Source organism: Amblyomma americanum, chromosome 7 (assembly GCF_052857255.1).
Source record: "Amblyomma americanum isolate KBUSLIRL-KWMA chromosome 7, ASM5285725v1, whole genome shotgun sequence".
NCBI classification, from domain to species: Eukaryota; Metazoa; Arthropoda; class Arachnida; order Ixodida; family Ixodidae; genus Amblyomma; species Amblyomma americanum.
In genome coordinates this window covers 136,017,548-136,161,008 of record NC_135503.1, presented here as the reverse complement: position 1 = coordinate 136,161,008, position 143,461 = coordinate 136,017,548, and the positions used below count along the sequence as shown (strand labels likewise).

Genomic DNA, 143,461 nt, shown 5'->3' with positions numbered 1-143,461 from the left:
ACATCAAGATAACATTCTAAATACAAAGCAACACAAGGTTCACAACAGTTGTTCGCGGCAAAAAAGACAAATTCGGCGATTAGACTCATATACTGGATCGAATCCCATTGCATGCAACTTATTCAGTAGTTTTGGTACAGTGTAGCATAATGATTGAGTGTATGAATACGTGCGAGGCACTGAAACAAGATATTTTTCTTTGTGTCGTGTTTGTCGGTCTCGGATATTTTCTTTTAATTCTGCAAGGTTTACGACAATACTTACATTAGATTTCATGAAATAATTTTAAGCTACGATTATTTTGTAATCAAAAAAGAAGAACACAGAGAGGACATTATACTTCAAGAAAAACTCTTTGGTTGTATGACGGTAAGACACACCCGCAACATACCGTAATGCTCTTTTCTGCAACAAGTGTAATTTGCATAAGTTGGTTACCCCTGTGGTGCACCAGACTAAGCTGCAGTACTGTAAGAGCGGTAGCACAAGCGCGTTATATAACAAGAGTTTTAATTTAGAAGGCAGCAAGTATCTTGTTCGGGCGATGGCGCCAACTGCTGATGCAACTTTTGAATGCAAGTAATCTATGTGGTCGTTCTATGGAAGGTGCCGTGAAAAGACCACTACGAGTATTTTCAGAGAGTTCGCAATTTCAACTTTTTCTGTTCCTAATCGTACGCTCAAGTTGTGCGGTAGTTCCTTCCCTTTTGGAATGTATAGGACTGCTTTTGTTTTGCTTGTGTTTATTTTTTAGTGGTTAGCTTTGACCCAAGAGTCCGAGTCCAGAAGCGCCATATTTGCTCGCTCCTCTACATGTGCTTGCGTACTTCCGGTAACGAAAATGGTGGTGTCGTCCGCATAGTAATTAAGCTTTACGTTCTGAGTGCAGTGCACCATATCATTAATATAAACCAGGAAGTGTAGCGGTCCGAGTATGCTTCCCTGTGGCACGCCGGCATGAACGGATTGCAAAGAAGATTTAATGTTATTTATTTCGACATATTGTGTCCTGTTGCCAAGGTATGATGTAAAAAGCGCATGTGGTGTTCCATGAACGCCGTATCTGTGCAATTGTGAAAGGATAGTGTGATTGACAAGACCAAATGTCTTTGAAAAATCTACATAGATGCCCAGTACCATACGTTTTTTGGTGAATGCTTCAATGATAAATTCTTTTTGGGTTAAAAGTGCTGTTTCTGTTGATCGATGCTTCCTGAAACCATGTTGATAATCTAGCAGAAGATTATTATGCGATAAAAACGATACAATTTTGGTGTGTAGTATTTTTTCCATACCTTTAGAAAATACTGGTAGTATCGAGCTTGGGCGATAGTTGACGAAAAGACTACGATCTCCAGATTTAAATATAGGAACCACACGTGCAGTCTGCATTGCTTGGGGAAATACGCCCGTGGACAAAATCAAGTTATATATAAAAGTAATGACTGTTCAAATTACGTCAATAACGTGCTTCACAGGAAGTACCTGCATACCACATACATCCTCGGATTTAATATTTTTGATGGAATTGATACAAAGGCATACTTCTGTGCAGTCCGTCGGAGAAAAGAACAGTGAATGGCATGTAGCAGTCTGACAGAGGAAGCGTTCAGCATGGGAAGTATTGTTTGCACCGGAGTAATCACTGTGATCGGCCTGCTGTACGAAAAAACTATTTAAGAACACTTCGTCAACGTTAAGATTTGAACGTTATAGCAACGTAAAACCTTTAAACTTATTGTGGAATGAGTGAAAAACGTTTATTGAACATTTGCGTAGTTCGGCAGCAGCAGGATCCGTGTCGTCTTCATATCAGGCGATCCCGGATCCCGTCTTCGCAAGGTCGGGCCCTCATTGCAGGGCTCTGCTGAGCCGCGCTGCCTCGTAAGCGTGCTGCACCAGGGTGCTTTGGACCGTGAGCTCGCTGCTGACGAGCCGGCTCTCCCATTGCTCCGCACTTGTGTGTTTGTGTTGGTGGAATTTTATGTTTCGCTCACACTCCCATGTGATGTCGTACAGCGTTGGTACCGCCCCGCGCAACGGGCATGTGGCTCTGTATTGTGTCGGAAAAACACATTCGAACAATCACGCAACGTTGAAACAACATTAGGCGTACTTGGGTTGTGTGAAACATTCTTGAAGCCTTTAGAACAAGGCATATGTCGTCAATGCACATGCACACATGCATCTGCGGTCTTCATTTACCTGTGACTGCCTGCAATGAACATTATTTGCCCACCGGTTGAAGTCAATAAGTGGGCCTATGAGAATGTATTTATCAGAAATGTAGAATACTTCCTAGATTTCCTTTGGCTTCTTTGAATTTACTGCATTTTTAAATTTATTTGCACCTTCCACAGTGCTCAACTATAGGTTTCTATGGACACACATCTGTTCACATCTGTGGTATGGCCGTGAGAGGGCCATATTTGTGTATATTGCCAAAACCACGTTAACACGGTTTATTTTGATTTTTCAAAATGGGCTATGCGCTATTGCACTGTGGTTGGCCCTGCAATGCTGTAGTTGAGCCGTTTCTGAAAGTCCTACAGTACCGGTGCAGCCATCGACCTGTCGAGGTTGAGATCACATTTAATTTCAACCCATTTCCTTGATGCTTGGATTGTATTTGCAGATTCCCTGCTTTGAATCTGTGCCAAGTTCTCGTCATGCCCGACATGATTTGACTCGAGTGGTTTTTTCTTCTTGACGTCTGCTCTGTTTAAAAAAAACATTAAATTAGTTTTGCAAGTAAACATTTGTTAGGTTATAACAAAAACGTTATTCAATCAGCGAGTGGCCTAATTAATTAATTCCTGCAGTGAACAACGTGCGCCAGGAAATGAGTCGCGGAGCCTTTCAGCGCCAATGATTTTGACACCAGAAACAGAAGTGCTTGGTCAGTCAGAAAGTGCAAGCGGAGAGAGTCGGCGTGCCTGGCAGTTCAATGTTTAACAACTGCACGCTATGCTGCAAGTGAAATGATGGTAATTCCACTATGCAACAACTATATGATTCAGTCTGTATTTGTCGCCAAACACTTTTAAGAGTACTTGCGCTATGTCATAGTAGCTGGTTACCAGTCCAGACGTTCGCATTGCAGTCCATATTACACTACAAAAATATGCGGGTCCCAATTGGCTTTATGCCTTTAAACCCTGTCATTTGTCTAAACAGCAAGTTTTCAAGTTAAGGCATGCATGCTTTGATAAAGTTTCATCCCCAGAAAAACTGTCCATAATTCAAGGCATAATAATACAGGGTAGATATTAACGAGGCATGGATGCATACAGCAGAATGTGTTAAATTTTTTAGTTCTGATAATATCAGAAGCACCAAATCGTTGCACCATTTCTATGACTAGCATGGGTTCCTAATCGGGAAAAACACTAAGTACTCTCACACTGCTAAATTGTTGCGGCACATTAAATTGTTCCTTTCAAATCGGCACGCTTTTTGAAAAGCATACCTGTGATAGCCAACTTTTCATTCTTCGTGACATACACTTGGGCCTTTGTCTCTTTGAGAAAGCATGCGATAAAACACTTTATAAAATATTGCCTTGCATGATACTGTTCTGAGTGGCATTTGAGTGATCCTAGCCAGCTAAAAGCCGTTGGCCCATGCTAACTCTTGCTCATCCTGTCTTTCTTTTTTTGGAATCCCAGGTAACCCGAAAGGTATTGTACTTGGCCCTTCCCTCTGTCTTACATTCATTAATGCCCTTCTTTTCACCTGATGGGGGTAACGCGGTACACACGGACAAAAACCGGCAACTGAAACGACGGACACAAGATTAGCACCCCATTGAGCAAATCACAGCTGTTCACCTTACTTTGAATGGACTACAATTTTAGCTCTTGCAAGGGACAAGAAAGAAAATAAAAGAAGCCTTTGAGATATGGGAAGCAGGTGAAGACTAGTGCGCAAGCACACCCTTGGTGTTGTTATCAAGTGAGGAGATAAAACTAATCAAGAAGCAAAGGAGCTTGCGACACAGCCGGTGGCAATGAATTGATTGTTGTGAGCATGTGCATGAAATGTACTTGTATGCCCTCGTACCAGAATAAATTTTAGTTGTTAGTGCGCGCTTGTCCGGTCTCCGTCGTTTCAGCTGTCGGTTTTTGTCCGTGTGTAGCTCGTTATTCCAATCAAATGTACAACCAACTAGCCCACATTGCTGCCTTGCTTCCTTTCTCTGTTTCATTGATTGCTATATGGGCTGCCATCCCACTATCAATATCAACATTCCAGCACTCCAGAAAAACCATCTCTGTGCTTCAGAATGTCCTATTTGCCAATGTTAATAGGACTGCATTAATAGTTTTTACTGTCAGCCATACCCGTCTCCATTACGAGCTGATATCTGTCAGTGTTTCCTTTGTGCTTTCTTCCCAACCTATTTCAAGCGAAGCAACACAGAGACTTCCATTATGCAATGTGGTTAAAACGCTAGGTGCGTGTGTTTAGGTATGTGACTTATGTGCGTGTGTCATTTTATCCTTATCCTCATCTGAAATGGCCAGGCAGGTATGTTATGGGGCCAGCATTTACAGTGTTTATAAAAGAGTGCCTCCTTCTGTATAATAAAGCTAAATTTCACATACAGTTCTGTTGTAATGAATGTAGTCATGTTACACCTGCTGTGAATTTTGTGTGTGAATGTGATTTTGTTACATCGACGGCAGTGAAACGCATCGAACGGCACAAACCTGTACTCAATAATAATGTATTCATAGAGTTGCTGTTTTCGTTACATTATTAGCACGAGTTTTCATATAATGCCCTGAGGAGGTTTATCATTTTGGTGCATTATTTTGAAAAAGGAGGCACAAAACAAGAATTTTTTTTTGTCTAATACATAGTTCTTTCCAGGCCACTGAGTGGTGCGGACGTGTCCACGAACGCTCCGGCTTTGCAGCCGTTTTCGGCGCTACGAGCCATCGCGATTGACTCCTGTGCTACATCGCCAGATTCGACAAGGTGAGCCACATCGACCGACGCGAAATTTGCCCGGGTGGGCCACCGTCTGGCCGAATTTCCGGCAGTTCTGACTTCAATGCATGTGAGAACGGGTTAGGCGTAACCCTGAAATCGGACGCCGGAGGCCCGCCGTCGTGCTCGCTGGCCCCCACAACTGCTGCCATGGAGGTATACGCCGTGGAAGGCGAGACGATCACCCCCGCAGCCCTCTCCGAGGAAGGATGGAGTACCATCAGCGGAAAATATGAAGGAGCAGGCCAAACCAGGATCCGGGAAAGAGCGGAGCAGCTTGGCCTAACGCAGCAGCACGCCGGATCGACCAACGCGGACGCGCCTGAAATACAGGCCAGTCCTCAGTAGTGACCGATCATAAAAAGTCGTCACCGAGGCGTAGGATGCCACCACTTCCACGACTACCGGAATATGACCGCCAGGTCGTAGTCAGGCCGAGGAACTTAATACTTCGCCCAACTACCCCGGGGCAGTTGCTCAAAGCGATCTGCCAGGAGCTCAACCTCCCGCCTCAAGAAATCTTCACGAGAGACAAGTTGCGGATCAACCCATAAAACAACACCTTCACGATCAGCACCCACATGAAAGCACGAGCAGACGCCCACCGGAGCGTGCCAGGATTCACAATGAACAACGAAGGCTACCCAGTAATGGCGTACTTCCCCACGCCAAAGCGATCCGTAAGAGCAGTGATTTATGGAGCCCTCGGCAACGAGACGCCGGATGAAATTCTACATTACTGCATCAATGGAAACCCACCACTCCCCATCGTCAACGCACGCCGCATGGGACGGTCCAGAGCGGCCGTCATAACCTTCGACGGCACCAAACTGCCGAAGGGAATGATTTTCCAAGCAGGCCTTTTCACGTGCTATCCGTATAAAGAACGGGTAGAAACATGTCTCAACTGTCGCAGGGTCGGGCTTCTAGCCGATGTGTGCTACATACCGAAAAGCCAACGATGCCGTCGCTGCGGGGAGGAGCACCCGCCACCGGAGGAAGGCGAGTCCCCCAGCTGCGAGACCAAATGCATCATTTGCAAGGGTGTGCACGCTACGGGAAGCCGCAACTGCAAGCACCGTTTCGTCGAGAAACCGAATAAACTCCAGGCCAACAAGCCACCGACCGGAAATCAGTATCCCCTGCTCTCGTCGGAAGACAACGACAACCCCGGACGACGCTCAAGATCCAGACAACGGTCGTCGAGCCGACGCCGCAGCGAAAGTCAGTCGAGGGACAGGTCTACCTCATGCCCGCCCCCAGATCGCGGATCAAGCATGCCGAGAAGCAAGAGCAACGAGCGCTAGAAACCTCCCCTCTAAGGAAGCAGCAGCACCGCCCAGAACGCCGACAAACAGGTGAGCTGGGCGGGCATCGTCTCCTAAGCAGACACTTGGGCGCACGCGTCTCTGTAGAAAAATAGAAAGCTAAAAGAAGAGAATGCTACACTCCGTAGGCGTCTAGACGAGCTTGAAAAACTCGTCAAAACAGGTCCCAAATATATCACCCTCAACAAACCTGTAGCCGCGCGACCGGCTCAACCTACTCCGACCCAAATCGTAACCGAGGTTGCGATGGATACGGACGCGAACCGCGGAACGTTAAAGAGACAGGCGTCGACATACATAGATGCAAACGCGAAGAGAGTAGCTGAGGCATCTCCAGAGGGTGAGCCGCAGGTCAAACTAAAATCCACCGTCACCTCTAAAGGCACTGCGCGCATAAACGAGAGGTTAGACAAACTTGAAAAAGACAACCAGGAAACCAAAGACAATCTCTCACTAGTCGGACAGACCCACCAACAAATCCTACCACGCCTAACAGCACTAGGCCGCCTCGCGGCTCTAGAAGCTACCGTGCAAATGCTCGTGCAGCAACTGCCACGAAGCCCCCCTCAAACAACTCACTATGGTCCCTCGACCTCAGAAAATTAAGATCTGCAGTGGAAATGCAGGGGCTACAAAAACAAACGCGGCAACCTGCAGCTCCATATTCAGCAGCTATTCGAAAAACCGGATGTCGTAGCACTACAAAAATCCAGTTACCCGATCAAATTAACGGGTTTTACGTCTTACATTTCCCCAAACACAGATCCGAAAAAACGTATCTCGGTCACCGCGACTTTCGTTCAACGCAACATCGCAGCCATACAACACGAAATCGAAGACACAAAGGTCCAGAACACACTAGTGGAAATCGCGCCGCGCAGAAAAGAGGATGGAAACGTCTACATTCTTAACATCTATAGTTCACCCAAGGACAGAACTAAAGCAACCTTCGACATTATTAGTAAGGCCTTAAAACTAGCAGGGAAGTCCCAACTTGCAGTGGTAGGCGATTTCAACGCACAACATCCGGCCTGGGGATACCAGATAGCGCACGTAAAAGGAACGGCGCTATGGCAGTCGATACAAGACGAGGGTATGACGATCCATGACGACGTCAAAGCGCTTACTCGGATAGGCAACAGCGTCATCTTGGACACAACCCCCGATCTTGCCCTCAGTAAAAACATTAACTCAGCCATATGGACAAATACAGGCCTCACGTTAGGAAGCGACCACTACATAGCGGAAACAACCTTCGACACGGCCTCATACAAACCTCCCCCGTTAAAAACGAGACTCACAGATTGGAACCGCTTTCGCAAAATTAGGGACAAAACCGCTCCGAAAGAAATCGGCAACCTGAACGAGTGGACCCGCGCCTTGAAGGAAGATGTAAAAGCCACCACAGAGGACTCAAAGGCGATAACCTCGTAACACACGACCGACCCCAAATTGAAACACATGTGGGAAGCCCACTTGAGCTTACAACTGAGGTGGAAAAAACAAAAACACAATCGCGCCCTCAAAAAGAGGATAACACTGCTGGAAAGGAAGATAGAAGCGTACGCGTTCGAGCTGGAAAGACAGCAGTGGGGACAGGTATGCGACAGCATGAACGCGCACCTGGATAAGAAGAACATGTGGCTTCTGCTGCGACAATTACTCGACCCCACACAGACCAAATCGGCTCATTGCAATAGACTTGCTCAAGTAGCACACAAATATGCAGGTAACACTGAAGAATTCATCAAAGAACTCAAGGATAGATACCTAAACACCACGCAATCCACCAAGCCCCTTCCCTGGTATAAGGGCGAGCCGAACCCAGAATTAGACCAGGAATTCAGCACGGCGGAAGTATGGCAAGTCATGAGCCAACTAAAAACGACATCAGCCGCAGGACCCGACGGCGTCACCAAAAAAATGTTGAGAAATCTAGACCTTACGTCAGTGACTGCCCTAACTGACCTAATCAACAAACTCTGGCAGGAGGGTGAAATCCCTAAAGAATGGAAACACGCCAGAACCATCTTTATACCTAAACCAGGCAAGAAGCTAACAGCCGAAAACCTAAGACCCATCGCCCTTTCATCTCGTTTAGGGAAACTAATGGAACACGTGGTTCTAAATAGACTCCAGGAATACGCGGAGGATAACGACTTCCTACCCCCTCCATGCTAGGCTTTAGAGCCCAACTGTCCACGGAGGACGTCACGATTCAAATAAATGAAGATGTAATCTCCAAAAGCAAGAACACGAGAGCTATCCTCGCATTAGACTTAAACAAGGCCTTTGACAACGTGTCACACGAGGCCATCCTCACTAGCCTATCGAGGCTAAATCCAGGATTCAGAACCATCAATTACATTAGATCGCTTCTGGACCAAAGGACGGCAGAGATATCGCTCGGTTGGGTGATCTCGGATCTTATACGCATCGGCATTCGGAGGACTCCGCAGATCTTGGTACTCTCGCCGTTCTTATTTAACCTGGTCCTCGTAGAACTACCTAAACACCTCGAGGCCATCCCTAATCTCAGACACACTTTCTATGCCGACGATATTACCCTCTGGATTTCGAAGGGAAATGATGGGGAGATAGAAGAGACCCTACAAAGGGTCTTCGATATCATAGAAGCCTACGTTGAAACGGTATGACTAGAATGTTCTAATCCCAAATCGGAGCTCCTAATTAAGAGAAACATTCCGATAGGACAGAAATCCAGTCTCCCGCCAGCCAACATAAGCATACAATTGCAAGGAAAAGTAACTAGACAAGTGAGCTTGATCCGAATCCTTGGAATGATAATAAAAGAGAACCGCCAAAATACGTAAATAATCGAAAAAATAAACGCCTCAGTTCACCAAACCATTAGACTGATCCGACGCATGGCGAACAGGAGAACGGGAGTTGATGAAAAAAATCTATGTCGGTTGGTGCAAGCCTTTGTCATCAGCAGGATGAATTACGCCCTCCCCTAACTACAGTTATACAACGCTGAGAAACTCAAAATTGAAGGATTAATCAGGGAGGCCTACAAGGCAGCCCTAGGTCTACCAGTCGACACCTCCATTGAGAAGTTACTGCAACTCGACCTACACAACACTTTAGACGAATTGACTGAGGCCCATCGTAGAATGCAAGAGCTCAGGCTCACTAGAACCAATGCGGGGTGAGCAATCCTAGAAAGGCTCGGAATAAACGCGGAGCCGCTCAACGCGGATACTCGAAAAATCCCGTCCAACTTCCGAAGAAAATATGCACCCCGTCCATCACGAAATAAGATGCAAGGCCAGAGCAAAAGCCCTAGCTAAGAAACTTGAGGGCCGACAGGACGTAGTCTACGCAGACGCGGCAGCTTACCCAACACCCGAGAAAGCATTCACAATAGCCGCGGTGACCGAGGAAGGCCTACTCATAGCAAACGCGACAGTACGTACCAACTCTTCAGAAATACCCAAGAAGCGGCAATCGCCTTGGCGTTGACAAACCCGCGAGCAGAAGTGATTGTCAGCGATTCAAAAGCAGCCATTGTCAATTTCGCCAAGGGCAGAATATCTCCCATCTCCTAGGGAATGCTCAGGTATAAACCGAAAGACAGGACAGACGTGGTATTTGTTTGGGTACCGGCTCACTCGTGAAACCCGGGGAACGAGGCAGCCCACGATAAAGCTGGAGGATCTATCGGCCGAACTGTGGACGCTAACTCGGACGTCGAAAAGACGAGAGACGGCCTCAATACCTACCATGAGATTACTCAGCATTACAGGCTAGAAAGGCTAACCTTCCCTGCTCCGCATAAATGCCTAAACAAAGAACAGCAGGTATTGTGGAGACAACTTCAAACAAAAACTCTCCCTAATACAGCTGTCCTAAGCCATGTGTACCCGGATAGATTTAAGCCGGAGTGCAGCAAATGCGGCGGCAAAGCCACTGTAGACGACATCTTCTGGGACTGTCCGAGAGATCCCCCACCAATATCGCTCAAGATGCTCGCGCTCCCGGGCCAGTGGGAGGGAGACCTTGTTGTTCAGCTCCGACCTGGAAACCCAAGTACAGGTGGTGATGAGAGCCGAAGAGGTCGCCGCCAGTCTCCACTGATGGCCACCTAACAAGATCAACAAACCCATTTATAACTCAAGCCGACAATAAACATTCTCCAGTCCAAAATAAATTTCTAATACATGCAGCCCTTCTAGGGCTGTTTAAATTCTCATACACTGCCTGTATGAAGCGGAAAAGTAGGCATAGCCTAGGCAAAAATCTTCAAGCAGTGGGTTAACAACTAAATCATTTTAACATAAGGTATGCCCAAAGGAAACTTTGGCCGTTGGAAAACCAAACTGGAAATGATATAAGATTTACTTTGCAGAAGATGGTGCTAATAACAACAGCTAGCACGTTCTAAAATTTTATGCATGACATGTGGTGCAGACAACGCTCACTTTTATCTCCTGTTTTGGGAACCGGAATCACTGTTACGATCCCTTGTTTTTTCTGCTCAGAAAAGAGCCTTAAACATTGCAGTAAAGCTATATGAGAGGATATATACATGTATGCCCTACACACACTTGTATGCTTAATTTTTATTTCATTGTATTTTGCAACAACACAGCTGTGGCTTTGTAAATATTTTCTACAAATTCTGCTTGAGATAACCACTATACACGGTAAGTGCATCCTGTTTCCTAAATATTTCAAGTACTCTTTCCCAACCTCAAACAGGAGCCGTCCAGATGTAAGCCAGTTTACCAACTCCCAGATCATGTTATGTTTATACTGAAGGTAAAAGGCATGTATGGCCTTTTACAAAGTAAGAAGCAACCACTTTGTTTTCATTAACATGGGCACTTTCAGAATTTTTCGGAGTTGTACAGACAACATGCCAGCTTGTTTCTGCATGTGTCATCATTGACTGGCTCTGAGCACAACTCTCCAGGCTTGTTTGCACTGCTGTATTCTAGCTTGGCAATTCTCGTCCGTTATGAGCTAAGGAATGACCGCTAAAATAAAACTGGTCGCCCGCTGTCACTGTGCAAAAAACAAACCTTTGCATTTCAGCGCAGTGATAGATGGCTTGGCCCCTTTCATTGTCAAAACACTGTGCTATTTCAAATTTGGCTTTTCTAACGTATTGAATAATATTACACAGAGAAAGCAGTACTGTAGCACGGTCACTCTTCTGTAAAATGCAAAACTGCTGCAGTTGCAACTGATTTTACATATTCCAAATTACTGGGAATGTCATAACTTTCGCGTGTGTTTGGGTTCGTATTCGACAGCAGTGTGCTAAAATGTGGAATTTTTAATTCTTGCACAATTTAGACACACACTTCTGATATCGATGAATAGGTAAGTGTCTTTTGCAATAACAGTTAAATGGGGAGAGAGCAAGGAGGCCCGTTTACTTTTCAGTAATAACCAATGCTTATGGATGATAACTAAAGTGTGTATAGATTAATGAAAAAGCTACAAAATACAGGCTATTAAAATATATTGACACAGTGCATTCCGCATTTTCGCTTAGCGCTGACCTGAAGCACGCGCCGTCTTGAAGAAGAGGAAGCGCAGGTGTCAGCGATCTTGAGCAAGAACGTGAGCAAGAGATCGGCTTTGGAAGTGTTGGACGGTGCTGACGTGTTCTTGCTGGTGCTTGGCTTCGAGCACAACTGTGGTGTCCTGGTGGTGCCTACGTGGTCATCTCTGGTGAGGCCGTTCTGTGTGGGGGATTTGGCCAGGTCTCAGGTTAGGTCTGTAGGCCAGTTTAATGTGCATTTGAGGGTGCGTTTGGCTCAGGTATGTCGCTGACCTCCCCGGGTGGAGGGACGGCAACCTGGTTTGCCAGCTTGCCCACCCAAAGCTTGCCGCTAGAAAATTTTCGTAAAAATGGAATTGACATCATCGCTGTGGCTCTCGTGCCGATCGGTGAGGGAACGATCAAGATGAAAAGCCCCAAGGTCCTTCAGCAGGAGCTAAGATCTCTCACTACCCACTACCTCCAGATCTCTGAGGTGCGACCGTTCGGCCGGAGAGGCATTGTTTGCAGGTCCGCTGACATTGATTGTGTCACAGACCTGCTCCAGTGCAAAATATTTCAGTCCTTAGCGGTTAAAGCCTTCATCCCGGAACAGCTCGCATGTTCCAAAGGTATTGTTCGTGGCGTGGACCCAGCATCTTCCCCGCAGGATATACTGAAGGAGTTTCAGGATGCAGGTGTGGGGGTTCTTTCTGTCTACCGGTGCAGTAGAGAATTCAATGCTGTGCGTGTTGCGACAGAGTCAGTTATCACTACGTTTGCTGGTTCCTCCTGTCCTTCTGAACTCAAGGTTTGGCCGATAGTGTATCGTGTGGACCCTCTGCAGCCCCGTCCTCTTCAGTGCAACAACTGTTGGCGTTTCGGTCACAGTGGTAAAGCGTGTAAGTCGGCGACCCGCTGCCGGGTTTGTGGAGAAGGGCCTCCATCGAATCCCCTACGGAGGACGGAAACTACGACGACGACATCACCTTAAATGTGATCAGTGCAACGAGCCTTGCTGACAAACAATACGCCGACCCAGAACTTCGGGACCTCATTTAGTTTCTTAACGGGACCCGCCCGACTGTCCCGAAGGCTTTCAAGCGCTCGGTAGCGCCTCTCTGCGTTCGCCATGGTGTCCTCGTAAAGAAAAATTTCGCCGCAAACAATCAGCAATACCTTATTGTTATACCGACGAGCCTAAGGGACGAAATCCTTCAAGCTTCACACGATGAACCGACTTCTGGACATTTGGGTGTAGCCCGCACGTTTGCAAGAATCAAAGAGAAGTATTACTGGCCCCGCCTTCAGTCGGACGTTGCACGCTACGTCAGAACGTGCCGAGGCTGTCAGCGTCGCAAAGTGCCCTCAACAAAACCTGCTGGATTCTTGAAGCCTATAGCACCACCATCGCGGCCTTTCCAGCAGATCGGGATGGACATGCTGGGCCCATTCTCTCTTTCTCATTCGGGAAACAAGTGGGTCATCGTGGCAACTGACTATCTGACCCGATACGTAGAAACATCAGCTCTGCCAAGTGCCACAGCCCTTGACGTAGCAAAATTTTTCATCCATCAGATCGTTTTGCGTCACGGTGCCCCGGAGACCCTAATCACCGAGAGGGGTAAAGCTTTTATGGCCGACCTCCTACAGCAGATTTTACTCCACAGTTATACAGACCACCGAAGGACGACATCCTACCCCCCTCAGACGAAGGGTTTAACGGAACGCTTAAACAAAACGCTAGGTGACATGCTCTCCATGTATGTTGACGTTCAACACAAAACTTGGTACGAAGTGCTCCCATACGTCACCTTTGCATACAATACGACCGTTCAGGAAACGACAAACATGCCACCGTTCCGTCTCGTTTACGGCCGCGACGTGACCACGATGCTAGTCGCCATGTTACTACATGTGGACGACATCGACCCGAATGCGGATTTTCACACCTTCCTGCACCTCGCTGAAGAAGCTCGTCAGCTGGCCAGGGGGAGGATTCTCGACCAACAATGCCGAGATGCCCAACACTATAACCTCCGATGCCGTGATGCTCGGTACTCATCAGGAGAACGTGTGTGGGTCTGGTTTCATATTCGCCGATGCGGACTTAGCGAAAAACTCCTCTGCCGGTATTTTGGACCTTACAAAGTCATCAGGCCACTTGGAGACCTGAACTATGAGGTCGTTCCTGACGGCTTTCAGAAGACTCGGCACTCCCAGCACCCTGAGGTGGTACACGTTGTCCGCCTCAAGCCTTACTACGAGCGGTAGCGCTAGAGCTGGACTTACGGCCGCACAACACGTGAACTTTCATTGGTGAACTTTTTTTTTCAACACACCGGCTACGCGCCGGGACGATGCTCTTTTTTTTTTCCGGGGGCCAGTGACACAGTGCATTCCGCATTTTCGCTTAGCGCTGACCTGAAGCACGCGCCGTCTCGAAGAAGAGGAAGCGGAGGTGTCAGCGATCTTGAGTTGTGGTGGAGACGTCGTTGGATCCTGCGTTCAGTGATCACCGCATTCACGCGTGACAATATGTAAAAAGACTGCAGTGCGCTAGTTTGAATAACCGGTGATTTAACCTGTGCCTGATCTCAGCTATGTTAATTTTTCTGTTATAGTTACAAACGATCGAATGTGACTGTACTGCTAACCTGGGGGGGAAATCCGACTGTGCGGCCTGCCCGTGCCCCCCCCCCCCCCCCCCCCCCCCGCCGGATACGGGCCGGTGTAGTTTCGGCTACTAGGCTTTGTTCCGGTGCAACGCCAGCGGTGGGGATGGGTTGTCCGGGGCCCATCCTCTTTGGAGCTGCAGCGACTCCCACGGCTGTGAGGGCCAGCCGAATCGTGAGGTCCGTTGTCTGTGCGGAGGCAGGCCTGGAGGCAGACCAGGTTGGACCCACGAAATCCGGTAGGAAGGAATGTCAAAAGTAAAAAACCACCGCTCACGGGAACGTGCACGGCTACTAATGCTCGGTTTCTGGCTACGAAGAGGTCAGGTCCGCGCGGTAGCGTGCCGACGCACGGTTTCTGTCTACATAGAGGCCAGGTCCGCGCTGGGGGTTTCGGACAGCCCGAGCTCCTCGGAATCGATGTCCTCGGGGAAGCAGCCTCATTGCGGATCGCTTATGATGGGTGGCATATTGCGGACGCCGAGGCTGACCCGGTCTTGGGGACCACTGGGGACGCCGAGGTAGAGGGTGTGCAGTAGGACCAGTGCGAAAACCGTCGATGTGTGGAGTACCGGTGGAGTAGGCCCGGCTTATCTCACCCTATGCCCGATTCTTGGTTCGTGGCCCGGGCGCCCGGCCTTGAATACTCCCTCCTCAGTAGGCGTGGAGCAAGCAAGGGGAGGAAATAAGTGCATGGTGGTTGGAAGGTAGCACAGGTGGGTCCCCCAGGGTTACCGGGTTATGGTGCCGAGGGCCAAGCGCCGATAGGCTGACGACCTGGGCCTCTGTTGGCCGGACCACACCACACACACTTCCGGAGTCTGAAAAACCGCGAAAACAGTCGACGGCTAGTAACCGGCCGGTCCGACCCAACCCTTAAAATCGTGGAGGAGCAGGTGGCTGCGGACCCCAAGTTAGGAATTTTTTTTCTTTCTTTCCTGTCTCTGACGGTCGGAGCCAGTGGGTGGTCGTGCATCCCGTGGGGGAGCCGCACCATTGGAAAAGCTCGATGCCCTACCTGTCCTGGCCAGGCGGGCCAGAAATAGAGTCGATGTCAAACGAAGGATCAGAGCAAAATCTCGCTGTCCCCATTCCCATCCCAATTCCCATAACCCTTTCCCAATTCCAATTTCCCATACCCTACATCCCACCCCCTCCGCTACGTCCTAGGGGAGATCAGGGGAGTCTCCCCTGGCCCGTTCCCCCGGCGATGGGTCGCTTGTAGCATTTCCCCCCCTTTCTTTTATTTTTCCACCTACGGGTGGCAAAACGATGGATTGCCTTCGGGCCTTTTCATTTATTTTACGATTGGGTCAAGCCTGTTATACGTCAGTGGTGCAGGCAGGAGCTTATTGGTTGACATTCTTTTTATGGCAGCTCCACCATACTATATGTACTGCTAACCTATAGCTTGATCTAGTCCCGTATCCTTGGCTCCGAGAATTAGCGATACGAATCGCGTCGTCGTTCTGAAATCTTTATTGGATGTTAGTGCATAGCGTAACTTTCAATAGGGGCACTCTTCAAATATTAGGAGGCAAAAATCTTAGATCGTAGTTAGAACGGTGCATATATGGGTGGTCTTCAGCGGAGCCTAGCCGACTAGCGGTCGAACGAGTTGTGTCACAATCGCGGTGTGATGCCTTTTTTCACTTTCTGAAGTGGAAATAGCCCAAACTTTATTCGTTTCCCGCAACGCTGTTTTAGAAAACCTCGCCTGTGGTGTTTCAAAGTTTGTTGCGACTTCGTGCGCGGACGTCACAATTGGCCGACCCGAGATCGATGGCTATCGCAGCCGGTCGGGGTTTTACCTGCTACGAAAAATCTCACTACTAAACATGTCTCGGCTGAGCCACAATATCAATGTGTGTATATTCGTACGGGAAGATATCTTCGTGTTTTGCTACGGCGGATGGCTGTGCTGCAGCACGGGCGGCACTGACGAGCGCGCCAATCAGAACGCCGGAGTCGTCCGCTCGGTCGCATGCTGCAAACTTGATCGTACAGCACCTCATCCGCGACGCGCCCTCGCGCGCCCCTGCGCATGGTCGCAAGGATGCGTGCGCATGCCAAAAAAAAAAAATGATCGTACAGCGCCCTTTGGACACCGTTGTAAGAGTTTTGCGCGGGCGTGTTCGTGCTGTCTTCGCTCGTGTCTCACCCTGGTGTAAAAATAGCACGCGCGCTCCCGCTTTTATGCCGCGCTTGGATACGGCTGGGAAATAATCATATTTGGCGCGTGTTCTCACGCCTACAGAAGAAGTATCTTTCATGCGCGGTGTTAAGCAAACAACGCATATGCCCACTCTTTTCGCAAAACAAAGTATTATGTCGAGAGTGAATAACCACGTGGTATATGAAGTGAAAGCTGAAATTCAAGGCTCTATAGTAACAAAACTGCAGCACGACTGCGCTTCGCCTTGTTTCGTATCGACATACTCTGCTCGCTTTTAGTGTGCGTCGTGGTCACACCTTTCTGTTACATTTTTATTATTCCCTTGCCTGCTGCTTCAGTGCCTTTGGCGCCAGGCTGCTGATCGCAAGGTCACGGGGTAATCTCGGCGCATTTCGATTTGTACGAAATACAAAAATACAAAAATGCGCACGATGTTAGTGCGCATTAATAATTCTTAGGCGGTTGAAATTAGAGTTTTAGCTCGGGCGTACGACTGGCACGCCCATATGGTTACGAATATCTGTTACTACGGTTGTCGATATGTTACTACTGTTAGCAGCTTGGTTACACAATCGTAGTTACCGTCCTAGGCATAGCAGCAGCTCAAGAAAACACACACAAAAAAGATGAACTAGACACCGCGAGACACGAACAGACACTGCACTCACAACTCATTTCATTCCAGGCTATCAAAGTGGAATATATAGGCTGCGTCGCGCATGCGCGTTAAGAGAGAAAGAAAGAAGGCGTGCCATCACAATATCCTGATCATACAGTCGCGGGCAAAAAATATTAGCACAGATCACTGGCGATCAGAATTGTGGAATCTCACCACGCGGCGCTGCGGTTCGCAGACCTGCCTATCGGGCCGTTTCCATTTTTGCAGCACAGGGGGACGGGGGGGGGGGGCGGTAGGAAGTAAGCTTTATCAAGAGTTCTATCACCTTAGCGCCGAAGTGCCTACCCTACGTGACTCTGCAGGCAGCATTTATTTTGGCTCGGTTATCATCAGCAAAGATGTATTCTTTTCTATTACTGTCGTTTTTCTGTCCGTGATGGTTTGTCAAAAGAAACTCGGGGGGGGGGGGGGGGGATAGATGACAGCGCTGCTTTTAGCCAGTATTACACAAGCTCGACAAACAGATAGACTATTTTTTTCAATGCAACTAATCCTCATAATATTGACAGGAGCACTATCCCATCAATTCAAGAAAAGAAGTAAGGAGGATAGGGGACACGACCTGGGCCAGAGGGCGCTGCGGACGCCAGTGAACAGCGCCCTCTCCGAGCGATTCCTCCTAATTGATCGGGCAGGACGACGAGCTTCGCCACTGACTTGTGTGCGTTGCCTGGCCCGCACGTGAAGCAACGAGTTTCGCGTGCGCGCACTCGTTCTTTCTGGCTCGCGCTTCGGCGCCGTTGAGAGAGGAGCTTGCTTCACCCGCGTTATGCTCTCTCCGCTCGTGCATGGACGCCGTTGTGAGAGAAGAGCGCGCCCGCTCGAGGGTTTTCCGCACGCTTTGACACTGCTACGAAAATTTTGCGCGCGCTTTCGTGGTTTAGAGAGGGAGCAGCTCGTGTGCGCGGCGTCAAGCGAACAGTCCAAAAGGGTGCTGCTTTCGTCACGCCCTAGTTTTGTGCCCAGAGCGCATAACCACGTGGTGTACGAAGTGAAAATTGAAATTTAGCCTACCTTCCAACGAAGCTGCGGCACGAATACGTTTCGCGTTTTTTTTTTCCTTCGTGTCTTCAAATAGTGCTAGCTCGGCTCGATCTGCTTGCTTCCGCCGTGCGTGCTGGTGACATGCTTCTGCTACCTTTTTCTTTTCCCTTTGCGCGGTGTTTCAATGTATTTGGCGCTATGCTGCTCACCCCAGTGTCACAGATCAAATCGCGCCGCGTTTAGATTTGTGCGAAATACGAAAGCGTATTTCGTAATATAGGTGCGCATTAATGAATCCCATTCTGTTGAGCTTTGAGAGTGTTAGCATGGGCGTGCGGCTGATGCGACCAATATGGTAACGCATTGCCGTTCCTACCGGTGTCGCGCTTGCTTAGCCGCTTCTGCCATATGGTCGTATTTACAGCATATGGCGTATTTACCATACGGATATCTAAAAGTAATACCTGTTATTGCGGAGCCCTTCAGAAACGGCTTTGCGCACAACCTACGTACAGAATTAGGACGTTAAACTCACAAACCGCTGGCACAACTCAGTTTTGATGCGCATCGACGGGGCACGTAACACTATTGCGCGGCCGCCCGAGGTCAAGCTCAGTGTTGGCGTTGCCGAAAAAAAGTAACTAAATACTTTACTCGTTACGTTAAAAAAGTAGCGCGTTACCGCCCTACGTTACCTACAAAAAAGGTAGCGCGTAATCGTTACCGTTACGGAAAAAAAGTACCGTACGTTACTTTGCCGTTACTTCATGGCCATAAATATTAAGTTTTCGTCACCTTAGGAACTTACGATAACAATTTTATAAAGCTCACATTTCCCAAATAACAACTAGCGTAAACAACGGTTTTACGCGATATCCTGATTTAACGAGAATACTTTGCACAAATATGCAGGAGCTTAGCAATGTTATAGTAGCCTAAAGATGCCTGTAGAGTTACATGTGTTCGATTCTAACTGTGTATTACATGATGAAGCCATCTTATGAATGTGGCATTAAACAAAACGGCACTCCATCATCAATTCTAATTTCACAAAGAAAACATCGCTGAACTCTCAACAAATTTAGAGTAATTCTGAAACATGTGATGTTCCAAAATGATCAGCATGCTTCCACTCTGTAGAAAGTTGTGTGTGTGTGAGTGCTTTGGGAAGGGGAGGTAGGTGAAGGAAAGTGTGTGAATGCGTGTTCGTGCAGGTGTTTTGTGCTTTATGGCTATACCGTCTTTTTTTAGTAGGGTGCGTTGTCAAGGGCAGCTGTTTTCTGGCATGCATGCGAACCCCAACACGGGTTGTCGGGAGCACCCGTGCATTTTGTTTATTTACATCAATTTAGGTGCTCTGTGCTTTCCTAAAAAATGGGGCGGAGTGGGTCACAACTGGAGCAAAAAGTAACTAGTAACGTGGCACCTCCCGTTACCAAAAAATGTTAACGTAAGTACGTTACCCGTTACAGTTCCGAACTGGTAACGACTACGTTACTAATTTACCGAAAAAAGTAATGCGTTACCGGTAACGCCGTTACTTGTAACGCGTTACGGACAACAACGGTCTAGCTACAGTGTAACTTGCAGAGCCACACTGCTACTCGTGTGTACGACAGAGACACAAGGTTAGTTCACATGTGGAATCGTGTCTGCCATCTTCGCCTTCGCAGTTGTATGCGCTGCCACTTTACATGGTGTCGGCCGAGCAAGTGCACATATATTAAGTGCCCGCCAGGGCTCTCTCCTGTTGCCGCCGGTGATGGATAAGTAGTACAATTTTTAATCAATACTGCAGCGCGCGATAATGCACCGGTACTTCGCATTGAACGATTCCTGCCACCTGGGCAATTTCTGTTGACAGCACCCACGTCAGTAAGTAAATGCGTCATTCCATAGAAGCCCACAAGTCAAGCAAGACGCTTCCCCACCTTTATGCAACCACGGTGCCACTTCGATCACCGCGTAAAAACTGCCCAGCGATGGACATAAACGGCGCACTGTGCAGTCGTCAGGCTGTGCTCGCATCCGCCGCGCCCGCGAGGAGACGGGCACGAGGAGCACGCGGAGGGAGAAAGCGCGCGCAGCACGAGAACACGGCCAGTCAGAGCGCCCCGGCGCCGTCGTGCCCTATCGACGCTTCAGAATTCCGCCGCTATGGGAGCAGCACGGCGCTGTCGTCGCGCGGCAAACTTTAGGTTGGGGTCCCTATAGCCAGCTGGCTGTCGGTATGCGAAAGCAAACACGTCATTGCACTAGTGGCGTGCATAGGCCCCACCCACCCTCACAACGCTTTGAAGGCGCTCAGGCAAGGATTCAAACAGGCTCCTTGCAAGGCCAGGAAGAGCCTGGAGCCTGCTCCATTCCTCTTGAACCACCGCCCGAAAAATATCTGGCGATGACTCGTGCAGCTGCCTTTTCGCTAGTCGCTTTTTCATTAGCCCCCATATATTTTCAATAATATTAAAATCTGCTCCCTTGGGAGGCCATGGTAGCTCCTGGATGCAGAGCTCTTCAAGCAGTTACCGCACCCGCCTGAGAAAAAAAAAGAAAACAATTACACGCTGCAAGCAAGCATTCGTTTCGTGTTTGCATGAAAGTAAGAAGAGGCAAAGTAAGAAGGGCAAACAGGCACATGCCTGAACGATCGACTCAGGGAGCACCAACTAAATTTACCGAACAGGGAGGACGTGCGCTTGGTTCAGCACTGCAGTTCTTGCAATAGTTCGCCTCATTTTGAAAGTACTATGGTCCTAGGCAAAGGAAAGACCAGACCGCACGTGCGCTATTTAAAGCCTTCCATATAAAAAAAAGAGGCAGTGATTGAATTAGAGATACGTGAATTATGGTGTATTGTTCGAAACGTGCACTTTTTTCTGCTACAAGATAAGATGTATGATGAGGATGTTGTGATGGCACGCCTTAATTCTTGCTCTCTTAACGCGCATGCGCGACGCAGCCTATGTATTCAATTTTGATAGCCTGGAATAAAATCGGTTGTGAAAACTTCTTCTTTTGAGTATTTTTTACGCTGCTACTATGCCTAAGACAAGTAACCAACTCACCCAAGAGCTCGTTTTACTGTACTGGGGCTAGATTACGTAACTCTCTATTAGGAAAATTGTCAAAAACTTGTCTCAAAGGTGTCAATAAGCCTGACTCCTATTGGTCGGTTGTGCTTTTTTGCGTCATGGGTGGCTGCTGATGACGTCACGGATATTGCAGAAGTGATGACGTTGCACACCTAATTATGCAGCCGCTTATTGACAGTTTTTTGTCAGTTTTGAGGCTCTCAATTTGACCGTTGAGTTTGTGACAGAAAATGGCTGCGGTGTACGCAGCGATACGACTCAGGCGGATGCGCTGGCGTGATCAACGGCGAGGGAGGGCGCACGAAGACGCGTTTGACTTGCCGGACGAGCTGTTTCGACGCCTTTTTCGACTGGAGAAGCAGACTGTGGAGTGGTTTGTGCGACGAACTCGCCGATGAACAGGGAGGTTTGCGTGCGAGTGCGCTGTCGGTGTGGCGGCAAGTGCTGTGTGCACTGCGGTTCTTTGCCACGGGCGGCTTTCAGGCTGCCGTTGGTAGCGAGGCGCACGTCGGCATCGCACAACCGACGGTGAGCAAATGCGTGCGACGGTGGCGCAGGCAATTTGTAAAGTTAGTGCGCAGAAAGAGTAATTGCCGTCGTCACCTCTGTGACACGCAGCTACATATAAATAAGACACGCTTTACTGGCAAAGCACTTTATTTTTCCCAGCGCAAATCGCACTTCGTGTTCGTCTTCTGTTTCCCAAGAGGAAAGAAACAGACAACCACATACCACACACTGCAACGCCTCACACTTTGGCATTTTTGTCATCGATCGAAGGAGCCGAACAGCACAGACTTCAACAAGTTGTCTTCGTCGATTTCGTACCAAGCGCTTCTTGCAAGTTCGCTCGGTAGACACGTAGCCTTCATTGCATTCGTTGAAATTTTTCTGCGCACTTAGGTCAATCGCACAGTAGCTCGATTCCAGACGCCGCGCAAAAAACAATAACATGGCGTGAAAGAGCTGCTTTCTTGCAAAGCGTCCTTTTTACTGCCGTCAGCACACCCCGCGGCACCGAAAGTTACCCACCAGCCAGTTTAAAAGTACAACTTCGAGCGCTTTTTGTTTTGCCTAATATTTTCGAACTTTAAACACAATGTTTTGGCAAAATAAAATATCACTTATTTTAATCGTTGCTTATTTCTTATTTCTGTTTACAAAAATAAGAAGACGGCTTCTCGAATGGTCTCGGGCGCCGCCCTGCTGTAATTGGCTGATTCCTCGTTGCGTCATGTGGTGACGTCTCATCGTGTCGTCACTTTGACGTCACTGTCAATAACTTGTGACAGAATTTGTCACAGTTGCGTAATCTGGCCCCAGATGTCTAAAAACCTCAGTTTAACCGGAGCCCTAAGATACGGCGTTGCCCACGCTCTACGTAAATCCTTGGCACCTGAAACTTTAAAACCATTACCACGCCACAGTTTTGACGCGCTTCGATGGGGCACGTACCGCCATTGCGTGGCCACTCCAGGCTCTACAGTTCCTTATCTGTAATCTGCCGAGCAGCGTTGCTGCCGCGTGTGCATGACACAAAGGCTGGTTCATGTGTGGAATAGGGCCTGCCACCTTCGCCTTCGCAGTTGTGTGTGCTGCTAATTTGCAGGGCGCTGGCAGAGTTAGGGCTGCACATACACTGTGGGCCCGCCGGCACACTGTCTAATTTTGACGCAGGCGATGGTTCATTCGTAGTATTTGCTAATCGCTACTTCAGCGCCCTGCCCTGCTGCACAGACTCTTCAATTGCGTCAAGCGATCCCTGCCGCGAGGGTAGATGTCTGTTGAAAATACGCACGCCTGTAAGCAAATGCGTAATCTTAGGGGAGGCCATGATACAAGCGAGACGCAACCCTTGCTCTTGACAACCACGGCGCCACATCGGGCATCGCAAATTTGCCCGCCGATGATCATGATGAACGCACGGCACAGCCGCCAGGAATCAGCTAGCCCCTGCCGTGATCATGAGGAGACGGGCGCAAGAGGCGCGGGCAGTATATGGAGAGAACGGGCGTGAAGAACGCAGAGAAATTCTGGCTCCAATCCACGCTATGAAGGGGGTTGGACAACGAAACTGTAAAACGACAACCGGTTACCCATTGCGACGTCACTTGAAAATTCACGCAAGCGGTTCTAAAAGAGAGAAACCGGAGACAACTGGAAAGAACTTAAGCTGTGTGCTGTATGCCTGATTTTAAAGGAGATATGCTGCTTGCGTTAAATTTTTAGCCTGGCATTTTTTGCTTACGACAACGACCCCAAAACGCAACCGTAATATTTGCCGGCAAACACACGCCGGGAGAAGGAACGTGCTTCGCATTGTTTCCAGGCGCCGTTATCATACATTATGCCAATTAATATTATTAAGTGGTTTGCGCTTGACACGAGCGTTTCGAATGACGTCAACCCCTATCGAAGCAGCTACTAACGTAATGTTTACTGAAACTCGCAGTTGTAATTGTCGGCATCGCGCGCAGGAAATATTCCTTTCCTTACAGTGCGGTTTGGGTGTCCATCGATATATGTCATAGGGGCGTTACTTCCTTTCCTTAAAACCATTTTCAGTTCATTTTCCTGGCCTTACAGCGCGGTTCAGGAGTCCAACAAAATATATGCGACAGGCGTCACTTCCTTTCCTTAAATTTCCTTAAATACTTTCCTTAAACTCAGCAACACGCGGTCGCGTCCCGCTCTTAAAGACGAAGCATAAGCGTCCTCCAATTTTTCAATCTTATTTATTTGGTATTTTTTATATCTTTTTAATATTTTATATTACTACTGCTTTATGATCAGTATGTTATACGATTTCCATTCTGTTGGGTAGTTTTCCATTCGGAGCAGCGTTGAATTTTTAGCGTGGCATGTTTTGCTGACGACGCCGAAGACACAAAAATATCCTTGGACTGTAGAGGTATACAGCGTCGCTGTAACACGGTAAGTGAAAGTGCAGCGGCAGCTTCGTACCCGATCAACGCCTCAAAATTTCACCTCTAGGGGAGAGGCGCGGCTCTCTCGTCGCGCAAAAAACTTTAGGCTGGCCTCCCTATTTTGGACGTTTAGCGCCGTTCAGTAGTCCAGTAGCCCGTGCAGCAGTTCCAGCTTCGTAGACGCGCTTCCCCGTGACTCCCGGGTCAACACCTCTCTCCCAGGCACGGTAATGCGAGGCAGATCTCTCCAGTGTTCATGACAGCCTCATCATGATCCTCAAGCCATCAAATTGTCCCAGTGGCCAGCAAATATTTTGTGTTTTCTCATGCTTGCCTCTCCAGTGTATTAGCGCACTGTTTGCAAGATATTGTTTGCATACTGTAGTTTTAATATGTACTTACCAACGATATAGAAATTTCTTTTTATCGTCTCATTAATGCATAAAGCTTGTGTTTGAGAATCTTTAACTCCGACCCATTCTTTCTCTTTTGGCTGGTGACAGCTAGACGTCAAACGAGCACCCGTTTTCTCATTCTATGGCTGAGCTTTGGTAGCCATGCTTAGTAGTGAACATCTCAGAGAATGGAGCAGTTATATGTTTGCACATACTCTAAGAATGCCTGGGAGCGCACATCAGGCAAGTTGTTCGTATGTGACATTAAGCCGGCTGGGAAGGTCGGACCCTTGTTACAAAAAAAAATTCTAAGAATGAATACGACACACCATAATGCGAAATTTGAGCGCACCTCTGTACGTGTTCTGATACTGCAATATATTGAAGTAAATCGTCTATATATATCTATATATGTACAGTTACAAAAGAATATTTATTTTCTACCAGGAGGCATTGTGGCCGATGAAATGATTGGAGATAAGTTTAACCGGCTGTACAAATGACTGATTAATAGGACCAAGGTATGTACTAAAAAGATAACCCTCTGATTGGCGTTGCGAACGCGGACAATCCGTCTCGTGTAGCACATTTTATAGTACCACCCGCCTACAGAGTGGAGCAAGGCAAGACTACGAGGAGGCAGCGCGTGGGGGTGCGTACGCCATAGACAAACCTCCGCTTCCCTAGCTAGTCTACCTCTGCACATTAAGAGGAGATTGACAATGGCGCCCACGGATGGATGGATGGGTAGATAAGCCTGAACCCTTTACATTGGCCGGTATTTAAAGCCACCTAGCTATGACTTATAAAATTTTACTCTTGTCTTGATTTTAGCCACCAATCAGATAACCTTCGCTTGGTTACTTCTACCCGCATAAAATCTAGTTTCCCTTCACTGTACATAAACCCCAGTGCCTTAGATAAATCAGCCCCGCTGCTTTCCACTGTAGGGTGAAGCCCTTTACAGAAAAGTATCAAGTGTTCAGCCGTTTCCTCCTCCTCTCCGCACGCAACGCACAACATGTCTATCTCGTGGTACTTACTCTATATGTCTTAGTCCGCAAAACTCCAGTCCGGGCCTCAAACAACAAAGAGCTTCCCTTACAATTATCATAGATATTTTTGGAAATTTCCTGCTTAAAGATCCTGTATGTTCCCAGTGCCGATTTCGTCAGAATCCTTGTTTTCCGCAGGGCTCTCTCTATTTCTTTAACTTTTTTCTTAACCGATAATTGCTGGCTTGCCCCCTAGTGCTATCCAGATATTTGGTTGTCAATACGGCACGCACCACTCTGGCGCCATTTATCAACGAGCGGCGGTACTTTCGTTTGCTCGGAACAATGGTCTCTCCCCGCGCTCAATTACACTGACGGCGACAGCAACGCGACTTAATACACGAACGGGCTAATAAGAGCTGCACTGTAAGGCATTTATTTCATTGTGTTTATTATGAAGATTCGCGAAGTACATTAGAATAGTTGCTGTCGGTTGTTGTTTTCTTAGAAGTCTACAGGAGGAATGTTTACGGAGCGCCTCTAAAATTGCCTCGTGGAACGATTTTGTGTTGCATCATAGAGATTTGCTCCCGGGAATAAAAATCGATAGTCTTTTAGGCCCTTAGACATTGCTTAGAATTTTATCGGCAGGAACCAACACTAAAGGTAGGGAAACAGTTACTGCGGTTTCTCGGCTTCTGTCCACCAGTGTGCTACTCCTGCGCTCTGAGTGGAAATAACTGGCACGTCGGCACACACTGTACAGCTCCCAATGGCACTATGAATAGCTTAATGCTCCATGGCAGAGAGGATGCACTAGCGTTTTACTAAGATATATTTGTACGCTATTACTACAATCAGATTTTGTGTTGGTGTAAAATTGCCGCGTGTTTTGATGCCCAATATTCACCGAATTGGTGCGCCAGGGAATGTGTATTGAACTAAGAAATTCCGGAAATCAGATGATAAGGAAACCTTCTTTGCTGTGTAAAAGAACGCGCCTCGCAAATTTCAATAAATGTTATTGCCTGAGCTGCTGCATATGTAAAAGAAATTCTTCGGATTTAGAAATAGTGCCCAACCGGCAGGGGGCAATATATTGCTGGTAGGTACAGCGCACTACCAAGAACACCGGTGACATTATTGCGTACACACTCGGTAGATAGCGTCTTTCATGGTTTTAGCATAGAAGTATAGTTAAGTCAACTGAATGCGGCATACCACTCACTCAGAATGCAAATTGCCGCCCGACTTACCGAAAACCTGATCTCATTACTTTTTCCAATGGCCGGTAACGTGAAATTGGATGTCTAGTGAGGTAACGGTTCAGTCATCTTTGGAGCTGCATCTTATAGCTTCCTAGCTGAAGCCTTTCGAGTTTTTTCATCCTGTCTTTGCGTTTACCACGCACTCGAAAAATCTCCTGGGCCTTTTTGCTACTTACCTCGATCCAGTTAAATACAGTCTGTGAGGTCAGGCTACAAACCGGTTTTGAATGAGCGTTGTGGCAGTAAGCCAAAGCCTCTGCGCTACCGAGCGCACTAGCCCAACGTTCTAACCGCCAGGTTTGTAGGCAGAGGCTAAAAGCAAGCTCTGTTGTTTTTGAAAAATTGCTGCCTGACACGGTTGTCGCTCATTTATCGGCGATGTCTCATCTGAAGATTTCCTCTTCCCTGAGCAAGGGTGCCTTCGGTCGTCTAGTGGCAGTAAACATTTACAGCTAGCTTGTGCATTCCTAAGAACCACCAGTTTAGCCAACCGCAGCCGATGAAAAGAGCTGTCAGTCTTTTTAAAACCTTCTAGATTCATGTCACCCCAAGCTTACGAGATGATTTGGGCTATCACAGCCGGCTGATATTTTGTTAAAGTAGACAATCCAGATTGCAGACTGCATGAATGAATTTATTTTTCAAGCGAAGCCAAGAAACGTTTTTTAAAGACACAGGATAGGGGCCTAGGATTAGTAACGATTTTCCTTCCACGTCCCTTCTTCGTTCCATGACTTGTAGTTTGTGGTTATTGAGGTGGATACTGCGCTAGCACAAGAAAGTCGATGGGTTCGAGAATGTGTCAGCATATCTTCCAAAGGTAACGAAAAATTCGCTCAGCAGCTTTGACCGCAAGCGTGGGGTGTTGTCGTGTTCAAAATAGGAACCATCCAACAAAAGGTGCATTCATGAAATAGTAAGTGGAGGGTTAGTCAGGAAAAAAAACGAATTTATTTTTTAAGTATCAACTCGGGGCTCCTTAGGCCCCTGACCGATTAAAACCATGGCGTTTTCCTTCAATCCGAAATAACTTTTTGTAGACCGAGTTTCCCTTTAGGCATTTTACTTTGTCATCTACACGCTGTCTCTCTTCTCATGAACATTCTTTTTTCTAAACTGCAATTTATAGACGGGCTTCCAGTGCATTAGGCTAAAGTTTAATGCAGCCAACGGCTGCGAAAGTCCTTCCCTTTGAAGATCGAGTGAGAGTGTCTTCACACAATATATTGGTACTCCTAATAAAAAGTCATAATTCAGTCTTCCAGGAGCGCTACAAAATTTCTGTAAGTAAGCGCAAAGTAAACCTTTTGACCCTTCTTTGCTTAAGAATACCAATTTGCATCTTTACCCGAAATAGAGCCATTTCTTTGTATTGCCGACACACACGTGCAAAACTGTTCTTTAGAATGCTGCAATGCTCCTATTGGCTCTTCCATGTCAGAAAAGAAAAATTAGCCATAACGTTTTTTTTTATGCAAGCCGACGTGGCCTGGCGGCTTGATATAGCTTTTAGACGCAAGGAGTAAAGCACGATACATAGCAATGCGCATTGGCGATAATGTCTTGTTTCGAGCCCTAGGGCATTCGTAAATGACGCCAGTGTATTGCTCGGTGTGTTGTTTGATGCTCTATATAGTTCTGTGGACGACTGTAAAAAGCTGTCAGTGGTGCGGGGGAGCAATTTTTACCCCTCCCACGCAGAGATCAACGGCCTGCGGTAGATTTTATGTGTGGAATTTGTAAGGCTTTCAAGTCGAGCTGTGTTCACAGGCTGTAGAGCTGAATTTCATTCGTTGTTTCTAGAAAGCAAATGCCTGCTTGTCGGGAACAGATTGCGTGCCCGTCGTGCTCATTATTCAATCACTGTCACCAACCACAGCGCAATGCTCATATGCCGGCAATGTTAGCCCCGCTCTGTCAAAAGAAATAAGTGGGTCGGAAGGAATGAACGCACTTAAAATCAAATACAATTCTCTATCTGCCTCCTCATACTGCACGAAGCTCTAGTCTCGCCACTCGAACGTGTCTGTCAGTCGCAACTAGTGTGAACACATCGAGAAGTACGCACTTTTGCTATTCGCATGACCGCCATGCCCACGAATGAGAAGCTGCTTATTTTGCTGATTTCGGGAGGCGTCTTTGTGCTGGGTAAGCTTAAGACACCCGGCGGCCCGCTAAAGCTGCACCAGGATCCAACAGACAGTTTCTCGGTAAGTGTTTGCGCCTTGAGAGTATTAGACACACTCGTGCTCTATTGCTGCAGGTAAAGGGAATGGACGGGCATGTCACGGGTGGTGGTCAAAGAGCCGTCGCATGCCGGAGTGAATAGCAAGTAATGGTCGATATGTGGTTGCCGGAATTACATCTCCCTCATTTAAGATACCGTTTCTATGACCCACTAGTATGACGTAGCCAGAAAAGATTAGAAACCAGAAAAATTATTGCGCGTGAAAGCGCAAGTTGCGTCAGCTAGGATTGCGTGAGCATTTAAATGGAAACTGAGGAAAAACTGAAGTTGGTCTGCACCAATGGCGACCCCGCGTTCTAATCTCAAAAATACCCCATCACATAAACAGAAGTGTCATAAGCTAAACTCGCCCACAAAAAAATTTGCAGGATTGCCCATAAGTCTGCCTAATAGCGGCAATGCAAAAGCCTTTCCCTTTCATCTGTTTCTCCTTCCATTTTTGTTTATTTTGATTGTTATTTTGTTCTTTTTATTTATATTAATTTTATTTATTGCGTCCTTTTCAATATTTTCTCTCTTTATTTTTGTTAACACTTTTGTTAACGTTAACATATTTTTGTTTACATCGTTTTTCATCGAAGCAGTCACACAAAACCTGCTTCAAACACGACATTTACATTCCTTAATTCAATATAATTATTAACTAATTGCAGTTCATCAACCAAATTTTCCCATTGAAAGATCTACTCACGCACTACCTACCACAAACAAACTTTTGCACATTTATTTCCACAAAACGACATGATTGTGGGGAAAATTTGTGTACACGTTTTGCTGATGCGATATAAGCATACCTCTATAATGCTTTCTCAATAATAAATGCGTCACGGCCAGTGGCCGATTTCATATGTAAAATGCATGAGTCGACGTCTATTTTTCAAATGAGGATCTTAGAGGCTAAGTTATGAGGCCGTTCATTTCAGAACGATGGCAGCCCGCCTGTTTCTGTAAGGACGTCACCAATTTTAGTCGACTGGCAGGAAAGTCTTTGAATTTAATTTATTTGAAAAAATAATGCGTATTTTGCTGTCGGAGAAACGTCAACGTATTGCGCAGAAAAAGCCAAATAATAAATTGTAACCAATAAGAGTCACTGTATGCAGTTGGCCTCAGTGCATTTCCAGTTCATTGATTTTGTTTGGTTCAAAAATTGTGCCAGTTGAAGTGCAGAACTTGCCACCTTAAAACCTAAACCTTAGTTGCCTTTTCTAGCATGGTACACAAAGTAAACTTCTTACCACAGATTTTCTTAAAGGTTTTGGATTTTTCATTGGCTGGCGCATAGGACCAGATGCACAGCTTGAGGCCTTAGTCTTTCTCCGTAGTTCTTCTATTGCAAAGCTGAGCGTCCCACGACTTTTATCTTGTACACGTATCATAGATGTTAAAACACTAGGCCCAAATGAGTCGTGGTAGCAGATACAAAATCGTGGGTTGCCGTATTGATATGTCAGGAATATGTCGAGAGAAGGAATTGCTGCTCTGCTAGTTTTCACTGTGATGACATGACCCATATCTGACTTATTGAGGAGACATGGCAGCGTAACTTAAAACTGCATTGTGTAACTTGCAGTACACGAACTACTTATCATACTACTACATTTAAGGAACATATCAGTAATAAACAGAGCAAGCACACCAGGATGCGGAATGTTTTAAATCTTTCTTGTCATCCTGTGCGCTAATCACTGCAGCATAGATAGGAGCGGTAGGAACACGATCACTCAATAAGAATTTCAGGCTTTTTCACAATATCGGCTTAAGAGTATAGCTAGAACAGTTAACTACGTTTTCAGGGTAACAAGATCAGTAGCAGTAAAAACAATAATTTGAAGCGAGCTCTACTTATCGCATATTGTCTACGGCTTCCAACTATTTTCAAATGAACAGTGAGCACGACTCTGTATAAGCTATTAAGAATTATAATCCAACAGCTTGCATTTTGTCACCAATGTTTAATTGGTTGTCCAAAAAAAACCGTTTAACTGCTCATAAATACGCGGTTGAGCGGGGTTAACTTCTGTTTCAGCGCAAGCTTTTGATGTTAAGGGCGATGCCAGGGGTATAAAGATTCTCTATCCGCCAGTAAAAAGAGACGAATTATGTGGTCTATGCTCAGATTTCCGGAGTTAAAAATTTTGTGATTCCGATCTTTCTTTGTGGCATTGGTTATTGGTGAATATACCTTTCAATCAATTTTTGGCTCATTTCTTAAAAACACGCTTTTTATTTTCAATTAGAAAACTTCACCTGTCAAAGGGTGTGGCAATTGACCTCTCAATGCCAGCTAAAATTGACTTCAGTGTTCGTGTAAGTGAGCGCATCATCGCACATGATTTTGTGTCAATTTATAGATCACTAAATATCAAAACGCTGCACACGTTGAAGGCATTGCATTATTCGGGAAGAAACAGTCTTTCCGTATACAAATCAGAGCTTGTGATGCGACGGACTGCACTGTGACTACTGCTTTCTTCAAAGCCTCTAAGAGGCTTCAAGGACTATAGTGTTAGCTGCAACAAAGCAGGCTGGCTCCGTAATAACTGGAGCGCTTCAATCCACACGTTTGCATAAGACATTAGACCAAATATTCGTACTTTGAAAAAATGAACAATTTCTTGGAAGCCGTATATTAATATTAAACCGCACCGGATAATTCTTTGCACCAACTCTGAAACATCTTTCAAAGAGAGCACATCAACTCGCTCAATCACTGCATTGTGTTGTTATCGACTCGTCAGAAAAGTAATACATTTCTACACGAAGCAGAGAATCCACAATCACGCGCTTAAGTTGTGGAGCCCTTTTTGGCGCCTTTTTTATGCTCGAACCCTCCTCTGTCGCTCGCACCAGTCCAGAGATAGCTATTGGTTAGATTCTTCAGACTTCAGGCTGCTACCATTGTCGCGAGCAGTAAACCGCGTAGCTCCGTCGTTTCAGGAAGCTCCCAACTCGGAGGCGTATCGCCAAACCATATCCCGTAGGCGCACTCGAGCAGACGACGCCCAGGAATGATATCACTTGATATGACGTCACAATCGTCGACAGTAAAAATGGTTGCTTTAGGTGCGGTCGCGGTATTTTCTCGCCGTTGTAAATGGTCGTAAACAAGTGGTTTCAAGAGTCTATGTAAGCCGCCTCGTTGGATCCTGCATACTTGCGTTGATTCCAAGGACGTATGCAAGCAGCGCCATGGGATGATCGATATGCGTCGTTCAACACTCTTCAAACCGACGTAAGATCTAGACGCTAGTGAGTTCAAGAATTGTTTATTAGGAGCAGTTTAAAAGTTTATGGTTTCTCTCAAGCGTTTATCATCACGGACAGCGGCGAGTAACAGCTGCTCACGGTTAATTTCCTCTTTGTGCATAAGCTGAACAGCACAGCGAGAAGTGTCCGCGTAGTGAGTTTTTCCGATTAGAGCGAATACTTGTCTATCAAGGCAGCGAAATGTGCACCTGCAAAAGCTCACGACTGACACCGTGCTTTCCGAATGGTTGCGTTCCGATTGTGGCGTTGCACATCTAGTCGCATTCGTTGCGATGGTTGCAGTGATCGCGACCGCACGACGTTGTTTCTGCTACGTATACATTACCATTTTGATCGCGATTCATGTGGGTACTGTGCTTGAAAACTCGCAGAAAGTTACCCTACCCTCGAACGTGGAACAACGATTTTAAAACGACGACGCGATTCCTAATGCGAATTCTCGATTGGGCCAAGCAAATTCCCAAGAATAAGCCTGCCTGCTTTAGAGGTTGCTAACACCGTCCGCAACTACAAACAGGGTAAACACATTTTTCGAATAGCTAAGATTACATACTTTACATTATTAGTTATTCAAAATAGCACACGCTGGTTTTATATTCGTGAGAGAAAAAAATTTCTTGGAGCATTTCGCAAGCCAAGCGCAGTGGTTGTCACTGTAATATGTAAATGGGCCTCCTCCCTGGCTCCCTTCTGACAGTTCTTGCTGAAGACGTACGTATATCTATTCATTTACAAGGTGCGTGTTGGTCTTAATTGTACATACATTAAAAACTCACATTTTAGTGCACTGCTGTCAAATACGAATGCACGCGAAAAAATTATGACGCTATAAGCGTTTGGAACATGAACCAACTGTGGAAACTAAAGTTGTTTAGAATTTCACTTAACACTGACTATGCACTAATACTGATTCATTTTTCCTTGTTTCTTTCAGGCTTTTATGAAAGCCAAAATATAAATAGCACTGTGTGGTTGGAAAGCTGCCGTGACATGCATCACTCGGCTAATGTGCACGACGTTGTTCTGCGCAGAGACAGCGGGCGATCAGAAGAGCTTTAGAATTTTTTCCTGAGCTCACATTACAGTTACACAAGCCAGAATGCAGCTCTGAAAACAAGCGGGGGAAGTTCTGCTGAAGGACAGTCATTGTTGACATGCACAGAACAAGCTGGGAGATAATCTGTACAACTTCAAAGCATTTTCAAATGTCTCTGTGAATGCAAAACAAAGTGGGTGCCTTGTGTTGCATAGAAGTTTACACATGCTGGTCTCATTAATGCAAACGTGATGATATTCGGAAGGCAGTAAACTGGATTTCAGGTGGAGTAAATGCAAGAACATTTTTGGGGATTTAGGCCGTGTTGGCTCGTGGCTTAATCTGGGAAAGAATACCTTGTATTGTCAGGGAAACAAGATACCATGACCATATTTTATGGTTATCTCGAGTAAACACTGTCAACTGTAGCCGTATTTCTTAAATTGGATTTTCATTATAAGAGCTATGGTGCCACAGAACAAAATAAAATTCGTCAAAAATATCCCGAATCATATACCTTTGTTGCACACTGAAAGTGCCATCATACTATTGGCCACGCTATGTGCACAGTTTTGCGTTTACACGTGAAATGCCAGGCACACAGACGCCTCGGGCTTACACAATTTCTCGTTGCCGAAGCGCTTGCATTTCTGGTGTTAAAATCCTCGTCAGGGCTCAGCGACTTACATCCAGCGCAGATTTCACGTAACGCGACATGAATTAAGCTGCTTGAAAATACATGAACAGAGCCGCTTGTTTACAATTATAACCTCTATAACCTCACAGATGCCTTTTCGTAGCCCACAGTACTAGATTAGCCCTTTTAAAACAGAGTGAAAAGTAGAAGAAAAAATACAAAGCTCCAGTTTCAGGCATGAATGAAGGGATGAAGCAGAACTAGGCGCCAGTGCAAAGAGCGAAATCTGCGGATGCGAGCAGCAACAATAATTTCATGCAGTCCAAGCAGTATGGGAAGTGTCTCAAGTTAAATTTAGTTGCTGCCTCAACAGGTCAGCGGTTCCATTAATACTGCAGGACATTCAGAAACGGGCCGTCGGCATTGCAGCGCTAACCGCCATAGGACCGTATTTTGCACATTTCAAAGAATTAAAATAAGCCTAGTTAATGTAGCTGAGAATGTGTGCAGAAATGATGCTATTGTCAATGAGTGAAGACACTGAAACTTGAATTTTGTCTACAGTTAACCCAGCTTCCACAAAGCGCATTAAAGAATTTTTGCTGGACAATATTCGTGAAGCGGTGGCCTTTAACATCCCAGGAATACCGCAACCTCAATAAAGTCATTTTCAGAACCCTTTTGAAGTGCTCTGACACTCGGTCTCTTGCGTTTTGTCTCCATCGAAATGCGACCGCCAATATGCTACTATAACCGCTCAGATTTCGCTGAGTAGTTGCATTTTCTAGATCAGATTTCGCTGAATCGCATGTTCACGGCTATGATTCCTCTTAGGGCTGAGAATATATATTCCCCAGCCAAATGCGTGGTTGAATGGCTGAACCAAAGCTCTCAATCATTCGGCTGCTAAATGCGCTAGGCTGGTAACCTCAGCTCTAGATGTATTTTGATCTGAAGAGTGTGGTGTGGAATATTATGTTGCCATGTACGGCTGAAAGGCTCGGCCATCACAATTATCAGAAGCAAGGCACCACGCCCTTCGTAAACACGCCCTGCCAAAAACGCGCACCAAGGTATGGATTGCTTGAATGAAATAGTAATTGAAGTCACGAAAGAACTAAGGGGACCAGCGGGCGCTGTCGCATGCATCGTGGAAATTGTCACCGGAAAAGTAGGCCTTTCAGTACCTCTTCACTAAATTGAACAGCACGGTACGGAAATACCTGCACCGAAGCACAGACGTTGTTGTCTACTAGCCGCTCCCGGTACAACAGTTTCGGGGGACTTGCTGTTATCGATATTAAATTGGTAATAGAGCTATAAGAATGCAGTAACTTTGCCCTCTGTGCAACCAGCCAGGGAGATTCCTTCAGTTTGAAAACAATATTCTCGTTTGCCTGGCTTGCAGTGCATAACAGTAGAGACTGCCACCTTTAATTACGAGCAATCGTTTATCCTCGCTGATTTCTTGTGGCCTTACAGAGTGATTTGAAATCTGCGGACATGGAAAGGCTTCATAACATCACTCGCTCGTTGATCGCAGCCATTTGAGCTATTGGCTTCCGCCCAGTACTGGCAGCAATTTGTCAGTATCTTACATTTTTACGCTGCGCGCAAACTGACAGACTACAGAAGTGCCCATTTACTTCGGTCACTTGACCATATGAACAATTTTATGTGCTTATAACTAATGAAACGCTTCATCAGTACTGGTTTGACCACCCAAGCCAGTTTTGGCCAAGTAGCTATTCAATAGTTTTCCTATTTGCTTTATCTACAGAATGCGGCAAGTGTTAAAAAGCAAAAGTTATTGACAAAGCTTTAGTGGAAATTGCAACTAAGAGAAGAGTTAAAATTGAGGGAAAAACTAAATAATCTGAACCAATTTAAAGAAACAATAACCGGTTCAGATGAGCAAAATCTTTCCAAATAAATGCGTGCATAATATGGCAGGCATGAGCCGCCTTCATTTCACCTTCCAGCAGTCATATGTATTTGGTTGCGGTGAAAGAAAATAATTAAAAAAACATGCATTGCTGTCTCTGTAGCGCACAGGGCGAGGACTAGGGCGTAACATTTTTTCCTTTCTAACGTAGGTAATGGAGCAGTTCAAGAACGTTGTAGCCATTTCGGATGCAGACAACGAAACCATATTCGAGTGCCTTTCAGCCACTCGAACGAATATCGACCCCGAGACGCATACAGCGACGTACAATTTTCTCTTCTCCGCATCTAGGTAAGCTGGCGAGCGAAAATTCTAAGTTTATTCTATAAAATTTGAAATTTAATCAAAAATGTCTTATGTCAAAAGTGAACAAAACACCCGAATTTAACTTCTGGTCCCTGACGACAGTGTGGTTCTTTTTTGAGTCTGGTTGCATCGAATTTAATGAAAAAAGTAATGTCAAAAGTGAAGAAAACACCTAAACTTAACTTCTTCTTATCCCTGATGACAGTGTGGTAGTTTTGTGAGTCTGGTTGCATCGATGTAGCGAAGACCACAATACAGCCACCAGGCCTTTTCCCTGCTCTAATTATTTTACACCGCGCAAATTCAAGTGAAAAACTAAGTTAAGGAAGAGAAAAATGATAGGGATAACGTCATATGATCGCTAGAGAGATCAGAAATAAAATTCCGATAAGGAAAGGGGTAAGGCTTGGATACACGATCACGCCAATGCTATTCACCACTTGTTTACAGGAGGTATTCCGAGTCTTGGAGTGGGAACAGTTGACGATAAGTGTTAATGAAGGACACATTAGTAATCTGATTTTCTGATGACATTGCCTTGCTAAGTCACTCAGGACACGAAATGCAAACCATGATCAATGAGCTATACTGGTAGAACAGAGTGGTGGGCCAAAAAATTAAATGCAAGAAAAAAAAGTAATGTTCAACATTACAGAAAGAGAACAGGAGTTCACAATTGGTAGCGAGATGTTTTAAGTGGTAAAAGAATACATCTATTCAGGGCAGGTAGTAACCACAGACCCGGACCATGAGAGCGAAATAAATAGAAGAATAAGAAATATATTGGCGCATTTGGCGGATTCTAGCAGATAATGAATGGCTGTGTAGCAATATCCCCCAAGAGAAAAGTATACAACAGCTGTATTTACCGGTACTCATGTACGGGGCAGAAACGTGGAGGCTAACGACAAGGGTTCAGCTCAAATAAGGCCAACACGGCCAGCTATGGAAAGAAAAATAATAAGAATAACTTAAGAACTGGAAGCAGGCAGAGTGAGTGAGGGAATAATCGCGCTTTAATGCCACCCTAGCCGAAATCAAAAGGAAGAAATGGGCTAGGCCAGAGCAGTGCATGTATTGTAGAGGCAAGTTAATCGATGGTCCTTAAGGGTAACAGACTGAATTGCAAGAGAAGGCAAGCCTAGCAGAGGGCGGCAGAAAGTTACATGCGTGGGTGAGATTTAGAACTCTGCCGGGATAGTGGCCGCATCTGACACAGCACAGGGTGAATTGAGGAGATATGGCCTTTGCCCTGCAGTGGGCGTAGTCAGGATGCTGGTGCCGCTGCTGGTCCTGCTGCTGCTGCTGATTATGATTCGCGTCGTCGATACGTCGCAGTGCTCCTTCCCTAGCCTTAGCTTCATCACCTTCATCAGAGTTATGGGAGAGGCCTTTGTCCTGCAGTAGGCCTTAGCTTCATCAACATTCAAAGACATATTCTGTCTTCCCTGCCCATATGCTAACGCTTTCGCGGGAAACAGTGTTTCCGGCATAATGAAGAATCATATCCTTTGAACCGCCGTAAGAACTGGGATATTTTCCATACCAGATTTTTAAGATCTGTTTATAATCCACATTGTGTAGCATAAAAAATTTCTGGCGGTTTAGCATTGCAAAGCACGAAATATTGTGCGAAAGCACAAATTTTCGCAGGTGGACACCACCGCCACGTACCTCAAAGCGAGATTGAGGTGCCCACTAACTATCAAGATATCATGGGCGGCTGTGGTGTTGGTTGGCGCCGAAGTTACAATTAATCAGGCCAACCTGCCCACCACTGCACTCTCCGTAAGTTCGGAGGGGGAGGAGCGACAAACTTCTCCACCCCGCGTGCGAAAGATAGTGATTCGACTGCTGACCGGCGATAGGGGCCACGCCTGATTAGTCGTTGACCGGAAGCATGAGGCGTAGGCAAGTTCCGTAGCGAATTAATTTAATTAGGCAAACAACAACCAAGTATTACAATACGCCCGACAATGTAGCGCCGTACACTGATGTGACGCAAATAACACAAGCTCCAATTGAACACGTTAACATACCAATTAAAACAAAGAAAAAATATCAGGGCAATTGCTATACAAAAATGTTACGAGACGGAAATACAGTACAAAGGATTACAACGAGAAACACAGAAAGCAAACATAAAAAGATAAAAGAGTTGAAGTGAGCGGTGAGAAACGATGGCTTAGCTGCGGAGTGGCAAGGTCCGGTCGCAGGGAGCGTCGGGCTGCGGTTGCTCGTCGCGGAGCTGATGGGGGCTTGCGGATACGGGCGAACTTGGGCCTCGCGTCTTCGGGACCACCGTCGCCGCGCTCTACGCGTGCGATCTCCGCCTAGGCTCCTTGCCGACCACTTCCCTGGCTGACCTCACTCACGACCGCACGCACCGAAATCTCCAGACCAACTGCCAGCGCGCGGCGTTCCCGTCGCCCCCTTCGCATGGCAAAGAATGAAAAAAAACATTACACGGAAAAAAAGACTCTTCAGGAGCCCCGCACAGAGGAATGCAGCTCCCAAAAAGGAAAAAGAACACATGAAGGAATGCCGAAAGAATTTGGCACAATGCCTTAATCCCACGAGGAGTCATTGGGGGCTGCGAACAGTGCCGGGGCATTCAATCAGCTTCTGCTGTTCCCAATACGTGCAAGCGCTTGCCACCTGTATGGCAACAATGCTAAGGGGGGGGGGTAGTTTTGAGTGACCCCTCCAGCTCTATGGTGAGAATGCCATTCCCCCGTGGGGGAGGGGGAAAAAGTCGTCAACGCCGCTCCGCGACATGTTTCTGGGAAACAAAGGTCAAAGCTGGACAGGGCAGGCATGAACTTTATGACACAACCCCCACTAAAAGAATGATATTCTCAATAACATTGACACACAAAACACAAATTTCGTGCATGCACACACGCTCCTGGCGGACAAGCCACCTCAGATGAAAGACGCACACATCACTGTCACCAGCGCACACCACCTCGTGGTATCACCAGTTTTCCACGAAGGCTAGCAGGATAGCGCACCGACACACGCCTCACGCACTGCCACACCTCACGCAGTCACGTCCCAGTTAGTCAAAACAGTTCGACACTGCACATTCGGTCGTAACAGTGCAACACTGAAACATGACCAGACGCAAACATCTTGCGCTGCATAACATTTCAAAAAACTACCAACAAAGCACAAAATAACAATAAAAAGAAATTTATAGCTAAGGGTGAAACTGGGCCGTTGCAACGCGTTTAGTTCGCACCATGGCTATTCATACCCGGCTGAGGTAGTCTGCGCCGACATTATCTTTTCCCTTAATGCTCTCGACCCCGAAGTCGTACTCCTGTAGGAGCAGCGCCCAGCGAAGCAGCCGTGAATTCATAAACTGAGCCTCGTTCAGATATTTTAGTGGCTGATGATCAATCTGGACGGTGAATCGTTTTCCGTAGAGGTAGAAATTGAAGCGCTTGATAGCCCAAACAATGGCCAAGCACTCCTTCTCAACTGCTGCGTGCGCCTTCTCTCTGGGAAGTAGCTTGCGACTCGCGTACGCGACGGGATGCAGAAGTCCGTCCTTTTCCTGCAACAGTACTGCCCCAACCCCTTGATCTGAGGCGTCGGTATGGAGTACAAATGGCTTGCTGAAATCCGCAACCTGTAGGATGGGGGCCTCTGAGAGCAGTTGTTTCAGGCTGTTAAAGGCTTGTTCTTCGTTATCCCCCATCTAACGCTGTTTGGTGCGAGTTTTTTGGTCAGTTCTGTCAGAGGTGCGGCAACAGTTGCGTAACTAGGGATGAATTCGCGATAGTATCCCGCTAGGCCCAAAAAGGCTCGTACTTGGCGTTTGGTTATCGGTCGTGGGGCATGGCGGATACTGTCCAGTGTTGATTCCATCGGACAAAGGGTAACCTTTCCAATCGTGTGACCGAGAAAACACAGTTGATCGACGCCGAGTTCGCATTTCTTCGGGTGTATGGTCAGCCCGGCTTCCCGGATTCGCGTGAGAACTTGCTCCTGTGCCTTGACATGGTCCTCCCACGACTCGGTCGCTACGAGCAGGTCGCCGTAGTAATGATAGACGTTGTCTATCCCGTTTAGGAGCTTCCTCATCAGTTTAGCAAAGACGGCTGGGGTGGTCTTGATGGTGAAAGGCATGTTCCTGAATTAGTAAAGGCCACTGGGAGCCAAAAACGCCGTCTTTTCCCTTGAGTGATCGTCCAGGGGGACCTGCCAATAGCCCTTCGCGAGGTCCATCTTAGAGAAGAACTTTTTGCCTCCCACCTCAGCGATGAGGCAGTCGGCGTGGGGGATCGGTTCGGCGTCGGCGACCAGTTCCTCATTTAATCTCCTGAAATCTACGCAAAAGCGGTTCGAACGGTCGGGCTTCTTTATCAGGACTGTTTGGGCATTATACGGTGAGCGTGACTTCTCCGCAGCATCGCGGCAACCTCCCTCTCAACTTCCCGACGCACTGCGAAGGGAAGCGGCTACTGCTTGACCTGGATGGGCTTGTTGGTGGTAGTGGTCAAGTTGTACACGGCCCACGTGGTGTATCCGGGCCGATCGGAAAACAGCTCCTTATGTCGAGAAATGAAGGACCGCAGCTCCTGTGCCTGTGGTGGGGTCAGTTTCTCGGACGCTGCGACATCGCGGTGGTCGGCTTGTTCCCCGAGAGGCCACACCAGCGCCCCATCGTCTATATTGGAGGCTACCGCCGCAACCACCGGCACGTGAGAGTCGGTTTCAGGGACCCGGCTGAAGTATTTCTTCAGCATATTGACATGGGATGTTTTTGGGTTGTCCTCAACATCTACCACGTATCGACTTCTCCCTTTTTCCTTCAACCACATAGGGGCCCTTCCATTTCATCGTGAGCTTATTGTGCACTGTGGGGAGCAGTAAGAGCACCTGGTCTCCAACCTGTAATGCTCTCGATTTAGACCCGCGGTCGTAATACCGCTTGTATCGCTCACCTGCCTCTTCTAGAGCCTCCTGTGCCATCTGACAGGTCGTTTCGAGCCTCTCTCGCAGGTCAATCACATACTGGTAGGCCATCTTGGTCTCCTCTTCCAGTTTGTCACCCGTCCACAATTCCTTCAGTATAGTGAGGGGGCCTCGCTCGTTCCGCCCATACAAAAGCTCGAACGGGGAGAACCCAGTGCTTGCCTGGTGGACCTCCCTGTAGGCGAACAAAAGCGGCTCGATAAACCGATCCCACTCCTTGGGTTGTTCTGTGCGCATGCGGCGGAGCATCTTCTTGAGTGTCCCGTTCAGTCTTTCCACGAGACCGTTGGCCATCGGGTGGTAGGGCGAGGTGGTCTGCAGGCGAAGAGACAGCAGACGGCCCACTTCTGCCATGAGTTCCGAGGAGAAATTCGACCCTCGGTCGCTCAACATCTCCTCCGGAACACCCACTCGGGCGAAAATTTGTAAGAGAGTCTCGGCCACCCGCTCGGTCTCGATGCTCGGCAGGGCGACGGCCTCTGGGAACCGGTTCGCATAGTCGACTAGCGTCTTGATGTAGCGATTCCCCTTCCGAGTTGTAAGCTTGAGGGGCCCAATAATATTGATAGCCACCCGGCGAAATGGCGTGTCAACCAGAGGCATTTTCTCAAGGGGCACCTTTTTGACTGATCCCCGTGGGGTTGTCTTCTTGCAGCTGTCGCACTACGCCACAAACCGACTAGCGTCACCGTGTACGCCGGGCCAGAAGAAATCAGTCAGAATGCGGTCACAAGTTTTTTTGTGCCCCAAATGACCTGCCATCAGTCCGCAGTGCGCGAGGTGGAGAACCTAGTTTCGGTGCTGAAAGGGGACAACCAGCTGCAAAGTACCCGAGCCTGACTCTGGTAGGAACTGCCGATAGAGCATGTCATCTCTTAGCAGAAAGGTGTACGAGCCCCCTCTCTTGCACAGGACCTTTCCCTCTTCCGTCTGCATCTGAAAACAACGCCAGAGGGTCTCGTCCGCTTGTTGGTCTCGGCTAATCTGCGGCGGGGTGACTTCTGCCATCGCGGTTGGTACTCGTAACTTGCGGAACGTCTCCGACGATTGCTGCCTGGACTGTTGACGGGTGGTCACGGCCGCCGCGGGTGCGGGCTCGTCCGGGGTACTTGGCTGTCCCTGTACGGGATCCGATGCACCCGCTTCGATCCTTATATACTCAGGGCTATTCCCCTCCAAGTCGCGTCGGGCTCGGACGGATGCCTGGCGCCGTCGATATTCCAGAGAATTAGGTCGAACAGTGGCGATTCCATACATCTGGCCAGCGCCTCTCCCCTATAGTAAGGTGTGTCAACTTGAATTAGCGCCTCGGGTAGCTTTTTGACTCAGTGGTCCACCAGGTAAACGGCTCGGTGTCGGCCAGTAAGTTGGGACTTGGTTACAAGGTCTCGGTTGACAGTAACAATGTTACACCCCGTGTCTCTCAACACCTTTATCCTCTGCCCAGCAATGAAGCCTACAACAACGGGAAGGAACCCGGACTCTTGGGCCCTGCCGAGGTTCACCACTGGCAGGAACTGGCCATCTTTAAGCTCTAGATAGCCGTTTTGAATGCAGGCCGACACGTCCTTTGCTCCAAGGCGTGCCCGGTTGCCCTGCTCAGGATTTGTCCGGCTCTCTTTGCAATGCGCCGCGACGTGCCCCGGTAGCGCGCAAATGTAGCAGCTAGGTGTGGATGATACTGCCGCGGGTAGTGGTTTTCCCTGGTAGCCCTTACGGCCAGCGTCGGAGGACTTGTCTATGGGCCGGTCCTCACGTTTCAGTTCACGCCGGCCAAAGTATGTGGACCCCCTAGCAGTGACATAGTTGTCAGCCCTTTGTAGCTGCTCATTCTGATCGCCCACCGTTTTCTCCTTCAGGAAGGTAGACATCGACGGCGTGCAGTTCTCTAGAAACTGCTCCCTCAAAAGGAGGCTCTTGATGCCCTCGTAGCTCTGCTCGCACGAAGAGAGCTGTACCCATTGCTCCCAGTAATTCTCTAATCGGGAGAAGAACTGGGACGGGGTTTCGTGCTCGTGGGAGGCTTCTGTCCGGTACTTCTGTCGAATCCCTCCTCCGTCAAGCGGAAACGAAGCAGAAGAGCTCGCTTGACCTTGTCATAGTCTACCGCATCCGCTCTCGTCATGCGGCCAAAACCGCTCAACGCCTCTCCCGCAAAGCACGTGCTAAGGGCAATAGCCCACTGGTCTCGCGGTCACTTCTGCGCCTCTGCGACTCGTTCGAACCGTGTAAGGTAGGTGTCCAAGTCGTCCGTTTTATCGTTAAACGGCTCCATTAGCTTGTGGACTGACGACCGTGAAACGCGATGTAGGTTCGCTTTGAACCGAAGCGGAATCTGAACCAGCGCTCCCGCCACCCTCGCTTCTCGCGTGGAGAATTTGTAGTTCAGCGTTCAGTTCGAGCATTCGACGAGCGGAACGCGCCTTGTCCCTTTCTTCCTCCTCGAGCAGCCGCTGCTCTTCTTTCATGCGCTCGCGCTGTTTTGCGCGCTCATCTCTGAGGAATTCCTGGAGGGCGACCCCCTCGAAGCCTTGCTGCTTCCCGAGAGCAATTATTTTTTCTAACTCTGCCATTGCACCAACGGTTCTTTGTTCTGAGTTCTGACAGTACGTGAGATATTACTTGAACGCTATGCCTCGCGGTCACGGCCAATCGGGGTCAGCAAGTCCTGTCACGGACGCCAGTTTGTCAAGATATCGTGGGCGGCTGTGGTGTTGGTTGGCGCCAAAGTTACATTTAATCGGGCCAACCTGCCCACCACTGCACTCTCCGTAAGTTCGGAGGGGGAGGAGCGGCAAACTTCTCCACCACGCGTGCGAAACATTGTGATTCGACTGCTGATCAGCGATAGGGGTTACGCCTGATTAGTCGTTGACCGGAGGCATGAGGCGTAGGCAAGTTCCGTAGCGAATTAATTTATTTAGGCAAACAACAACCAAGTATTACAATATGCCCGAGAAGTTAGCGCCGTACACTGACGTGACCCAAATAACACAAGCACCAATTGAACACGTTAACACAACAATTAACACAAAGAAACAGCAGGGCGATTACTATACAAAAATGTTACGAGACTGAAATACAGTACAAAGGATTACAACGAGAAACACAGAAAGCAAAAATACAAAGATAAAAGAGTTGAAGTGAGCGGTGAGAAATGGTGGCTTAGCTGCGGCGTGGCAAGGTCCGGTCGCAGGGAGCGTCGGGCTGCGGTTGCTCGTCGCGGGGCTGATGGGGGCTTGCGGATACGGGCGAACTTGGGCCTCGCGTCTTCGGGAGCACCGTCGCCGCGCTCTACGCGTCAGATCTCCGCCTAGGCTCCTTCCCGACCACTTCCCTGGCTTGCCTCACTCACGACTGCTCGCACCGAAATCTCCAGACCAACTGCTAGCGCGCGGCGTTCCCGTCGCCCCCTTCGCATGGAAAAGAATGAAAAAAACAACACAGGGAAAAAAGACTCTTCAGGAGCCACGCACAGAGGAATGCAGCTCCCGAAAAGAAAAAAGAACACATGAAGGAATGTCGAAAGAATTCGGCACAATGCCTTAATCCCACGAGGAGTCATTGGGGGCCGCGAACAGTGCCGGGGCATGCAATCCGCTTCTGCTGTTCCCAACACGTGCAAGCGCTTTCCACCTGTATGGCAACAATGCTAAGAGGGGGGGAGTAGTCTTGAGTGACCCCTCCAGCGCTATGGTGAGAATGCCGTTCCCCCGGGGAGGGCGAAAATGTCGTCGACGCCGCTCCGCGACATGTTTCTGGGAAACAAAGGTCAAAGCTGGACAGGGCAGGCTTGAACTTTGTGACACTAACCCAGGGAGCAAGTTATGCTCGCCTTCAACTTTTATATTGTAAATGCTAATTCACCTAATGTACGCCGGCGGCCTTTGCTACAGTCACGCGTTTCTGTAGCAACGTTGCAACGTCAACGCATATTGGTCTAGTGCCTTGTTTCTGCCACGTTGTCCACGCCAACGCATGACGCTCTCATCCCTCTGTCAGTATCGCCACAGAGCTCAATGCGCGGAGACTAGTTTCGCAGCAGTATTAGTGCCACATAGCGCAAGGTACGGATGTTAGTTTCGTAGCAGTATTTGTAGACGAAGAAGAGGTTGTTTAATCCACAGCGCAAGAGTGTGTTGCAGTTTACCACGAGGCGCGTTCGGCTGTGGCGATAGCGTAGTACTCCCAGTTCTGGGCTCTTCATTGCACTTTTTCTTGTGCATCGTTGCCTAGGTGCATCGTATTAGGATGTAGTGACGTGCCCTGTGTTGCGTCTTTTACCGTGCTTGGTTTAGAATTTCTTCCTGGTTTTAGTTTCTTCCTGATTTGTACATGGTTCATGTACGTAGAACATTGCTTCACAGTAATAAATACCGAATTAACAAAACGCAGCGATAGCGCACTGGTCTCGCGCAGTGGCCTACGAAGCTGATCTGCAAGCGCCTCCGCGGGTTCGACTCCCCGTCGTGGGTGTTTAGTCGATTCTTTAATGTATTATTTGCATTTGGCATAAACCTACAAACACCGGAAGCAAACGAACGTCCCGAGAATTTGCTCGTGGTGAAACCATCGTGGTAGTCATTTCGCACAAAAAGTTCCGAACTCTTTGGGGCAGGCTTATCGCCAGTCATCTTGACCGCACTTTGTTGCCGGTGTTTTTTGCCTCGCCACAGAAAAGCAATATGGATTTGAGAATGGAACAACAGGGATGGCTGTATACCTGGTAAGAGGGAAAGAATGGTGTGGTATCTGCGTCGAAGCCTCATATGAGGCAGAGATGTCCAAAGAGAGCCCTGTGGGGGCCAGGTGCCGTATTCTTGCAAGCTTTAAAGCTGGGCAAAACCAATGTTTAGGACGCGTGATGGTTGTCACTTACAGAGGGTATTTCGCATAAGATTTTACACAATTCTTAAAATAGGACTGTTGAGTTTGAAGATCACTTTTGTGGCATCGCATTGTCAGTGGTGTACTGCATCAGAATACAGCTAAGGCGGGCTAACTAGTAGGTTGGTTCACTAACATTGAATAGTTACCTTTTTAACTATTACTGTTTGGCTCTATAGTAGTTGAGAACCGTGCAGCCCACCGTAAGTATTAACCATCTTAGTTTTTAGAATTTAATAAAGGCAGTTACGCTCGGCGCTGTGGCACAACAAAATTTTGCTACATCGCGCCAAAATACATGCGCTTTCGTAAAGCATCCAGAAAAAGCAACCTCTCCAGTGCACGTAATTTATCTAAACAGCCTACACACACACACACACACACACACACACACACACACACACACACACACACACACACACACACACACACACACACACACACACACACACACACACACACACACACACACACACACACACACACACACACACACACACACACACACACACACACACACACACACACACACACACACACACACACACACGCGCGCGTGTGTGTGTGTGTGTGTGTGTGTGTGTGTGTGTGTAGGCTGTTTAGATAAATTACGTGCACTGGAGAGGTTGCTTTTTCTGGATGCTTTACGAAAGCGCATGTATTTTGGCGCGATGTAGCAAAATTTTGTTGTGCCACACACACATGTGTGTGTGGGTGTGTGTTTAGGCGGTTTCGATAATTACGTGCACTGGAGAGGTTGCTTTTATGCTTTTTTATGTGTTGTGCTTATCAGTGGGATAATAATACTTAGATTCATCTATCGCTTATATAAAATTATAAAGCAGAAGAAAAAACAACCATGCCGCCATGCTTTATAATTAATTTAACAACCATGCTTTATCAGCAACTTTCTTAAAGCGATAGGTTAATCGTAGTATTATTATCCCACTGATAAGTACAACACATAAAAAATTAAACATTCCCTTATGCACCATGGTTTCGGTGACTGTTGGCTCCCTTCATAAGTTTGTCAAAACGAGCCCCTCATTTCCATTACATTTGTCTGCTAACAGCTTAATTAGGGTCTCGGTTGTGGCAGCCTTGATGCCATAGGTACCATAAGAGGGCTCTCGCACAGTCGCCGTCCTCGCCGTTAGATGACGTTTCACATTAAGCTCGCGGTATTACAGGACGTGCTACGTCCGCCGCTATGGACGAGGGTGGCGCTGGTGAACACTATCAAGGTTCGCTTACACCCAATAAACATAAATACCCACGACAGCAGCACATTGCACACCCGTCGCCGTAGCTCAGTTGGTAGAGCACCGGACGCGTAATTCGAAGGTCGTGGTTTGGGATCCCACCTGCGGAATTTTTGTTTTGTCTGCGTCGTTATAAGTAAATTTCTTAAAGCGATAGATTAATCTAAGTATTGTTATCCCACTTATAAGCAAAACATAAAAAATTAATCATTCCTCTGTGCAACTTGGTTTCGGTGACTGTAGGCTCCCTTCGTAAGTTTGTGAAAACGTGCCCCTCATTTCCTTCATCTTGTCTGATAATAGCTTAACTAGGGTCTCAGTTCTCGCAGTCTTGATGTCATAGGTAGCATAAGAGGGCTCTCGCCCAGTTTCCGCCCTCGCCGCTAGATGACGTTCCACGTCACGCACGCGGTAATACAGGACGTGCTACGTCCGCCGCTATGGTCGAGGGTGGCGCTGGTAAATCTCTAGAAACAATAGAACACCTCATTCTAAAATGTTATGGTATCCATCTCGATGTCGATGCAGGCACAGTCACTCTTCTTGAGGCCATAGGGTTTAGGGATAACAATAGTAAAGTAATAAGAATAACAATTGTAATGTAGGAAGAAGACGAAGTTGTTCTGTATCAGAATTCTGCCTTCACGTCTGTGCAATTTTTTGGTAATTTCTGCTATAAACAGGAAGGCGCCGCTCCCTTTTTGCCACGGCGATGGTAGTGGAGGCTGCCGTGCCTCTGTTGGAACACGGTGGATCGGCAGCAGCCGCCCAGAGGAAGCGCCTGCACCACCAGAGTGACTCGAGCAGCCAGGGCACTGTTGTGTATTCGGTGCCAAGTGAAGACTCCTCGTCCTCGGCCGACGACAGTTTCATACCGGTTGTTGGCAAGAAGGCCAAGCGCAGACTGCGTAGACAAGCCGAATCGTCCTCACCAAGCACGTCAACGGTGTCATCAAGAACGCCAACGATCATCACGGCGCGAAGTTCCTCAGCGCAACTTGAACCTACTGAACAGGCAAGCCATCTCTATTTATCTGGAGAGCCTTGTACCGGGAGGCATAAAAGATGTCAGAATCAACCCGTTCAAAAACGTCATTGCCATTGATGTGGTGGAGCGAAGTTCACTAGAGAATTTAACCGCAATCACAAAACTCGGCAACATCTGTGTACGCACCCTTATCCTCCAGGACAGCGGCACTACGGCTGGCGTAATCTACAACGTCGACATCGCCATCTGTGATGCAGATTTACCCATGTTGATCAAGCCGGCAACCAACGGCATTTCCGTCATTCAAAGTTCAGCGGTTAGGAAGATCTACGTGCATCAAGCTGACCTTCAAGGGTGACTGCATACCATCGTACGTGAAGGTTGGGCACTTTCGTCATTCAGTTCGACATTTTTTGCCTAAGCCACTTCAATGCAGGAAGTGCATGAGGATCGGCCACGTGTGCGGCGTCTGCATCAGCTCCATCGTGTGCCCGCGATGCTCCGAGTCACACAGCGGTGATGTTGGCTCCGCGACTACCTTGAATTGCGCCAACTGTCACGGCCCTCATGACTCTTCCTCGAAAAACTGCCCCCGTCTAAAGACCGAGCGGGTGGTACTGAAGCAAATGGTGCGAGACCATTCTACGCACAAACAAGCCGCCACAAAGGTGCGACGACGTCGTTCGCGCCGCCGAAGGTCGTCAAAGAAAGCAGTCACATTTGACAATAATGCCCCAAACCCAACTGCAGCTTGTCCGCCTCCACCAAAAACCGTACCAAAGCAAGGGAGCCCCGCCCTTCGTGAGGCTGGACCTGCTGCCTCAGATGCAACTTTGCCAACACTGCCAAAGCCTTCTACGCCTACTGCGTCAAGGATGTTAGCGCACTCAAAGCAGTGTGCAGCGCCTACGATTGATCCAGCCAACAGGCACGATCAAGGCCATGGCCCAGATATGCAAGTGATTGCAATGCTAACGTCACTAATGAATGCCATGCGTGCTCTGCTTTCCAGCCTAGGCACGCCAGCAGCAAATAGCGCACTTCAAGTGCTGGACGTGCTACATCCAGTTCTTGCGGCTCTACAGTAGACGGTATCATGGCTCCTTCGGACCTGTCTTTTCAAAAGAAAGTCAAGCAAGTTTTCATTTTCCAATGGAATGTTCGTGGGCTCCAGTCCCGGATTTCCGATTTACGGCACTACCTCTACGAGAATCACTTCCCCATTCTTGTGATTTGTGAACCGAAGACCCCGGCAATTTTGCGAATATCCGGTTACGAGGCATTTTCATCACCCACGTGCAACAGATCCAGCAAAGTCGTCGTCTACATTCCACGTGACCTTACATATGTGCAACATTCAGTTCCTCTGAACGAAGACAAATCAGTATGTTTGCCTGACAGTGAAGAGCCGAGACCTGACGTTTACGCTACTGGCGGTGTACTTGGCGCCATCAAGTCGTTTCGACGCCAGAAGGTTGAGTGGTTTGATGGCAGCTACACCTGCTACGTGGGTTATTATGGGCGACTTCAATGCTCATCACACCATGTGGGGAGGCCTTAGGATGGACGTTAGGGGAAGACAACTTGTGTCCTTCGCCTCTGACCATGACCTCCAGTGCCTGAATGACGGAGGCCCGACCTATATACGAGGGGTGACTTATATCAGCTGCTTCGACTTGACTTTCGTTTGAAAGTGCCTTGACAACAGCGTCCGGTGGTTTTCGGATGTAGAAGCCCATGGCAGCGACCATACCCCAACCTACGTGGTTATTACCGGCAATTCCACATTTTCCCCAGCCACGTGTAAGCAGCGCATTGACTTGACAGTTTTTAAATTACTTATGGAGGCTGCTTGCGCAGAGGGCTTCTCTACCGGTCTTGAACAAAAAATTAAGGAGGCCATGGAACACGCCACCTGCCCCTTTAACCCTGTCGCTAACTACACAGATTTTGACTTCGAATTGCAGCGACTGCGATCACAACGGCGCAGGGCAGAGCGCAGATACCGACGCAGAAAGTCGCGCCTAGACCTAAGAGATGCTAGGCGCATACAGAAGAAGATTCAGTGCAGAATTCAGGCACTGCAAACACAACGGTGGAGGACATTTTGCCAAACACTTGATCCACGGAAGCCTTTGTCACGCGTTTGGAGTGTAATTCGGGGTCTTGGCACGTACCCTCAACAGCGCTACCCGTTCAAATCCATAGCGCTCCACCAAAGGCGCAGTGTGGTTGAGGTAGCCGAAGATTTCTGCCCAAGAATAACAGGCCCTCCGAATCCAGGCGCAACGCTGCACTGCAACAATGTTCCACCCTCACGGGATTCTGGGATGGATGCACTATTCTCCATGGAAGAACTTGATGCTGCGCTGGCTTGTTGTAGAACGTCATCATCACCAGGGCCCGATGGTGCGACGTACTCCGCACTTGCCAACCTTGGCCAAGAAGCTCGACGGGCTCTTTTGAACACTTATAACAAGTCATGAACTTCTGGTATAGGTCCTCATGATTGGAAGACCAGTCGTCTGGTTCCACTTCTTAAGCCGGGGAAATCACCGCTCGACCTTTCATCATACCGTCCAATTGCACTCGCCAGCTGCGTCGACAAAGTCATGGAAAGAATGCTGCTCACACGTGTGGAATGGTACTTGGAGCGATATCAGATTTATCCAACCTTCATGTCTGGGTTCCAACGGTGCCGCTATTCTATCGACAACGTGGTTGACCTTGCAACGTCGGTGCACCACAGCAAAAGTTTGAAAAGATTGACCGTGGCATTGTTTTTGGATATCAAGGGCGTGTACGACAACGTAACGCATCAGGCCATTTTGGACGCAATGGAAGCTGCTGAGATCAGAGGCCGCACGTTCAGCTGGATACGCAGCTATTTATCAGAGAGGTCGTTTTTTGTCCTGACTGCGGACGGAACAACGTCCTTAGACCGAAATTTGTTTGGAGTCCCTCAGGATGGAGTGCTGAGCTCAGTTCTCTTCAACCTTGCTCTTATCGGCCTGGTCGACGTATGCCACAATCTGCTCAGATCTCGGTATATGCAGACGACATCTGTATTTGGGCATCAGGGGTGACCCGTCCTCAAGTTCGTGCAATACTTCAAAAAGCGGCATCGATATTGACATCTTATCTTCGCTTGCAGGGCCTGAACATTTAGACCGAAAAGTGTTCACTTGGGGCATTCACACGCAAAATAATGTCACGTTACACCATTTGCATCCATGGCGACGCCATTCCCTATGAGAGAAGCCACAGATTCCTTGGAGGTGTCATCGACAGGAACCTCTCGTGGAGTCCACATATCTACGACATGAGAAAGAGACTAATTTCGATTGTCCACGTCCTCTCCTTCCTCGGGGGAATGTCCTCGATGCTACAACTGTACCGTTCCCTATTTCTGGGCTACATGCGGTACAGTCTTCCGATATTCAGTTCTATTAGAAAAACAAATATCAAGACTCTTCAAAGTATGCAAGCGCAAGCTCTCCGTATCTGTCTTGGACTGCCTAAATGTGCATAAACAGCAGCAACTGTTCTTGTTGCCCGGGAACATCCTGTTACTACATACATTGCTGTTGACACCATGAGAACACATATTCTGCACCTCACACGGGTTACCTGTCATCACCTCGCAACACTCCCAATAATTAGGCCGCGTACTGCATTCGCCAAAGTCATTGAAGCCCATCGCGCATATCTTCCATCGCAGTTCACCCCTGCGTCAAGACCGTGCTCACCCTTATGGAGTCTTCATGAACATCGGGTTCACCTCTATATTCCTGGCGTTACAAAGAAAGCTGGTGTATCACTGCCCGCCCTCAAACAACTGACATTGAATCACCTGCATTCTTACCACAATCACCGCATACATATTTTCACAGATGGATCAATTCAGTCGTCCTGTTCTGCGGGGTCGGTGGTGACATCGCCCAGATCCATCTTCATGAAAGTGAAGACGACCTTTCCAACATCTTCAACTGGTGCGGAACTCGCAGCCTTACGGGCTGCGGTAGAGTTCATCAGTCAAGAACCTCCACATGACTGGACGGTTTTCACCGACTCTAAAGCAGCCCTTCAAGCCCTGCAAGCTGCGCTACGCCGCGGGTCGCTGGAGCAACAAGTAGCTGAGGTCCGTCTACTGTACCACGGCACCATTTCCAAAGGTCATGACATCATTTTTCAATGGCTGCCAGGACACTGCGGTATTAACGGTAATCACCAAGCCGATGCGACTGCGCGTTCTGCTCACAACGACGGACTTCCAGTGAGGATCCCAATATCGAGACCTGACGCTGCGTGTGGGCTGCGGCCTTTGGCGCTGGAGCTCACACTTTCAGCGTGGAACACGGGAGAGTTTTGCAACCTCCGCCTCAAGGCACTGGACCCTGAACTGCGCCTTCGTCTTCCACGTAACTTAGAACGTCGCGACGCAACACTGTTATGCTGTTTATGGATCGGTGTTGCATATACCGATTACTATGCGTTCCGGATGGGGATGGCCGACAACCCTGCCTGTGAGAGCTGTGGTTGTGAGGAGACCATCGCTCATCTTCTCTGTGAGTGCCCTGCATTTGCGAGTGCAAGACGTACACTGTGTTGTGCCCTGGACCGCCTCGATCCTCGCCCATTAACAGAGCAAAAGATCCTCGGTCCGTGGCCACAGCAGTCGACTGCCCTCAAGGCATACAAAGCACTCTTTGCCTACTTGAGAGCGACTGGATTGAGTGAGAAATTGTGACAGCGTTGTGCGTGTGTGTGTGTTTTGCATTTTTTTCCTTCTCTCTTCCTCCTTTTAGTCCCCTAATCCCTCTTGCCCATTGCAGGGTAGCCAACCGGAACCCCTTTCTGGTTAACATCCCCGCCTTTCCCTCCTCCTATCTATCTATCTATCTATCTATCTATCTATCTATCTATCTATCTATCTATCTATCTATCTATCTATCTATCTATCTATCTATCTATCTATCTATCTATCTATCTATCTATCTATCTATCTATCTATCTATCTATCTATCTATCTATCTATCTATCTATCTATCTATCTATCTATCTATCTATCTATCTATCTATCTATCTATCTATCTATCTATCTATCTATCTATCTATCTATCTATCTATCTATCTATCTATCTATCTATCTATCTATCTATCTATCTATCTATCTATCTATCTATCTATCTATCTATCTATCTATCTATCTATCTATCTATCTATCTATCTATCTATCTATCTATCTATCTATCTATCTATCTATCTATCTATCTATCTATCTATCTATCTATCTATCTATCTATCTATCTATCTATCTATCTATCTATCTATCTATCTATCTATCTATCTATCTATCTATCTATCTATCTATCTATCTATCTATCTATCTATCTATCTATCTATCTATCTATCTATCTATCTATCTATCTATCTATCTATCTATCTATCTATCTATCTATCTATCTATCTATCTATCTATCTATCTATCTATCTATCTATCTATCTATCTATCTATCTATCTATCTATCTATCTATCTATCTATCTATCTATCTATCTATCTATCTATCTATCTATCTATCTATCTATCTATCTATCTATCTATCTATCTATCTAAAAGTAATGTAAATAAATCTGATGTGATAATTAGCAAAAAACGATTGGTGGATTGGTGGGTGAAAAGCAGAGAGGTGACATAAGTTTTAATGTATAGGAAAACGTATTTTAAAGAAAATGGCGAATTTAAATTAACGACTTACAGCAGAGTTACACTAAAATTAAGGAAAAAAAGAGCATGGTGGCAACTACCACTGCCCCGTTTCAAAGGGGACGCTCCTACCTTCCATCCATGGTTGGCTTACACCCAATAAACATAAATACCCACGAGAGCAGCATACCGAACAGCCGTCACCGTAGCTCAGTTGGTAGAGCACGGGGCGCGATATTCGGAGGTCGTGGGTTCGAATCACACCGGCGGCATAGTTCTTTTTTTCTGCCGTTTTAAATAATTTTCTTTAAGCGATAGATTAAACTAATTATTATTATCCCACTGATAAGCACTACGCGTAAAAAAATTAAACATTCCCGTATGCACCTTGGTTTCGGTGACTGGTGGCTCCTTTCGTAAGTTTATCAAAGCGAGCCCTTCATTTCCTTTACCTTGTGTACTAATATATATATATATATATATATATATATATATATATATATATATATATATATATATATATATATATATATATTGCCACACTGCTCACATTCTGCGAGCGCCGCCATGCGGCCGAGCGGCATGACTGGGCTCGTGGGGGAGCGAAGAAGAGGACGTTCCCGTTCGAACGGGCGCTGTTATCTTGATTCAGTCTTCTGACGTTTCCTTCCCCGCGCAAATGCTTCATTGGCATTCTACCCTATACCTTGGCCAATCCCCCCACGTGGGTATGTGCCATATTACTTGAGGAGAAGAAGAAGAAGAAGAAGAAGAACGGGCGCTGCTGGGTTTCTGGCCTTCGGATTAACAAAAGCCCTTTTTTCGTGCCGCCCTACGTTTGTCGGCGACATTTTGGTGGATCCGCTGGGTATCGTTCCATGAACGCTCACCCCGAGGGCAACTCTGACGCTGATCAGCGATGCTTGAACACAACACCCGACCACAAAGCGAGCCGCCGCCTGCGAAGCCTACAACCCGAGTTCGGCCAACTGACAGCGCCGGTAAGGGCCATGACATCCACCGCGGCTAGCCAGACAAGTCAGCACTCCGGGAGTGCCCCGCCATTTGTCCTTCACGCACCTCGATCGCCGCCAGCGTTCCACGGGGACAGGTTCGAGGACGTCGAAGACTGGCTGGCCAGCTTTGACCGAGTGGCGAGTTTCAATGAGTGGGACGGCGAGCGCAAGCTGCGCAACGTCTACTTTGCGCTGCAGGACTCGGCCAAAACGTGGTTTGAGAACCACGAAGCTTCCTTTACCACCTGGGAGGCTTTTCGTCAAGTGCTGCTAGCGACATTTACCAGCAGCGATTGAAAAGAGAAAGCGGAAATCGCCCTGCGCTCGAGATCACAGCAGCCGAACGAGGGCGTCGCGATGTTCATCGAGGACATGACGCAACAGTTCAACCGGGCCGACCCTGCTATGCCCGAAGCCCAGAAGGTACGACACTTAATGCGTGGCGTAAAAGAGCAGCTGTTTGCCGGACTGGTCCGTGACCCGCCACGAACAGTGTCCGACTTCACCAAGGAGGCAATGGGTATCGAGCGCTCTTTACAGGAACGGAGTGGCCACTACGGACGTCAGGCTACTGTAGCAGCCTCTTCCCAGTCCCAGTACACGCCTACGTCGCTGCCCGCCGAGGACCTTTGGGAGCTTGTAAGAAGCCTGGTGCGCGAGGAACTGGCGAAACTTCGCTTTGAAGCTCCACAGGTCAGCGTCGCTGACATTACGGACGTGGTCCGCGAAGAAATCCGACGAGTTGTGCAGCCACCCCCAGCTCCACACCCGGCGCCCTCCGTTATGACGTACAGCGAGGCGCTACGAAGTCCCGGGCCAGCGATGCGAGCCTTTTCCCCCATCGCTCCTGTGCAATACCTGCAGGAGCCAATCGCAACAGCACCCTCCGCGCGGCAGGAGTTCAGACCCCCCGTGAGCAAAGCGCACGTTTGGTGTACGCCAAACAATCGGCCGCTCTGTTACCACTGCGGAGAGCCTGGCCATATCCTCCGCCACTGCCCCTACCGCAGGGTGGGTTTAAAGTGATTTTCACCTGACTCGCCTCGACCACGCTACGGTGAAAGACCACGGGATATCGAGCAGTACTTGGCTGAAAACGTGCAATCTTCGACCTCGCAGCGACGCCAGTCCCGATCGCCATCCCCAAGGCGGTTCCCTTCGCCCGGCCGCCCGTCATCCTCTGGCCAGTTCAGAGGTACGTCCCCACGTCGGGAAAACTGAGGACGGCGTCCTCTGGGGGTAGGACCGCCGCTGCCGCAGACAGTGAACAGCCTCCATCCGACGATTTTATGCGACGACCCCACCCGCCGACCTTAAAGGCGATCCCACCGCCGACCTCACCGACGACCTCAGCGACGACCCCATCGACGACGGCACCAAAAACCTCGCCGACAAATTGTCAAACAATTGTTTCCGCCGCCGAAATTCTTGTTGCCGCCGATGGCTATGACGTATCTGCAATCGTCGATACCGGAGCCGACTTTTCTGTCATGAGTAGTAACCTAGCCGCAACCCTCAGAAAGGTTCTAACACCTTGGCATGGGCCGCAGATACGCACAGCTGGTTGCCATGTGGTAACGCCGGTTGGCGTCTGCACCAGCCGTATAAAGATCCGCGGTGCAACTTTCATTGGCTCCTTCGCCGTGCTACGAGAGTGCTCTAAAGAACTGATTCTCGGCATGGACTTCCTTAAAGAGTACGGGGCGGTCATCAACCTGCATGAGCATTTGGTATCGTTTTCGACACAGCGAGTCGTTGATACCGACCCCGAGCCGCACAGAGCACCATTACGCATCTCTGATGACCACACAACGATATCGCCGAGAGCAAGCAAGTTTGTCACAGTCCAGTGTGATACCAGCTCCGGTACTCGGGGCATTGCCGAAGCGAATATGTCGCTGCTACTGTCTCGGCAAGTTAGCGTTGCTCGCGCCCTTGTCAACCTTGTTCACGCGCGTACCATGCTCTTAGTGACCAACTTTAGTTGTGAACCCGAACATTTGACGAAAAACACGGTGATTGCCCATTTTGAAGAACTTGGCGAACATGCCGGCCAATGTGCCTTATCAACAACGGCTCCCGAAATAGCCGAACAGGACACTGCAACAGCCATTAGGACCGACGTGAACCCTGACCTTCTGACCAATCAGGAACGCCGCGTGGAAAGCCTTATTGACTCTTTCCGCGACTGTTTTGCATCAACGTCCAAGGTTCGCCAGACGCCAATAACTAAGCACCGTATTATCGTCGACAGTGACCAGAGACCGCTATGTCAGCGTCCTTATCGTGTTTCGTCGAAGGAGCGCGATGCTATCCGCCGCCAAGTTGCCGAAATGCTCCACGACGACGTCATACAACCATCGACGAGCCCCTGGGCGTCACCTGTTGTCCTCGTCGCAAAGAAGGACGGCAGCCTACGGTTCTGTGTAGATTATAGACGCCTCAATAACGTTACCAAAAAAGATGTCTATCCACTGCCGCGCATTGATGACTCATTAGAGCGCCTCCGCCATGCTACCTACTTTTCGTCACTCGACCTCCGTAGCGGTTATTGGCAAATCGAGGTCGACGAACGTGACCGAGAAAAGACCGCCTTCGTTACTCCTGACGGACTGTACGAATTTAAGGTGCTTCCTTTCGGCTTGTGTTCAGCCCCTGCGACGTTCCAACGTATGATGGACACCGTACTAACTGACCTGAAGTGGCAGTCCTGCCTTGTCTATCTCGACGACATCGTGATTTTCTCCGACACGTTCGAGGAGCACCTGAAACGTTTGCGTGCCGTCTTCGAAGCAATTCGTTCTGCGGGTCTGTCTCTCAAGCCTGAAAAGTGCCACTTCGCATTTCGGGAGCTCAAGTTTCTTGGCCACATTGTGAGCGCTCAGGGCGTTAGCCCCGACCCAGAAAAGACCGCCGCCGTTGCTGTATTTCCACAGCCAACAGATAAACGAAGCTTGCGGCGTTTCCTGGGGCTTTGCGCCTATTATCGGAGGTTCGTTGAAAACTTCTCCAAGCTCGCAGAGCCGCTGACTCGCCTGACAAAAGACTCCGAACCCTTTGTCTGGGGCCAAGATCAGGAAAAAGCTTTCAGAGAGCTTAAGGCCCGCCTCCAATCTACGCCTATCCTTGCCCACTTCGACGAGCAGGCCGACACGGAACTGCACACAGATGCCAGCAATGTGGGCCTCGGTGCAGTAATTGTGCTGTGGCAAAACGGTGTGGAACGCGTGATCGCATACGCAAGTCGCACTTTGGCCCGTTCCGAAGTGAATTATTCCACAACGGAAAAGGAGTGTCTCGCTGTTGTGTGGGCAATCACAAAATTTCGTCCATACCTGTACGGCCGCCCGTTTTGAGTCGTCAGCGATCATCACTCCTTGTGCTGGCTTGCGAACCTCAAAGATCCATCGGGGCGACTTGCACGGTGGAGCCTTCGGTTGCAAGAGTTCGACGTCACCATCGTGTATAAGTCGGGTCGGCAACATAGCAATGCAGACTGTCTCTCCCGAGCTCCTCTTCCGTGCCCACCAGATGAGTCCGGCGACGATTCTGCTTTCCTCGGCGCTGTCACCACATCCGACCTTGCCCACCACCAGAGGGCCGACTGCGAACCGCTGCCTCTAATCGAGTACCTCGAAGGAATCGCTCCGTCTCCGCCCAGACTCTTCTCGCGCGGACTTTCGTCGTTTTGCTTATTAGATGGAGTCCTCTACAAGAAAAACTACGGTCCGACCGACACTGCGTATCTCCTCGTTGTCCCAACCGTGCTTCGTAAGGAAGTTCTCGCTGCATGCCACGACGACCTTTCTTCTGGCCACCTCGGTTTTTCCAGAACATTGGGACGCCTCCGCCACAAGTACTACTGGCCACGGCTTGCTGCGGTCGTCCAACGCTACGTTCGAACCTGCCGTGAGTGTCAACGACGGAAGGTACCACCGACAAAACCGGCCGGCCTTCTGAAGCCAATTGATCCACCGCAAATCCCATTCCAACAAGTCGGCATGGACTTACTGGGCCCATTCCCGGTGTCCTCCATGGGAAACCGGTATATTGTTGTTGCCACGGACTACCTAAGCCGCTATTGTGAAACCAAGGCTCTTCCCCGTGGCACCGCGGCTGAAATTGCACAGTTCTTTGTTCACCACATCGTGCTTCGCCACGGCGCCCCCGTGGTTGTATTAACTGACCGGGGAACCGCGTTTACGTCGACTCTTACACACGAGGTCCTCCGTCTTAGTGGCACCAGTCCTAGAAAGGCGACTGCTTACCATCCTCAAACGAACTGACTTACTGAGAGACTGAACAAGACCATCACAGATATGATGTCTATGTATGTCGACGCTGACCATCGCAACTGGGACGAAATACTTCCCTACATCACGTTTGCGTACAACACCGCCCTCCAATAAACGACGCTCTTCACCCCCTTCCGTTTGGTGTATGGCCGAGATGCCCTGACCATGCTCGACGCCATGCTGCTCCCGGATTGTACCCCCTCGTCTGTCCCAGGCGCTGACCAATTCGTTCGCGATGCAGAAGCCCCTTGCCACCTTGCTCGACAACGCATTCGCCACCAGCAGACAACTGACGCCCGGCGTTACAACCTCCGCCACAGGGAGGTGATTTACCAACCCGGCGAGCACGTCTGGGTATGGAGCCCTATACGTGTGCGCGGTCGCTCTGAAAAGCTTCTGCGGCGCTACTTCGGTCCCTACGAGGTGCTACGTCAACTCAGCGATGTGAACTATGAAGTGTACCCGCAAGGAGTTGTCCGGTCTTCTCGCCCGCCCAAGTCTGAAGTCGTCCACGTGTCCCGCATGAAACCGTATTACGCCCGTTAGCCCCTCCCGGAGTTCACATTCAGTGCTGCCACCACACGCCATCGCACTTTCGGTGTCTCCACACTCTTTATCCCCCTTGCCGGAGGCATCGAGGCGATGCCTCTTGAAAGGAGGGGGGCAATGCCACACTGCTCACATTCTGCGAGCGCCGCCATGCGGCCGAGCGGCATGACTGGGCTCGTGGGGGAGCGAAGAAGAGGACGTTCCCGTTCGAACGCGCGCTGCTGGGTTTCTGGCCTTCGGATTAACAAAAGCCCTTTTTTCGTGCCGCCCTACGTTTGTCGGCGACAATATATATATATATATATATATATATATATATATATATATATATATATATATATATATATATATATATATATATATATATATACAAACTTAAGAAGGGAGCCAACAGTCACCGAAAGCAAGGTGCACAGGGGAATGTCTGGTCAGCTCCACATTTCTGTAAACGAAATGGATGCGCTACCCACCGTATATATACACATGGACCCAGATAAATTTAGTAAGGATATATATATATATATATATATATATATATATATATATATATATATATATATATATATATATATATATATATATATATATATATATATATATATAGCGTGTCCCAGCAAACTCTACCCAGTGTTGGTTTAAAACAACCGAAGCACTCCGACACGGCGCGACCAAATGCATGTCGGCGGCTTTGTATGAAGAAAGCATTTGTTTTGTATTCTGCACAATTAGGAGAGATTAATTACCAAACTTCGAAACAACGTAACGAGGTAGCAATTTCCTGTCAGAAAGTTGTAAAACCGTTTCCAACACGTCCGTCTGAAGATTTCTGACTTTCCATCTATAACGTATTTTTTATCCGCTTAATGCAGATGGCAGTGCAATACAAAATACCACGTGACAGGCCCGCTTGCGCGCCGCAGTGCCAGTTGGAAGTTTTAGCTTAGCGTTTCTACGGCCAGCGGGCCGGAGCGGGCGAGCGGATACACCGGCGCAGAGGCGCACGAGAAAGGAGTTTTAACCGGGCGGATCGCCCGTCTTCTCGAGCAGAGTAGAGTCGCTTGCTCTGCTTCTCCACCTATCGGTCACAATTCGAAATAGAGTAAAACTAATATCAATTAAGCCTGCTAATAATGCGCTCAAACTGATTAGTAAAGGGAGATTCTGTGTTTTTAGTTAATTATTCGGCAACGCAGCAGCGCCGGTGCATGTGTTCACGGCAGCCATCTTGACTACCCGTACACGCCCGCGCGCTCTTACGCACGCTTGCGCGAGGGTGGCTAGAATGGGTCATTCCAGCCACCTTACTCGCGCCGTGCCTATCGCTCCGCTGCAGAGGGCTTCCCAGCGGTTGTAAGCTTAGCTTCGCAAAAATGCTGGCCAGCCCAGCGACGTGCGCATGCGCAACGGCGTCTGTGCTCGTCCGCTCCTGTCCGCTAGCCTTAAAAACGGTCAGGTAAAACTGCCTAGTGTCTCAAACGTTCCGTGTGCAAACGAAGAGATCATCTATCCGGGTGTGCTGCCGCTTAAAAGGCAACAGCGCAGCGGCGCAGACGCTGGCTGTGCGATCTAAGCCAGCGGCATGCTTTCCTCCTGGCGGTTAATGACACGCGCAGCCCTTATCGCTTGCGCTGGTGGAAATACCACAGCCAGCGCCTGCGGCTCTTCTCGGTAGATTCTTTTAGCTGCAGCGCACAAAAAAAATTACAGCTGGTAGCGAGCCTCTGAAAGTGGTTAGGGAACACGTCTACTTAGGGCAGGTAGTGACTGCTTATCCTAATTAGGACACGGAAAGAACAAGACGAATAAGAATGGGGTGGAGCGCATTTGGCCGGTTCTCTCAGACCATGAAAGGCAGTTTACCGATATCCCTCAAGTGAAATTTTTGCAACAGGTGCGTCTCACTGGTACTAATGTATAGGGAATAAACGTGGAAAATGAGAAAAAGATTTAAACTTAAGGAGAACACAGGCAGCTGTGGAAAAGAACATGATAGTTGTAACTTTAAAAGACAGGAAGATGGCAGACTGGGTCAAGGAACAAACTCGTGTCAACTACATCCTAATCACAATCAAGAAGAATAAATGGGCTTGGGCAGGGCAGGTAATACGAAGCCAAGATAACTGATTGTCGTTAAGGGAAACAAACTGAATATCAATGAAGACAAGTATAGCAGGGGGCGGCAGAAAGTTCGGGTGTTAGGGTGAGATCAAGAAATTTGCAGGGATAGGGTGGCCGCAGTTGGCACAAGTCAGGGTCAGTTGCAGAGGTATGGGAGAGGCCTTTGGCCTGCAGTGGACGTAGTCAGACTGGTCATGATGACATCCGGCTGAATGGTCTCTTCTTTCGTAGGCGGAACATTTCAGAGCATTGCGATCACGCATAACAAGCTGGCGTGTCATATGGCATTTTTTGGGTGCAGCTGCAGTGAGTGGTAGGAAACTAAGAAAAAACAAAATTTGAAATTGCTCAATGGGACTTTTTGACGAGCGTTCTACAACTTCCTGATTAGAATGTTTTGTCTAGCTTCGTTGCTTGCGAAGTTCCTTTATTAATCTCGACTAATTATGCAATTCAGCGCAATATAAATTTAGTTTGACGTGCTCCATACAATACTAAGAGTAGACAGCTGGGCTAGTTGGCTTGCATTATTATGAAACATGGTACCAGCGCAAGAAAAAAAAAAAGGCGTTCCTGTTGTCTTTCTTCTTCCTTCCTCCTTGTTTCTTGCGCTGGTACCATGTTCCATATAATAGCCAGCTGCATGCACTTTGTCGCATCGTCTTTGAATATCTCGGCATATATTTAAACCCTTGCTAAATTTATCTGGGTCTATGTGTATATATACGGTGGGTAGCGCATCCATTTCGTTTAAAGAAATGTGGAGCTGACCAGTCATTTTTTTTTGCTAGTATAAAACGCTTAAAGCACGGCGAGCAAACCAATGTGAGCTTTATGATCAGCCTAAGCTCTTAGCTTCATGGTATCCCGCTAGCCGTTATTAATTTCCTCTAAACTTCATAAGCACAAGTTATTAGCTGGGTAAATAAGCATTGAAGCTCTTTTTTCAAAGAATGATAGCTGTGAAACTTCTGATATATTGCTTATTTTTGTTAGATCTCCCGAGGAGTGAAATGTAATATAGAAAGACTGTAGTGTTGACAGTGCAGTATTATCGGATTGTGAAGGCCCAGTAATTCGCAGCACCTGTTTTGTGCAAGACGACATAATTCGGGAAAGAAAGGAGAGCGCTGCAATCTTTCCAGGCATTGGCGGGAAAAAAAATTGAAGGGACATTTAGCTGCTCCTTAAGGGTACGACGCGATAGCTGCAATGGGTTATGCTCGTATATGAAGAATAGGTCATCCCCTACTTAGCATTCATAGGTACTTGGAAGTCGTCCTACCATTCCTGGCGCAGTGGTAGAGGGGTCAAGTGATGCGCCACTGCCCTGCGATGGTAGGCGGTGCCATTGGGGGTGCTTATGCCACCTAGGTTGCTCTACCGACCAAGCACTCGCGATAAATCATTAACTACCACCTGGCTCACTGCGCAGCTCACTCACAATGCGTTGGAGAGATTGCGATGACGCCATAAGATTACGTGACCTATGTGGGCCACCTGCCTCCTAGACTGCTTTTTGGCAATTTGTTGTTAATTAGTCACTCACGCTGAACTACAGCGAATCCGTATTTCTTAAAAACTACCTCTTTAACTCAATGTCATTAAAACGCTTTCACTACTTTTATTGTTGCGAATGAAGTCTCACCTCCTAAATTCAGAGCAGCCTAGATCTCCCAAGCTCTGTATTCATAATGTGAATCGCTCTGCTTGAAAACCTCTGTTTTTATCGAACATCTGACCATAAAGATAAATGATTTTCATATATTAGTGCAGTACGCTACTGCCCGCCATCTTGCTAAAACCCGGTCTCTAAACCAGACCTTTGCGTGAGCCTACGGGGAAGAGGAGGATGAGGAGCACAACTGCGGCACGGATCAGCCAATCAGAGGCGTGCGTGATACGTGACGTCTCAGGCCGCGCACCCGATCGGTCAGACAGCGCTCTCTCCACAGGCGACGTCAGAGTCGCAGCTGCCGCGCGGGGGGGGGGGGGGGGGGGGGAGGGAGGGTAGAGGGCAAGCCTGGAATATTCCAATACAACCGAAGAAGAACCTCGCCTAGCTTTGCATTAGCAGCCAGGCGTGCAAGAACACGTTCTCCCATGGCGCTGCTTCTCGAGTGAGCATGAAAGCAAACACGAGCCGCCCGCGTTGTTCTTCGCTTAGTACCGTCGTATGCGACGGCGGGAACAATGGGCACGACGACAGTGGCAGCGGGAATCAATGCAGGACGATGTCGTGGCTAAGAGACAGAAACAACTGGAAGCACACAGGCAGTGAAAGCAGAGAAGACGTCAGGAAGAAACCATTGAAGAAGGGCTTTTGAGATTGGATGCGATGAGGGCTTACCGAAAGCGAAAATCGAAAGAATGTCCTGATCAAAATGCTGCAGCGATAAAAATCTTGAACCGCGGATTTGTGGAAAACTCGTTTGGGTTTTCACAACTTTTAAACGCTGACACCAGTATTGATTCATTGAAACAGAACAAGCATAACTGTGTAAAAACGAAGTGCTACTGACAGGTATTCCGTGATTAAGCGAGTTAAACTCTCTGTAACTTTTTTTTATGTACAAAGACTTTATTTCCACAGGGTGACCCTTCCGTTCCGCATTTCACGGGGAGAGGTTCCTGGGACTGTCACCTTCACAGTAGCTGAAGGTAAGCTCGCTTCTTTAAACGCATACTCACGCTGCACTTCAGTGCAAAAACTTGGGATTAGAAACATCTTCCAATGCTCGAATTTTACACTCTGGGCCACATTCACGTGAAGAGCCAGTGGGTGTCATTGCTTTTAGTGCATTCTCCAACTTAACTCCAAAGTTTTCTCCGGCAAAAAATGTCGCTACCTTTAGCCAGAAAACAATGACACCACATTTTGTATGCAGAGTCTGATTGATTCTTTGTTCTTGTATGGTGAATACGCTCTTTGATTCAGCAGGTTTTCTTTCACATTGCGAAGGTATTCGGCCACCCCCGAGAAGTGGCACCGGCTTGCATTGATGTACTATCCGCTTATGTCGAAACTTCGTTTTGCTCAAAGTTACTAGTTGACATACTGTCTGTGACCGACGCCGCAATAGAGCGCTCCGCAAATTAGGCTAGGTGAGACTCTTAACTTAGTCGTTCGCTCACCCGTCTAGAGCACTCTGACGGCACAGGGAGGAGTAAACTTGTGTCATTTACGAGTGCCCTATGACTCGAAACAAGGTCTTACAATGCATGCACGTTCCTATGAATTATGTTTAACTCCTGCTAGTTTTGAAAGTTCTATGGGGTCAAGCACTCAATCGCAATTGCCATGAATGCACAACAGAGTGCATCGCCAGAGCGCTATAGACAGGAATGTGGACGACCTTTCACTGCCACCGTTCAGCACACAGCGATTGTAATATTTCGCTACACCGAAACACGCTCGTCTTGGTCATAATTGTACCCGAGGCCCTGGGGTCAGTATCCGAACGTCAAAGCCACCGAGCCATTGCGGTGGACCATAATATTTGGAAGGCTTTAATTGACGTAATAATTGCGAGAATGTTCAATTATGGCTGGCGTCAGAACATCGAAATCCCGGATGCTTACCCAGCAGTCTGCACACATAAGCCAGGTATCCCGCGCGTATTGATTGCAGAGATATATATTTGCGGGAGATTTTGAAGGCTCGAATGAAAACGCTGGAAATGAATTTTGGAAACATTGGGACGATACTCAGAGCAACAATATTAAGGAAATTTATATCCAGGTACGCCCACAATTTAGCACTGAAAGCGTTTCATGAATTCTTGTTCGCACATTTGCCTGATTGAATCGTGTTTTGGCTCTCCAAAATCTGCCACTTACTGGCGTAAGGTATGATGGTGGATGCATTTATCTGCACTGAGTGCCTTGGTGAGGCAAAAAAAGGCGCATACGGAGCAACGCTGCAAGGCGGAAGAAGTTGGCACTGGAGGGCCGTCGTATGAGTCTGCACGGGTGGTGCTTCAAGGACTTAGTCTGGTTTCGCTTTCCAAAAGCCAGTTCAATGAAGTCGTGAGATCCATTAATATACTGTCGAATACAGAATGATAGGAATGTCACGGCCGGTGTTCTCGCATATGACGTCATTGATCATGTGCCTGTGTTCTGCTTGAGTATTTCTTTAAAAAAGAATTGTCTTTGTCCTGTTGAAAAAGTTTATATCGCGCAATTACTCACGAGGCCTTGATGGAGTTTAATGACCTAATAGAGCAAGAGAACTGGGATGATGTATTCAAGCAGCGCAGCGCCACACTACCTAAAAGGTGTTTTTGAAGAAATTTCAGATTTGCTATAATCTGGTCTTATCTATGAGAGAAACCCGCAAAATACGCAAACGAAATAGGAAGCCGTGGGTCACTAGAGAGTTGATTATCAGAATAAAAGGAAATTCGAAAGTTTCAAGAGTCCATTAATAAAAAGGAGGCCCATGTTTGCGGAGAGGATTTAGAGAATTACCAAACAAGCTGAATTCAGATCTTAAGAATTGTAAATCAAATTACTTCCGAAATAAATTCCAGGTTGTTCAAAATGACAGCAGAAAGAAATGAGACGTCCTGGATAAGATATTGCAATAGAGAACAGAACAGTCTTCTGTCAACTTGCTATATGTTTACGGTTGTCCTACTACATAGAGCAAACATTTGACACACAGAGTTTAAGAAAACTACCTAGACGGGTCTAGAACTCGTCCAGGTTTTGTGACATATCTGTTACACTATTGAATAACCCCACCTTAGGCACGGCGATATTCAGGTCTCATCGAATTTTGTTTTTTTAGATATATAATCACCATGCTTGGCAGTTAGTGGCTACGAATCATTTTTTAAATGACAATTATGAAGTGCTGTTGTTTCCAACCTAAAAGGCTACAAGGTGTTTTCACTAGGAAGGAAAATATTCAGACATATTTTTGTGGCAGCGCGGAAACAGCAGCTGTAGAAAAACTAGGCTTTAAAATTTAGACCACAATTATGGTTTCCAAATGCAGAACTAAACCGAGCAATATTTGTAATTCATGCCTACCTTACCAACTACAAGGTAAGCATGATGTAGTGACTCGACGTCAAGCTATTATGGAATTGAAACGTAATAAGAAATGAAACGAACCTTTCTCACGTTTCCTGTTTCTTTTTCTCAGCAGTTGTCCATCACATGTCTCATTCTACACTGGACTAATTGTTTGATTCCTCTTATGCAGGTCTTCTAGGCTACGGTCTGGTTTTCTTCTATTTTTCAATAAGGGAGCAATTGTTCATTGGCATCCACCCAAGCGCTGCCATACGGCTACAAAGGAGAGAGCTTTCTCAGAAACTTCGCAGTTCAAGAAAAATTAGTCCTGGTCGGGGGTTCGAACCCGGGACCACCGCTTTACCGGAGCAGGTTCACCAACAGAGCTAACCGGGACGGCTAGCTTACGGTAGGGCGAGAAATAAATGACCTAGAACTCGAAGTCGGAACAGTGTTAGCCAAATATTTAGGGCAATCTCTCTAAAACTTTGTTTATCTTTAGCTGCGAAGTGTGTGAGTAATCTCTCTAGCTTTCCTTTGTAGCCGTATGGCTGCTGTTGTATGGATGCCAATGAGTTATTAATCCCTTATTACAAATCTACTCCCACCTTGGGGGATTCCCCCCAAAAAGTGACCGTCTCCTATTTTGCATGGCAGGAGAAACAAAAAACCAGGAAAAATGGTTTTTTAATATTTATTCTTTCAGCCCTCACGCCACTAGTAAAAAACAAAAAAAAATGATTTGCGAGAAGGCCTCTCCACCAAGCCAATGTGTGTTATTAAAATGGCTCTCCTCCGATTACGAGACTCTGAGGTAACGTTGCTGCTAGGCGGGTGTTTTTTAACAGCTTCCAGATCGTTTTTATATCCTGCGAGAGATGCGTTGGTGCGGTCTGTGCAGATGGATTGTACAGCAAGCCGGACATTTTGTATGTGATAGAGCTCAGTAATTAAACGATTAATTAACCAAAAGTTATCTAATCAACTTTTCCACTTTTGATTTTGATTTCAAGGCCAATATATATTAAGAAATTGACGGCTGCCAGCATAGAAGCTGAGGCAAGTTTTTAAATTTTCCTTCTCGGCAATGTATTTCTGAATATTGAACGTCAAAAATATTGTTTTTAGCTCATAAAGTTGGCTTCCCGCAATGCTCACTTTAAAAAGGCTTCGCTAGGCGTAGTTCAGTCGCGGAAATACTGTGAACTGCTTTTACGGCAGAAAATAGACAAACGGATTCCGTATTTACGATATTAGAAATATGCATTACGGGAAGCCAACTTTATGACCGAAAAAATGCGTATTTTTGACGTTAAACATTTAGAACTGCATTGTCGATAAAGCAATTTAAAAAGTGTACTCAGCATTGACGTTGATCAGGTGAAATTTGTTAATATGATGTTAGCCCTTCAAATTAAAGCTACACAGTTGATCAGTTAATTTTGGTTTCAATAATCATTTAATCACTGAGCTCTATTAAGTTCATAATGTCCGCCTTGCTGTACGAGCCACGTGCGGAGACCGCACCGACGTATCTCTCGCATGGTTAAAAATAACAATCTGGAGAGAGTTAAAAAATAAAACATCCGGTAAATACAATCTGCGTATTCAGTACACTACGGCCATTATAAAATTGTTTCTAGTATTTTTTTGACCACGGGGCTTTTTCCCGTCAGCCGCTCGGTAGGAATCGGCGACGACAACACTGCCCTCTGAAGCCTTCTTGATTTCATATTTGCCCGCCTAGGTGCACGTTGCACATGCGTTGTTTTCACTGAGTTTAAGCTAAGTGCTCTCGATTTCTACAGAACGTTTTTGCTTCCGCAGACTTGATGCCGCTGGAAGGGCAGGTCTACTACACGGATTTTGAAAACTGCGTAGTAGTGGCAGCAGAGTTCTACGACCAAGACCGTAAGTCTCCTTAAAAAAAAATTTGAAGCTCATATTCGTCGGAAGTGCCTTAGTATCAGTTATAGTCTTGTAAAATGTGAAAAATCCACGCCTGCAAAAGTTTGGGAGTGCGTTATGACGTGCTGGCTACATGAGATGATTGCAGCCACGTGATGAATTTAACCAAACTGTAACCATTATTCCCATTTAGTTTCTTCATGAAGAGCAGAATAGTTACTTAATAAAATTGCCAAAAACTAAGAATACTAAAAAAATATTTTATCAGTTGGTTCAAAATTCTAGACGAATGTTTGAAAGGTCAGGTATAGCAAAAGCGCTCATGCTTCCGCTCTCGTGCTCTTTTCCCAGGATGCATACTGTGGACTCGCAGGGAAGTAAAAGACGCAGTGCCGCAGGATTGTATTGACCACTTCGTGGACACGTGCGGCGTCATTGTGCCGCAGCACAGCAGGGACCTGTGCCCGGACGGCGAAGGCGACTACTAAGTTCGCATAACGAATCGGGGTATTCGGGCTTGGTACTAATCATCAAAGCACTCGAACTATTCTGTGGTGAATATCGCAGATCAGCACTTGTGGTAAAATCCTTTTCTCAACACGTGGTTACATGGCAAATTACGAATAAAAAAGCGCTTGGGTCACTGCTTTTATGTAAAGGCGATGCATGTGCATATTTTATGCGCTTTGTACACTTTCATTTTTCTGCACTGTGGTTTTTTCCTATCTTTATGCCAGATTCGTATTTTTGCTCGGCGCTTTACGCCTAAGGCAGCAATTTGAGTTTTGTCCTGGTCAGCGTACATACCGGATGAAAGCACTTTGCAGCCCGAAATTTGCTGCCTTCGTTCCTTAAAAGCATCATCTTTGATTTTGTTTCACGAACACAAGAGCATTAAAAATCAAAATCTCTTCCGTATTTAGCGCAAGTACACAATTTTAATCTCCGTACTGGACACAAACATACAAGTGTGTTTCGAGATGCTATTGAGACACGGTAGAGTTAAGGAATTGCCACCTTTGTCTGCTCGAAAATATCAGAAAGCTGCCAACTTAAGGGAGCACGAGATAAATCATCAGCTACGAAGAATAACCTAAGGTCGCCACAGCAATATCTGAAAACTGTCACTCTTAGTAGATTCGTTGAGTGCTCTGCTTTATCCTTTGGCCCACAGAAGCTTCTGGCAGGCAATTGGCTCATTTCTCTATTCACTCTTGTTTGCAACATAGTTCTCCGTGCATATTTCATGTACTAAAGTGAACTGGTTTGAGTGATGTCTGCGTGCTGCTTGATATTGATTTCTCAGGGATTTTCACACCAGTTGCCGACTATAGGGACTGAATTGGAGCCCAAATGAACGCCAGTGTTATAGCAAAACCTGTATATCCACTTACTTTTACAGCGGCCTTACGAATGAGTGAAGACTGTTTGGATGTGCGCTCGTCACGACAAAGCTAGGGGGAAACAGGTGCCAAGTTTGGCAGCTGAACGTACCCCATATCATACCCTTGCTTTCAGCGCTTTCTTGAAGCAGCCTGTTCGAAAACAGATTTGTGTACTCTTGCGCATATTCATTAGGACGCATTCGATTATGGTGCCATTCGATTACGTTAGAAGTCCCTTCAAAAGTTAAATAGACGTTAAGTTTTATCGTACATGCAGATTCAAAAATATTAAACAAATCAAGAAAATCAAGAGTTATGCTGCACATCAAAGGTGCAATGTAAAACTAAATAAAGTAATCAAAAGCGTGAAACGGAACTCAGTCGTCAAGACATTGCGGAAACTTTGAAACGTAAAGAGCAGCTGCTCCATGAGCATGCAAACATGGATGTATGGAAGATAGCAGAGCCCCCTTTGAAACGGGGTGGTGGTATAGTGGCCCTTACGCTCGTTTATTTTTATTTTTGTTTATATGCTTCATAAACTGGTCTTAACACTCGCCGTTTTCTTTAATTACGTTTTCAGTCATGCGCATATAACCTTATATCACCTCTCTGCTTTTGAGCCATATATCTTCAAATCAATTTTGCTAAATTCCGCCGCTGATTTATTTACATGAGCTTTGTTGTCTCGAAACCCTAGGCCGTCAGAGAGACTGGCTGTGCCTGCATCGACATCAAGATGGATACCATCGCTCGAGTATCAGAAGTTAGATTCTTTCTACAAATTTCCCGCATACAACAGGTTTTTTTTCATCTTCTTGGTTAAATTTCTTTATGTAGCTGCGCGTTCTAAGGCACACTGATCTAGCTTCAAAGGGTTGGGCACTGCCTCTTTATTTATCATAGAACGATTCCTTCCTGATCTGCATTTTTAATATCAATAAACATATGCACAATGCTTCTTTCCCATTGAATTAATCTAGCTTTTACCTCCCGCGTATTTACCTGTCGTTTAATGCGCTTTTTTTCTCTGTCCATATGTCCTACATACTGGTCAGTTTCCTAGTTATTTTCTGCCATAGTGAGTCGATTTTCTTTCTATATAAGTGTTTAAATAATTTAGCCGCCCACCTATTACCGTCTAACTTCTTGAGGCGTCCTTCATATAACATATTACTCTGAGCTTCCGGTGCCTCAAAAAATGTCCCGCCCATATCCCCTTGCACAACTTCGTTTTTGGTTTCGCCGTGGGCACCTAGTGCAAAAGTTCCAACAGCTCTCTGAATTATTTCTAATCTGGACTGAACTTCTGCACAGTACCTCATTCCTATCAGAACTTCATTTTTGCTCTGCACCCAGTTACGTGTGCGTGCTTTTCCCAGAAGCATACAAGCACGGGGACAGTGACCGACGACAGCATTTTCTTTTTGCTGTAGCTGTCAGTGTATATAAGCACACGCACAGAGCGTCCTCGTTTGGGTAGTTTGCAAGGTCGCGCTGAAAACAGGAGGAAAGCGCTTATTTGTTTACCTGTTCATCGAGAGCCGAAGACACGCGGTTAGCAAGTCTGGGCGCCATTGTTAAATAGCTCACGCCAGAAAGCAAGAGCTGGGGTCCCCTTCGTTTCCTAATTTTGGGAAGAATTGCTAGGCCTGTCTTCCGTGAAATAAAGGCGACGATTGAGAGAGGATGTGAGTGTGAGAAAAATGCGGGTTGTGAAGGTAACCCCTATCGCTTTTTGTATGCCCTTGTGTTTTTTTCACTATTCATACAGTGCGCTGAAAATGCAGGTGACGCATGTCACCTAGCGATTCGTCTGCTTATTTTGAACAGCTGTCGGTTATTGATGACAGAGCGCATGCCGTTGATTCCTTAACCGACTCGGTTAAGGAATAAACCTCCCGGTACTCCGGCCTAATGTTTACCAGGTGGCAGACGGCCCGATTCTGCTGGCCTCTGACCTCGAATATCTAGTTGAAGGGAGGTAAGGCTGACGGAAGTCGCATGGGAGGAGGAGAAAGAAAGGCCGGCAGGTTGACCGGAAGAATAAACCAATTTATCACCCTTCACGGTAGCAAAGGGGCGAGCGGATATAAAGATAGAGAAAAGAGAGTGCCAGAAATAGTCAGTACGCAAAATCAGCAAACATTAAATAAAGTCACAGCCTATCGTGCAGGCCAGAGGTTCTCATGATGTGGAGCAGTACCTTAGAGGCCTTCACTACGGCCAGTGGCCGAAAATCTTAATTTCTGTCAGTGGCCAACAAAAAATGCGGGCTGAAGTCTCGTCACACCTGCAGGTGGCACACACAGGGCTATCAGCCGTACCAATTAAGAAAGAGTAATGATTGGTGATAGCTACATTAAGCCGCATCAGGGGACACAGCAAAGTTGCTTCACGTCGTGTTAGGCCGGACGAAAGCCGCGGCTTCAGATCAGAGTCCAAGGATTTTAAATGGGAATGCATAAATTGGCTTGAATTCCACGCGGCAAGCGTGACCTCCCGAGTAAGTACGCGAAACCTGCCCGCTGCGTCTTATCTCGTAATCGGGATCCGCACACAATCGCCTGTACCGCGTTCGCTGACGCTCGACGTGATATGCTCGCGGCCTACAGGGCGCTGGGCATCCTACCAGACTCGCTCAAGACGGTATTGTGGCCGCAGGGCAGTGCGCGCACCCGCGAGCGGACCATGGTGAGTTTGTGTGTATTTCTCGAACGGGCGGGCCTGACGTCCCGTCTGTTCTGCGCCAGGTAGTGTCATGCAGTGACTGAACGTTCCGCTTGTGCTACCTCGGACGCTTAAAACAGCTGGCCGCCCCACTTCAGGTGTTTTGTGCAAGTGCTGTGCGCGTGTGTCGCGGTTGTTTCAATGTTCGTTGGCGCACGCGCGCAGCCTGAACAATTGAATTATAATTTGTAAATAGTGTATATATGCCCTCACCCCTATCTCTTTCCTACTATCCCCTCACCTCTTTCGTTTCACTTCTTCAAACTGCCTGCTATCCTTTATTTCCGCTACACCAGCTCAGGTGCCGCCGATTAGTGATGGCAGATGCCGGGGTGAGCAAACATCTTTTACCTTCCTTTTGTTATTTTTTAAATAAATAATCACTTACTACTACTACAATCGCCGTCGGGGTGAGCAGTTCGCACGACCTTGTCCGCGCTGTGATTGCCTGCTCTGCCGCTATGTCCTGATAACCATTGTTAGATAATGTCGTGCCCTTTACTGACAACAGAGTAATGTGCACGGCGAAAAGCAGCTTGTAAGCCTTGGAGGCCTGCTTTGGAATCAGTGAAAATATATCCCCGTTGAGGGCGCTGCTGACTGATGTGTTTAACGGCGACACGAAGAGCGGTGAGTTCAGCACCCGTCGAAGATATGTTGTGAGCTATCCTAATTCCCATTTCTGTAGTCATTACGCGGATGTCCGCGGAGCCCGAAGCACTGATGGGGTTCACTGAGTCGTCGTTGTAGACGTGCACTCGGTTGGGATGGTGCTCCTGCAACTTCCTTCTCGTATGGGGTTCATGCTAAAAGGGCCGTGCAGCAACCAGGCCATACGAAGCATGAGTAAGAATCAGTCGTGAGAATAGCCTGTAGCTTATTTCTGTAATTTTGGGAATAAGTTACAGTCTGCTACTGGCAAAAGGAAGGCATCGTTGAGCACTCTTGATAAATTGCTGCTGCGTGTAATCTGTAGAGCAGGTACGTGAGAACCGTCCGGGGTTTCATATTCACGCCTTTTGAAAAAAAAGTACAAAAAAGAGGACGAATTCATCTCTCGTCGCGCTAGCCCCTTTAATCGGCAGAGCAGGGAGTGCAAACGACCCTGTGAATAAATGTCTGTAGAAAATCTACCGCGGTTAAGCCAATTTACAGAATTTGGAACTCGTCTAGTTCGCATAATAATGGCTCTCAACGGATGGTTTAACTGGGCTGTAGAAATGTTTATTTAGCTTGTTTTTAACATAATCCTACATCGAAGAAAAAAGAGCAAAATACACAACAGAAGTTGTCAAGCCACAGTACAATTTATTATAGAGATTAGCTTTAATGCTTAACAACATTTAAATATACCACATCATCTAAGCAAATCAGAGCCGAGAACATCTTTTGAGATATCAGCGATGAAAATTCGACCCAACCTGCAGCGCAGTTCAATGTCATCAATAAATCGCTAGCCGTACGTGCAGATAATGGAGCTGTTTATAGCTTAGAGCGGGAGGTCTATTTGTTGCGACGGTGATCTGGGCAGGACGGTGGCATGACGCTGACCTGTGCTCTGGTGTCGACGAGGGAACGAGAACCTGTGATTTTTAAGTAACGTCGGAAAGGAGGCATTTCCGTCGAGCAGTAACACTTCCCGCCGGTGGTGCGAGGGCTATGTGTCTTCGCAGGCGTCGGATGGACAATAGCGGGGAACGTGAATGTGAATGAGAGCGACTGCGGCACCGGAACCGTGAAAAAGGGCGCCAGACAAAAGCACGAGGGCATCTAGTAGCCTGGTAACAACGTCCGAACGACGCTTTATGCGCGAAAGTTTGAATGCTGCGGTAGTAGCTTGAGGCGAGACGCTAACTGCTCTACGGCTGACGGCCCGCGAGCATTCCTCACCTCGGTCAGCGAGTTGGGCAACTCGGTCCAGTGGCACATCTACTGCGGTTGCGAGGACGAGGACATTATTCGATGGGAAGTACTGGGAGAACAGCGGTTGCGAGGACGAGGACATTATTCGGTGGGAAGTACTGGGAGAACAACTCACGCAGCCGTTAACGGTGTGGTGCTGAGGTCGCTTCAAGCAGATGCTGCAACGGCTGACACAGCTGGCGGACACCGAGCTGTGTATCGGCGAAGAAAGAGCTCATGGAGCCACTTGCGCTGGACTAAGGAGAGCGGGCAAAGATAGCCACAGTGAAGATGTCGAAGGGATCTACCGTGTCCATTGTGGTGATGACATCCGCTTACTCCTTGGCGACGTCCGAAGGTAGGCAGGACACTATGTGGAGGAACTTGGTCACCTGGCTAGTGATGCTGCGGAGACAGAAGCGCACCTCTACTTGCAAGAGCCAGGTCTGGTGGGTCTGTTGGGTCAACATGGCGACAGTTGCTGTCTAGCATGCGGGAAGGGTACCAACGTATCGCTACTAGGCTGGGCTTCCTGTTAGGTGCTACCCCCGATAGGACGGTCCGGAAGAACCGGCGTGATCCTTATCCAAGAGGGTGCAGTTGTGTGTTCGATGTCGGGCCACCAAATCTGTCGATGCTAAACGAGAGGAAACCTGCCCTGACTGGTTTTTGTACAAACCGTTCTTATATTGCGGTACTGTATACGTGCATATCGCTGCCTATGCCGAGCCAGGCAGGTTCGCGATTGCTGCGGTCGACAACCAAAAGTGGCAAATCATTAGGGCTTCAACCTATGCCAAGACTCCTGCGGAAACAGTATCACTGTCCATAGCCATCAGCATCAAGACTCAAGACCAACAGGTGAAGTCAACGCACGCAGTCACCGGCCCCCGATAAGCCTGCAGGTACTCCCTTGCTGTAAAACCTGACGAAAGGGCGAGCACTTTATTACGTACTCTTATAGTCACACAGAATAACATGGATACCTTGCCAATAAGGCCTAGCCAGAAACGAAGTAGCGAATGATTTAACCGGCACTCTCACAAACCGGGCGGATCCACATCTCTTCCCCACCCCTAAAACACTTTAGGATAGAAAGAAGACATGTTTTACCGCCACACAAACAACTGTCCCCCTCGGATGCCATTGACTTGAGCAGAATACGAAAAACTTGCGTATCCTAGTCATCACATTTTACGCAAGATTACGCCCCCACAATATGGTGTCCTTGGTGCGGACGAAACCCGACGCTCTGCCATAGATCTTGGGAATGCTTCGACGAACCGGAAAAATATACGGCCACACCTTACCCACGAACAGTGGGAGCCGCTCCAGACCAGCGACAGCCTGCACTAGCAAGCCTGGATGATCCAGCTACACCGCGAGTCAGCTGCCGCCAGCAGAGCCCTATTCTAGACGCCCCGACAACCGGTCTCCATCAAATTACTCTATTATGAATAAAAGTTTTGTATCTCTCCTCATTGCGTTGAACGCGCTGCGATGCCTGGTGCCTACTTATTCGTTGGCTGGCGTCTGTAGGGCGAGCTGTGATCTGCTGTCAAGGTACGACGCAAGGGGCACTACATATTTAAGATATCTTTCACTGCGAAGATCAAGATTGTAGTTCAGGCGTGGTTCACAGCAGAACTACCACAAAATGTTGCGGATAGTTATATGAGAGATCGATGGGACAGCACAAAGTCGGCGAACACACAAACAGAGCTCAAACCACAGCAATTTGTGAGGTCAACGTTGCCATCGGCAGCACGGCGTCAGAAAAACGTCCTGGTCGTCTCCGGATTCTTATTTAGTCGTCGTCCTCGCCTGCGTCACATGCGCCGCCTCCGGATTCTTCTTTCGTCGTCGTCCTCGCCTGCTTCACATGCGCCGCCTCCGGATTCTTCTTTTGTCGTCGTCCTCGCCTGCGTCAAATGCGCCGCCTCCGGATTCTTCTTTCGTCGTCGTCCTTGTCTGCGTCACATGCTCCACCTCCGGATTCTTCTCTCGTCGTCGTCCTCGCCTGCGTCGCATGCGCCGCTTCCGGATTCTTCTTTCCTCGTCGTCCTCTCCTGCGTCACATGCGCTGCCTCCGGATTCTTCTTTCTTCGTCGTCCTCGCCTGCGTCACATGCGCCGCCTCCGGAATCTTCTCTCGTCGTCGTCCTCGAATGCGTCACATGCGCCGCCTCTGGATTCTTATTTCGTCGTCGTCCTCGAATGCGTCACATGCGCCGCCGCCGGATTCTTATTTCGTCGTCGTCCTCGCCTGCGTCAGATGCGCCACCTCCGGATTCTTATTTCGTCGTCGTCCTCGCCTGCGTCACATGCGCCGCCTCCGGATTCTTATTTCGTCGTAGTCCTCGCCTGCGTCACATGCGCCTCCTCCGGATTCTTATTTCGTCGTCGTCCTCGCCTGCGTCACATGCGCCGCCTCCGGATTCTTATTTCGTGGTCGTCCTCGCCTGCGTCACGTGCGCAGCCTCCGGATTCTTTTTTCGTCTAAGTCATCGCCTGCGTCACATGAGCCGCCTCCGGATTCTGATTTCGTCGTCGTCCTCCACTGCGTCACATGCGCCGCCTCCGGATTCTTATTTTGTCGCCGTCCTCGCCTCTGTCACATGCTCCGCCTCTGGATTCTTATTTCGTCGTCGTCCTCGCCTGCGTCACATGCGCCGCCTACGGATTCTTATTTCAACGACGTCCTCGCCTGGGTCACATGCGCCGCCTCCGGATTCTTCTTTCGTCGTCGTCCTCGCCTGCGTCACATGCGTCGAATCCGGATTCTTCTTTCGTCGTCGTCCTCGCCTGCGTGACATGCGCCGCCTCCGTATTCTTCTTTCCTCGTCGTCCTCGCCTGCGCCACATGCGCCGACACCGGATTCTTCCGTCATCGTGCTTGCCTGCGTCACAAGCGCCGCCTCCGGATTATTCTCTCGTCGTCGTCCTCGCCTGCGTCACAAGCGCCGCCTCCGGATTCTTATTTCGTCGACGTCCTCGCCTGCGTCACATGCGCCGCCACCGGAATCTTCTCTCGTCGTTGTCCTCGAATGCGTCACATGCGCCGCATCCGGATTCTTATTTCGTCGTCGTCCTCGCCTGCGTCAAATGCGCCGCCTCAGGATTCTTCTTTCGTCGACGTCGTCGCCTGCGTCACATGCGCCGCCTCTGGATTCTTATTTCGTCGACGTCTTCGCCTGCGTCACATGCGCCGCCTCCGGAATCTTCTCTCGTCGTTGTCCTCGAATGCGTCACATGCGCCGCCTCCGGATTCTTCTTTCGTCGTTGCCTCGCCTGCGCCACATGCGCCGCCTCCGGATTCATCTTTTGTCGTCGTCCTCGCCTATATCACATGCGCCGCCTCCGGATTCTTATATCGTCGTCGTCCTCACCTGCGTCACATGCGCCGCCTCCGGATTCTTCTTTCGTCGTCGTCTTCGCCTGCGTCACATGCGCCGCCTCCGGATTGTTATATCGTCGTCTTCCTCGCCTGCGTCGCATGCGCCGCCTCCGAATTCTTCTTTCGTCATCGTCCTCACCTGCGTCACATGCGCCGCCCCCGAGCTCTTCTCTCGTCGTCGTCCTCGCCTGCGTCACATGCGCCGCCTCCGGATTCCTTTTTCGTCGTTGTCCTCGCCTGCGTCACATGCGTCGCCTCAAGATTCTTCTTTCGTCGTAGTCCTCGGCTGCGTCACATGCGCCGCCTCCGGATTCTTCTTTCTTCGTAGTCCTCGCCTGCGTCACATGCGCCGCCTCCGGATTCCTATTTCGCCGTTGTCTTCGTCTGCTTCACATGCGCCGCCCCCGGATTCCTATTTCGTCGTCGTCCTCGCCAGCGTCACATGCGCCGCCTCCGGATTCTTCTTTCGTCGCAGTCCTCGCCTGCGTCACATGCGCCGCCTACGGATTCTTCTTTCGTCATCATCCTCGCCTGCGTCACATGCGCCGCCTCCGGATTCTTATTTCGCCGTCGTTCTCGCATGCATCACATGCGCCGCCTCCGGATTCTCTCGTCGTATTCCTCACCTGCGTCACATGCGCCGCCCCCGGTTTCTTCTCTCGTCGTCGTCCTCGCCTGCGTCAGATGCGCCGCCTCCGGATTTCTCTTTCGTCGTCGTCCTCGCATGCCTCGCATGCGCCGGCTCCAGATTCTTATTTCGTCGTCATCCTCGTCCGCGTCACATGCGCCGCCTCCGGATTCCTCTTTCGTCGTCGTCCTCGCCTGCGTCACATGCGCCGCCTCTGGATTCTTATTACGTCGTCGTCCTCTTCTGCCTCACATGCGACGCCTCCGGATTCTTATTTCGTCGTCGTCCTCGCCACCGTCACATTAGCCGCCTCCGGATTCTTATTTCGTCGTCGCTTTCGCCTGCGTGACATGCGCCACCTCCGGATTCTTCTATCGTCGTCATCCTCGCCTGCGTCACATGCGCCGCCTCCGGATTCTTATTTCGCCGTCGTCCTCGTCTGCTTCGCATGCGCCGCCTCCGGATTCGTATTTCGCCGTCGTCCTCGTCTGCTTCGCATGCGCCGCCTCCGGATTCTTCTTTCGTCGTAGTCCTCGCCTGCGTCACATACGCCGCCTACGGATTCTTCTTTCTTCGTCGTCCTCACCTGCGTCACATGCGCCGCCCCCGCGTTGTTCTCTCGTCGTCGTCCTCGCCTGCGGCACATGCGCCGCCCCTGGATTCTTATTTCGTCGTCGTTCTCGTCTGCCTGACATGCGGCGCCTCCGGATTCTCATTTCGTCGTCGTCCTCGTCTGCGTCACGTGCGCCGCCTCCGGATTCTTATTACGTCGTCGTCCTCGTCTGCCTCACATGCGACGCATCCGGATTCTTATTTCGTCGTCGTCCTCGCATGCGTCACATGCGCCGCCTCCGGATTCTTATTTCGTCGTCGTCCTCGCCACCGTCACATTAGCCGCCTCCGGATTCTTATTTCGTCGTCGCTTTCGCCTGCGTGACATGCGCCACCTCCGGATTCTTCAATCGTCGTCATCCTCGCCTGCGTCACATGCGCCGCCTCCGGGTTCTTATTTCGTCGTCATCCTCGCCACCGTCACATTAGCCGCCTCCGGGATTCTTATTTCGTCGTCGTCCTCGCCTGCGGGACATGCGCCGCCTCCGGATTCTATCGTCGTCATCCTCGCCTGCGTCACATGCATCGCCTCCGGATTCTTCTTTCCTCGTCGTAATCGCCTGCGTCACATGCGCCGCCTCCAGATTCTTCTTTCGTAGTCGTCCTCGCCTGCGCCACATGCGCCGCCTGCGGATTCTTATTTAGTCGTCGTCCGCTGCGTCACATGCGCCGCCTCCGGATTCTCTCGTCATATTCCTCACCTGCGTCACACGCGCCGCCCCCGGTTTCTTCTCTCGTCGTCCTCCTCGCCTGCGTCAGATGCGCCGCCTCCGGATTTCTCTTTCGTCGTCGTCCTCGCATGCCTCGCATGCGCCGGCTCCAGATTCTTATTTCGTCGTCATCCTCGTCTGCGTCACATGCGCCGCCTCCGGATTCCTCTTTCGTCGTCGTCCTCGCCTGCGTCACATGCGCCGCCTCTGGATTCTTATTACGTCGTCGTCCTCTTCTGCCTCACATGCGACGCCTCCGGATTCTTATTTCGTCGTCGTCCTCGCATGCGTCACACGCGCCGCCTCCGGATTCTTATTTCGTCGTCGTCCTCGCCACCGTCACATTAGCCGCCTCCGGATTCTTATTTCGTCGTCGCTTTCGCCTGCGTGACATGCGCAACCTCCGGATTCTTCTATCGTCGTCATCCTCGCCTGCGTCACATGCGCCACCTCCGGATTCTTATTTCGTCGTCATCCTCGAATGCGTCACATGCGCCGCCTACGGATTCCTATTTAGTCCTCGTCCTCGCCTGCGTCAGATGTGCCACCTGCGGATTCTTATTTCGTCGCCGTCCTCGCCTGCGTCACATTAGCCGCCTCCGGATTCTTATTTCGTCGTCGTCCTCGCCTGCGTCACATGCGCCGCCTCCGGATTCTTATTTCGTCGTCGTCCTTGCATGCGTCACATGCACCGCCTCCGGATTCTTCTTTCCTCGTCGCCATCGCCTGCGTCACATGCGCCGCCTCCAGATTCTTCCTTCGTCGTCGTCCTCGCCTGTGTCACGTGCGCCGCCTGCGGATTCTTGTTTTATCATCGTCCTCGAATGCGTCACAAGCGCCGCCTACGGATTCTTCTTTCGTCGTAGTCCTCACCTGCGTCACATGCGCCGCCCCCGGTTTCTTCTCTCGTCGTTGTCCTCGCATGCGTCACATGCGCCGCCTCCGGATTCTTATTTCGCCGTTGTCCTCGTCTGCTTCACATGCGCCGCCTCCGGATTCCTCTTTCGTCTCCTCCTCGCCTGCGTCACATGAGCCGCCTCCGGATTCTTCTTTCGTCGTAGTCCTCGCCTGCGTCACAAGCGTCGCTTACTGATTCTTGTTTCGTCGTCGTCCTCACCTGCTTCACATGCGCCGCCCCCGGGTTCTCTCGCCGTCGTCCTCTCCTGCGTCACATGCGCGCCTCCGGAATCCTCTGTCGTCGTCGTCCTCGCCTGCGTCACATGCGCCGCCTCCAGATTCCTATTTCGTCGTAAGTCTCGCCTGCGTCACATGTGCCGCCTCCGGATTCTTCTTTCGCCGTAGTCCTCGCCTGCGTCACATGAGCCGCCTCCGGATTCTTATTTCGCCGTCGTCCTCGTCTGCTTCGCATGCGCAGCCTCCGGATTCTTCTTTCGTCGCAGTCCTCGCCTGCGTCACATGCGCCGCCTACGGATTCTTCTTTCTTCGTCGTCCTCACCTGCGTCACATGCGCCGCCCCCGCGTTGTTCTCTCGTCGTCGTCCTCGCCTGCGTCACATGCGCCGCCTCTGGATTCTTATTTCGTCGTCGTTCTCGTCTGCCTGACATGCGCCGCCTCAGGATTCTTATTTCGTCGTCGTCCTCGTCTGCGTCACGTGCGCCGCCTTCGGATTCTTTTTACGTCGTCGTCCTCGTCTGCCTCACATGCGATGCCTCCGGATTCTTATTTCGTTGTCGTCCTCGCATGCGCCACATGCGCCTTCTCCGGATTCTTATTTCATCGTCGTCCTCGCCACCGTCACATTAGCCGCCTCCGGATTCTTATTTCGTCGTCGTTTTCGCCTGCGTGACATGCGCCACCTCCGGATTCTTATTTCGTCGTCATCCTCGCCACCGTCACATTAGCCGCCTCCGGATTCTTCTTTCCTCGTCGTCATCGCCTGCGTCACATGCGCCGCCTCCAGATTCTTCTTTCGTCGTCGTCCTCGCCTGCGTCACATGCGCCGCCTGCGGATTCTTATTTAGCCGTCGTCCGCTGCGTCACATGCGCCGCCTCCGGATTCTTCCCTCGTCGTCCTCTTAGCCTGCGTCACATGCGCCGCCTCTGGGTTCTTCTCTCGTCGTCGTTCTCGCCTGCGTCATATGCGCCGCCTCCGGATTCTTATTTCGTCGTCATCCTCGTCTGCGTCACATGCGCCGCCTCCGGATTCCTCTTTCGTCGTCGTCCTCGAATGCGTCACAAGCGCCGCCTACGGATTCTTCTTTCGTCGTAGTACTCACCTGCGTCACATGCAACGCCACCGGTTTCTTCTCTCGTCGTCGTCCTCGCATGCGTCACATGCGCCGCCTCCGGATTCTTATTTCGCCGTTGTCCTCGTCTGCTTAACATGCGCCGCCTCCGGATTCCTCTTTCGTCTCCTCCACGCCTGCGTCACATGTGCCGCCTCCGGATTCTAATTTCGTCGTCGTCCTCCACTGCGTCACATGCGCCGCCTCCGGATTCTTATTTTGTCGCCGTCCTCGCCTCTGTCACATGCTCCGCCTCTGGATTCTTATTTCGTCGTCGTCCTCGCCTGCGTCACATGCGCCGCCTCCGCATTCTCCTTTCCTCGTCGTCCTCGCCTGCGCCACATGCGCCGACACCGGATTCTTCCGTCATCGTCCTTGCCTGCGTGACATGCGCCGCCTCCGGATTATTCTCTCGTCGTCGTCTTCGCCTGCGTCACAAGCGCCGCCTCCGGATTCTTATTTCGTCGACGTCCTCGCCTGCGTCACATGCGCCGCCTCCGGAATCTTCTCTCGTCGTTGTCCTCGAATGCGTCACATGAGCCGCCTCCGGATTCTTATTTCGTCGTCGTCCTCGCCTGCGTCAAATGCGCCGCCTCAGGATTCTTCTTTCGTCGACGTCGTCGCCTGCGTCACATGCGCCGCCTCTGGATTCTTATTTCGTCGACGTCCTCGCCTGCGTCACATGCGCCGCCTCCGGAATCTTCTCTCGTCGTTGTCCTCGAATGCGTCACATGCGCCGCCTCCGGATTCTTCTTTCGTCATTGTCTCGCCTGCGCCACATGCGCCGCCTCCGGATTCATCTTTTGTCGTCGTCCTCGCCTATGTCACATGCGCCGCCTCCGGATTCTTCTTTCGTCGTCGTCTTCGCCTGCGTCACATGCGCCGCCTCCGGATTGTTATATCGTCTTCTTCCTCGCCTGCGTCGCATGCGCCGCCTCCGAATTCTTCTTTCGTCGTCGTCCTCACCTGCGTCACATGCGCCGCCCCCGAGTTCTTCTCTCGTCGTCGTCCTCGCCTGCGTCACATGCGCCGCCTCCGGATTCCTTTTTCGTCGTTGTCCTCGCCTGCGTCACATGCGTCGCCTCAAGATTCTTCTTTCGTCGTAGTCCTCGGCTGCGTCACATGCGCCGCCTCCGGATTCTTCTTTCTTCGTGGTCCTCGCCTGCGTCACATGCGCCGCCTCCGGATTCCTATTTCGCCGTTGTCTTCGTCTGCTTCACATGCGCCGCCTCCGGATTTCTATTTCGTCGTCGTCCTCGCCAGCGTCACATGCGCCGCCTCCGGATTCTTCTTTCGTCGCAGTCCTCGCCTGCGTCACATGCGCCGCCTACGGATTCTTCTTTCGTCATCATCCTCGCCTGCGTCACATGCGCCGCCTCCGGATTCTTATTTCGCCGTCGTTCTCGCATGCATCACATGTGCCGCCTCGGGATTCTATCGTCGTATTCCTCACCTGCGTCACATGCGCCGCCCCGGTTTCTTCTCTCCTCGTCGTCCTCGCCTGCTTCAGATGCGCCGCCTCCGGATTTCTCTTTCGTCGTCGTCCTCGCATGCCTCGCATGCGCCGGCTCCAGATTATTATTTCGTCGTCATCCTCGTCTGCGTCACATGCGCCACCTCCGGATTCCTCTTTCGTCGTCGTTCTCGCCTGCGTCACATGCGCCGCCTCTGGATTCTTATTACGTCGTCGTCCTCGCATGCGTCACACGCGCCGCCTCCGGATTCTTATTTCGTCGTCGTCCTCGCCACCGTCACATTAGCCGCCTCCGGATTCTTATTTCGTCGTCGCTTTCGCCTGCGTGACATGCGCCACCTCCGGATTCTTCTATCGTCGTCATCCTCGCCTGCGTCACATGCGCCGCCTCCGGATTCTTATTTCGTCGTCATCCTCGAATGCGTCACATGCGCCGCCTACGGATTCTTATTTCGTCCTCGTCCTCGCCTGCGTCAGATGTGCCACCTGCGGATTCTTTATTCGTCGCCGTCCTCGCCTGCGTCACATTAGCCGCCTCCGGATTCTAATTTCGTCGTCGTCCTCGCCTGCGTGACATGCGCCGCCTCCGGATTCTTCTATCGTCGTCGTCCTCGCCTGCGTCACATGCGCCGCCTCCGGATTTTTATTTCGTCGTCGTCCTTGCATGCGTCACATGCACCGCCTCCGGATTCTTCTTTCCTCGTCGCCATCGCCTGCGTCACATGCGCCGCCTCCAGATTCTTCCTTCGTCCTCGCCTGTGTCACGTGCGCCGCCTACGGATTCTTCTTTCGTCGTAGTCCTCACCTGCGTCACATGTGCCGCCCCCGGTTTCTTCTCTCGTCGTTGTCCTCGCCTGCGTCACATGCGCCGAATCCGGATTCTTATTTCGCCGTTGTCCTCGTCTGCTTCACATGCGCCGCCTCCGGATTCCTCTTTCGTCGTAAGTCTCGCCTGCGTCACATGTGCCGCCTCCGGATTCTTTTTTCGCCGTAGGCCTCGCCTGCGTCACAAGCGCCGCCTCCGGATTCTTATTTCGTCGACGTCCTCGCCTGCGTCACATGCGCCGCCTCCGGAATCTTCTCTCGTCGTTGTCCTCGAATGCGTCGCATGCGCCGCCTCCGGATTTTTATTTCGTCGTCGTCCTCGCCTGCGTCAAATGCGCCGCCTCAGGAGTCTTCTTTCGTCGACGTCGTCGCCTGCGTCACATGCGCCGCCTCCGGAATCTTCTCTTGTCGTTGTCGTCGAATGCGTCACATGCGCCGCCTCCGGATTCTTCTTTCGTCGTTGTCTGGCCTGCGCCACATGCGCCGCCTCCGGATTCATCTTTTGTCATCATCCTCGCCTGCGTCACATGCGCCGCCTCCGGATTCTTTTTTCGCCGTCGTTCTCGCATGCATCACATGCGCCGCCTCCGGATTCTCTCGTCGTATTCCTCACCTGCGTCACACGCGCCGCCCCCGGTTTCTTCTCTCGTCGTCGTCCTCGCCTGCGTCAGATGCGCCGCCTCCGGATTTCTCTTTCGTCGTCGTCATCGCATGCCTCGCATGCGCCGGCTCCAGATTCTTATTTCGTCGTCATCCTCATCTGCGTCACATGCGCCGTCTCCGGGTTCCTCTTTCGTCGTCGTCCTCGCCTGCGTCACATGCGCCGCCTCTGGATTCTTATTACGTCGTCGTCCTCTTCTGCCTCACATGCGACGCCTCCGGATTCTTATTTCGTCGTCGTCCTCGCATGCGTCACACGCGCCGCCTCCGGATTCTTATTTCGTCGTCGTCCTCGCCACCGTCACATTAGCCGCCTCCGGATTCTTATTTCGTGGTCGCTTTCGCCTGCGTGACATGCGCCACCTCCGGATTCTTCTATAGTCGTCATCCTCGCCTGCGTCACATGCGCCACCTCCGGATTCTTATTTCGTCGTCATCCTCGAATGCGTCACAAGCGCCGCCTACGGATTCTTGTTTAGTCCTCGTCCTCGCCTGCGTCAGATGTGCCACCTGCGGATTCTTATTTCGTCGCCGTCCTCGCCTGCGTCACATTAGCCGCCTCCGGATTCTTATTTCGTCGTCGTCCTCGCCTGCGTCACATGCGCCGCCTCCGGATTCTTATTTCGTCGTCGTCCTTGCATGCGTCACATGCACCGCCTCCGGATTCTTCTTTCCTCGTCGCCATCGCCTGCGTCACATGCGCCGCCTCCAGATTCTTCCTTCGTCGTCGTCCTCGCCTGTGTCACGTGCGCCGCCTGCGGATTCTTATTTCATCATCGTCCTCGAATGCGTCACAAGCGCCGCCTACGGATTCTTCTTTCGTCGTAGTCCTCACCTGCGTCACATGCGCCGCCCCCGGTTTCTTCTCTCGTCGTTGTCCTCGCCGGCGTCACATGCGCCGCCTCCGGATTCTTATTTCGCCGTTGTCCTCGTCTGGTTCACATGCGCCGCCTCCGGATTCCTCTTTCGTCTCCTCCTCGCCTGCGTCACATGAGCCGCCTCCGGATACTTCTTTCGTCGTAGTCCTCGCCTGCGTCACAAGCGCCGCTTACTGATTATTTTTTCGTCGTCGTCCTCACCTGCTTCACATGCGCCGCCCCCGGGTTCTCTCGCCGTCGTCCTCTCCTGCGTCACATGCGCGCCTCCGGAATCCTCTGTCGTCGTCGTCCTCGCCTGCGTCACATGCGCCGCCTCCAGATTCCTATTTCGTCGTAAGTCTCGCCAGCGTCACATGAGCCGCCTCCGGATCCTTATTTCGCCGTCGTCCTCGTCTGCTTCGCCTGCGCCGCCTTCGGATTCTTCTTTCGTCGTAGTCCTCGCCTGCGTCACAAGCGCCGCCTCCGGATTCCTCTTTCGTCGTCGTCCTCACCTGCGTCACATGCGCCGCCTCTGAATTTTTATTTCGTCGTCGTCCTCGCCGGCGTCACATGCGCCGCCTCCGGATTCTTTCCTCGTCGTCCTCTCCAGCGCCACATGCGCCGCCTCCGGATTCTTTTCTCGTCGTCATCGCCTGCGTCACATGCGCCGCCTCCGTAATCTTCTCTCGTCGTCGTCATCGAATGCGTCACATACGCCGCCTGCGGATTCTTATTTCGTCGTCGTTCTCGCCTGCGTCACATGCGCGGCCTCCAGATTCTTCTCTCCTCGTCGTCCTCACCTGCGTCACATGCGCCGCCTCCGGATTCTTCTTTCGTCGTTGTCTCGCCTGCGCCAAATGCGCCGCCTTCGGATTCATCTTTCGTCGTCGTCCTCGCCTGTGTCACATTCGCCGCCTCCGGATTCTTATATCGTCGTCGTCCTCGCCTGCGTCACATGCGCCTCCTCCGGATTCTTCTTTCGTCTTCGTCCTCGCCTGCGTCACATGCGCCGCCTCAGGATTCCTATATCGTCGTCTTCCTCGCCTCCGTCGCATGCGCCGCCTCCGAATTCTTCTTTCGTCGTCGTCCTCACCTGCGTCATATGCGCCGCCTCCGGATTCCTATATCGTCGTCTTCCTCGCCTGCGTCGCATGCGCCGCCTCCGAATTCTTCTCTCGTCGTCGTCCTCGCCTGCGTCACATGCGTGGCCACTGGATTCCTCTTTCGTCGTCGTCCTCGCCTGCGTCACATGCGCCGCCTATGGATTCTTCTTTCGTCGTCGTTCTCGCCTGCGTCACATGCGCCGCCCCCGGGTTCTTCGCTCGTCGTCGTCATCGCCTGCGTCACATGCGCCGCCTCCGGATTCCTCTTTCGACGTCGTTCTCGCCTGCGTCATATGCGCCGCCTCCGGATTCTTATTTCGCCGTCGTCCTCGTCCGCTTCACATTCGCCGCCTCCGAATTCTTCTTTCGTCGTCGACCTCTTAGCCTGCGTCACATGCGCCGCTTCCTGATTCTTATTTCATCGTCGTTTTCGTCTGCGGCACATGCGCCGCCTCCGGATTCTTCTCTCGTTATCGTCCTCGCCTGCGTCACATGCGCCGCCTCCGAATTCTTATTTCGTCGTCGTCCTCGAATGCGTCACATGCGCCGCCTCCGGATTTCTCTTTCGTCGTCGTCCTCGCCTGCGTCACATGCGCCGCCTCAGGATTCTTCTTTCGTCATCGTCCTCGCATGCATCACATGCGCCGCCTCCGGATTCTTCTCTCGTCGTATTCCTCACCTGCATCACATGCGCCGCCCCCGGTTTCTGCTCTCGTCGTCGTCCTCGCCTGCGTCACATGCGCCGCCTCTTGATTTCTCTTTCGTCGTCGTCATCGCCTGCGTCGCATGCGCCGTCTCCGGATTGTTATTTCGCCGTCGTCCTCGTCTGCATCACATGCGCCACCTCCGGATTCCTCTTTCATCGTGGTCCTCACCTGTGTCACATGAGCCGCCTCCGGATTCTTCTTTCGTCGTAGTCCTCGCCTGCGTCACAAGCGCCGCCTCCGGATTCTTCTTTCGTCGTCGTCCTCACCTGCTTCACATGCGCCGCCCCCGGGTTCTCTCGTCGTCGTCCTCGCCTGCGTCACACGCGCCGCCTCCGGATTCTTATATCGTCGTTGTCTCGCCTGCGCCAAAAATGCGCCGCCTCCGGATTCATCTTTCGTCGTCGTCCTCGCCTGTGTCACATGCGCCGCCTCCGGTATCTTATTACGTCGTCGTCCTCGTCTGCCTCACATGCGACGCCTCCGGATCCTTATTTCGTCGTCGTCCTCGCATGCGTCACATGCGCCGCCTCCGGATTCTTAATTCGTTGTCGTCCTCGCCACCGTCACATTAGCCGCCTCTGGATTCTTATTTCGTCGTCGTCCTCGCCTGCGTGACATGAGCCGCCTCCGGATTCTTCTATTGTCGTCATCTTCGCCTGCGTCACATGCACCGCCTCCGGATTCTTCTCTCCTCGTCGTCATCGCCTGCGTCACATGCGCCGCCTCCAGATTCTTCTTTCGTCGTCGTCCTCGCCTGCGTCACATGGGCCCCCTGCGGATTCTTCTTTCGTCGTCGTCCTCACCTGCGTCACATGCGCCGCCTCTGGATTCTTATATCGTCATCGTCCTCGCCTGCGTCACATGCGCCGGCTCCGGATTCTTCTTTCGTCGTCTTCCTCGCCTGTGTCACATGCGCGGCCTCTAGGTTCTTACATCGTTCTCGTCCTCGCCGGCGCCACATGCGCCGCCTCCGGATTCTTATTTCGTCGTCGTCCTTCCCTGCGTCACATGCACCGCTACGGATTCTTCTTTCCCCGTCGTCATCGCCTGCGTCGCATGCGCCGCCTCCAGATACTTCTTTCGTCGTAGTCCTCACCTGCGTCACATGCGCCGCCTACGGATTCTTCTTTCGTCGTCGTCCTCACCTGCGTCACATGCGCCGCCTCCGGATTCCTATATCTTCGTCGTCCTCGCCTGCGTCACATGCGCCGCCTCCGGATTCTTCTTTCGTCGTCGTCCTCGCCGGTGTCGCATGCGCCGCCTCCGGATTCTTATATCGTCGTCGTCCTCGCCTGCGTCACATGCGTCGAATCCGGATTCTTCTTTCGGCGTCGTCCTCGCCTGCGTGACATGCGCCGCCTCCGCATTCTCCTTTCCTCGTCGTCCTCGCCTGCGCCACATGCGCCGACACCGGATTCTTCCGTCATCGTCCTTGCCTGCGTCACATGCGCCGCCTCCGGATTATTCTCTCGTCGTCGTCTTCGCCTGCGTCACAAGCGCCGCCTCCGGATTCTTATTTCGTCGACGTCCTCGCCTGCGTCACATGCGCCGCCTCCGGAATCTTCTCTCGTCGTTGTCCTCGAATGCGTCACATGCGCCGCCTCCGGATTCTTATTTCGTCGTCGTCCTCGCCTGCGTCAAATGCGCCGCCTCAGGATTCTTCTTTCGTCGACGTCGTCGCCTGCGTCACATGCGCCGCCTCTGGATTCTTATTTCGTCGACGTCCTCGCCTGCGTCACATGCGCCGCCTCCGGAATCTTCTCTCGTCGTTGTCCTCGAATGCGTCACATGCGCCGCCTCCGGATTCTTCTTTCGTTGTTGTCTCGCCTGCGCCACATGCGCCGCCTCCGGATTCATCTTTTGTCGTCGTCCTCGCCTATGTCACATGCGCCGCCTCCGGATTCTTATATCGTCGTCGTCCTCACCTGCGTCACATGCGCCGCCTCCGGATTCTTCTATAGTCGTCATCCTCGCCTGCGTCACATGCGCCACCTCCGGATTCTTATTTCGTCGTCATCCTCGAATGCGTCACATGCGCCGCCTACGGATTCTTATTTAGTCCTCGTCCTCGCCTGCGTCAGATGTGCCACCTGCGGATTCTTATTTCGTCGCCGTCCTCGCCTGCGTCACATTAGCCGCCTCCGGATTCTTATTTCGTCGTCGTCCTCGCCTGCGTCACATGCGCCGCCTCCGGATTCTTATTTCGTCGTCGTCCTTGCATGCGTCACATGCACCGCCTCCGGATTCTTCTTTCCTCGTCGCCATCGCCTGCGTCACATGCGCCGCCTCCAGATTCTTCCTTCGTCGTCGTCCTCGCCTGTGTCACGTGCGCCGCCTGCGGATTCTTATTTCATCATCGTCCTCGAATGCGTCACAAGCGCCGCCTACGGATTCTTCTTTCGTCGTAGTCCTCACCTGCGTCACATGCGCCGCCCCCGGTTTCTTCTCTCGTCGTTGTCCTCGCCGGCGTCACATGCGCCGCCTCCGGATTCTTATTTCGCCGTTGTCCTCGTCTGGTTCACATGCGCCGCCTCCGGATTCCTCTTTCGTCTCCTCCTCGCCTGCGTCACATGAGCCGCCTCCGGATAATTCTTTCGTCGTAGTCCTCGCCTGCGTCACAAGCGCCGCTTACTGATTCTTTTTTCGTCGTCGTCCTCACCTGCTTCACATGCGCCGCCCCCGGGTTCTCTCGCCGTCGTCCTCTCCTGCGTCACATGCGCGCCTCCGGAATCCTCTGTCGTCGTCGTCCTCGCCTGCGTCACATGCGCCGCCTCCAGATTCCTATTTCGTCGTAAGTCTCGCCTGCGTCACATGCGCCGCCTCCGGATTCCTCTTTCGTCTCCTCCTCGCCTGCGTCACATGAGCCGCCTCCGGATTCTTCTTTCGTCGTAGTCCTCGCCTGCGTCACAAGCGTCGCTTACTGATTCTTGTTTCGTCGTCGTCCTCACCTGCTTCACATGCGCCGCCCCCGGGTTCTCTCGCCGTCGTCCTCTCCTGCGTCACATGCGCGCCTCCGGAATCCTCTGTCGTCGTCGTCCTCGCCTGCGTCACATGCGCCGCCTCCAGATTCCTATTTCGTCGTAAGTCTCGCCTGCGTCACATGTGCCGCCTCCGGATTCTTCTTTCGCCGTAGTCCTCGCCTGCGTCACATGAGCCGCCTCCGGATTCTTATTTCGCCGTCGTCCTCGTCTGCTTCGCATGCGCCGCCTCCGGATTCTTCTTTCGTCGCAGTCCTCGCCTGCGTCACATGCGCCGCCTACGGATTCTTCTTTCTTCGTCGTCCTCACCTGCGTCACATGCGCCGCCCCCGCGTTGTTCTCTCGTCGTCGTCCTCGTCTGCGTCACATGCGCCGCCTCTGGATTCTTATTTCGTCGTCGTTCTCGTCTGCCTGACATGCGGCGCCTCCGGATTCTTATTTCGTCGTCGTCCTCGTCTGCGTCACGTGCGCCGCCTTCGGATTCTTTTTACGTCGTCGTCCTCGTCTGCCTCACATGCGATGCCTCCGGATTCTTATTTCGTTGTCGTCCTCGCATGCGCCACATGCGCCGTCTCCGGATTCTTATTTCATCGTCGTCCTCGCCACCGTCACATTAGCCGCCTCCGGATTCTTATTTCGTCGTCGTTTTCGCCTGCGTGACATGCGCCACCTCCGGATTCTTATTTCGTCGTCATCCTCGCCACCGTCACATTAGCCGCCTCCTGATTCTTCTTTCCTCGTCGTCATCGCCTGCGTCACATGCGCCGCCTCCAGATTCTTCTTTCGTCGTCGTCCTCGCCTGCGTCACATGCGCCGCCTGCGGATTCTTATTTAGCCGTCGTCCGCTGCGTCACATGCGCCGCCTCCGGATTCTTCCCTCGTCGTCCTCTTAGCCTGCGTCACATGCGCCGCCTCTGGGTTCTTCTCTCGTCGTCGTTCTCGCCTGCGTCATATGCGCCGCCTCCGGATTCTTTTTTCGTCGTCGTCCTCGAATGCGTCACAATAGCCGCCTCCGGATTTCTCTTTCGTCGTTGTCCTCGCCTTCATCACATGCGCCGCCTCCGGATTCTTATTTCGTCGTCATCCTCGTCTGCGTCACATGCGCCGCCTCCGGATTCCTCTTTCGTCGTCGTCCTCGAATGCGTCACAAGCGCCGCCTACGGATTCTTCTTTCGTCGTAGTACTCACCTGCGTCACATGCAACGCCACCGGTTTCTTCTCTCGTCGTCGTCCTCGCATGCGTCACATGCGCCGCCTCCGGATTCTTATTTCGCCGTTGTCCTCGTCTGCTTAACATGCGCCGCCTCCGGATTCCTCTTTCGTCTCCTCCACGCCTGCGTCACATGAGCCGCCTCCGGATTCTAATTTCGTCGTCGTCCTCCACTGCGTCACATGCGCCGCCTCCGGATTCTTATTTTGTCGCCGTCCTCGCCTCTGTCACATGCTCCGCCTCTGGATTCTTATTTCGTCGTCGTCCTCGCCTGCGTCACATGCGCCGCCTCCGCATTCTCCTTTCCTCGTCGTCCTCGCCTGCGCCACATGCGCCGACACCGGATTCTTCCGTCATCGTCCTTGCCTGCGTGACATGCGCCGCCTCCGGATTATTCTCTCGTCGTCGTCTTCGCCTGCGTCACAAGCGCCGCCTCCGGATTCTTATTTTGTCGCCGTCCTCGCCTCTGTCACATGCTCCGCCTCTGGATTCTTATTTCGTCGTCGTCCTCGCCTGCGTCACATGCGCCGCCTCCGGATTCTTATTTCAACGACGTCCTCGCCTGGGCACATGCGCCGCCTCCGGATTCTTCTTTCGTCGTCCTCCTCGCCTGCGTCACATGCGTCGAATCCGGATTCTTCTTTCGTCGTCGTCCTCGCCTGCGTGACATGCGCCGCCTCCGCATTCTCCTTTCCTCGTCGTCCTCGCCTGCGCCACATGCGCCGACACCGGATTCTTCCGTCATCGTCCTTGCCTGCGTGACATGCGCCGCCTCCGGATTATTCTCTCGTCGTCGTCTTCGCCTGCGTCACAAGCGCCGCCTCCGGATTCTTATTTCGTCGACGTCCTCGCCTGCGTCACATGCGCCGCCACCGGAATCTTCTCTCGTCGTTGTCCTCGAATGCGTCACATGCGCCGCCTCCGGATTCTTATTTCGTCGTCGTCCTCGCCTGCGTCAAATGCGCCGCCTCAGGATTCTTCTTTCGTCGACGTCGTCGCCTGCGTCACATGCGCCGCCTCTGGATTCTTATTTCGTCGACGTCCTCGCCTGCGTCACATGCGCTGCCTCCGGAATCTTCTCTCGTCGTTGTCCTCGAATGCGTCACATGCGCCGCCTCCGGATTCTTCTTTCGTCGTTGTCTCGCCTGCGCCACATGCGCCGCCTCCGGATTCATCTTTTGTCGTCGTCCTCGCCTATGTCACATGCGCCGCCTCCGGATTCTTCTTTCGTCGTCGTCTTCGCCTGCGTCACATGCGCCGCCTCCGGATTGTTATATCGTCGTCTTCCTCGCCTGCGTCGCATGCGCCGCCTCCGAATTCTTCTTACGTCGTCGTCCTCACCTGCGTCACATGCGCCGCCCCCGAGTTCTTCTCTCGTCGTCGTCCTCGCCTGCGTCACATGCGCCGCCTCCGGATTCCTTTTTCGTCGTTGTCCTCGCCTGCGTCACATGCGTCGCCTCAAGATTCTTCTTTCGTCGTAGCCCTCGGCTGCGTCACATGCGCCGCCTCCGGATTCTTCTTTCTTCGTGGTCCTCGCCTGCGTCACATGCGCCGCCTCCGGATTCCTATTTCGCCGTTGTCTTCGTCTGCTTCACATGCGCCGCCTCCGGATTTCTATTTCGTCGTCGTCCTCGCCAGCGTCACATGCGCCGCCTCCGGATTCTTCTTTCGTCGCAGTCCTCGCCTGCGTCACATGCGCCGCCTCCGGATTCTTATTTCGCCGTCGTTCTCGCATGCATCACATGCGCCGCCTCGGGATTCTATCGTCGTATCCCTCACCTGCGTCACATGCGCCGCCCCGGTTTCTTCTCTCGTCGTCGTCCTCGCCTGCTTCAGATGCGCCGCCTCCGGATTTCTCTTTCGTCGTCGTCCTCGCATGCCTCGCATGCGCCGGCTCCAGATTATTATTTCGTCGTCATCCTCGTCTGCGTCACATGCGCCGCCTCCGGATTCCTCTTTCGTCGTCGTCCTCGCCTGCGTCACATGCGCCGCCTCTGGATTCTTATTACGTCGTCGTCCTCGCATGCGTCACACGCGCCGCCTCCGGATTCTTATTTCGTCGTCGTCCTCGCATGCGTCACACGCGCCGCCTCCGGATTCTTATTTCGTCGTCGTCCTTGCCACCGTCACATTAGCCGCCTCCGGATTCTTATTTCGTCGTCGCTTTCGCCTGCGTGACATGCGCCACCTCCGGATTCTTCTATCGTCGTCATCCTCGCCTGCGTCACATGCGCCGCCTCCGGATTCTTATTTCGTCGTCATCCTCGAATGCGTCACATGCGCCGCCTACGGATTCTTATTTCGTCCTCGTCCTCGCCTGCGTCAGATGTGCCACCTGCGGATTCTTTATTCGTCGCCGTCCTCGCCTGCGTCACATTAGCCGCCTCCGGATTCTAATTTCGTCGTCGTCCTCGCCTGCGTGACATGCGCCGCCTCCGGATTCTTCTATCGTCGTCGTCCTCGCCTGCGTCACATGCGCCGCCTCCGGATTCTTATTTCGTCGTCGTCCTTGCATGCGTCACATGCACCGCCTCCGGATTCTTCTTTCCTCGTCGCCATCGCCTGCGTCACATGCGCCGCCTCCAGATTCTTCCTTCGTCGTCGTCCTCGCCTGTGTCACGTGCGCCGCCTACGGATTCTTCTTTCGTCGTAGTCCTCACCTGCGTCACATGTGCCGCCCCCGGTTTCTTCTCTCGTCGTTGTCCTCGCCTGCGTCACATGCGCCGAATCCGGATTCTTATTTCGCCGTTGTCCTCGTCTGCTTCACATGCGCCGCCTCCGGATTCCTCTTTCGTCTCCTCCTCGCCTGCGTCACATGAGCCGCCTCCGGATTCTTCTTTCGTCGTAGTCCTCGCCTGCGTCACAAGCGCCGCTTACTGATTCTTTTTTCGTCGTCGTCCTCACCCGCTTCACATGCGCCGCCCCCGGGTTCTCTCGTCGTCGTCCTCTCCTGCGTCACATGCGCGCCTCCGGATTCCTCTGTCGTCGTCGTCCTCGCCTGCGTCACATGCGCCGCCTCCAGATTCCTATTTCGTCGTAAGTCTCGCCTGCGTCACATGTGCCGCCTCCGGATTCTTTTTTCGCCGTAGTCCTCGCCTGCGTCACGTGAGCCGCCTCCGGATTTTTATTTCGCCGTCATCCTCGTCTGCTTCGCATGCGCCGCCTCCGGATTCTTCTTTCGTCGTAGTCCTCGCCTGCTTCACATGCGCCGCCTACGGATTCTTCTTTCTTCGTCGTCCTCACCTGCGTCACATGCGCCGCCCCCGCGTTGTTCTCTCGTCGTCGTCCTCGCCTGCGTCACATGCGCCGCCTCTGGATTCTTATTTCGTCGTCGTTCTCGTCTGCCTGACATGCGGCGCCTCCGGATTCTCATTTCGTCGTCGTCCTCGTCTGCGTCACGTGCGCCGCCTCCGGATTCTTATTACGTCGTCGTCCTCGTCTGCCTCACATGCGACGCATCCGGATTCTTATTTCGTCGTCGTCCTCGTATGCGTCACATGCGCCGCCTCCGGATTCTTATTTCGTCGTCGTCCTCGCCACCGTCACATTAGCCGCCTCCGGATTCTTATTTCGTCGTGGTCCTCGCCTGCGGGACATGCGCCGCCTCCGGATTCTTCTTTCCTCGTCGTAATCGCCTGCGTCACATGCGCCGCCTCCAGATTCTTCTTTCGTAGTCGTCCTCGCCTGCGCCACATGCGCCGCCTGCGGATTCTTTCCTCGTCGTCCTCTTAGCCTGCGTCACATGCGCCACCTCCGGGTTCTTCTCTCGTCGTCGTCCTCGCCTGCGTCACATGCGCCGCCTCCGGATTCTTTTTTCGTCGTCGTCCTCGAATGCGTCACAATAGCCGCCTCCGGATTTCTCTTTCGTCGTCGTCCTCGCCTGCATCACATGCGCCGCCTCCGGATTCTTATTTCGTCGTCGTCCTCGTCTGCGTCACATGCGCCGCCTCCGAAATCTTATTTCGTCGTCGTTCGCGTCTGCGTCACATACGCCGCCTCCGGAATCTTCTTTCGTTGTCGACCTTGCCTGCATCACGTGCGCAGCCTCCGGATTCTTTTTTCGTCTAAGTCCTCGCCTGCGTCACATGAGCCGCCTCCGGATTCTGATTTCGTCGTCGTCCCCCACTGCGTCACATGCGCCGCCTCGGGATTCTTATTTCGTCGTCATCCTCGCCTCTGTCACATGCTCCGCCTCTGGATTCTTATTTCGTCGTCGTCCTCGCCTCCGTCACATGCGCCGCCTCCGGATTCTTATTTCAACGACGTCCTCACCTGGGTTACATGCGCCGTCTCCGGATTCTTCTTTCGTCGTCGTCCTCGCCTGCGTCACATGCGTCGAATCCGGATTCTTCTTTCGTCGTCGTCCTCGCCTGCATGACATGCGCCGCCTCGGGATTCTTCTTTCCTCGTCGTCCTCGCCTGCGCCACATGCGCCGACTCCGGATTCTTCCGTCATCGTCTTTGCCTGCGTCACATGCGCCGCCTCCCGATTATTCTCTCGTCGTCGCCCTCGCCTGCGTCACAAGCGCCGCCTCCGGATTCTTATTTCGTCGACGTCCTCGCCTGCGTCACATGCGCCGCCTCCGGAATCTTCTCTCGTCGTTGTCCTCGAATGCGTCGCATGCGCCGCCTCCGGATTTTTATTTCGTCGTCGTCCTCGCCTGCGTCAAATGCGCCGCCTCAGGAGTCTTCTTTCGTCGACGTCGTCGCCTGCGTCACATGCGCCGCCTCCGGATTCTTATTTCGTCGACGTCCTCGCCTGCGTCACATGCGCCGCCTCCGGAATCTTCTCTCGTCGTTGTCGTCAAATGCGTCACATGCGCCGCCTCCGGATTCTTTTTTCGTCGTCGTCCTCGAATGCGTCACAATAGCCGCCTCCGGATTTCTCTTTCGTCGTCGTCCTCGCCTGCATCACATGCGCCGCCTCCGGATTCTTATTTCGTCGTCGTCCTCGTCTGCGTCACATGCGCCGCCTCCGAAATCTTATTTCGTCGTCGTCCTCGCCTGCGCCACATGCGCCGACTCCGGATTCTTCCGTCATCGTCTTTGCCTGCGTCACATGCGCCGCCTCCCGATTATTCTCTCGTCGTCGCCCTCGCCTGCGTCACAAGCGCCGCCTCCGGATTCTTATTTCGTCGACGTCCTCGCCTGCGTCACATGCGCCGCCTCCGGAATCTTCTCTCGTCGTTGTCCTCGAATGCGTCGCATGCGCCGCCTCCGGATTTTTATTTCGTCGTCGTCCTCGCCTGCGTCAAATGCGCCGCCTCAGGAGTCTTCTTTCGTCGACGTCGTCGCCTGCGTCACAAGCGCCGCCTACGGATTCTTCTTTCGTCGTAGTCCTCACCTGCGTCACATGCGCCGCCCCCGGTTTCTTCTCTCGTCGTGTCCTCGCCGGCGTAACATGCGCCGCCTCCGGATTTTTATTTCGCCGTTGTCCTCGTCTGGTTCACATGCGCCGCCTCCGGATTCCTCTTTCGTCTCCTCCTCGCCTGCGTCACATGAGCCGCCTCCGGATACTTCTTTCGTCGTAGTCCTCGCCTGCGTCGCATGCGCCGCCTCCGAATTCTTCTCTCGTCGTCGTCGTCGCCTGCGTCACATGCGTGGCCACTGGATTCCTCTTTCGTCGTCGTCCTCGCCTGCGTCACATGCGCCGCCTATGGATTCTTCTTTCGTCGTCGTTCTCGCCTGCGTCACATGCGCCGCCCCCGGGTTCTTCGCTCGTCGTCGTCATCGCCTGCGTCACATGCGCCGCCTCCGGATTCCTCTTTCGACGTCGTTCTCGCCTGCGTCATATGCGCCGCCTCCGGATTCTTATTCGCCGTCGTCCTCGTCCGCTTCACATGCGCCGCCTCCGAATTCTTCTTTCGTCGTCGACCTCTTAGCCTGCGTCACATGCGCCGCTTCCTGATTCTTATTTCATCGTCGTTTTCGTCTGCGGCACATGCGCCGCCTCCGGATTCTTCTCTCGTTATCGTCCTCGCCTGCGTCACATGCGCCGCCTCCGAATTCTTATTTCGTCGTCGTCCTCGAATGCGTCACATGCGCCGCCTCCGGATTTCTCTTTCGTCGTCGTCCTCGCCTGCGTCACATGCGCCGCGTCAGGATTCTTCTTTCGTCATCGTCCTCGCATGCATCACATGCGCCGCCTCCGGATTCTTCTCTCGTCGTATTCCTCACCTGCGTCACATGCGCCGCCCCCGGTTTCTGCTCTCGTCGTCGTCCTCGCCTGCGTCACATGCGCCGCCTCTTGATTTCTCTTTCGTCGTCGTCATCGCCTGCGTCGCATGCGCCGTCTCCGGATTGTTATTTCGCCGTCGTCCTCGTCTGCTCCACATGCGCCACCTCCGGATTCCTCTTTCATCGTCGTCCTCACCTGTGTCACATGAGCCGCCTACGGATTCTTCTTTCGTCGTAGTCCTCGCCTGCGTCACAAGCGCCGCCTCCGGATTCTTCTTTCGTCGTCGTCCTCACCTGCTTCACATGCGCCGCCCCCGGGTTCTCTCGTCGTCGTCCTCGCCTGCGTCACACGCGCCGCCTCCGGATTCTTATATCGTCGTTGTCTCGCCTGCGCCAAAAATGCGCCGCCTCCGGATTCATCTTTCGTCGTCGTCCTCGCCTGTGTCACATGCGCCGCCTCCGGTATCTTATTACGTCGTCGTCCTCGTCTGCCTCACATGCGACGCCTCCGGATCCTTATTTCGTCGTCGTCCTCGCATGCGTCACATGCGCCGCCTCCGGATTCTTAATTCGTTGTCGTCCTCGCCACCGTCACATTAGCCGCCTCCGGATTCTTATTTCGTCGTCGTCCTCGCCTGCGTGACATGAGCCGCCTCCGGATTCTTCTATTGTCGTCATCTTCGCCTGCGTCACATGCACCGCCTCCGGATTCTTCTTTCCTCGTCGTCATCGCCGGCGTCACATGCGCCGCCTCCAGATTCTTCTTTCGTCGTCGTCCTCGCCTGCGTCACATGGGCCCCCTGCGGATTCTTCTTTCGTCGTCGTCCTCACCTGCGTCACATGCGCCGCCTCTGGATTCTTATATCGTCATCGTCCTCGCCTGCGTCACATGCGCCGGCTCCGGATTCTTCTTTCGTCGTCTTCCTCGCCTGTGTCACATGCGCGGCCTCTAGGTTCTTACATCGTTCTCGTCCTCGCCGGCGTCACATGCGCCGCCTCCGGATTCTTATTTCGTCGTCGTCCTTCCCTGCGTCACATGCACCGCTACGGATTCTTCTTTCCCCGTCGTCATCGCCTGCGTCGCATGCGCCGCCTCCAGATACTTCTTTCGTCGTAGTCCTCTCCTGCGTCACATGCGCCGCCTACGGATTCTTCTTTCGTCGTCGTCATCGCCTGCGTCACATGCGCCGCCTCCGGATTCCTATATCTTCGTCGTCCTCGCCTGCGTCACATGCGCCGCCTCCGGATTCTTCTTTCGTCGTCGTCCTCGCCGGTGTCGCATGCGCCGCCTCCGGATTCTTATATCGTCGTCGTCCTCGCCTGCGTCACATGCGTCGAATCCGGATTCTTCTTTCGGCGTCGTCCTCGCCTGCGTGACATGCACCGCCTCCGGATTCTTCTTTCGTCGTTGTCTCGCCTGCGCCACATGCGCCGCCTCCGGATTCATCTTTTGTCGTCGTCCTCGCCTATGTCACATGCGCCGCCTCCGGATTCTTATATCGTCGTCGTCCTCACCTGCGTCACATGCGCCGCCTCCGGATTCTTCTATAGTCGTCATCCTCGCCTGCGTCACATGCGCCACCTCCGGATTCTTATTTCGTCGTCATCCTCGAATGCGTCACATGCGCCGCCTACGGATTCTTATTTAGTCCTCGTCCTCGCCTGCGTCAGATGTGCCACCTGCGGATTCTTATTTCGTCGCCGTCCTCACCTGCGTCACATTAGCCGCCTCCGGATTCTTATTTCGTCGTCGTCCTCGCCTGCGTCACATGCGCCGCCTCCGGATTCTTATTTCGTCGTCGTCCTTGCATGCGTCACATGCACCGCCTCCGGATTCTTCTTTCCTCGTCGCCATCGCCTGCGTCACATGCGCCGCCTCCAGATTCTTCCTTCGTCGTCGTCCTCGCCTGTGTCACGTGCGCCGCCTGCGGATTCTTATTTCATCATCGTCCTCGAATGCGTCACAAGCGCCGCCTACGGATTCTTCTTTCGTCGTAGTCCTCACCTGCGTCACATGCGCCGCCCCCGGTTTCTTCTCTCGTCGTTGTCCTCGCCGGCGTCACATGCGCCGCCTCCGGATTCTTATTTCGCCGTTGTCCTCGTCTGGTTCACATGCGCCGCCTCCGGATTCCTCTTTCGTCTCCTCCTCGCCTGCGTCACATGAGCCGCCTCCGGATAATTCTTTCGTCGTAGTCCTCGCCTGCGTCACAAGCGCCGCCTCCGGATTCCTCTTTCGTCGTCGTCCTCACCTGCGTCACATGCGCCGCCTCTGAATTTTTATTTCGTTGTCGTCCTCGCCGGCGTCACATGCGCCGCCTCCGGATTCTTTCCTCGTCGTCCTCTCCAGCACCACATGCGCCGCCTCCGGATTCTTTTCTCGTCGTCATCGCCTGCGTCACATGCGCCGCCTCCGTAATCTTCTCTCGTCGTCGTCATCGAATGCGTCACATACGCCGCCTAAGGATTCTTATTTCGTCGTCGTCATCGAATGCGTCACATGCGCCGCCTCCGGATTCTTCTCTCGTCGACTTCCTTGCCTGCGTCACGTGCGCCGCCTGCGGATTCTTATTTCGTCGTCGTTCTCGCCTGCGTCACATGCGCGGCCTCCAGATTCTTCTCTCCTCGTCGTCCTCACCTGCGTCACATGCGCCGCCTCCGGATTCTCATATCGTCGTTGTCTCGCCTGCGCCAAATGCGCCGCCTTCGGATTCATCTTTCGTCGTCGTCCTCGCCTGTGTCACATTCGCCGCCTCCGGATTCTTATATCGTCGTCGTCCTCGCCTGCGTCACATGCGCCTCCTCCGGATTCTTCTTTCGTCTTCGTCCTCGCCTGCGTCACATGCGCCGCCTCAGGATTCCTATATCGTCGTCTTCCTCGCCTCCGTCGCATGCGCCGCCTCCGAATTCTTCTTTCGTCGTCGTCCTCACCTGCGTCATATGCGCCGCCTCCGGATTCCTATATCGTCGTCTTCCTCGCCTGCGTCGCATGCGCCGCCTCCGAATTCTTCTCTCGTCGTCGTCCTCGCCTGCGTCACATGCGTGGCCACTGGATTCCTCTTTCGTCGTAGTCCTCGCCTGCGTCACATGCGCCGCCTATGGATTCTTCTTTCGTCGTCGTTCTCACCTGCGTCACATGCGCCGCCCCCGGGTTCTTCGCTCGTCGTCGTCATCGCCTGCGTCACATGCGCCGCCTCCGGATTCCTCTTTCGACGTCGTTCTCGCCTGCGTCATATGCGCCGCCTCCGGATACTTATTTCGCCGTCGTCCTCGTCCGCTTCACATGCGCCGCCTACGAATTCTTCTTTCGTCGTCGACCTCTTAGCCTGCGTCACATGCGCCGCTTCCTGATTCTTATTTCATCGTCGTTTTCGTCTGCGGCACACGCGCCGCCTCCGGATTCTTCTCTCGTTATCGTCCTCGCCTGCGTCACATGCGCCGCCTCCGAATTCTTATTTCGTCGTCGTCCTCGAATGCGTCACATGCGCCGCCTCCGGATTTCTCTTTCGTCGTCGTCCTCGCCTGCGTCACATGGGCCGCCTCAGGATTCTTCTTTCGTCATCGTCCTCGCATGCATCACATGCCGCCGCCTCCGGATTCTTCTCTCGTCGTATTCCTCACCTGCGTCACATGCGCCGCCCCCGGTTTCTGCTCTCGTCGTCGTCCTCGCCTGCGTCACATGCGCCGCCTCTGGATTTCTCTTTCGTCGTCGTCATCGCCTGCGTCGCATGCGCCGTCTCCGGATTGTTATTTCGCCGTCGTCCTCGTCTGCTTCACATGCGCCACCTCCGGATTCCTCTTTCATCGTCGTCCTCGCCTGTGTCACATGAGCCGCCTCCGGATTCTTCTTTCGTCGTAGTCCTCGCCTGCGTCACAAGCGCCGCCTCCGGATTCTTCTTTCGTCGTCGCCCTCACCTGCTTCACATGCGCCGCCCGCGGGTTCTCTCGTCGTCGTCCTCGCCTGCGTCACACGCGCCGCCTCCGGATTCTTATATCGTCGTTGTCTCGCCTGCGCCAAAAATGCGCCGCCTCCGGATTCATCTTTCGTCGTCGTCCTCGCCTGTGTCACATGCGCCGCCTCCGGTATCTTATTACGTCGTCGTCCTCGTCTGCCTCACATGCGACGCCTCCGGATCCTTATTTCGTCGTCGTCCTCGCATGCGTCACATGCGCCGCCTCCGGATTCTTAATTCGTTGTCGTCCTCGCCACCGTCACATTAGCCGCCTCCGGATTCTTATTTCGTCGTCGTCCTCGCCTGCGTGACATGAGCCGCCTCCGGATTCTTCTATCGTCGTCATCTTCGCCTGCGTCACATGCACCGCCTCCGGATTCTTCTTTCGTCGTCGTCCTCACCTGCGTCACATGCGCCGCCTCCGGATTCTTATATTGTCGTCGTCCTCGCCAGCGTCACATGCGCCGGCTCCGGATTCTTCTTTCGTCGTCTTCCTCGCCTGTGTCACATGCGCGGCCTCTAGGTTCTTACATCGTTCTCGTCCTCGCCGGCGTCACATGCGCCGCCTCCGGATTCTTATTTCGTCGTCGTCCTTCCCTGCGTCACATGCACCGCTACGGATTCTTCTTTCCCCGTCGTCATCGCCTGCGTCGCATGCGCCGCCTCCAGATACTTCTTTCGTCGTAGTCCTCGCCTGCGTCACATGCGCCGCCTACGGATTCTTCTTTCGTCGTCGTCCTCACCTGCGTCACATGCGCCGCCTCCGGATTCCTATATCGTCGTCGTCCTCGCCTGCGTCACATGCGCCGCCTCCGGATTCTTCTTTCGTCGTCGTCCTCCCCGGTGTCGCATGCGCCGCCTCCGGATTCTTATATCGTCGTCGTCCTCGCCTGCGTCACATGCGTCGAATCCGGATTCTTCTTTCGGCGTCGTCCTCGCCTGCGTGACATGCGCCGCCTCCGCATTCTCCTTTCCTCGTCGTCCTCGCCTGCGCCACATGCGCCGACACCGGATTCTTCCGTCATCGTCCTTGCCTGCGTCACATGCGCCGCCTCCGGATTATTCTCTCGTCGTCGTCTTCGCCTGCGTCACAAGCGCCGCCTCCGGATTCTTATTTCGTCGACGTCCTCGCCTGCGTCACATGCGCCGCCTCCGGAATCTTCTCTCGTCGTTGTCCTCGAATGCGTCACATGCGCCGCCTCCGGATTCTTATTTCGTCGTCGTCCTCGCCTGCGTCAAATGCGCCGCCTCAGGATTCTTCTTTCGTCGACGTCGTCGCCTGCGTCACATGCGCCGCCTCTGGATTCTTATTTCGTCGACGTCCTCGCCTGCGTCACATGCGCCGCCTCCGGAATCTTCTCTCGTCGTTGTCCTCGAATGCGTCACACGCGCCGCCTCCGGATTCTTCTTTCGTCGTTGTCTCGCCTGCGCCACATGCGCCGCCTCCGGATTCATCTTTTGTCGTCGTCCTCGCCTATGTCACATGCGCCGCCTCCGGATTCTTACATCGTCGTCGTCCTCACCTGCGTCACATGCGCCGCCTCCGGATTCTTCTTTCGTCGTCGTCTTCGCCTGCGTCACATGCGCCGCCTCCGGATTGTTATATCGTCGTCTTCCTCGCCTGCGTCGCATGCGCCGCCTCCGAATTCTTCTTTCGTCGTCGTCCTCACCTGCGTCACATGCGCCGCCCCCGAGTTCTTCTCTCGTCGTCGTCCTCGCCTGCGTCACATGCGCCGCCTCCGGATTCCTTTTTCGTCGTTGTCCTCGCCTGCGTCACATGCGTCGCCTCAAGATTCTTCTTTCGTCGTAGTCCTCGGCTGCGTCACATGCGCCGCCTCCGGATTCTTCTTTCTTCGTGGTCCTCGCCTGCGTCACATGCGCCGCCTCCGGATTCCTATTTCGCCGTTGTCTTCGTCTGCTTCACATGCGCCGCCTCCGGATTTCTATTTCGTCGTCGTCCTCGCCAGCGTCACATGCGCCGCCTCCGGATTCTTCTTTCGTCGCAGTCCTCGCCTGCGTCACATGCGCCGCCTACGGATTCTTCTTTCGTCATCATCCTCGCCTGCGTCACATGCGCCGCCTCCGGATTCTTATTTCGCCGTCGTTCTCGCATGCATCACATGCGCCGCCTCGGGATTCTATCGTCGTATTCCTCACCTGCGTCACATGCGCCGCCCCGGTTTCTTCTCTCGTCGTCGTCCTCGCCTGCTTCAGATGTGCCGCCTCCGGATTTCTCTTTCGTCGTCGTCCTCGCATGCCTCGCATGCGCCGGCTCCAGATTCTTATTTCGTCGTCATCCTCGTCTGCGTCACATGCGCCGCCTCCGGATTCCTCTTTCGTCGTCGTCCTCGCCTGCGTCACATGCGACGCCTCCGGATTCTTATTTCGTCGTCGTCCTCGCATGCGTCACACGCGCCGCCTCCGGATTCTTATTTTTTCGTCGTCCTCGCCACCGTCACATTAGCCGCCTCCGGATTCTTATTTCGTCGTCGCTTTCGCCTGCGTGACATGCGCCACCTCCGGATTCTTCTATCGTCGTCATCCTCGCCTGCGTCACATGCGCCGCCTCCGGATTCTTATTTCGTCGTCATCCTCGAATGCGTCACATGCGCCGCCTACGGATTCTTATTTCGTCCTCGTCCTCGCCTGCGTCAGATGTGCCACCTGCGGATTCTTTATTCGTCGCCGTCCTCGCCTGCGTCACATTAGCCGCCTCCGGATTCTTATTTCGTCGTCGTCCTCGCCTGCGTGACATGCGCCGCCTCCGGATTCTTCTATCATCGTCGTCCTCGCCTGCGTCACATGCTCCGCCTCCGGATTCTTATTTCGTCGTCGTCCTTGCATGCTTCACATGCACCGCCTCCGGATTCTTCTTTCCTCGTCGCCATCGCCTGCGTCACATGTGCCGCCTCCAGATTCTTCCTTCGTCGTCGTCCTCGCCTGTGTCACGTGCGCCGCCAGCGGATTCTTATTTCGTCATCGTCCTCGAATGCGTCAGAAGCGCCGCCTACGGATTCTTCTTTCGTCGTAGTCCTCACCTGCGTCACATGTGCCGCCCCCGGTTTCTTCTCTCGTCGTTGTCCTCGCCTGCGTCACATGCGCCGAATCCGGATTCTTATTTCGCCGTTGTCCTCGTCTGCTTCACTTGCGCCGCCTCCGGATTCCTCTTTCGTCTCCTCCTCGCCTGCGTCACATGAGCCGCCTCCGGATTCTTCTTTCGTCGTAGTCCTCGCCTGCGTCACAAGCGCCGCTTACTGATTCTTTTTTCGTCGTCGTCCTCACCTGCTTCACATGCGCCGCCCCCGGGTTCTCTCGTCGTCGTCCTCTCCTGCGTCACATGCGCGCCTCCGGATTCCTCTGTCGTCGTCGTCCTCGCCTGCGTCACATGCGCCGCCTCCAGATTCCTATTTCGTCGTAAGTCTCGCCTGCGTCACATGTGCCGCCTCCGGATTCTTTTTTCGCCGTAGTCCTCGCCTGCGTCACGTGAGCCGCCTCCGGATTCTTATTTCGCCGTCATCCTCGTCTGCTTCGCATGCGCCGCCTCCGGATTCTTCTTTCGTCGTAGTCCTCGCCTGCTTCACATGCGCCGCCTACGGATTCTTCTTTCTTCGTCATCCTCACCTGCGTCACATGCGCCGCCCCCGCGTTGTTCTCTCGTCGTCGTCCTCGCCTGCGTCACATGCGCCGCCTCTGGATTCTTATTTCGTCGTCGTTCTCGTCTGCCTGACATGCGGCGCCTCCGGATTCTCATTTCGTCGTCGTCCTCGTCTGCGTCACGTGCGCCGCCTCCGGATTCTTATTACGTCGTCGTCCTCGTCTGCCTCACATGCGACGCATCCGGATTCTTATTTCGTCGTCGTCCTCGTATGCGTCACATGCGCCGCCTCCGGATTCTTATTTCGTCGTCGTCCTCGTCACCGTCACATTAGCCGCCTCCGGATTCTTATTTCGTCGTGGTCCTCGCCTGCGGGACATGCGCCGCCTCCGGATTCTATCGTCGTCATCCTCGCCTGCGTCACATGCATCGCCTCTGGATTCTTCTTTCGTAGTCGTCCTCGCCTGCGCCACATGCGCCGCCTGCGGATTCTTCCCTCGTCGTCCTCTTAGCCTGCGTCACATGCGCCGCCTCCGGGTTCTTCTCTCGTCGTCGTCCTCGCCTGCGTCACATGCGCCGCCTCCGGATTCTTTTTTCGTCGTCGTCCTCGAATGCGTCACAATAGCCGCCTCCGGATTTCTCTTTCGTCGTCGTCCTCGCCTGCATCACATGCGCCGCCTCCGGATTCTTATTTCGTCGTCGTCCTCGTCTGCGTCACATGCGCCGCCTCCGAAATCTTATTTCGTCGTCGTCCGCGCCTGCGTCACATACGCCGCCTCCGGAATCTACTTTCGTTGTCGACCTTGCCTGCATCACGTGCGCAGCCTCCGGATTCTTTTTTCGTCTAAGTCCTCGCCTGCGTCACATGAGCCGCCTCCGGATTCTGATTTCGTCGTCGTCCTCCACTGCGTCACATGCGCCGCCTCGGGATTCTTATTTCGTCGTCATCCTCGCCTCTGTCACATGCTCCGCCTCTGGATTCTTATTTCGTCGTCGTCCTCGCCTCCGTCACATGCGCCGCCTCCGGATTCTTATTTCAACGACGTCCTCGCCTGGGTTACATGCGCCGTCTCCGGATTCTTCTTTCGTCGTCGTCCTCGCCTGCGTCACATGCGTCGAATCCGGATTCTTCTTTCGTCGTCGTCCTCGCCTGCGTGACATGCGCCGCCTCGGGATTCTTCTTTCCTCGTCGTCCTCGCCTGCGCCACATGCGCCGACTCCGGATTCTTCCGTCATCGTCTTTGCCTGCGTCACATGCGCCGCCTCCCGATTATTCTCTCGTCGTCGCCCTCGCCTGCGTCACAAGCGCCGCCTCCGGATTCTTATTTCGTCGACGTCCTCGCCTGCGTCACATGCGCCGCCTCCGGATTCTTCTTTCGTCGTTGTCTCGCCTGCGCCACATGCGCCGCCTCCGGATTCATCTTTTGTCGTCGTCCTCGCCTATGTCACATGCGCCGCCTCCGGATTCTTACATCGTCGTCGTCCTCACCTGCGTCACATGCGCCGCCTCCGGATTCTTCTTTCGTCGTCGTCTTCGCCTGCGTCACATGCGCCGCCTCCGGATTGTTATATCGTCGTCTTCCTCGCCTGCGTCGCATGCGCCGCCTCCGAATTCTTCTTTCGTCGTCGTCCTCACCTGCGTCACATGCGCCGCCCCCGAGTTCTTCTCTCGTCGTCGTCCTCGCCTGCGTCACATGCGCCGCCTCCGGATTCCTTTTTCGTCGTTGTCCTCGCCTGCGTCACATGCGTCGCCTCAAGATTCTTCTTTCGTCGTAGTCCTCGGCTGCGTCACATGCGCCGCCTCCGGATTCTTCTTTCTTCGTGGTCCTCGCCTGCGTCACATGCGCCGCCTCCGGATTCCTATTTCGCCGTTGTCTTCGTCTGCTTCACATGCGCCGCCTCCGGATTTCTATTTCGTCGTCGTCCTCGCCAGCGTCACATGCGCCGCCTCCGGATTCTTCTTTCGTCGCAGTCCTCGCCTGCGTCACATGCGCCGCCTACGGATTCTTCTTTCGTCATCATCCTCGCCTGCGTCACATGCGCCGCCTCCGGATTCTTATTTCGCCGTCGTTCTCGCATGCATCACATGCGCCGCCTCGGGATTCTATCGTCGTATTCCTCACCTGCGTCACATGCGCCGCCCCGGTTTCTTCTCTCGTCGTCGTCCTCGCCTGCTTCAGATGTGCCGCCTCCGGATTTCTCTTTCGTCGTCGTCCTCGCATGCCTCGCATGCGCCGGCTCCAGATTCTTATTTCGTCGTCATCCTCGTCTGCGTCACATGCGCCGCCTCCGGATTCCTCTTTCGTCGTCGTCCTCGCCTGCGTCACATGCGCCGCCTCTGGATTCTTATTACGTCGTCGTCCTCTTCTGCCTCACATGCGACGCCTCCGGATTCTTATTTCGTCGTCGTCCTCGCATGCGTCACACGCGCCGCCTCCGGATTCTTATTTCTTCGTCGTCCTCGCCACCGTCACATTAGCCGCCTCCGGATTCTTATTTCGTCGTCGCTTTCGCCTGCGTGACATGCGCCACCTCCGGATTCTTCTATCGTCGTCATCCTCGCCTGCGTCACATGCGCCGCCTCCGGATTCCTATTTCGTCGTCATCCTCGAATGCGTCACATGCGCCGCCTACGGATTCTTATTTCGTCCTCGTCCTCGCCTGCGTCAGATGTGCCACCTGCGGATTCTTTATTCGTCGCCGTCCTCGCCTGCGTCACATTAGCCGCCTCCGGATTCTTATTTCGTCGTCGTCCTCGCCTGCGTGACATGCGCCGCCTCCGGATTCTTCTATCATCGTCGTCCTCGCCTGCGTCACATGCTCCGCCTCCGGATTCTTATTTCTTCGTCGTCCTTGCATGCTTCACATGCACCGCCTCCGGATTCTTCTTTCCTCGTCGCCATCGCCTGCGTCACATGCGCCGCCTCCAGATTCTTCCTTCGTCGTCGTCCTCGCCTGTGTCACGTGCGCCGCCTGCGGATTCTTATTTCGTCATCGTCCTCGAATGCGTCAGAAGCGCCGCCTACGGATTCTTCTTTCGTCGTAGTCCTCACCTGCGTCACATGTGCCGCCCCCGGTTTCTTCTCTCGTCGTTGTCCTCGCCTGCGTCGCATGCGCCGAATCCGGATTCTTCTTTCGTCGTAGTCCTCGCCTGCTTCACATGCGCCGCCTACGGATTCTTCTTTCTTCGTCATCCTCACCTGCGTCACATGCGCCGCCCCCGCGTTGTTCTCTCGTCGTCGTCCTCGCCTGCGTCACATGCGCCGCCTCTGGATTCTTATTTCGTCGTCGTTCTCGTCTGCCTGACATGCGGCGCCTCCGGATTCTCATTTCGTCGTCGTCCTCGTCTGCGTCACGTGCGCCGCCTCCGGATTCTTATTACGTCGTCGTCCTCGTCTGCCTCACATGCGACGCATCCGGATTCTTATTTCGTCGTCGTCCTCGTATGCGTCACATGCGCCGCCTCCGGATTCTTATTTCGTCGTCGTCCTCGTCACCGTCACATTAGCCGCCTCCGGATTCTTATTTCGTCGTGGTCCTCGCCTGCGGGACATGCGCCGCCTCCGGATTCTATCGTCGTCATCCTCGCCTGCGTCACATGCATCGCCTCTGGATTCTTCTTTCGTAGTCGTCCTCGCCTGCGCCACATGCGCCGCCTGCGGATTCTTCCCTCGTCGTCCTCTTAGCCTGCGTCACATGCGCCGCCTCCGGGTTCTTCTCTCGTCGTCGTCCTCGCCTGCGTCACATGCGCCGCCTCCGGATTCTTTTTTCGTCGTCGTCCTCGAATGCGTCACAATAGCCGCCTCCGGATTTCTCTTTCGTCGTCGTCCTCGCCTGCATCACATGCGCCGCCTCCGGATTCTTATTTCGTCGTCGTCCTCGTCTGCGTCACATGCGCCGCCTCCGAAATCTTATTTCGTCGTCGTCCGCGCCTGCGTCACATACGCCGCCTCCGGAATCTACTTTCGTTGTCGACCTTGCCTGCATCACGTGCGCAGCCTCCGGATTCTTTTTTCGTCTAAGTCCTCGCCTGCGTCACATGAGCCGCCTCCGGATTCTGATTTCGTCGTCGTCCTCCACTGCGTCACATGCGCCGCCTCGGGATTCTTATTTCGTCGTCATCCTCGCCTCTGTCACATGCTCCGCCTCTGGATTCTTATTTCGTCGTCGTCCTCGCCTCCGTCACATGCGCCGCCTCCGGATTCTTATTTCAACGACGTCCTCGCCTGGGTTACATGCGCCGTCTCCGGATTCTTCTTTCGTCGTCGTCCTCGCCTGCGTCACATGCGTCGAATCCGGATTCTTCTTTCGTCGTCGTCCTCGCCTGCGTGACATGCGCCGCCTCGGGATTCTTCTTTCCTCGTCGTCCTCGCCTGCGCCACATGCGCCGACTCCGGATTCTTCCGTCATCGTCTTTGCCTGCGTCACATGCGCCGCCTCCCGATTATTCTCTCGTCGTCGCCCTCGCCTGCGTCACAAGCGCCGCCTCCGGATTCTTATTTCGTCGACGTCCTCGCCTGCGTCACATGCGCCGCCTCCGGAATCTTCTCTCGTCGTCGTCCTCGCCTGCGCCACATGCGCCGACACCGGATTCTTCCGTCATCGTCCTTGCCTGCGTCACATGCGCCGCCTCCGGATTATTCTCTCGTCGTCGTCTTGGCCTGCGTCACAAGCGCCGCCTCCGGATTCTTATTTCGTCGACGTCCTCGCCTGCGTCACATGCGCCGCCTCCGGAATCTTCTCTCGTCGTTGTCCTCGAATGCGTCACATGCGCCGCCTCCGGATTCTTATTTCGTCGTCGTCCTCGCCTGCGTCACATGCGCCGCCTCCGGAATCTTCTCTCGTCGTTGTCCTCGAATGCGTCACACGCGCCGCCTCCGGATTCTTCTTTCGTCGTTGTCTCGCCTGCGCCACATGCGCCGCCTCCGGATTCATCTTTTGTCGTCGTCCTCGCCTATGTCACATGCGCCGCCTCCGGATTCTTATATCGTCGTCGTCCTCCCCTGCGTCACATGCGCCGCCTCCGGATTCTTTCGTCGTCGTCTTCGCCTGCGTCACATGCGCCGCCTCCGGATTGTTATATCGTCGTCTTCCTCGCCTGCGTCGCATGCGCCGCCTCCGAATTCTTCTTTCGTCGTCGTCCTCACCTGCGTCACATGCGCCGCCCCCGAGTTCTTCTCTCGTCGTCGTCCTCGCCTGCGTCACATGCGCCGCCTCCGGATTCCTTTTTCGTCGTTGTCCTCGCCTGCGTCACATGCGCCGCCTCCGGATTCTTCTTTCGTCGCAGTCCTCGCCTGCGTCACATGCGCCGCCTACGGATTCTTCTTTCGTCATCATCCTCGCCTGCGTCACATGCGCCGCCTCCGGATTCTTATTTCGCCGTCGTTCTCGCATGCATCACATGCGCCGCCTCGGGATTTTATCGTCGTATTCCTCACCTGCGTCACATGCGCCGCCCCGGTGTCTTCTCTCGTCGTCGTCCTCGCCTGCTTCAGATGCGCCGCCTCCGGATTTCTCTTTCGTCGTCGTCCTCGCATGCCTCGCATGCGCCGGCTCCAGATTCTTATTTCGTCGTCATCCTCGTCTGCGTCACATGCGCCGCCTCCGGATTCCTCTTTCGTCGTCGTCCTCGCCTGCGTCACATGCGCCGCCTCTGGATTCTTATTACGTCGTCGTCCTCTTCTGCCTCACATGCGACGCCTCCGGATTCTTATTTCGTCGTCGTCCTCGCATGCGTCACACGCGCCGCCTCCGGATTCTTATTTCGTCGTCGTCCTCGCCACCGTCACATTAGCCGCCTCCGGATTCTTATTTCGTCGTCGCTTTCGCCTGCGTGACATGCGCCACCTCCGGATTCTTCTATCGTCGTCATCCTCGCCTGCGTCACATGCGCCGCCTCCGGATTCTTATTTCGTCGTCATCCTCGAATGCGTCACATGCGCCGCCTACGGATTCTTATTTCGTCCTCGTCCTCGCCTGCGTCAGATGTGCCACCTGCGGATTCTTTATTCGTCGCCGTCCTCGCCTGCGTCACATTAGCCGCCTCCGGATTCTTATTTCGTCGTCGTCCTCGCCTGCGTGACATGCGCCGCCTCCGGATTCTTCTATCATCGTCGTCCTCGCCTGCGTCACATGCGCCGCCTCCGGATTCTTATTTCGTCGTCGTCCTTGCATGCGTCACATGCACCGCCTCCGGATTCTTCTTTCCTCGTCGCCATCGCCTGCGTCACATGCGCCGCCTCCAGATTCTTCCTTCGTCGTCGTCCTCGCCTGTGTCACGTGCGCCGCCTGCGGATTCTTATTTCGTCATCGTCCTCGAATGCGTCAGAAGCGCCGCCTACGGATTCTTCTTTCGTCGTAGTCCTCCCCTGCGTCACATGTGCCGCCCCCGGTTTCTTCTCTCGTCGTTGTCCTCGCCTGCGTCACATGCGCCGAATCCGGATTCTTATTTCGCCGTTGTCCTCGTCTGCTTCACTTGCGCCGCCTCCGGATTCCTCTTTCGTCTCCTCCTCGCCTGCGTCACATGAGCCGCCTCCGGATTCTTCTTTCGTCGTAGTCCTCGCCTGCGTCACAAGCGCCGCTTACTGATTCTTTTTTCGTCGTCGTCCTCACCTGCTTCACATGCGCCGCCCCCGGGTTCTCTCGTCGTCGTCCTCTCCTGCGTCACATGCGCGCCTCCGGATTCCTCTGTCGTCGTCGTCCTCGCCTGCGTCACATGCGCCGCCTCCAGATTCCTATTTCGTCGTAAGTCTCGCCTGCGTCACATGTGCCGCCTCCGGATTCTTTTTTCGCCGTAGTCCTCGCCTGCGTCACGTGAGCCGCCTCCGGATTCTTATTTCGCCGTCATCCTCGTCTGCTTCGCATGCGCCGCCTCCGGATTCTTCTTTCGTCGTAGTCCTCGCCTGCTTCACATGCGCCGCCTACGGATTCTTCTTTCTTCGTCATCATCACCTGCGTCACATGCGCCGCCCCCGCGTTGTTCTCTCGTCGTCGTCCTCGCCTGCGTCACATGCGCCGCCTCTGGATTCTTATTTCGTCATCGTTCTCGTCTGCCTGACATGCGGCGCCTCCGGATTCTCATTTCGTCGTCGTCCTCGTCTGCGTCACGTGCGCCGCCTCCGGATTCTTATTACGTCGTCGTCCTCGTCTGCCTCACATGCGACGCATCCGGATTCTTATTTCGTCGTCGTCCTCGTATGCGTCACATGCGCCGCCTCCGGATTCCTATTTCGTCGTCGTCCTCGCCACCGTCACATTAGCCGCCTCCGGATTCTTATTTCGTCGTGGTCCTCGCCTGCGGGACATGCGCCGCCTCCGGATTCTTATTTCAACGACGTCCTCGCCTGGGTTGCATGCGCCGTCTCCGGATTCTTCTTTCGTCGTCGTCCTCGCCTGCGTCACATGCGTCGAATCCGGATTCTTCTTTCGTCGTCGTCCTCGCCTGCGTGACATGCGCCGCCTCGGGATTCTTCTTTCCTCGTCGTCCTCGCCTGCGCCACATGCGCCGACTCCGGATTCTTCCGTCATCGTCTTTGCCTGCGTCACATGCGCCGCCTCCCGATTATTCTCTCGTCGTCGCCCTCGCCTGCGTCACAAGCGCCGCCTCCGGATTCTTATTTCGTCGACGTCCTCGCCTGCGTCACATGCGCCGCCTCCAGATTCTTCTTTCGTAGTCGTCCTCGCCTGCGCCACATGCGCCGCCTGCGGATTCATCCATCGTCGTCCTCTTAGCCTGCGTCACATGCGCCGCCTCCGGGTTCTTCTCTCGTCGTCGTCCTCGCCTTCGTCACATGCGCCGCCTCCGGATTCTTTTTTCGTCGTCGTCCTCGAATGCGTCACAATAGCCGCCTCCGGATTTCTCTTTCGTCGTCGTCCTCGCCTGCATCACATGCGCCGCCTCCGGATTCTTATTTCGTCGTCGTCCTCGTCTGCGTCACATGCGCCGCCTCCGAAATCTTATTTCGTCGTCGTCCGCGCCTGCGTCACATACGCCGCCTCCGAAATCTACTTTCGTTGTCGACCTTGCCTGCATCACGTGCGCAGCCTCCGGATTCTTTTTTCGTCTAAGTCCTCGCCTGCGTCACATGAGCCGCCTCCGGATTCTGATTTCGTCGTCGTCCTCCACTGCGTCACATGCGCCGCCTCGGGATTCTTATTTCGTCGTCATCCTCGCCTCTGTCACATGCTCCGCCTCTGGATTCTTATTTCGTCGTCGTCCTCGCCTCCGTCACATGCGCCGCCTCCGGATTCTTATTTCAACGACGTCCTCGCCTGGGTTACATGCGCCGTCTCCGGATTCTTCTTTCGTCGTCGTCCTCGCCTGCGTCACATGCGTCGAATCCGGATTCTTCTTTCGTCGTCGTCCTCGCCTGCGTGACATGCGCCGCCTCGGGATTCTTCTTTCCTCGTCGTCCTCGCCTGCGCCACATGCGCCGACTCCGGATTCTTCCGTCATCGTCTTTGCCTGCGTCACATGCGCCGCCTCCCGATTATTCTCTCGTCGTCGCCCTCGCCTGCGTCACAAGCGCCGCCTCCGGATTCTTATTTCGTCGACGTCCTCGCCTGCGTCACATGCGCCGCCTCCGGAATCTTCTCTCGTCGTTGTCGTCGAATGCGTCACATGCGCCGCCTCCGGATTCTTCTTTCGTCGTTGTCTGGCCTGCGCCACATGCGCCGCCTCCGGATTCATCTTTTGTCATCATCCTCGCCTGCGTCACATGCGCCGCCTCCGGATTCTTTTTTCGCCGTCGTTCTCGCATGCATCACATGCGCCGCCTCCGGATTCTCTCGTCGTATTCCTCACCTGCGTCACACGCGCCGCCCCCGGTTTCTTCTCTCGTCGTCGTCCTCGCCTGCGTCAGATGCGCCGCCTCCGGATTTCTCTTTCGTCGTCGTCCTCGCATGCCTCGCATGCGCCGGCTCCAGATTCTTATTTCGTCGTCATCCTCGTCTGCGTCACATGCGCCGCCTCCGGTTTCCTCTTTCGTCGTCGTCCTCGCCTGCGTCACATGCGCCGCCTCTGGATTCCTATTACGTCGTCGTCCTCTTCTGCCTCACATGTGACGCCTCCGGATTCTTATTTCGTCGTCGTCCTCGCATGCGTCACACGCGCCGCCTCCGGATTCTTATTTCGTCGTCGTCCTCGCCACCGTCACATTAGCCGCCTCCGGATTCTTATTTCGTCGTCGTCCTCGCCACCGTCACATTAGCCGCCTCCGGATTCTTCTATAGTCGTCATCCTCGCCTGCGTCACATGCGCCACCTCCGGATTCTTATTTCGTCGTCATCCTCGAATGCGTCACATGCGCCGCCTACGGATTCTTATTTAGTCCTCGTCCTCGCCTGCGTCAGATGTGCCACCTGCGGATTCTTATTTCGTCGCCGTCCTCGCCTGCGTCACATTAGCCGCCTCCGGATTCTTATTTCGTCGTCGTCCTCGCCTGCGTCACATGCGCCGCCTCCGGATTCTTATTTCGTCGTCGTCCTTGCATGCGTCACATGCACCGCCTCCGGATTCTTCTTTCCTCGTCGCCATCGCCTGCGTCACATGCGCCGCCTCCAGATTCTTCCTTCGTCGTCGTCCTCACCTGTGTCACGTGCGCCGCCTGCGGATTCTTATTTCATCATCGTCCTCGAATGCGTCACAAGCGCCGCCTACGGATTCTTCTTTCGTCGTGGTCCTCACCTGCGTCACATGCGCCGCCCCCGGTTTCTTCTCTCGTCGTTGTCCTCGCCTGCGTCACATGCGCCGCCTCCGGATTCTTATTTCGCCGTTGTCCTCGTCTGCTTCACATGCGCCGCCTCCGGATTCCTCTTTCGTCTCCTCCTCGCCTGCGTCACATGAGCCGCCTCCTGATTCTTCTTTCGTCGTAGTCGTCGCCTGCGTCACAAGCGCCGCTTACTGATTCTTTTTTCGTCGTCGTCCTCACCTGCTCCACATGCGCCGCCCCGGGTTCTCTCGCCGTCGTCCTCTCCTGCGTCACATGCGCGCCTCCGGAATCCTCTGTCGTCGTCGTCCTCGCCTGCGTCACTTGCGCCGCCTCCAGATTCCTATTTCGTCGTAAGTCTCGCCTGCGTCACATGAGCCGCCTCCGGATTCTTATTTCGCCGTCGTCCTCGTCTGCTTCGCATGCGCCGCCTCCGGATTCTTCTTTCGTCGTAGTCCTCGCCTGCGTCACAAGCGCCGCCTCCGGATTCCTCTTTCGTCGTCGTCCTCACCTGCGTCACATGCGCCGCCTCTGAATTTTTATTTCGTCGTCGTCCTCGCCGGCGTCACATGCGCCGCCTCCGGATTCTTTCCTCGTCGTCCTCTCCAGCGCCACATGCGCCGCCTCCGGATTCTTTTCTCGTCGTCCTCGCCTGCGTCACATGCGCCGCCTCCGTAATCTTCTCTCGTCGTCGTCCTCGCCTGTGTCACGTGCGCCGCCGGCGGATTCTTATTTCGTCATCGTCCTCGCCTGCGTCACATGCGCCGCCTCCGAATTCTTATTTCGTCGTCGTCCTCGAATGCGTCACATGCGCCGCCTCCGGATTTCTCTTTCGTCGTCGTCCTCGCCTGCGTCACATGCGCCGCCTCAGGATTCTTCTTTCGTCATCGTCCTCGCATGCATCACATGCGCCGCCTCCGGATTCTTCTCTCGTCGTATTCCTCACCTGCGTCACATGCGCCGCCCCCGGTTTCTGCTCTCGTCGTCGTCCTCGCCTGCGTCACATGCGCCGCCTCTGGATTTCTCTTTCGTCGTCGTCATCGCCTGCGTCGCATGCGCCGTCTCCGGATTGTTATTTCGCCGTCGTCCTCGTCTGCTTCACATGCGCCACCTCCGGATTCCTCTTTCATCGTCGTCCTCGCCTGTGTCACATGAGCCGCCTCTGGATTCTTCTTTCGTCGTAGTCCTCGCCTGCGTCACAAGCGCCGCCTCCGGATTCTTCTTTCGTCGTCGTCCTCACCTGCTTCACATGCGCCGCCCCCGGGTTCTCTCGTCGTCGTCCTCGCCTGCGTCACACGCGCCGCCTCCGGATTCTTATATCGTCGTTGTCTCGCCTGCGCCAAAAATGCGCCGCCTCCGGATTCATCTTTCGTGGGCGTCCTCGCCTGTGTCACATGCGCCGCCTCCGGTATCTTATTACGTCGTCGTCCTCGTCTGCCTCACATGCGACGCCTCCGGATCCTTATTTCGTCGTCGTCCTCGCATGCGTCACATGCGCCGCCTCCGGACTCTTAATTCGTTGTCGTCCTCGCCACCGTCACATTAGCCGCCTCCGGATTCTTATTTCGTCGTCGTCCTCGCCTGCGTGACATGAGCCGCCTCCGGATTCTTCTATCGTCGTCATCTTCGCCTGCGTCACATGCACCGCCTCCGGATTCTTCTTTCCTCGTCGTCATCGCCTGCGTCACATGCGCCGCCTCCGGATTCTTATATCGTCGTCGTCCTCGCCTGCGTCACATGCGCCGGCTCCGGATTCTTCTTTCGTCGTCTTCCTCGCCTGTGTCACATGCGCGGCCTCTAGTTTCTTACATCGTTATCGTCCTCGCCGGCGTCACATGCGCCGCCTCCGGATTTTTATTTCTTCGTCGTCCTTCCCTGCGTCACATGCACCACTACGGATTCTTCTTTCCCCGTCGTCATCGCCTGCGTCGCATGCGCCGCCTCCAGATACTTCTTTCGTCGTAGTCCTCGCCTGCGTCACATGCGCCGCCTACGGATTCTTCTTTCGTCGTCGTCCTCACCTGCGTCACATGCGCCGCCTCCGGATTCTTATATCGTCGTCGTCCTCGCCTGCGTCACATTAGCCGCCTCCGGATTCTTCTTTCGTCGTCGTCCTCGCCGGTGTCACATGCGCCGCCTCCGGATTCTTATATCGTCGTCGTCCTCGCCTGCGTCACATGCGCCGCCTCCGGATTCTTCTTTCGTCGTCGTCCTCACCTGCGTCACATGCGTCGCCTCCGCATTCTGCTTTCGTCGTTGTCGTCGCCTGCGTCACATGCGCCGCCTCCGGATTCCTCTTTCGTCGTCATCCTCGCCTGCGTCACAACGCCTCCTCTGGATTCTCATTGCGTCGTCGTCCTCGTATGCCTCACATGCGCCGCCTCCGGATTCTTATTTCGTCGTTGTCCTCGTCTGTGTCACATGGGCCGCCTCCGGATTCTTATTTCGTCGTCGTCCTCGCATGCGTCACATGCGCCAAGTCCGGATTCTTGTTTCTTCGTCGTCGTCGCCTGCGTGACATGCGCCGCCTCCGGATTATTCTTTCGTCGTCGTCCTCGCTTGCGTCACATGCGCCAGCTCAGGATTCTTCTTTCGTCGTCGTCCTCGCCTGCGTCACATGCTCCGCCTCTGGATTCTTATTTCGTCGTCCTCCTCGCCTGCGTCACGTGCGTCGCCTCCAGATTCTTCTTTCGTCGTCGTCCTCGCTTGCGTCTCATGCTCCGCCTCCGGATTCTTCTTTCGTCGTCGTCCTCGCCTGCGTCACATGCGCCGCCTCCGGATTCTTATTTCGTCGTCGTCCTCACCTGCTTCACATGCGCCGCCTCCGGATTCTTCTTTCGTCGTCGTCCTCGCCTGCATCACATGCGCCGCCTCCGGATTCTTATTTCGTCGTCTTCCTCGCCTGCGTCACATGCGCCGCCTCCGGATTCTTCTTTCCTCGTCGTCCTCGCCTGCGTCACATTAGCCACCTCCGGATTCTTCTTTCGTCGTCGTCCTCGTCTGCGTCACATGCGCCCCCTCCGGATTCATCTCTCGTCGTCGTCCTCGCCTGCGTCACATGCGCCGCCACCGGATTCTTATTTCGTCGTCGTCCTTGTCTGCGTCACATGCGCCGCCTCCGGATTCCTCTTTCGTCGTCGTCCTCGCCTGCGTCACAACGCCGCCTCTGGATTCTTATTTCGTCGTTGTCCACGTATGCCTCGCATGCGCCGCCTCCGGATTCTTATTTCGTCGTCGACCTCGTCTGCGTCACATGCGCCGCCTTCGGATTCTTATTTCGTCGTCTTCCTCGCCTGCGTCACATGCGCCGCCTCCGGATTCTTCTTTCCTCGTCGTCCTTGCCTGCGTCACATGCGCAGCCTCTGGAATCTTTCGTCGTCGTCCTCGCCTGCGTCGAATGCGCCGCCTCCGGATACTTATCTCGTCGTCCTCGCCTGCATCACATGCGCCGCCTGCGGATACTTATTTCGTCGTCGTCCTCGCCTGCGTCACATGCGCCGCCTCTGGATTCTTATTTCGTCGTCGTCCTCGCCTGCGTCACATGCGCCGCTTCCGGATTCTTATTTCGTCGTCGTCCTCGTATGCCTCACATGCGCCGCCTCCGGATTCTTGTTTCGCCGTCGTCCTCGTCTGCCTCGCATGCGCCGCCTCCAGATTCTTTCGTCTTCGTCCTCGACAGCGTGACATACGCCGCATCAAGATTCTTCTTTCGTCGTCGTGCTCGCCTGCATGACATGCGCCGCCTCCGGATTCTTCTATCCTCGTCGTCCTCGCATGCGTCACATGCAACGCCTCTGGATTCTTGTTTCATCGCCGTCCTCGCCTGCGTCACATGCGCCGCCTCCGGATTTTTCTTTCGTTGCCGTCGTAGCCTGCGTCACATGCGCCGCCTCCGGATTCTTATTTCGTCGTCGTCCTCGCCTGCGTCACATGCGCCGCCTCCGGATTCGTCTTTCCTCGTCGTCCTCGCCTGCGTCACATGCGCCGCCTCCAGATTCTTCTTTCGTCGTCGTCCTCGTTTGCGTCACATGCTCCGCCTCCGGATTCTTCTTTCGATCTCTTCCTCGCCTGTGTCACATGCGCCGCCTCCGGATTCTTCTTTCGTCGTCGTCCTCGCATGCGTCACATGCGCCGCTTCTGGATTCTTCTCTCGTCGTTGTCGTCGCCTGCGTCACATGCGCCGCCTCCGGATTCTTATTTTGTCGTCGTCCTCGTCTGCGTCACAATGCCGCCTCTGGATTCTTATTTCGTCGTCGTCCTCGTATGCCTCACATGCGCCGAGTCCGGATTCTTGTTTCGTCGTCGTACTCACCTGCGTCACATGCGCCGCCTCCGGATTCTTGTTTCGTCGTCGTCCTCGTCTGCGTCACTTGCGCCGCATCCGGATTCTTCTTTCGTCGTCGTCCTCGCCTGCGTCACATGCACCGCCTCCGGATTCTTATTTCGTCGTCGTCCTCACCTGCTTCACATGCGCCGCCTCCGGATTCTTCTTTCGTCGTCTTCCTCGCCTGCGTCACATGCGCCGCCTCCGAATTCTTCTTTCCTCGTCGTCCTCGCCTGCGTCACATTAGCCACCTCCGGATTCTTCTTTCGTCGTCGTCCTCGTCTGCGTCACATGCGCCCCCTCCGGATTCATCTCTCGTCGTCGCCCTCGCCTGCGTCACATGCGTCGCCACCGGATTCTTATTTCGTCGTCGCCCTTGTCTGCGTCACATGCGCCGCCTCCTGATTCCTCTTCCGTCGTCGTCCTCGCCTGCGTCACAAAGCCGCCTCTGAATTCTTATTTCGTCGTTGTCCTCGTATGCCTCGCATGCGCCGCCTCCGGATTCTTATTTCGTCGTCGACATCGTCTGCGTCACATGCGCCGCCTCCGGATACTTATTTCGTCGTCTTCCTCGCCTGCGTCACATGCGCCGCCTCCGGATTCTTCTTTCCTCGTCGTCCTTGCCTGCGTCACATGCGCCGCCTTCGGATTCTTATTTCGTCGTCGTCAGCGCCTGCGTCACATGCGCAGCCTCTGGAATCTTCTTTCGTCGTCGTCCTCGCCTGCGTCGAATGCGCCGCCTCTGGATACTTATTTCGTCGTCGTCCTCGCCTGCATCACATGCGCCTCCTCCGGATACTTATTTCGTCGTCGTCCTCGCCTGCGTCACATGCGCCGCCTCCGGATTCTTATTTCGTCGTCGTCCTCGTCTGCGTCACATGCGCTGCCTCCGGATTCCTCTTTCGTCATCGTCCCCGAATGCGTCACAAGCGCCGCCTACGGATTCTTCTTTCGTCGTCGTCCTCACCTGCTTCACATGCGCCGCCCCCGGGTTCTTCTATCGTCGTCGTCCTCGCCTGCGTCACATGCGCCGCCTCCGGATTCCTCTTTCGTCGTCGTCCTCGTCCGCTTCACATGCGCCGCCTCCAGATTCTTCTTTCGTCGTCGTCCTCTTAGCCTGCGTCACATGCGCCGCTTTCTGATTCCTATTTCATCGTCGTTTTCGTCTGCGTCACATGCGCCGCCTCCGGATTCTTCTCTCGTTATCGTCCTCGCCTGCGTCACATGCGCCGCCTCCGAATTCTTATTTCGTCGTCGTCCTCGAATGCGTCACATGCGCGCCTCCGGATTTCTCTTTCGTCGTCGTCCTCGCCTGCGTCACATGCGCCGCCTCAGGATTCTTCTTTCGTCATCGTCCTCGCATGCATCACATGCGCCGCCTCCGGATTCTTCTCTCGTCGTATTCCTCACCTGCGTCACATGCGCCGCCCCCGGTTTCTCCTCTCGTCGTCGTCCTCGCCTGCGTCACATGCGCCGCCTCTGGATTTCTCTTTCGTCGTCGTCATCGCCTGCGTCGCATGCGCCGTCTCCGGATTGTTATTTCGCCGTCGTCCTCGTCTGCTTCACATGCGCCGCCTCCGGATTCCTCTTTCATCGTCGTCCTCGCCTGTGTCACATGAGCCGCCTCCGGATTCTTCTTTCGTCGTAGTCCTCGCCTGAGTCACATGCGCCGCATACGGATTCTTCCTTCGTCGTCGTACTCACCTGCGTCATATGCGCCGCCCCCTGGTTCTTCGCTCGTCGTGTTCATCGCCTGCGCCACATGCGCCGCCTCCGGATTCCTCTTTCGTCGTCGTCCTCGCCTGCGTCATATGCGCCGCCTCCGGATTCTTATTTCGCCTTTGTCCTCGTCCGCATCACATGCGCCGCCTCCGGATTCTTCTTTCGTCGTCGTCCTCGCCTGCGTCACATGTGCGGCCTCCGGATTCTTTTTTGTCGTAGTCCTCGCCTGCGTCACATGCGCCGCCTACGGATTCTTCTTTCGTCTTCGTCCACACCTGCGTCACATGCGCCGCCCCCGGGTTTTTCTATCGTCGTCGTCCTCGCCTGCGTCACATGCGCCGCCTCCGGATTCTTCTTTCGTCGTCGTCCTCGCCGGTGTCACATGCGCCGCCTCCGGATTCTTATATTGTCGTCGTCCTCACCTGCGTCACATGCGCCGCCTCTGGATTCTTATTTCGTCGTCGTCCTCACCTGCGTAACATGCGCCGCCTCCGGATTCTTATATCGTCGTTGTCTCGCCTGCGCCAAACATGCGCCGCCTCCGGTTTCTTATTTCGTCGTCGTCCTCGCATGCGTCACATGCGCCGAGTCCGGATTCTTCTTTCGTCGTCGTCGTCGCCTGCGTGACATGCGCCGCCTCAGGATTCTTCTTTCGTCGTCGTCCTCGCCTGCGTCACATGCGCCGGCTCCGGATTCTAATTTCGTCCTCGTCCACGTCTGCCTCACATGCGCCGCCTCCGGATTCTTATTTCGTCTTCGTCCTCGTCTGCTTCACATGCGCCGCCTCCGGATTCTTTCCTCGTCGTCCTCTACAGCGCCACATGCGCCGCCTCCGGATTCTTTTCTCCTCGTCCACGCCTGCGTCACATGCGCCGCCTCTGTAATCTTCTCTCGTCGTCGTCATCGAATGCGTCACATACGCCGCCTAAGGATTCTTATTTCGTCGTTGTCATCGAATTCGTCACATGCGCCGCCTCCGGATTCTTCTCTCGTCGTCGTCCTCGCCTGCGTCACATGCGCCGCCTGCGGATTCTTATTTGGTCGTCGTTCTCGCCTGCGTCACATGCGCGGCCTCCAGATTCTTCTCTCCTCGTCGTCCTCACCTGCGTCACATGCGCCGCCTCCGAATTCTTATATCGTCGTTGTCTCGCCTGCGCCAAATGCGCCGCCTTCGGATTCATCTTTCGTCGTCGTCTTTGCCTGCGCCACATGCGCCGCCTTCGGATTCTTAATTCGTCGTCGTCAGCGCCTGCGTCACATGCGCAGCCTCTGGAATCTTCTTTCGTCGTCGTCCTCGCCTACGTCGAATGCGCCGCCTCTGGATACTTATTTCGTCGTCGTCCTCGCCTGCGTCACATGCGCCGCCTCCGGATACTTATTTCGTCGTCGTCCTCGCCTGCGTCACATGCGCCGCCTCTGGATTCTTATTTTGTCGTCGTCCTCGTCTGCGTCACATGCGCCGCCTCCGGAGTCCTCTTTCGTCATCGTCCTCGAATGCGTCACAAGCGCCGCCTACTTATTCTTCTTTCGTCGTCGTCCTCACCTGCTTCACATGCGTCGCCCCCGGGTTCTTCTATCGTCGTCGTCCTCGCCTGCGTCACATGCGCCGCCTCCGGATTCCTCTTTCGTCGTCGTTCTCGCCTGCGTCATATGCGCCGCCTCCGGATTCTTATTTCGCCGTCGTCCTCGTCCGCTTCACATGCGCCGCCTCCGGATTCTTCTTTCGTCGTCGTCCTGTTAGCCTGCTTCACATGCGCCGCTTCCTGATTCTTATTTCATCGTCGTTTTCGTCTGCGTCACATGCGCCTCCTCCGGATTCATCTCTCGTTACCGTCCTCGCCTGCGTCACATGCGCCGCCTCCGAATTCTTATTTCGTCGTCGTCCTCGAGTGCGTCACATGCGCGCCTCCGGATTTCTCTTTCGTCGTCGTACTCGCCTGCGTCACATGCGCCGCCCCCGGTTTCTCCTCTCGTCGTCGTCCTCGCCTGCGTCACATGCGCCGCCTCTGGATTTCTCTTTCGTCGTCATCATCGCCTCCGTCGCATGCGCCTTCTCCGGATTGTTATTTCGCCATCGTCCTCGTCTGCTTCACATGCGCCGCCTCCGGATTCCTCTTTCATCGTCATCCTCGCCTGTGTCACATGAGCCGCCTCCGGATTCTTCTTTCGTCGTAGTCCTCGCCTGCGTCACAAGCGCCGCCTCCGGATTCTTCTTTCGTCGTCGTCCTCACCTGCTTCACATGCGCCGCCCCCGGGTTCTCTCGTCGTCGTCCTCGCCTGCGTCGCATGCGCCGCCTCCGAATTCTTCTCTCGTCGTCGTCCTCGCCTGCGTCACATGCGCCGCCACTGGATTCCCCTTTCGTCGTCGTCCTCGCCTGCGTCACATTGGCTGCCTCCGGATTCTTCTTTCGTCGTAGTCCTCGCCTGCGTCACATGCGCCGCATACGGATTCTTCCTTTGTCGTCGTACTCACCTGCGTCATATGCGCCGCCCCCTGGTTCTTCGCTCGTCGTGTTCATCGCCTGCGTCACATGCGCCGCCTCCGGATTCCTCTTTCGTCGTCGTCGTCGCCTGTGTCATATGCGCCGCCTCCGGATTCTTATTTCGCCTTCGTCCTCGTCCGCATCGCATGCGCCGCCTCCGGATTCTTCTTTCGTCGTCGTCCTCGCCTGCGTCACATGTGCCGCCTCCGGATTCTTTCGTCGTAGTCCTCGCCTGCGTCACATGCGCCGCCTACGGATTCTTCTTTTGTCGTCGTCCACACCTGCGGCACATGCGCCGCCCCCGGGTTTTTCTATCGTCTTCGTCCTCCCCTGCGTCACATGCGCCGCCTCCGGATTCTTCTTTCGTCGTCGTCCTCGCCGGTGTCACATGCGCCGCCTCCTGATTCTTATATCGTCGTCGTCCTCACCTGCGTCACATGCGCCGCCTACGGATTCTTCTTTCGTCGTCGTCCTCACCTGCGTCACATGCGCCGCCTCCGGATTCTTCTTTCGTCGTCGTCCTCACCTGCGTAACATGCGCCGCCTCCGGATTCTTATATCGTCGTTGTCTCGCCTGCGCCAAACATGCGCCGCCTCCGGTTTCTTATTTCGTCGTCGTCCTCGGATGCGTCACATGCGCCGAGTCCGGATTCTTCTTTCGTCGTCGTCCTCGCCTGCGTCACATGCGCCACCTCCGGATTCTTATTTCCTTGTCGTCCTTGCATGCGTCACATGCACCGCCTCCGGATTCTTCTTTCCTCGTCGCCATCGCCTGCGTAACATGCGCCGCCTCCAGATTCTTCCTTCGTCGTCGTCCTCGCCTGTGTCACGTGCGCCGCCTGCGGATTCTTATTTCATCATCGTCCTCGAATGCGTCACAAGCGCCGCCTACGGATTCTTCTTTCGTCGTAGTCCTCACCTGCGTCACATGCGCCGCCCCCGGTTTCTTCTCTCGTCGTTGTCCTCGCATGCGTCACATGCGCCGCCTCCGGATTCTTATTTCGCCGTTGTCCTCGTCTGCTTCACATGCGCCGCCTCCGGATTCCTCTTTCGTCTCCTCCTCGCCTGCGTCACATGAGCCGCCTCCGGATTCTTCTTTCGTCGTAGTCCTCCCCTGCGTCACAAGCGCCGCTTACTGATTCTTTTTTCGTCGTCGTCCTCACCTGCTTCACATGCGCCGCCCCCGGGTTCTCTCGCCGTCGTCCTCTCCTGCGTCACATGCGCGCCTCCGGAATCCTCTGTCGTCGTCGTCCTCGCCTGCGTCACATGCGCCGCCTCCAGATTCCTATTTCGTCGTAAGTCTCGCCTGCGTCACATGTGCCGCCTCCGGATTCTTCTTTCGCCGTAGTCCTCGCCTGCGTCACATGAGCCGCCTGCGGATTCTTATTTCGCCGTCGTCCTCCTCTGCTTCGCATGTGCCGCCTCCGGATTCTTCTTTCGTCGTAGTCCTCGCCTGCGTCACATGCGCCGCCTACGGATTCTTCTTTCTTCGTCGTCCTCACCTGCGTCACATGCGCCGCCCCCGCGTTGTTCTCTCGTGGTCGTCCACGCCTGCGTCACATGCGCTGCCTCTGGATTCTTATTTCGTCGTCGTTCTCGTCTGCCTGACATGCGCCGCCTCCGGATTCTTTTTTCGTCGTCGTCCTCGTCTGCGTCACGTGCGCCGCCTTCGGATTCTTTTTACGTCGTAGTCCTCGTCTGCCTCACATGCGATTCCTCCGGATTCTTATTTCGTTGTCGTCCTCGCATGCGCCACATGCGCCGTCTCCGGATTCTTATTTCATCGTCGTCCTCGCCACCGTCACATTAGCCGCCTCCGGATTCTTATTTCGTCGTCGTTTTCGGCTGCGTGACATGCGCCACCTCCGGATTCTTATTTCGTCGTCATCCTCGCCACCGTCACATTAGCCGCCTCCGGATTCTTCTTTCCTCGTCTTTATCGCCAGCGTCACATACGCCGCCTCCAGATTCTTCTTTCGTCGTCGTCCTCGCCTGCGTCACATGCGCCGCCTGCGGATTCTTATTTAGTCGTCGTCCGCTGCGTCACAAGCGCCGCCTCCGGATTCTTCCCTCGTCGTCCTCTTAGCCTGCGTCACATGCGCCGCCTCCGGGTTCTTCTCTCGTCGTCGTTCTCGCCTGCGTCATATGCGCCGCCTCCGGATTCTTTTTTCGTCGTCGTCCTCGAATGCGTCACATTAGCCGCCTCCGGATTTCTCTTTCGTCGTTGTCCTCGCCTTCATCACATGCGCCGCCTCCGGATTCTTATTTCGTCGTCATCCTCGTCTGCGTCACATGCGCCGCCTCCGGATTCCTCTTTCGTCGTCGTCCTCGAATGCGTCACAAGCGCCGCCTACGGATTCTTCTTTCGTCGTAGTACTCACCTGCGTCACATGCAACGCCCCCGGTTTCTTCTCTCGTCGTCGTCCTCGCATGCGTCACATGCGCCGCCTCCGGATTCTTATTTCGCCGTTGTCCTCGCCTGCTTAACATGCGCCGCCTCCGGATTCCTCTTTCGTCTCCTCCTCGCCTGCGTCACATGAGCCGCCTCCGGATTCTGATTTCGTCGTCGTCCTCCACTGCGTCACATGCGCCGCCTCCGGATTCTTCTTTTGTCGCCGTCCTCGCCTCTGTCACATGCTCCGCCTCTGGATTCTTATTTCGTCGTCGTCCTCGCCTGCGTCACATGCGCCGCCTCCGGATTCTTATTTCAACGACGTCCTCGCCTGGGCACATGCGCCGCCTCCGGATTCTTCTTTCGTCGTCGTCCTCGCCTGCGTGACACGCGCCGCCTCCGCATTCTTCTTTCCTCGTCGTCCTCGCCTGCGCCACATGCGCCGACACCGGATTCTTCCGTCATCGTCCTTGCCTGCGTCACATGCGCCGCCTCCGGATTATTCTCTCGTCGTCGTCTCCGCCTGCGTCACAAGCGCCGCCTCCGGATTCTTATTTCGTCGACGTCCTCGCCTGCGTCACATGCGCCGCCTCCGGAATCTTCTCTCGTCGTTGTCCTCGAATGCGTCACATGCTCCGCCTCCGGATTCTTATTTCGTCGTCGTCCTCGCCTGCGTCAAATGCGCCGCCTCAGGATTCTTCTTTCGTCGACGTCGTCGCCTGCGTCACATGCGCCGCCTCAGGTTTCTTATTTCGTCGACGTCCTCGCCTGCGTCACATGCGCCGCCTCCGGAATTTTCTCTCGTCGTTGTCCTCGAATGCGTCACATGCGCCGCCTCCGGATTCTTCTTTCGACGTTGTCTCGCCTGCGCCACATGCGCCGCCTCCGGATTCATCTTTTGTCGTCGTCCTCGCCTATGTCACATGCGCCGCCTCCGGATTCTTATATCGTCGTCGTCCTCACCTGCGTCACATGCGCCGCCTCCGGATTCTTCTTTCGTCGTCGTCTTCGCCTGCGTCACATGCGCCGCCTCCGGATTGTTATATCGTCGTCTTCCTCGCCTGCGTCGCATGCGCCGCCTCCGAATTCTTCTTTCGTCGTCGTCCTCACCTGCGTCACATGCGCCGCCCCCGAGTTCTCTCGTCGTCGTCCTCGCCTGCGTCACATGCGCCGCCTCCGGATTCCTTTTTCGTCGTTGTCCTCGCCTGCGTCACATGCGCCGCCTCCGGATTGTTATATCGTCGTCTTCCTCGCCTGCGTCGCATGCGCCGCCTCCGAATTCTTCTTTCGTCGTCGTCCTCACCTGCGTCACATGCGCCGCCCCCGAGTTCTTCTCTCGTCGTCGTCCTCGGCTGCGTCACATGCGCCGCCTCCGGATTCCTTTTTCGTCGTTGTCCTCGCCTGCGTCACATGCGTCGCCTCAAGATTCTTCTTTCGTCGTAGTCCTCGGCTGCGTCACATGCGCCGCCTCCGGATTCTTCTTTCTTCGTAGTCCTCGCCTGCGTCACATGCGCCGCCTCCGGATTCCTATTTCGCCGTTGTCTTCGTCTGCTTCACATGCGCCGCCTCCGGATTCTTATTTCGCCGTCGTTCTCGCATGCATCAAATGCGCCGCCTCCGGATTCTATCGTCGTATTCCTCACCTGCGTCACATGCGCCGCCCCGGTTTCGTCTCTCGTCGTCGTCCTCGCCTGCTTCAGATGCGCCGCCTCCGGATTTCTCTTTCGTCGTCGTCCTCGCATGCCTCGCATGCGCCGGCTCCAGATTCTTATTTCGTCGTCATCCTCGTCTGCGTCACTTGCGCCGCATCCGGATTCCTCTTTCGTCGTCGTCCTCGCCTGCGTCACATGCGCCCCCTCTAGATTCTTATTACGTCGTCGTCCTCTTCTGCCTCACATGCGACGCCTCCGGATTCTTATTTCGTCGTCGTCCTCGCATGCGTCACACGCGCCGCCTCCGGATTCTTATTTCGTCGTCGGCCTCGCCACCGTCACATTAGCCGCCTCCGGATTCTTATTTCGTCGTCGCTTTCGCCTGCGTGACATGCGCCACCTCCGGATTCTTCTATCGTCGTCATCCTCGCCTGCGTCACATGCGCCGCCTCCGGATTCTTATTTCGTCGTCATCCTCGAATGCGTCACATGCGCCGCCTCCGGATTCTTATTTCGTCGTCGGCCTCGCCACCGTCACATTAGCCGCCTCCGGATTCTTATTTCGTCGTCGCTTTCGCCTGCGTGACATGCGCCACCTCCGGATTCTTATTTCATCATCGTCCTCGAATGCGTCACAAGCGCCGCCTACGGATTCTTCTTTCGTCGTAGTCCTCACCTGCGTCACATGCGCCGCCCCCGGTTTCTTCTCTCGTCGTTGTCCTCGCCTGCGTCACATGCGCCGAATCTGGATTCTTTTTTCGTCGTCGTCCTCTCCTGCGTCACATGCGCGCCTCCGGATTCCTCTGTCGTCGTCGTCCTCGCCTGCGTCACATGCGCCGCCTCCAGATTCTTTTTTCGCCGTAGTCCTCGCCTGCGTCACGTGAGCCGCCTCCGGATTCTTATTTCGCCGTCGTCCTCGTCTGCTTCGCATGCGCCGCCTCCGGATTCTTCTTTCGTCGTAGTCCTCGCCTGCGTCACATGCGCCGCCTACGGATTCTTCTTTCTTCGTCGTCCTCACCTGCGTCACATGCGCCGCCCGCGCGTTGTTCTCTCGTCGTCGTCCTCGCCTGCGTCACATGCGCCGCCTCTGGATTCTTATTTCGTCGTCGTTCTCGTCTGCCTGACATGCGGCGCCTCCGGATTCTCATTTCGTCGTCGTCCTCGTCTGCGTCACGTGCGCCGCCTCCGGATTCTTATTACGTCGTCGTCCTCGCCACCGTCACATTAGCCGCCTCCGGATTCTTATTTCGTCGTCGTTTTCGCCTGCGTGACATGCGCCACCTCCGGATTCTTATTTCGTCGTCATCCTCGCCACCGTTACATTAGCCGCCTCCGGATTCTTCTTTCCTCGTCGTCATCGCCTGCGTCACATGCGCCGCCTGCGGATTTTTATTTAGTCGTCGTCCGCTGCGTAACATGCGCCGCCTCCGGATTCTTCCCTCGTCGTCCTCTTAGCCTGCGTCACATGCGCCGCCTCCGGGTTCTTCTCTCGTCGTCGTTCTCGCCTGCGCCATATGCGCCGCCTCCGGATTCTTTTTTCGTCGTCGTCCTCGAATGCGTCACATTAGCCGCCTCCGGATTTCTCTTTCGTCGTTGTCCTCGCCTTCATCACATGCGCCGCCTCCGGATTCTTATTTCGTCGTCATCCTCGTCTGCGTCACATGCGCCGCCTCCGGATTCCTCTTTCGTCGTCGTCCTCGAATGCGTCACAAGCGCCGCCTACGGATTCTTCTTTCGTCGTAGTACTCACCTTCGTCACATGCAACGCCCCCGGTTTCTTCTCTCGTCGTCGTCCTCGCATGCGTCACATGCGCCGCCTCCGGATTCTTATTTCGCCGTTGTCCTCGTCTGCTTAACATGCGCCGCCTCCGGATTCTGATTTCGTCGTCGTCCTCCACTGCGTCACATGCGCCGCCTCCGGATTCTTATTTTGTCGCCGTCCTCGCCTCTGTCACATGCTCCGCCTCTGGATTCTTATTTCGTCGTCATCCTCGCCTGCGTCACATGCGCCGCCTCCGGATTCTTATTTCAACGACGTCCTCGCCTGGGCACATGCGCCGCCTCCGGATTCTTCTTTCGTCGTCGTCCTCGCCTGCGTCACATGCGTTGAATCCGGATTCTTCTTTCGTCGTCGTCCTCGCCTGCGTGACACGCGCCGCCTCCGCATTCTTCTTTCCTCGTCGTCCTCGCCTGCGCCACATGCGCCGACACCGGATTCTTCCGTCATCGTGCTTGCCTGCGTCACATGCGCCGCCTCCGGATTATTCTCTCGTCGTCGTCTTCGCCTGCGTCACAAGCGCCGCCTCCGGATTCTTATTTCGTCGACGTCCTCGCCTGCGTCACATGCGCCGCCTCCGGAATCTTCTCTCGTCGTTGTCCTCGAATGCGTCACATGCGCCGCCTCCGGATTCTTATTTCGTCGTCGTCCTCGCCTGCGTCAAATGCGCCGCCTCAGGATTCTTCTTTCGTCGACGTCGTCGCCTGCGTCACATGCGCCGCCTCTGGATTCTTATTTCGTCGACGTCCTCGCCTGCGTCACATGCGCCGCCTCCGGAATCTTCTCTCGTCGTTGTCCTCGAATGCGTCACATGCGCCGCCTCCGGATTCTTCTTTCGACGTTGTCTCGCCTGCGCCACATGCGCCGCCTCCGGATTCATCTTTTGTCGTCGTCCTCGCCTATGTCACATGCGCCGCCTCCGGATTCTTATATCATCGTCGTCCTCACCTGCGTCACATGCGCCGCCTCCGGATTCTTCTTTCGTCGTCGTCTTCGCCTGCGTCACATGCGCCGCCTCCGGATTGTTATATCGTCGTCTTCCTCGCCTGCGTCGCATGCGCCGCCTCCGAATTCTTCTTTCGTCGTCGTCCTCACCTGCGTCACATGCGCCGCCCCCGAGTTCTTCTCTCGTCGTCGTCCTCGCCTGCGTCACATGCGTCGCCTCAAGATTCTTCTTTCGTCGTAGTCCTCGGCTGCGTCACATGCGCCGCCTCCGGATTCTTCTTTCTTCGTAGTCCTCGCCTGCGTCACATGCGCCGCCTCCGGATTCCTATTTCGCCGTTGTCTTCGTCTGCTTCACATGCGCCGCCTCCGGATTCTTATTTCGCCGTCGTTCTCGCATGCATCAAATGCGCCGCCTCCGGATTCTATCGTCGTATTCCTCACCTGCGTCACATGCGCCGCCCCGGTTTCTTCTCTCGTCGTCGTCCTCGAATGCTTCAGATGCGCCGCCTCCGGATTTCTCTTTCGTCGTCGTCCTCGCATGCCTCGCATGCGCCGGCTCCAGATTCTTATTTCGTCGTCATCCTCGTCTGCGTCACTTGCGCCGCCTCCGGATTCCTCTTTCGTCGTCGTCCTCGACTGCGTCACATGCGCCCCCTCTAGATTCTTATTACGTCGTCGTCCTCTTCTGCCTCACATGCGACGCCTCCGGATTCTTATTTCGTCGTCGTCCTCGCATGCGTCACACGCGCCGCCTCCGGATTCTTATTTCGTCGTCGCTTTCGCCTGCGTGACATGCGCCACCTCCGGATTCTTCTATCGTCGTCATCCTCGCCTGCGTCACATGCGCCGCCTCCGGATTCTTATTTCGTCGTCATCCTCGAATGCGTCACATGTGCCCCCTCCAGATTCTTCCTTCGTCGTCGTCCTCGCCTGTGTCACGTGCGCCGCCTGCGGATTCTTATTTCGTCATCGTCCTCGAATGCGTCACAAGCGCCGCCTACGGATTCTTCTTTCGTCGTAGTCCTCACCTGCGTCACATGCGCCGCCCCCGGTTTCTTCTCTCGTCGTTGTCCTCGCCTGCGTCACATGCGCCGAATCTGGATTCTTATTTCGCCGTTGTCCTCGTCTGCTTCACATGCGCCGCCTCCGGATTCCTCTTTCGTCTCCTCCTCGCCTGCGTCACATGAGCCGCCTCCGGATTCTTCTTTCGTCGTAGTCCTCGCCTGCGTCACAAGCGCCGCTTACTGATTCTTTTTTCGTCGTCGTCCTCACCTGCTTCACATGTGCCGCCCCCGGGTTCTCTCGTGGTCGTCCTCTCCTGCGTCACATGCGCGCCTCCGGATTCCTCTGTCGTCGTCGTCCTCGCCTGCGTCACATGCGCCGCCTCCAGATTCCTATTTCGTCGTAAATCTCGCCTGCATCACATGTGCCCCCTCCGGATTCTTTTTTCGCCGTAGTCCTCGCCTGCGTCACGTGAGCCGCCTCCGGATTCTTATTTCGCCGTCGTCCTCGCCTGCGTCAAATGCGCCGCCTCAGGATTCTTCTTTCGTCGACGTCGTCGCCTGCGTCACATGCGCCGCCTCAGGTTTCTTATTTCGTCGACGTCCTCGCCTGCGTCACATGCGCCGCCTCCGGAATTTTCTCTCGTCGTTGTCCTCGAATGCGTCACATGCGCCGCCTCCGGATTCTTCTTTCGACGTTGTCTCGCCTGCGCCACATGCGCCGCCTCCGGATTCATCTTTTGTCGTCGTCCTCGCCTATGTCACATGCGCCGCCTCCGGATTCTTATATCGTCGTCGTCCTCACCTGCGTCACATGCGCCGCCTCCGGATTCTTCTTTCGTCGTCGTCTTCGCCTGCGTCACATGCGCCGCCTCCGGATTGTTATATCGTCGTCTTCCTCGCCTGCGTCGCATGCGCCGCCTCCGAATTCTTCTTTCGTCGTCGTCCTCACCTGCGTCACATGCGCCGCCCCCGAGTTCTTCTCTCGTCGTCGTCCTCGCCTGCGTCACATGCGCCGCCTCCGGATTCCTTTTTCGTCGTTGTCCTCGCCTGCGTCACATGCGCCGCCTCCGGATTGTTATATCGTCGTCTTCCTCGCCTGCGTCGCATGCGCCGCCTCCGAATTCTTCTTTCGTCGTCGTCCTCACCTGCGTCACATGCGCCGCCCCCGAGTTCTTGTCTCGTCGTCGTCCTCGGCTGCGTCACATGCGCCGCCTCCGGATTCCTTTTTCGTCGTTGTCCTCGCCTGCGTCACATGCGTCGCCTCAAGATTCTTCTTTCGTCGTAGTCCTCGGCTGCGTCACATGCGCCGCCTCCGGATTCTTCTTTCTTCGTAGTCCTCGCCTGCGTCACATGCGCCGCCTCCGGATTCCTATTTCGCCGTTGTCTTCGTCTGCTTCACATGCGCCGCCTCCGGATTCTTATTTCGCCGTCGTTCTCGCATGCATCAAATGCGCCGCCTCCGGATTCTATCGTCGTATTCCTCACCTGCGTCACATGCGCCGCCCCGGTTTCTTCTCTCGTCGTCGTCCTCGCCTGCTTCAGATGCGCCGCCTCCGGATTTCTCTTTCGTCGTCGTCCTCGCATGCCTCGCATGCGCCGGCTCCAGATTCTTATTTCGTCGTCATCCTCGTCTGCGTCACTTGCGCCGCCTCCGGATTCCTCTTTCGTCGTCGTCCTCGCCTGCGTCACATGCGCCCCCTCTAGATTCTTATTACGTCGTCGTCCTCTTCTGCCTCACATGCGACGCCTCCGGATTCTTATTTCGTCGTCGTCCTCGCATGCGTCACACGCGCCGCCTCCGGATTCTTATTTCGTCGTCGGCCTCGCCACCGTCACATTAGCCGCCTCCGGATTCTTATTTCGTCGTCGCTTTCGCCTGCGTGACATGCGCCACCTCCGGATTCTTCTATCGTCGTCATCCTCGCCTGCATCACATGCGCCGCCTCCGGATTCTTATTTCGTCGTCATCCTCGAATGCGTCACATGCGCCGCCTACGGATTCTTATTTCGTCCTCGTCCTCGCCTGCGTCAGATGTGCCACCTGCGGATTCTTTATTCGTCGCCGTCCTCGCCTGCGTCACATTAGCCGCCTCCGGATTCTTATTTCGTCATCGTCCTCGCATGCGTCACACGCGCCGCCTCCGGATTCTTATTTCGTCGTCGGCCTCGCCACCGTCACATTAGCCGCCTCCGGATTCTTATTTCGTCGTCGCTTTCGCCTGCGTGACATGCGCCACCTCCGGATTCTTATTTCATCATCGTCCTCGAATGCGTCACAAGCGCCGCCTACGGATTCTTCTTTCGTCGTAGTCCTCACCTGCGTCACATGCGCCGCCCCCGGTTTCTTCTCTCGTCGTTGTCCTCGCATGCGTCACATGCGCCGAATCTGGATTCTTATTTCGCCGTTGTCCTCGTCTGCTTCACATGCGCCGCCTCCGGATTCCTCTTTCGTCTCCTCCTCGCCTGCGTCACATGAGCCGCCTCCGGATTCTTCTTTCGTCGTAGTCCTCGCCTGCGTCACAAGCGCCGCTTACTGATTCTTTTTTCGCCGTAGTCCTCGCCTGCGTCACGTGAGCCGCCTCCGGATTCTTATTTCGCCGTCGTCCTCGTCTGCTTCGCATGCGCCGCCTCCGGATTCTTCTTTCGTCGTAGTCCTCGCCTGCGTCACATGCGCCGCCTACGGATTCTTCTTTCTTCGTCGTCCTCACCTGCGTCACATGCGCCGCCCGCGCGTTGTTCTCTCGTCGTCGTCCTCGCCTGCGTCACATGCGCCGCCTCTGGATTCTTATTTCGTCGTCGTTCTCGTCTGCCTGACATGCGGCGCCTCCGGATTCTCATTTCGTCGTCGTCCTCGTCTGCGTCACGTGCGCCGCCTCCGGATTCATATTACGTCGTCGTCCTCGCCACCGTCACCCGTCACATTAGCCGCCTCCGGATTCTTATTTCGTCGTCGTTTTCGCCTGCGTGACATGCGCCACCTCCGGATTCTTATTTCGTCGTCATCCTCGCCACCGTTACATTAGCCGCCTCCGGATTCTTCTTTCCTCGTCGTCATCGCCTGCGTCACATGCGCCGCCTGCGGATTTTTATTTAGTCGTCGTCCGCTGCGTAACATGCGCCGCCTCCGGATTCTTCCCTCGTCGTCCTCTTAGCCTGCGTCACATGCGCCGCCTCCGGGTTCTTCTCTCGTCGTCGTTCTCGCCTGCGCCATATGCGCCGCCTCCGGATTCTTTTTTCGTCGTCGTCCTCGAATGCGTCACATTAGCCGCCTCCGGATTTCTCTTTCGTCGTTGTCCTCGCCTTCATCACATGCGCCGCCTCCGGATTCTTATTTCGTCGTCATCCTCGTCTGCGTCACATGCGCCGCCTCCGGATTCCTCTTTCGTCGTCGTCCTCGAATGCGTCACAAGCGCCGCCTACGGATTCTTCTTTCGTCGTAGTACTCACCTGCGTCACATGCAACGCCCCCGGTTTCTTCTCTCGTCGTCGTCCTCGCATGCGTCACATGCGCCGCCTCCGGATTCTTATTTCGCCGTTGTCCTCGTCTGCTTAACATGCGCCGCCTCCGGATTCTGATTTCATCGTCGTCCTCCACTGCGTCACATGCGCCGCCTCCGGATTCTTATTTTGTCGCCGTCCTCGCCTCTGTCACATGCTCCGCCTCTGGATTCTTATTTCGTCGTCGTCCTCGCCTGCGTCACATGCGCCGCCTCCGGATTCTTATTTCAACGACGTCCTCGCCTGGGCACATGCGCCGCCTCCGGATTCTTCTTTCGTCGTCGTCCTCGCCTGCGTCACATGCGTTGAATCCGGATTCTTCTTTCGTCGTCGTCCTCGCCTGCGTGACACGCGCCGCCTCCGCATTCTTCTTTCCTCGTCGTCCTCGCCTGCGCCACATGCGCCGACACCGGATTCTTCCGTCATCGTCCTTGCCTGCGTCACATGCGCCGCCTCCGGATTATTCTCTCGTCGTCGTCTTCGCCTGCGTCACAAGCGCCGCCTCCGGATTCTTATTTCGTCGACGTCCTCGCCTGCGTCACATGCGCCGCCTCCGGAATCTTCTCTCGTCGTTGTCCTCGAATGCGTCACATGCGCCGCCTCCGGATTCTTATTTCGTCGTCGTCCTCGCCTGCGTCAAATGCGCCGCCTCAGGATTCTTCTTTCGTCGACGTCGTCGCCTGCGTCACATGCGCCGCCTCTGGATTCTTATTTCGTCGACGTCCTCGCCTGCGTCACATGCGCCGCCTCCGGAATCTTCTCTCGTCGTTGTCCTCGAATGCGTCACATGCGCCGCCTCCGGATTCTTCTTTCGACGTGGTCTCGCCTGCGCCACATGCGCCGCCTCCGGATTCATCTTTTGTCGTCGTCCTCGCCTATGTCACATGCGCCGCCTCCGGATTCTTATATCGTCGTCGTCCTCACCTGCGTCACATGCGCCGCCTCCGGATTCTTCTTTCGTCGTCGTCTTCGCCTGCGTCACATGCGCCGCCTCCGGATTGTTATATCGTCGTCTTCCTCGCCTGCGTCGCATGCGCCGCCTCCGAATTCTTCTTTCGTCGTCGTCCTCACCTGCGTCACATGCGCCGCCCCCGAGTTCTTCTCTCGTCGTCGTCCTCGCCTGCGTCACATGCGTCGCCTCAAGATTCTTCTTTCGTCGTAGTCCTCGGCTGCGTCACATGCGCCGCCTCCGGATTCTTCTTTCTTCGTAGTCCTCGCCTGCGTCACATGCGCCGCCTCCGGATTCCTATTTCGCCGTTGTCTTCGTCTGCTTCACATGCGCCGCCTCCGGATTCTTATTTCGCCGTCGTTCTCGCATGCATCAAATGCGCCGCCTCCGGATTCTATCGTCGTATTCCTCACCTGCGTCACATGCGCCGCCCCGGTTTCTTCTCTCGTCGTCGTCCTCGAATGCTTCAGATGCGCCGCCTCCGGATTTCTCTTTCGTCGTCGTCCTCGCATGCCTCGCATGCGCCGGCTCCAGATTCTTATTTCGTCGTCATCCTCGTCTGCGTCACTTGCGCCGCCTCCGGATTCCTCTTTCGTCGTCGTCCTCGACTGCGTCACATGCGCCCCCTCTAGATTCTTATTACGTCGTCGTCCTCTTCTGCCTCACATGCGACGCCTCCGGATTCTTATTTCGTCGTCGTCCTCGCATGCGTCACACGCTCCGCCTCCGGATTCTTATTTCGTCGTCGCTTTCGCCTGCGTGACATGCGCCACCTCCGGATTCTTCTATCGTCGTCATCCTCGCCTGCGTCACATGCGCCGCCTCCGGATTCTTATTTCGTCGTCATCCTCGAATGCGTCACATGCGCCGCCTACGGATTCTTGTTTCGTCCTCGTCCTCGCCTGCGTCAGATGTGCCACCTGCGGATTCTTTATTCGTCGCCGTCCTCGCCTGCGTCACATTAGCCGCCTCCGGATTGTTATTTCGTCGTCGTCCTCGCGTGCGTCACACGCGCCGCCTCCGGATTCTTATTTCGTCGTCGGCCTCGCCACCGTCACATTAGCCGCCTCCGGATTCTTATTTCGTCGTCGCTTTCGCCTGCGTGACATGCGCCACCTCCGGATTCTTCTATCGTCGTCATCCTCGCCTGCGTCACATGCGCCGCCTCCGGATTCTTATTTCGTCGTCATCCTCGAATGCGTCACATGTGCCCCCTCCAGATTCTTCCTTCGTCGTCGTCCTCGCCTGTGTCACGTGCGCCGCCTGCGGATTCTTATTTCGTCATCGTCCTCGAATGCGTCACAAGCGCCGCCTACGGATTCTTCTTTCGTCGTAGTCCTCACCTGCGTCACATGCGCCGCCCCCGGTTTCTTCTCTCGTCGTTGTCCTCGCCTGCGTCACATGCGCCGAATCTGGATTCTTATTTCGCCGTTGTCCTCGTCTGCTTCACATGCGCCGCCTCCGGATTCCTCTTTCGTCTCCTCCTCGCCTGCGTCACATGAGCCGCCTCCGGATTCTTCTTTCGTCGTAGTCCTCGCCTGCGTCACAAGCGCCGCTTACTGATTCTTTTTTCGTCGTCGTCCTCACCTGCTTCACATGTGCCGCCCCCGGGTTCTCTCGTGGTCGTCCTCTCCTGCGTCACATGCGCGCCTCCGGATTCCTCTGTCGTCGTCGTCCTCGCCTGCGTCACATGCGCCGCCTCCAGATTCCTATTTCGTCGTAAATCTCGCCTGCATCACATGTGCCCCCTCCGGATTCTTTTTTCGCCGTAGTCCTCGCCTGCGTCACGTGAGCCGCCTCCGGATTCTTATTTCGCCGTCGTCCTCGTCTGCTTCGCATGCGCCGCCTCCGGATTCTTCTTTCGTCGTAGTCCTCGCCTGCGTCACATGCGCCGCCTACGGATTCTTCTTTCTTCGTCGTCCTCACCTGCGTCACATGCGCCGCCCCCGCGTTGTTCTCTCGTCGTCGTCCTCGCCTGCGTCACATGCGCCGCCTCCGGATTCTTATTACGTCGTCGTCCTCGTCTGCCTCACATGCGACGCATCCGGATTCTTATTTCGTCGTCGTCCTCGTATGCGTCACATGCGCCGCCTCCGGATTCTTAGTTCGTCGTCGTCCTCGCCACCGTCACATTAGCCGCCTCCGGATTCTTATTTCGTCGTGGTCCTCGCCTGCGGGACATGCGCCGCCTCCGGATTCTATCGTCGTCATCCTCGCCTGCGTCACATGCATCGCCTCTGGATTCTTCTTTCCTCGTCGTAATCGCCTGCGTCACATGCGCCGCCTCCAGATTCTTCTTTCGTAGTCGTCCTCGCCTGCGCCACATGCGCCGCCTGCGGATTCTTCCCTCGTCGTCCTCTTAGCCTGCGTCACATGCGCCGCCTCCGGGTTCTTCTCTCGTCGTCGTCCTCGCCTGCGTCACATGCGCTGCCTCCGGATTTTTTTTCGTAGTCGTCCTCGAATGCGTCACAATTGCCGCCTCCGGATTTCTCTTTCGTCGTCGTCCTCGTCTGCGTCACATGCGCCGCCTCCGAAATCTTATTTCGTCGTCATCCGCGCCTGCGTCACATACGCCGCCTCCGGAATCTTCTTTCGTTGTCGACCTTGCCTGCATCACGTGCGCAGCCTCCGGATTCTTTCTTCGTCTAAGTCCTCGCCTGCGTCACATGAGCCGCCTCCGGATTCTGATTTCGTCGTCGTCCTCCACTGCGTCACATGCGCCGCCTCGGGATTCTTATTTCGTTGTCATCCTCGCCTCTGTCACATGCTCCGCCTCTGGATTCTTATTTCGTCGTCGTCCTCGCCTCCGTCACATGCGCCGCCTCCGGATTCTTATTTCAACGACGTCCTCGCCTGGGTTACATGCGCCGTCTCCGGATTCTTCTTTCGTCGTCGTCCTCGCCTGCGTCACATGCGTCGAATCCGGATTCTTCTTTCGTAGTCGTCCTCACCTGCGTCACACGCGCCGCCCCCGGTTTCTTCTCTCGTCGTCGTCCTCGCCTGCGTCACATGCGCCGCCTCTGGATTCTTATTACGTCGTCGTCCTCTTCTGCCTCACATGCGACGCATCCGGATTCTTATTTCGTCGTCGTCCTCGCATGCGTCACACGCGCCGCCACCGGATTCTTATTTCGTCGTCGTCCTCGCCACCGTCACATTAGCCGCCTCCGGATTCTTATTTCGTGGTCGCTTTCGCCTCCGTGACATGCGCCACCTCCGGATTCTTCTATAGTCGTCATCCTCGCCTGCGTCACATGCGCCACCTCCGGATTCTTAATTCGTCGTCATCCTCGAATGCGTCACATGCGCCGCCTACGGATTCTTATTTAGTCCTCGTCCTCGCCTGCGTCAGATGTGCCACCTGCGGATTCTTATTTCGTCGCCGTCCTCGCCTGCGTCACATTAGCCGCCTCCGGATTCTTATTTCGTCGTCGTCCTCGCCTGCGTCACATGCGCCGCCTCCGGATTCTTCCTTCGTCGTCGTCCTCGCCTGTGTCACGTGCTCCGCCTGCGGATTCTTATTTCATCATCGTCCTCGAATGCGTCACAAGCGCCGCCTACGGATTCTTATTTCGCCGTTGTCCTCGTCTGCTTCACACGCGCCGCCTCCGGATTCCTCTTTCGTCTCCTCCTCGCCTGCGTCACATGAGCCGCCTCCGGATTCTTCTTTCGTCGTCGTCCTCGCCTGCGTCACATGCGTTGAATCCGGATTCTTCTTTCGTCGTCGTCCTCGCCTGCGTGACACGCGCCGCCTCCGCATTCTTCTTTCCTCGTCGTCCTCGCCTGCGCCACATGCGCCGACACCGGATTCTTCCGTCATCGTCCTTGCCTGCGTCACATGCGCCGCCTCCGGATTATTCTCTCGTCGTCGTCTTCGCCTGCGTCACAAGCGCCGCCTCCGGATTCTTATTTCGTCGACGTCCTCGCCTGCGTCACATGCGCCGCCTCCGGAATCTTCTCTCGTCGTTGTCCTCGAATGCGTCACATGCGCCGCCTCCGGATTCTTATTTCGTCGTCGTCCTCGCCTGCGTCAAATGCGCCGCCTCAGGATTCTTCTTTCGTCGACGTCGTCGCCTGCGTCACATGCGCCGCCTCTGGATTCTTATTTCGTCGACGTCCTCGCCTGCGTCACATGCGCCGCCTCCGGAATCTTCTCTCGTCGTTGTCCTCGAATGCGTCACATGCGCCGCCTCCGGATTCTTCTTTCGACGTTGTCTCGCCTGCGCCACATGCGCCGCCTCCGGATTCATCTTTTGTCGTCGTCCTCGCCTATGTCACATGCGCCGCCTCCGGATTCTTATATCGTCGTCGTCCTCACCTGCGTCACATGCGCCGCCTCCGGATTCTTCTTTCGTCGTCGTCTTCGCCTGCGTCACATGCGCCGCCTCCGGATTGTTATATCGTCGTCTTCCTCGCCTGCGTCGCATGCGCCGCCTCCGAATTCTTCTTTCGTCGTCGTCCTCACCTGCGTCACATGCGCCGCCCCCGAGTTCTTCTCTCGTCGTCGTCCTCGCCTGCGTCACATGCGCCGCCTCCGGATTCCTTTTTCGTCGTTGTCCTCGCCTGCGTCACATGCGTCGCCTCAAGATTCTTCTTTCGTCGTAGTCCTCGGCTGCGTCACATGCGCCGCCTCCGGATTCTTCTTTCTTCGTAGTCCTCGCCTGCGTCACATGCGCCGCCTCCGGATTCCTATTTCGCCGTTGTCTTCGTCTGCTTCACATGCACCGCCTCCGGATTCTTATTTCGCCGTCGTTCTCGCATGCATCAAATGCGCCGCCTCCGGATTCTATCGTCGTATTCCTCACCTGCGTCACATGCGCCGCCCCGGTTTCTTCTCTCGTCGTCGTCCTCGAATGCTTCAGATGCGCCTCCTCCGGATTTCTCTTTCGTCGTCGTCCTCGCATGCCTCGCATGCGCCGGCTCCAGATTCTTATTTCGTCGTCATCCTCGTCTGCGTCACTTGCGCCGCCTCCGGATTCCTCTTTCGTCGTCGTCCTCGACTGCGTCACATGCGCCCCCTCTAGATTCTTATTACGTCGTCGTCCTCTTCTGCCTCACATGCGACGCCTCCGGATTCTTATTTCGTCGTCGTCCTCGCATGCGTCACACGCGCCGCCTCCGGATTCTTATTTCGTCGTCGCTTTCGCCTGCGTGACATGCGCCACCTCCGGATTCTTCTATCGTCGTCATCCTCGCCTGCGTCACATGCGCCGCCTCCGGATTCTTATTTCGTCGTCATCCTCGAATGCGTCACATGCGCCGCCTACGGATTCTTGTTTCGTCCTCGTCCTCGCCTGCGTCAGATGTGCCACCTGCGGATTCTTTTTTCGTCGCCGTCCTCGCCTGCGTCACATTAGCCGCCTCCGGATTCTTATTTCGTCGTCGTCCTCGCATGCGTCACACGCGCCGCCTCCGGATTCTTATTTCGTCGTCGGCCTCGCCACCGTCACATTAGCCGCCTCCGGATTCTTATTTCGTCGTCGCTTTCGCCTGCGTGACATGCGCCACCTCCGGATTCTTCTATCGTCGTCATCCTCGCCTGCGTCACATGCGCCGCCTCCGGATTCTTATTTCGTCGTCATCCTCGAATGCGTCACATGTGCCCCCTCCAGATTCTTCCTTCGTCGTCGTCCTCGCCTGTGTCACGTGCGCCGCCTGCGGATTCTTATTTCGTCATCGTCCTCGAATGCGTCACAAGCGCCGCCTACGGATTCTTCTTTCGTCGTAGTCCTCACCTGCGTCACATGCGCCGCCCCCGGTTTCTTCTCTCGTCGTTGTCCTCGCCTGCGTCACATGCGCCGAATCTGGATTCTTATTTCGCCGTTGTCCTCGTCTGCTTCACATGCGCCGCCTCCGGATTCCTCTTTCGTCTCCTCCTCGCCTGCGTCACATGAGCCGCCTCCGGATTCTTCTTTCGTCGTAGTCCTCGCCTGCGTCACAAGCGCCGCTTACTGATTCTTTTTTCGTCGTCGTCCTCACCTGCTTCACATGTGCCGCCCCCGGGTTCTCTCGTGGTCGTCCTCTCCTGCGTCACATGCGCGCCTCCGGATTCCTCTGTCGTCGTCGTCCTCGCCTGCGTCACATGCGCCGCCTCCAGATTCCTATTTCGTCGTAAATCTCGCCTGCATCACATGTGCCCCCTCCGGATTCTTTTTTCGCCGTAGTCCTCGCCTGCGTCACGTGAGCCGCCTCCGGATTCTTATTTCGCCGTCGTCCTCGTCTGCTTCGCATGCGCCGCCTCCGGATTCTTCTTTCGTCGTAGTCCTCGCCTGCGTCACATGCGCCGCCTACGGATTCTTCTTTCTTCGTCGTCCTCACCTGCGTCACATGCGCCGCCCCCGCGTTGTTCTCTCGTCGTCGTCCTCGCCTGCGTCACATGCGCCGCCTCTGGATTCTTATTTCGTCGTCGTTCTCGTCTGCCTGACATGCGGCGCCTCCGGATTCTCATTTCGTCGTCGTCCTCGTCTGCGTCACGTGCGCCGCCTCCGGATTCTTATTACGTCGTCGTCCTCGTCTGCCTCACATGCGACGCATCCGGATTCTTATTTCGTCGTCGTCCTCGTATGCGTCACATGCGCCGCCTCCGGATTCTTAGTTCGTCGTCGTCCTCGCCACCGTCACATTAGCCGCCTCCGGATTCTTCTTTCCTC

The 143,461-nt window shown here is 53.2% G+C and overlaps 1 protein-coding gene across 2 annotated transcripts; it reads left to right on the top strand.

Moving 5' to 3' along the window:
• The first annotated feature begins 25,212 nt into the window (after positions 1 to 25,212).
• On the top strand, positions 25,213 to 69,842 carry LOC144097477 (uncharacterized). 2 transcript variants are annotated; one of them, XM_077630196.1, is made up of 6 exons: positions 25,213 to 25,287; positions 29,138 to 29,239; positions 36,317 to 36,456; positions 64,874 to 64,941; positions 69,133 to 69,216; positions 69,565 to 69,842. In XM_077630196.1, the coding sequence occupies exons 3-6, from the start codon at positions 36,320 to 36,322 to the stop codon at positions 69,699 to 69,701; spliced, it is 426 nt and encodes a 141-aa protein (XP_077486322.1). In that variant the 5' UTR covers positions 25,213 to 25,287; positions 29,138 to 29,239; positions 36,317 to 36,319; the 3' UTR covers positions 69,702 to 69,842. The 2 variants fall into 2 exon arrangements, with proteins under 2 accessions (XP_077486322.1, XP_077486321.1); XM_077630195.1 differs by lacking the exon at positions 25,213 to 25,287 and having other exon boundaries at positions 29,060 to 29,239.
• The last annotated feature ends 73,619 nt before the right edge of the window (positions 69,843 to 143,461 follow it).

What these genes read in the sequence shown, in the direction of transcription:
- LOC144097477 (XM_077630195.1), top strand. Translation starts at nt 29,111, where the DNA reads ATGACCGCCATGCCCACGAATGAGAAGCTGCTTATTTTGCTGATTTCG. An exon ending in ATCCAACAGACAGTTTCTCG is followed by an intron (nt 29,240 to 36,316) that starts GTAAGTGTTTGC and finishes TTTCTAACGTAG; the next exon opens with GTAATGGAGCAGTTCAAGAA. An exon ending in AGAGTTCTACGACCAAGACC is followed by an intron (nt 69,217 to 69,564) that starts GTAAGTCTCCTT and finishes CTCTTTTCCCAG; the next exon opens with GATGCATACTGTGGACTCGC.